A 144,179-nucleotide genomic window follows, 5' to 3' on the forward strand; every position below is an offset into this window, starting at 1 on the left:
AGTTCTATTCCTATCGTTTATAAAATTTTGGAGGTCATCGCCGGTAGTGGTGTCCTCAAAATTGTATATGATAGACATGATGCTGGAGGTACTATTGATGGTCATATGATCCACATTCTCATCGAGTCGACTTAACTGAATAACCAATGAAAGATTGCTAAATCCAAGCGAATGCTACAATATTCAATTTTAGACATATATTGTTGCTCAGTAGTTGAACTACTGTCGATAGTGGAGCATATTGTAGTGCAAGCATCTATCGCACTATTAGTAATCCAAATCAACAATAATGGCAATAACACTAATATCCAAATGAGCTTTCTAAATCAGTTGAACGTAAGCTAAAAGAGAGGCAAATCCTTAAGATTGATCAATGCAGTGTTACGTTATTAGATTCTGCATCTACATTCAATGTGGCATATGGTGATTCAATGATGACCAGTCCCTCTTCCATACCAAAAGCTCTTACTTGGATACTGACATCTCCTAATTAACAAGAGTCTTGGACGATCCCCGTTTTAGACACAAACAGTATGTTGCTGGAGATTTTAGGGGATTTAGTTGAATTTAAAACTTACACGGAATTTAAATTCAACTTACAGTCGAAATGACCTGAGCAGATAATCTCAGGCTGCCAGCAGGGGCTGGTTTCCGTAACGCAGCAGAACTGAGCGACAGGGCAGGTCTGCAGAGCGGTAGAGTAGGTCTATAAAGCGGCAGACCAGATCTGCCGAGTAGAAGACCAGGGCAGGCCTGCAGAGCAGCAGACCAGAGCGACAGGACAGATCTGCAGAGCGAAAGAGCAGGGCAGGTCTGCACAGCAGCAGACCAGAGCAGCAGAACAGATCTGTAGAGCGGCAGACCAGAGCAGTAGGTCTGCAGAAAGGAAGACCAGGTCTGTAGAGAAGAATGACCAGGTCTGCAGAGCAGAATGACCAGGTCTGCGGAGCAGAATGACCAAGTCTGCGGAGCAGAATGACTAGGTCTTTTTGAGCAAGTCTGCAGAAAGGAAGACCAGGTCTGCAAAGCAGAATGACCAGGTCAGTTTGAGCAGGTCTGCAGTGTTAGGATCGATGATCGCGGCTAGAGAGGGGGGGTGTGAATAGCCGACCCCAAATTCTTTCGTTTCTTCCTACGATTAGGGTTAGCGCAGCGGAAATAACTAAATAGAAACGAAAGCGGAGAATAGCAAACCTCAAACTCGTCGATGTAACGAGGTTCGGAGATGAAACTCCTACTCCTCGGCGTGTCCGTAAGGTGGACGAAGCCTATCAATCCGTCGGTGGATGAGTCCCCGGAAAACCGGCTAATATAAACTCCTTATGGGTGGAGAAACCTCGCCACAAGAACTTTGCAACAGCAATAAGGAGTACAACAGTAGAGAAAGCAAACAAGAACAATCGAAATGTAAAACCCTTTGCTTGCCTTCTCGTTGTCGACTGGAATCCTGATGAAGCAGCTGTTGGGATCCTTTGTACGGCTAGAGAGGGGGGTGTGAATAGCCGACCCCAATCTTTCGCGTTTCTTCCTACGATTAGGTTAGTCGCAGCGGAAATACAAGGAAGAAACTAAGGAGAAGAAAGCAAACCTCAAACGCAAGGATGTAACGAGGTTCGGAGATGAACTCCTACTCCTCGGCGTGTCCGTGAGGTGGACGAGCCCTATCAATCCGTCGGTGGATGAGCCCCCGGAAAACCGGCTAATACAATATACTCCTTGTGGGTGGAGAAACCTCGCCACAAACGTTTGCAACAACAAACTAGAATACAAGGAATACAAGTAAAAAGACAAGAACAATGTACAAACACTAACTCGCCTTCTCGTCGACTGCCTGGGAAGCAACAACTTCTCGGACAACAGCAGCAGCTGAAGCTCACACGAAGCTTACTGGGGAGAGCTCAACAAAGCTCAGATCGCAAGCAGCAGCAAGCTAGAAGCAGGAGAAGTAGAAGCCATGACCCTGTAGAAGCCCTCAGCCCCTTTATACCTGCGAAGAAGAAACAGCGAAGAAACTAGCCGTTGCGTCGCAACGGCTAGAACTCTGATCGGTCACCAGACCGATCAGCCTAGGCGTATGAACCCTCTGTTCGACACCTGATCGGTCCCCAGACCGATCAGATGTCGCGATCGAATCCCTGATCGGTCTGCGGACCGATCAGGCTCTGTCCTGATCGGTCCCCAGACCGATCCCAGCTCTCCCAGCTCTCTCACAGACAGAGAATCGCACTCGTCTCTTGATCGATCGTGGAGACCGATCAGGCATACACCTGATCGGTCCCTGGACCGATCAGGAGCTTCTTTTCTCCGCTTCTGATCGTTGCCTGATCGGTCTGTGGACCGATCAAGTACTCCACGATATGCTCGAGTGGAATCGATCGGTCACAAGACCGATCGAAACTGAGTATCCTGGATCGATGCAGACCGATCGAGCTTGGTTTTGCCCAAACCAAGTCCAAACCAATATCCGGTCAACCTTGACCTATTGGTTCATCATGCTTAGCATCCGGTCACTCCTTGACTGCTAAGACTCCCCACCAAGTGTCCGGTCAATCCCTTTGACCTACTTGGACTTTCCAACACCAAGTCCGATCATCCCATCCATCGGATTTTCCAACACAGTCCGATCATCCCACGATCCATCTGGATTTTCCAACACCGTAAGTCATCATCCCCGATCCATCTGGATTTTCCCTTGCTGGTTTCACTCACCGGACTTTCCAACCCCAACATCCAGTTAGGACTTTCCCCGCCCGGCTTCACTCACCGTGACTTTCCACACTGCCTAACATCCCAGTTAGGACTTTCTCATTGCCTAACATCCCAGTTAGGACTTTTCCACTGCCTGGCTTCACTCACCAGGACTTTCCACACTGCCTAACATCCCAGTTAGGACTTCTCCTCGTGCCAAGCTCCCTGCTTGGGCTTCTCCGTGTGCCAAGCTCCCTGCTTGGACTTTTCCAGTGCCAAGTCTCCATACTTGGACTTTTCCAGTGCCAAGCTCCCTGCTTGGACTTTTCCGTTGCCAAGTCTCCATACTTGGACTTTTTCCCGAATCAGGTCAACCAGGTCAACCTTGACCTACGGTTGCACCAATAATCTCCCAAACATCTATTCTTGTCCCATATCAAGAATAGAACTCTCTCACGAGTGTCAAACATCAACATGCAACTCAACTAGGTCAATCTTGACCTAAGGTTGCATCAACAATCTTCCCAAGTCAAACATCAAAATACAACTCGAGTCAAGTCAACTCGAGTCGAGTCAACCAGGTCAACCTTGACCTAAGGTTGCACCAACAATCTCCCCCTTTTTGATGTTTGACAAAACCATAATCAAGTTAGGTTAACCCAATAACCTAACTTAGGTTTTCCAACCATCTTCCAATGTCCAATGTTCTTTCCTTGAACATTCTCTGGACATTCTCCCCTTAGGTTAACCCGATAACCTAACTTGGGTTCTCCAATAATTCTCCCCCTTTTTGACACACATCAAAAAGTATTCCAATGTTCTTCCTCGAATATTCCTTGACATTCTTCCCTTAGCTTAGGTTAACCCGATAACCTAGCTTGGGTCCTCCAATAATTCTCCATTGAACACTCTCCCCTTTTTGACACACATCAAAAAGAAAAAGAGGATATCAGGGTCAAGAGTTTCTTCCTAATGAAAGTCCCATACCTTTCATTGAAACTCTTAATTTCCCCCTTGATACTAAACTCAACAACCAACTTAGTGATAATTCCATATCACTCAAGTCTTTAGGAGTAAAAACTCCCCCTAAAAGTCAACTCCCCTTGACAATTAGGTAAAAATTCCCCCTAAAGGTCAACTCCCCCTTGACCATTGCACCAACAATGTCTTGGAGAGTTTCAAACCTTTAGAAACTCGAAACTCAACTCCAAAAACTGAAATTTCAGACACCTGCTGAAAATCAGAATCTGGCACGCACTGATCGGTCCCCCTGGATCGGTCCCCAGACCGATCCACGCTTTACGGATCCACTGGATCTTCACTGATCGGTCACCAGACCGATCAGGCCTTCCCTGGATCGGTCCGGTGACCGATCCACATTCTGAAATCAGATTTCTGATTTTCCTTCTCCGGAAATTCAGAAACTCCTAATAAATTCCAGAAAATTCCAAAAATCGTAAAATTTTGAGGATACACTCCTCATACCATTTACTATCACGGAAAAATAATTTTCTATGAAGATAGTTTCTATTTTCAAATCTTGATACAAAATTCGAAAACTTTGAAATAGTTCAAAGTTAAGTCAATTTTGTATCACAATGTCCAATGATGAATGCTATCACTAGGAAAGCTTCATCAAGGTTTTTCAAATCAATTTTAAAATGCTTTTAAAACCATTTGAATATAGGACCATAATCTTAGGGCTAGATGTACATGACTTGTACACAAGCTTTCCCTATGATCCCCATTTCTTGAATTAGGCTCATCTAGGTACAAGAGCTATGCACCTTGATCCTAATTCATGATCCTAATATCTCACACACATCTAGAGTGTATCAAGCACATCCATGTCAATTTTGATGTGAGATATGGGTTTAGGTATCTTAGGCTAAGGTCTCATGCATTTTCTAAACACAAATTTGATCTCAATATCAAAATGTGTTTTTCATCCTTAAATCAATTCAATTGATTATTAATGCAAAAGATAATGACATGACATAAAATGGTATCATAAATGAGAACATGTGCCAATGTCATGATGTCATGGCATAAAGTTTGAAGCTAAACTAACACATGACATATAAACTAGCCTAAGTATTATCATGACATTTCAAATGATAATAAGACTAAATATGATGTCATGACATGTGAGGGCAAACAATCATGGCAAGATCTAGCATAGATAAATATACCTAGATTACCTATCTAAGTATCCTTAACCACTTTGCTAACTTAAAATCTAACCCTAGATTGCCCATATATCCCTAAAAGAAAACCAAAATCCCAATTATGGTATTTCTCTAGGTTTTCTTAAATTGTGCCAAATAAGATTGAAATCGATATTTTTCAAATATGGCACAATTTACTCTTTAAGGAGTAAATAATAATTCTTTTTCATTTTCAAAGGTTATCAAAACCTTGAAAAATGCTCCTTGAGTGTCAATTTCCTCAAAGTTGGGTTAACTACCCTTCTAATTAGAGTTGACACTCTCTAACCCATCTATGGGGTAGAGAAGATGCTCCTAGGAACCCAATACCTGTTAGAGCTCATTGGGTTCACTAAATATTCACTAGGGATAACTTCCCTAGCAACCCTCCTAATGACCCTCTTAGGCTTTGAAGCCTTGGTCATTTGGGTCTCATCAAGGTCAACTATAGGGGTGACTCCCCTTGTAACCTTGGTAATGGTCTTCCTAGCCCTAGGTTTTGTTCCATAATCGAATGGAACATTGTGATAAGTGGGCTTGACCATTTGGGACTTAGGTTTGTGACCCAAACCCTTTTTGTCCTTGGACATTGGTTTTTGACCCTTAAACCCTAGAGATGACTTCTCCATGTTTTTAAGAACCTTTTCTAAATTATCAAGTCTTGACCTCAAGACTTGATTCTCCTTCTCTAGTACCTCAATTTTTGATTTGTCATTTTTCTTTGAGGCATTCCTAGGCATGTGTCTAGTTGATTTGGGATTCCTACCTAGGTTTTCCTTAACTTTAGAAGCGTTAATCCTAGGGTTGGTATTTCTAGTGTTATCCTTACCTAGGCTCACATGTTTGGCACCTAAGCATGTGTATCGATTTCTAATGTTATCATGCTTATCATTATTGACTAGTGCAATAAAATTTCTAGCATGCATCTTACTAGTATTGCACGAATGAGACTTAAATGATACCTTAGGGTTTGCCTTAGCTCCCCCTATAGAAGTGCTCGGTCTCTTGCCCTTGTGAGGTTGCCTCCCCCTCGGACAATGACTCCGATAATGTCCCCTTCGCTTGCATTGGAAGCACACCACGTGCTCCTTGCCCTTGCGTGTCGGGACTCCGGCTACCTTGACCTTTGGCGCCGGTGGAGTCTTCCTTACCCTCTTTGGACACTTACTCTTGTAGTGCCCAAATTCCCTACACTCAAAACACATTATATGCAATTTACTTGAACTTAAAGTGTTTGAGTTACCTAGGGTTGAGGATGAATGGATGCTCTCTTCTTCATCCCTCCCGGAGGTAGAAGCTTCTTCTTCGTGCTCCGATCTTGAAGAAGAACTCACTTCCTCTTCTTCTTTAGATGTTGAGTAACCCTCAACTTCCAATTTGCTCTCTTCATGATGTGAGCTACTTGGCTCACTAGGCTCCTCTTCATGGCTTGAAGTGGAGCTCTCTTCATGGTACTTGGCCAAGTTATCCCATAATTCCTTGGCATTGTTGTAACCTATCTTACACAAGATGTTAGTAGGCAATGAAAATTCAATTATTTTCGTTACCTCTTTGTTGATTTCGGATTTGTGAATTTGTTCTCTTGTCCACTCCTTCTTCTCAAGTGGTTTTCCTTCCTTATCCACCGGAGGAGTAAATCCTTCTTGTACACAAAACCAATTCATTATGTTAGTCATAAGAAAATACTTCATCCTTACCTTCCAATACGCGAAGTCGCCGCATTCGTAGAAGGGTGGAATGGTGACATCTTCTCCATAGAGATCCATTCTCTAGCTTTGCTCCCACGGGTGTTGATCCGATGAAGAGCGAACCTTCGCTCTGATACCACTTGTTGGGATCCTTTGTACGGCTAGAGAGGGGGGTGTGAATAGCCGACCCCAATCTTTCGCGTTTCTTCCTACGATTAGGTTAGTCGCAGCGGAAATACAAGGAAGAAACTAAGGAGAAGAAAGCAAACCTCAAATGCAAGGATGTAACGAGGTTCGGAGATGAACTCCTACTCCTCGGCGTGTCCGTGAGGTGGACGAGCCCTATCAATCCGTCGGTGGATGAGCCCCCGGAAAACCGGCTAATACAATATACTCCTTGTGGGTGGAGAAACCTCGCCACAAACGTTTGCAACAACAAACTAGAATACAAGGAATACAAGTAAAAAGACAAGAACAATGTACAAACACTAACTCGCCTTCTCGTCGACTGCCTGGGAAGCAACAACTTCTCGGACAACAGCAGCAGCTGACCGTCGACTGGAAGCTCACACGAAGCTTACTGGGGAGAGCTCAACAAAGCTCAGATCGCAAGCAGCAGCAAGCTAGAAGCAGGAGAAGTAGAAGTCGTGACCCTGTAGAAGCCCTCAGCCCCTTTATACCTGCGAAGAAGAAACAGCGAAGAAACTAGCCGTTGCGTCGCAACGGCTAGAACTCTGATCGGTCACCAGACCGATCAGCCTAGGCGTATGAACCCTCTGTTCGACACCTGATCGGTCCCCAGACCGATCAGATGTCGCGATCGAATCCGATCGGTGCGGGACCGATCGAGCTCTATCTGATCGGTCCCGCACCGATCCAGCTCTCCCAGCTCTCACGGATAGAGAATCGCACTCGTCTCTTGATCGATCGTGGAGACCGATCGGCATACACTGATCGGTCCACGGACCGATCAGAGCTTCTTTCTCCGCTTCGATCGTTGCACGATCGGTGCGTGGACCGATCGGTACTCCATATGCTCTTGGTGGAATCGATCGGTCACAAGACCGATCGAAACATCGAGTATCCGGATCGGTGCAGACCGATCCGAGCTTGGTTTTGCCCAAACCAAGTCCAAACCAATATCCGGTCAACCTTGACCTATTGGTTCATCATGCTTAGCATCGGTCACTCCCTTGACTGCTAAGACTCCCACCAAGTGTCGGTCAATCCTTTGACCTACTTGGACTTTCCAACACCAAGTCCGATCATCCCGATCCATCCGGATTTTCCAACACCCGATCATCCCCGATCCATCTGGATTTTCCCTTGCCTGGTTTCACTCACCAGGACTTTCCAACCGCCTAACATCCCGTTAGGACTTTCCCCTTCTGGCTTCACTCACCAGGACTTTCCACACTGCCTAACATCCCAGTTAGGACTTTCTCATTGCCTAACATCCCAGTTAGGACTTTTCCACTGCCTGGCTTCACTCACCAGGACTTTCCACACTGCCTAACATCCCAGTTAGGACTTCTCCTCGTGCCAAGCTCCCTTCTTGGGCTTCTCCGTGTGCCAAGCTCCCTGCTTGGACTTTTCCAGTGCCAAGTCTCCATACTTGGACTTTTCCAGTGCCAAGCTCCCTGCTTGGACTTTTCCGTTGCCAAGTCTCCATACTTGGACTTTTTCCCGAATCAGGTCAACCAGGTCAACCTTGACCTACGGTTGCACCAATAATCTCCCAAACATCTATTCTTGTCCCATATCAAGAATAGAACTCTCTCACGAGTGTCAAACATCAACATGCAACTCAACTAGGTCAATCTTGACCTAAGGTTGCATCAACAATCTTCCCAAGTCAAACATCAAAATACAACTCGAGTCAAGTCAACTCGAGTCGAGTCAACCAGGTCAACCTTGACCTAAGGTTGCACCAACAGCAGCAACTTCTCGGATCCAAGCTCGGCTAGAAAACCAGCAGGAAGCTCACCCGAAGCTTCGGCAGTGAGAGCTCAACAAAGCTCGCAGAATCAACCAGGAAGAACTTGCAAGAAGCAAGAAGAAACAGAGAGGAAGAAGCAGTAATCATATGTAGAAGCCCTCAGCCTCTTTTATACCTGCATCCATCTGCGCTGTACCTGCGAAGAACAGAAGACAGAAGACTAGCCGTTGTGAGCCAACGGCTAGGGCTGGACCTATCAGGCTCCACCCTGATCGGTCCAGGGTTCTTCTGATCGGTCGTGGGGACCGATCAGGCTCTATGCTGATCGGTCCCCAGACCGATCAGTGAGCTCACAGAGGCACTGATCGCTTTCTGATCGGTTTCCAGACCGATCCAGGTCTTGGTTTTTGCCCAAACCAAGTCCAAATCAATATCCAGTCAACCTTGACCTCTCGGTACATCATGCTTAGCATCCGGTTACTCCCTTGACCTGCTAAGACTCCCCACCAAGTGTCCGGTCAATCCCTTTGACCCACTTGGACTTTTCTCTTCGTGTCAAGTATCCGGTCACTCCCTTGACCTACTTGACCTTCTCAACACCAGATGTCCGATCACCCTTGATCCATCTGGATTTTCCCTTGCCCGGCTTTACTCACCAGGACTTTCACCTAGCTTCACTCCCTAGGGTTTTCACCTGGCTTCACTCACCAGGATTTCCAATCTGCCCGGCTTCACTCACCAGGACTTTCCAACTGCCTGGCTTCACTCACCAGGACTTTCCAACTGCCTGGCTTCCAACTGCCTGGTTTCACTCACCAGGACTTTCCAACTGCCTGGCTTCACTCACCAGGACTTTCCCACTGCCTGGCTTCACTCACCAGGACTTTCCCACTGCCTGGCTTCACTCACCAGGACTTTCCACATCCGGTCCAGAGAACGAGCTACCGAGCCCTCTCTGACCACAGTTCGGAGAACGAGCTACCGAGCCCTCTCCGACTTCCATCCAGTCCAGAGAACGCGCTCCCGAGCTACCGAGCTCTCTCCGACTTCGTCCAGAGAACGAGCTACCGAGCCCTCTCCGACTTCATCCGATCCAGAGAACGAGCTACCGAGCCCTCTCTGACCTAGTCCGGAGAGCGAGCTACCGAGCTACCAAGCTACCGAGCTACCGAGCTACCGAGCTACCGAGCTCTCTCTGACTTCCCATGCCAAGCTTCCATACTTGGACTTCTCCCATGCCAAGCTCCCTGCTTGGACTTCTCCGTGCCAAGTCTCCATACCTGGACTTTTCCCGTGCCAAGCTCCCTGTTTGGACTTTTCCGTGCCAAGTCTCTATACTTGGACTTTTCCGAGTCAAATCAACTCACCTCGGGTCAACCAGGTCAACCTTGACCAAGGGTTGCACCCACAACCTCCCAAGTTTCTGTTCTTGTCAAACATCAAGATACAACTTGAGTCAGGTCAACCAGGTCAACCTTGACCTAAGGTTGCACCAACAATCTCCCATCAAAATACAACTCTTCTATTTTCGTCAAACATCAAAATACAACTCGAGTCAGGTCAACTCGATTCGGGTCAACCAGGTCAACCTTGACCTAAGGTTGCACCAAAAATCTCCCCCTTTTTGATGTTTGACAAAACCATAACCTAACTTAGGTTTTCTAATGTTCTTCCTTGAACATTCTCCCCAAACCTACACTCTCCCCCTTTTTGACACACATCAAAAAGAGTGAATCAAGGTCAAGAGTTTCTTCCTAATGAAAGTCCCATACCTTTCATTGAAACTCTTAATTTCCCCCTTGATACTAAGGTCAACAATTAACTTAGTGATAATCCCATATCACTCAAGTCTTTAGGAGTAAAAACTCCCCCTAAAAATCAACTCCCCTTGACTAATAGGTAAAATTCCCCCTAAAGGTCAACTCCCCCTTGACCATTGCACCAACAATGTCTTGGAGAGTTTCAAACCTTTAGAACTCTAAAAACACCACTTCCATAGCTGCAATTTCAGACAAACAGTCGAAATTCAGCAGGTTGGCACGCCCTGATCGGTCACCAGACCGATCAGCCTTCACTGGATCGGTCCAGTGACCGATCCAGAATCCCCTGGATCGGTCCTAGTGACCGATCCACTCTTTCCTGGACCGATCAGAATCCTCTCTGATCGGTCCACAAGTCTGATATCAGAATTTCTGATTTTCCTCCCGAAATTCAGAAACTCCTAGAAAATTACAGAAAATTCCAAAAATTGTAAAACTTTGAGAATACATTCCTCATAACATACACTATCATGGAAAAATAGTTTTCTATGAAAATAAGTTCCATTTTCAAATCTTGATACAAAATTCAAAAGTCTTTGAAATAGCTCAAAGTTAACTCATCTTTGTATCACTTTGCTCAATGATGAATGCTATCACTAGAAAGGCTTCATCAAGGTTTTTCATATCAATTTTAAAATGATTTTAAACCATTTAATTTATGACCACAATCTTAGGGCTAAATGTACATGACTTGTACACAAGCTTTCCCTATGATCCCCAATTTCGAATTAGGCTCATCTAGGTACAAGAACTATGCACCTTGATCTTAACTCATCATCCTAATATCTCACACACATCTAAGGTGTATCAAACACATTCAAGTCAATTTTGATGTGAGATATGGGTTTAGGTTATCTTAGGCTAGGGTTTCATGCATTTTCTAAACATCAATTTGATCTCCATATCAAATTATGTTTTTAACCTTAAATCAATTTCATTGATTATAAATGCAAGAGAAGAGAAGATGACATGGCATATAATGATATCATAAATGAAACATGTGCCAATGTCATGATGTCATGGCATAAAGTATGAAACTTAAATAAAGCCTGACATATAAATAACCTAAGCATTATCATGACATTTCAAATGATCATAGATTAAATATGATGTCATGACATGGCATATGACAAACAATATATGGCAAGTAACATGTCAAGGTATAGAAAATACCTAATTCTAGCCTTAGTTGCCATTTTTGATAATTTTGATCATTTTGCCATAAATTCTATATTCCTAAGTGTAATAGACCTAAAATCATATCCTCAAGACTTTTAGATCACTATGTGCCAACTAGATTGACTCTAGAAAATTCCTCAAATGTGGTTGGCACATCCTAATTATCTTAGGAATAATTTTCACTTTCGTTTTCAAGGCTTGATTACACCTTGAAAATTCCTAAAGTGCCACCTTTTGCCATGATTAGGTTAACTACCTATTCAAGTAAGGTTGGCACACCCTAACTCATCTAGCGTGATGAAATCACGCTCCTAGGAACCCAATACCTATTTGAGCTCATTGGGTTCACTAAGTATTCACTAGGGATGACTTCCCTAGCAACCCTTCTAATGACCCTCCTAGGCTTTGAAGCCTTGGTCATTTGGGACTCATCAAGATCAACTTTAGGGGTGACTCCCCTTGTGACCTTGGTGATGGTCTTCCTAGCCCTAGATTTTGTTCCATAATCGAATGGAACATTGTGATAAGTGGGCTTGACCACTTGGGACTTAGGTTTGTGACCCAAACCTCTCATGTCCTTGGACATTGGTTTTTGACCCTTAAACCCTAGAGATGACTTCTCCAAGTTCTTAAGAGCCTTTTCCAAAGTATCAAGTCTTGACCTCAAGACTTGATTCTCCTTCTCTAATACCTCAATTTTTAATTTTTCATTTTTCTTTGAGGTATTCCTAGGCATGTGTCTAGTTGTTTTGGGGTTTCTACCTAGGTTTTCCTTAGCCTTAGATGGGTTAATTCTAGGGTTGGCTTTCCTAGTGTTATCCTTATCTAGGCTCACATGTTTAGCACCTAAGCACATATATTGGTTCCTAAAGTTAACATGCTTATCATTATTAACAATTGCAACAAAACTACTAGCATGTGTCTTATTGCAAGAGTGAGACTTAAATGTTACCTTAGGGTTTGCCTTCGCTCCCCCTATTGACGTGCTCGGTCTCTTGTCCTTGTGAGGTTGCCTCCCCCTCGGACATTGACTCCTATAGTGTCCCCTTTGCTTGCATTGGAAGCACACCACGTGCTCCTTGCTCTTGCGTTTCGGGACTCCGGCTTCCTTGACCTTTGGTGCCGGTGGAGTCTTCCTAATCCTCTTTGGACATTTACTCTTGTAATGCCCATATTCCCTACACTTAAAGCACATTATATGTAATTTACTTGAAATTAAATCGCTTGAGTTACCTAGAGTTGAGGATGGATGTAAGCTCTCTTCTTCATCCCTTCCGGAGGTAGAAGCTTCTTCTTCTTGCTCCGAACTTGAAGAAGAACTCTCCTCCTCTTCTTCTTTAGATGTTGAGTGGCCCTCAACTTCTAATTCCATCCCTCCATGATGTGAACTCCTTGGCTCACTTGACTCCTCTTCATGACTTGAATTGGAGCTCTCCTCATGGAACTTAGCCAAGTTGTTCCACAACTCCTTGGCATTGCTGTATCCACCTATCTTACACAAGATATCACTAGGTAACGAAAATTCAAGGATTTTCGTTACCTCATCGTTGATTGTGGATTGGTGGATTTGTTCTTTCGTCCACTTCTTTTTCTTGAGAAGTTCTCCCTTTTTATCCACCGGAGGAATAAAACCTACTTGTACACAATTCCAATTTGCTAGGTTAGTCATAAGAAAATACTTCATTCTTACCTTCCAATAAGCGAAGTCACAGCACTCGTAGAAGGGTGGAATCGTGATGTCTTCTCCAAGCCGATCCATTCTCTAGCTTGTGCTCCCCCGGGTGTTAATCCGACGAAGAGCAACCTTGCTCTGATACCACTTATTAGGATCGATGATCGCGGTTAGAGAGGGGGGGTGTGAATAGCCGACCCCAAATTCTTTCGTTTCTTCCTACGATTAGGGTTAGCGCAGTGGAAATAACTAAATAGAAACGAAAGCGGAGAATAGCAAACCTCAAACTCGTCGATGTAACGAGGTTCGGAGATGAAACTCCTACTCCTCGGCGTGTCCGTAAGGTGGACGAAGCCTATCAATCCGTCGGTGGATGAGTCCCCGGAAAACCGGCTAATATAAACTCCTTATGGGTGGAGAAATCTCGCCACAAGAACTTTGCAACAGCAATAAGGAGTACAACAGTAGAGAAAGCAAACAAGAACAATCGAAATGTAAAGCCCTTTGCTTGCCTTCTCGTTGTCGACTAGAATCCTGATGAAGCAGCAACTTCTTGGATCCAAGCTCGGCTAGAAAACCAGCAGGAAGCTCACCCGAAGCTTCGGCAGTGAGAGCTCAACAAAGCTCGTAGAAGCAACTAGGAAGAACTTGCAAGAAGCAAGAAGAAACAGAGAGGAAGAAGCAGTAATCATATGTAGAAGCCCTCAGCCTCTTTTATACCTGCATCCATCTGCACTGTACCTGCGAAGAACAGAAGATAGAAGACTAGCCGTTGTGAGCCAATGGCTAGGGCTGGACCGATTAGGCTCCACCCTGATCGGTCCAGGGTTCTTCTGATCGGTCGTGGGGACCGATCAGGCTCTATGCTGATCGGTCCCCAGACCGATCAGTGAGCTCACAGAGGCACTGATCGCTTTCTGATCGGTTTCCAGACCGATCCAGGTCTTGGTTTTTGCCCAAACCAAGTCCAAATCAATATCCAGTCAACCTTGACCTCTCGGTACATCATGCTTAGCATCCGATTACTCCCTTGACCTGCTAAGACTCCCCACCAAGTGTCCGGTCAATCCCTTTGACCCACTTGGACTTTTCTCTTCGTGTCAAGTATCCGGTCACTCCCTTGACCTACTTGACCTTCTCAACACCAGATGTCCGATCACCCTTGATCCATCTGGATTTTCCCTTGCCCGGCTTTACTCACCAGGACTTTCACCTAGCTTCACTCACTAGGGTTTTCACCTGGCTTCACTCACCAGGATTTCCAATCTGCCCGGCTTCACTCACCAGGACTTTCCAACTGCCTGGATTCACTCACCAGGACTTTCCAACTGCCTGGCTTCACTCACCAGGACTTCCCACTGCCTGGCTTCACTCACCAGGACTTTCCACATCCGGTCCAGAGAACGAGCTACCGAGCCCTCTCTGACCACAGTTCGGAGAACGAGCTACCGAGCCCTCTCCGACTTCCATCCGGTCCAGAGAACGAGCTCCCGAGTCCTCTCTGACCATAGTCAGAGCTACCGAGCTCTCTCCGACTTCATCCAGAGAACGAGCTACCGACCCATCTCCGACTTCATCCGATCCAGAGAACGAGCTACCGAGCCCTCTCTGACCTAGTCCGGAGAGCGAGCTACCGAGCTACCGAGCTACCGAGCTACCGAGCTACCGAGCTCTCTCTGACTTCCCATGCCAAGCTTCCATACTTGGACTTCTCCCATGCCAAGCTCCCTGCTTGGACTTCTCCGTGTCAAGTCTCCATACCTGGACTTTTCCCGTGCCAAGCTCCCTGCTTGGACTTTTCCGTGCCAAGTCTCCATACTTGGACTTTTTCGAGTTAGGTCAACTCACCTCGGGTCAACCAGGTCAACCTTGACCAAGGGTTGCACCCACAACCTCCCAAGTTTCTGTTCTTGTCAAACATCAAGATACAACTTGAGTCAGGTCAACCAGTTCAACCTTGACCTAAGGTTGCACCAACAATCTCCCATCAAAATACAACTCTTCTGTTTTCGTTAAACATCAAAATACAACTCGAGTCAGGTCAACTCGAGTCGGGTCAACCAGGTCAACCTTGACCTAAGGTTGCACCAACATGCAGTGGGATAAACCAGACAATCGACCGAGCAAGCTGATCGAGGCCTGCGAGTAGCAGTTTCCTTGAAACAGATTCGTCCATCTCCGGCTGTGCTTCGAGGCTTACAAGAGAGGCGTCTGTTTCCCAGGATACAACGACCGACCGTGAATCTGACCAAGCACTGGTGGTCACGGCGAGCTGAGTGGTACCCGAATGTTATTGCTGGCACTCCTTATAAGAGTGACTTCTGCTTTCTTTCGCTGTGTTATCTGCATAACCTTTTGCCTATGGTTGCAACCTCCTTATATAGGAGCTCAAGACCAAAGGACAACATTAATGATCATTACTCAACGCCAGTGTTTCACTTGGCCATTTTGATTCGGCATTAATCTTTCTTTAATGCATCCGTTACACAAGCAGCAAAAAGATTTATGTGGCAAAATGTGGTTGTTCCGCTTGGGCAAATTTTACCCCGACCGGTCCAGCATTCATGTGCGCAGGTCGCGCTCGAGTCAACTTGGTTCAGTGCAATCCGGGCCCTGGATTTGCACTCCCCTGCACACCCACGCATGAGAGAGAGCCTCTCCCCATGCATTTTTTCACATCCTCAATGTATGTGAATCAATATAAACCAACAAACTTGCCTTGAAACTTCCAATGTGGGACTAAAGTCCCATTCATAATGGAGCTTCTTCTCTTCCACCTCTTCTCCATTCACACTTATTCAACAATCCCCAACATGAATGGAGATAGGGTATGTGATAGCATTCAACAGTTGAGTCAAATATAGGATAAGTAGGTTTTACCCTTTGAACCTTCCCTTGTGAAGATCTGGTTGCTTACTGGCTGATAGTAGACACGATGTCCTTGAACTATACTGCCGTCTGTGTAAGCAGTGACAAATCTCACCCAAGACTCTCCCTGATACAACTCAGTTCTCATGAGTGTGTTCGTTCTTGGCCATGAACATGCCTGGTTATGTGAGAAGTTCTAAGAATTATGCCACCAATTCTCTTCGAAGCGGCTCCACTTCTTTCTCACATAGGTGATCCCTCAAGAGTTACCATCTACTCTTTTTGATCATTAAAAGCCCATCGGCTTATCCTACTCTAGTCACTATTCCATTGGGCTACCCCTCACAGTGTGTCTGGTCAGTGCAGATTAGTTGTCCCTTTGAACCTAGTTCTTGGGATCTCCAGTCAGCATAGGTTGGGTGTCCTCTGCACTGATCGCTGACAACGGCATCAAGCTCATTTCCTGTGATGAGCTTGCAACTAACTCTCGATTTACCCCTTGGTTAGCGGATCCGCTAGGTTATCCTTTGACTTCACATAATCAACAGTGATAACTCCAGTTGAGAGTAGTTATCTAATGGTATTATGTCTATGACGTATATGTCTAGACTTACCATTATACAGATGGCTCTGTACCCAACAGATTGCTGATTGACTATCGCAATGTATGTAAATCGTCGGCACAAGTTTCATCCATCGAGGAATATCTTCTAAGAATTGTCGTAGTCATTCAGCCTCTTCACCGCACTTGTCAAGAGTTACAAACTCAGATTCCATCGTGGATCTGGTTATTACGGTTTGCTTAGAAGATTTCTAGGAAATGGCTGCACCTGCTAGAGTGAAGACATATCCACTCGTAGACTTAGAGTCTTTGATGTCAGATATCCAACTTGCATCGCTGTATCCTTCGATCACAGCAGGATATCTCGTGTAGTGCAGTCCATATTCACGAGTATACCTTAAGTACCTCAGTACTCTTGTTATCCCTTTCCAGTACTCAACACTGGGATTACTCGTGTATCTACTCAGTTTACTTACTGCGTAGGCCAAGTCTGGTCGTGTACAACTCATCAGGTACATCAGACTTCCAATCACTCGAGAGTACTCTAGCTGAGAGATACTTTCACCTCGATTTTTTTATAGATGTTGACTCGTATCTATCGGCATTCGTGCCAACGCAGTATCACCGTTGGTGAATTTCTCAAGAATTTTGTCCACGTAATGGGACTGACTAAGAACAAGTCCTTCTGTTGTTCTAAGAATTTTAATTCCTAGAATCACATCAGGCAGGCCCATGTCTTTTATATCAAATCTTGCGCTTAGCATACTTTTTATGGATTTTATTATCTTATCATTACTCCCAATGATAAGTATGTCATCTACATAGAGGCACAAGATGACATAGTCACTCTCTATGGCTCTCATGTAGACACATTTATCACATTCATTGATCTTGAATCCACATTCCTTCATGGCATTATCAAATTTCTCATGACACTACTTTGGTGCTTGTTTCAAGCCATATAATGACTTCACTAATCTACAGACCTTGTTTTTCTATCCTGGTACAGAAAACCCTTCAGGTTGGTCTATGTAGATTTCCTCTTCTAAATCCCCGTTTAGAAAGGCTATTTTTACATCCATTTGATGTATTTCGAGATTTCATAGAGCAGCAATTGCCAACAATACTCTAATGAAAGTTATTCTAGACATCGGAGAGTATGTATCGAAGTAATCAAGGTCTTCTCATTATCGGTATCATTTGATTACCAATCTGGCCTTGTATTTATTGATTGTGCCATCTGATTTCATTTTCTTCTTGAAGATCCACTTGTAACCTAATGGTTTACTTCCCAGAGGAAGATCCACGAGTTCCCAAGTGTGATTTTGTAAGATAGATTCTATCTCAGATGCAATTGTCTCTTTCCAGTGAGGTCCATCAGACAAGCTTACTGCTTCTGAGTAACTCCGGGGCTCACTTTCCAGCATGAAAGTGATAAAATCCGATCCGTAGGATTTTTCTACCCGAACTCTTTTACTCCATCTAAGCTCAACCTCAACTGGTTCATCATCATCATCTTTTTCTTCGTCTTGTGTTTCATTTGCCCGTTTTGAGGAGCTAGCATCCTCTCGGGTCTTATATGGAAACACATGCTTGAAGAATAAGGCATTTCTCGATTCAATTATCGAGTTCTTGTGTATCTCCGGTATGTGTGACTCATACACACAAAATCGATAAGCACTGCTGTTATGTGCATATCCAATAAATATGCAATCAACAGTCTTTGGTCCTATCTTAATCCTTTTCGGATCAGGCACCAACACTTTGGCAAGACACCCCCACATTCATAAGTATTTGTAGGACAGTTGTCTTCCATTCCACAACTCATAAGGGCTCTTATCTATTTTCTTTCAGGGTACCTTATTTAAAAGGTAATTAACTGTTAACATAGCTTCTCCACACATGGACTCTGGCAATCTAGAGCTCAATAGAAGAGCATTCATCTCCTCCTTTAGAGTTCAATTCTTTCGCTCAACAACTCCATTTTGCTGAGGAGTATAAGGAGCTGTTGTTTCGTGTCTGATCCCATGTTCAGCACACAACTCAGCAAACGGTGACACATATTCACCGCCTCGGTCACTTCGAACCACCTTAATCTTTCTATTAAGCTGGTTTTCAACCTCATTCTTATAGAGAGTAAATTTCTCTATTGCTTCATCCTTACTTTTGAGAAGATACATATAACAGTATTTTTTGTTATCATCTACAAAAGTGATGAGGTATTTATTCCCACCACGTGTTGGCGTACCTTTTAGGTCTCACACATCAGTGTGGATTAGGTCAAGTGGTTCGTTACTTCTTTCAATATGTTGAAAGGATGACCTTGTCATTTTTACTTCAAAATAAATCTCACACTTGTATTTTGGGTCAAGGTGGAATGTAGGTATGCTTTGCATATTTATTAATCTACGCAACACATCGTAATTAACATGTCCTAGTCTACCATGCCATAAACACGACGACTCAAGCATATAAGTGGAAGATCTTTCATTTTTATTTATCTTGGGCCTAATGGCCATTACATTGAGCTTGAATAGCTCATCAGATACATAGCCCCTTCCTACAAACACTCCATTCTTGGAAAATATAACTCAGTCCGACTCAAAGACAATGCGAAAGCCATGCTTGCTTAACAGTGATCCGGACACTAGATTCTTTCGAATCTCCAGAACATACAACACATTGTTCAGAGTGAGATCCTTGCCCAAGGTAATCTTCAACACCACCTTTCCTTGGCCCATAATGTCCGAGGTTGCTGAGTTCCCCATGAACAGTTTGTCTCTAGTGACTTCTTCGAAGTTGTAGAGCAGCTCCTTGTTACAGCACATATGTCTTGTGGCTCCAGTATCGATCCACCATTGCCGCGGGTTTGAACCGAACAGGTTCAACTCAAAGACCTCAGCACAGAGGTCGTCCATTTCTAGTCCCTCGTTCAGGTTGGCCTCTTGCTTCTTCTTCGGCTTTCTGCACTCCGAAGATTTGTGACCCACTTTGTCACAGTTGAAGCACTTCCCAGAGAACTTCTTCTTACTGATGCCTCCTCTAGGTCCCATCTTGGAAGACTTGGGGTTCTTCCATTTCGAGCTTTGACCGTGCTTGACCATGTTGGCTTTCACAGTAGCCTGAGAGAACAGTTTCCTCTCTGAACTCTTGTTGTCTTCTTCGATGAGAAGTTGAACAATGAGTTCCTCCACATTCATCTCCTTCTGCTTGTGCTTTAGGTAGTTCTTGAAGTCCTTCCAACAGGGAGGCAGCTTCTCAATGATAGCATCCACCTAGAAGGTTTCACTCAAAACCATCCCTTCTGAGTGGATCTCGTGTAAGATCACCTGAAGCTCCTGGACTTGGCTGATCATCGTCTTGGAGTCAACCATCTTGTAGTCCAGGAATCGGCCCACGATGAACTTCTTTGCCCCTGCATCCTCCATCTTGTATTTCTTGTCCAGGGACTCCCACAGCTCCTTAGTCGTTCTCTTCATGCTATACATAGTGTACAGCGAGTCGGCAAGGCAGTTGAGGATGTAGTTTCGGCAAAGGAACTCAGAATGAGTCCATGCCTCCACTGTACTGATGGTCTGCGCATCAGCATCCTCAGCTCGCTTGGGAGGGTCCTCGGTCAAGAACCGAGCCAGATTGAGCATGGTCAGGTAGAAGAGCATATTCTGCTGCCACCTCTTGAAGTTCAGCCCGCTGAACTTCTCTGGCTTTTCCCCATGATTGATTGGCACAGTTCCAATCGGGGTGGAGGGGGGCCTACACGTGTTGAGTATGTTGCACCTCAATATTTTGTTCCGTGGTCATCTCAACAGAAACGAGTCTGTTTCAAGATTGTTAGACACTAACAGTCTGTAGCCCGGGTGGACCAGCTAAAATGGACTATATTTTACCTACTGGTGCTATTAATTTTTGATTGCTAAATACAAAAATATGGTCTTTAGCCCAGAGAACTATCTGGAGAACATTTATAGCCCGGGCGGGCTGAAAATCCTGGCTCCGTCAGTGTGTGTATACTAACTTGAACTAATTTATATTGAGTGAAGGAGGGAGTTGTAATTTGTAGCAAAGTTTCAGTAAGTTTGGGAGCTAGAAAACCCATTAACTTGATATGTAAGTCTAGAAATGCTTAAGACTTGGCTCATCTAATTAACTGTTTCATATAAACTCCTTCATCAGTCCACATAATTTTATCTGGAATTTTTAGTTTAATAGGAAGTGGATATCATTTTCTTAATTTATTGAGTTCATGAGTTTAATTTGTTTAATTGGTTTGGCCAACTTAATAATATTGACTCAACTGATCTATTCAATCCAATCAATCAAGTCAGCTAGCAACTAGAGAAAGTATTATGAATTTGGTCAATTAAGTCTATCTTAACCGACCATTAGGTGAGCTAGAGAATCCATTAACTTGATATGTCCAATTAAAAGTCTAAAATAATGCTTAAGACTTCACTCACCTAATTATTCTTATATATAAACTCCTTCATTTGGCCACACGATTTTAAGTGGAATAGTTAGTTTGAGAGGAAGAAGCTTGAATGCAAATATAAAATGGGAAATTTTTACTAATTGGAATTTGTTTAAAGATCTTGGAATAGTTTACAAGATGGTTAGCTAGTTTATAAGATAGTTGGAAATGATATGCGTTGAGAACTTTTAAGTAGAGCTATAATTATAGCTAGTTTTTTTTTTCACTTGGGTTGAATTTGGGATGTTTGAATGGAAAAGAATGGAATGGGAAATAATAGGAACAAAAATTGAATGGAATAAAAAATAATACTTTATTCAATATTCTAACTCTTTTGTGTTGGTGCAATCGACCTTTGATCAAGGTTGTTTAGGTTGACCACTCTCTAGTTGACTCAAGTGAGATTTCGATATTTGATCAATATGTTAATTGGTTGAGTGAGATGTTAAGTAAGTCATGATTGATCAGATACTTGACAATCAATCAAAATATTAAGTTGGTTGAGCGAAAAGTCTAGTAGGTCAAGATTAACCGGATACTTGACAAGATATAAAAAGTCTAAATGAGTCATGATCGACTGGACTCGAGTGGTGCAATCGACCTCTGATAAAGGTTGTTCAGGTTGACCACTCTCTAATTGACTCGAGTGGAATTTCAATGTTTGATCAATATGTTAATTGGTCTAGTGAGACGTCAAGTAAGTCACAATTGACCAGATACTTGACAATCAATCAATATGTTAAGTTGTTTGAGCGAAAACTTAAGTAGGTCAAGATTGACCAGATACTTGACAAGATATGAAAAGTTACCGGACACTTAGCTGTTAAAAATTGTTAGATCGATTGCACATGAGAGGAGGGGTGAATCACGTGGTTTTCAAAAACTCATCTTTTCATTTTTAAGATCAAACTAAGAACACAGCGAAAAACTAAAAGAAACGAGAACACAAGAAGATACGAATGGTTTACTTGATTCGGAGCCTTCGGCGACTCCTACTCCAAAACCCAGGTCCCGCGGACCTATCATCGAGTAATCCACTAAAGGCCTCTTCTGGTACCTCCGGAAGAGGGAGTGGAGTACAAGGAAAGTTGAACAAGTGCAACATACAATAGTTGTCCTTTTGCAGTAATTAATTACAAAAGAAAATTACCGACACTTACAGATTAAAGTGGGAGTGCTCGTGTCGATGTTGGTCTGCCGACCATGATCGGAAATCCTCAGAGTAGTCGTCGGGTGCAGTAGCTTTGCAGCAGAGTCGTAGCAGGAGCCCGGAGCAGTCAGAACTTCAAATGAACATGTAATAGCTCGTATATGTGTTGTTGTAGGTTGCATGGTTGAGCATGCCTTATATAGGCTATGGAAGGCGCCTTCCATAGGCGTGGAAGGTGCCTTCAATGAGTCAAAATCTATTCCAAGTTTCTCTGGATCTTATTGCCGAACTGGTCAAATTTTACCATGGGGAAGGCGTCTTCTATGAATAGTATGAAGGCGCCTTCACTGCTTGAAGGCACCTCTGGATACTATTCATCCGAAGGCAAATTTTCTCCTTTGTCCTGTAAAATAATGTTAGTCCAAATAAAATAATAACCTGCAAGACAAGTATTAGTACAATAATAATGAGCAGTATTAATTAGTTTATGTCCTCTCAGGACCATGAACTAGTCAAGGTGTCAGCTTAGGGATCTTAAATGGACCTAAACTGGACCAACGCCAACTGTCCCTTCAATCGAGGCATGTCCTCACTTGGTCACTCTCCTCTAGCGACTTACCTTAACTTACCATTTTGCCAGACATCTGGTCAACCCGTCGACTTGTCTGGACTTCATGCCAGCTATCTGGTCGGCCCGTTGACCTAGCTGGACTTCTTGCCAGATATCCGGTCAGCCCGTCGACCTATCTCGACTTCGTACCAACTATTCGGTCGGCCCATCGACCTAGTTAAATTTTGTACTAGCTATCCGGTAGGCCCATTGACCTAGCTAGATTTCGTACCAACTATCCGGTCAGCCGGTTGATCTAGTTGGATTTCATACCAGCTATCCGGTTGGACCGTTGACTTAGCTTGATTTCCTGCACACTTAATCGAGTAGTTAGATTACAACAAAACCTAACTTAACTTACTTGTCATTCATCAAAACCCAAGTTAGACCGTTAGTGCAAACTGCACCAACAATCTCTCTCCTTTTGATGTAATGACAACTTGGGTTAAGTTAGGAAAAAAAATGCAAGCATAAATAGACAAATGATATAGTTTAAGTGTTGGTGCAGTTTTGTACTAACGATCTAACTCAAGTTTTGATGAATGAAAAGTAAGTTAAGTTAGGTTTTGTTGTGACCTAACCACTTGATTAAGTGTGCAGGAAATCCAACTAGGTCAACGGGTTGACCGAATAGCTGGTATAAAATCCAGCTAGGTCGATAGGCCGATCGAATAGCTGGTTCGAAATCTAGCTAGGTCGACGGGCCTACTGGATAGCTGGTATGAAGTCCAAATAAGTCGACGGGCTGACCGGATTTCTGGCAAGAAGTCTAGCTAGGTCGACGGGCCGACTAGATAGTTGGCACGAAGTCCAAACAGGTCGATGGGCTGACCAGATGTTTGGCAAACTGGTAAGTTAAGATAAGTCACTAGAGGAGAGTAACCAAGTGAGGATGCATCCCAGTTGGAGGGACAGTAGGCGTCAGTCCAGTTCAGGTCCATTTGGGATCCCTAAGCTAAAACCTTGACCAGTTCCTGGTCCTGGGAGGACAGGAACTAATTACTACCCTGTACTATTATTAAATTATCCTAATACTTATTTTACAGGGTATTTCTGGACTAACATTATTTTGTAGGGAAGAAAATTATCTTTGGATGAACAGTGTCCAAAGGCGCCTTCAAGCAGTGAAGGCGCTTTCGTACTGTTCATAGAAGGGGCCTTCCATGGCTATGGAAGGCATCTTCCCCAAGATAAAGTTTTGACCTCACAACGGATAGGTGCCGGACTATTCCAGATCGAACTTGCCTTATTGGAGGCGCCTTCCATGGCTATGGAAGGTGCCTTCCATAGCCTATATAAGGCAAGCTCGACTAAGCATCCTTCAACAACTACCATACGAGCTAATATGTGTTTCTTTGAGGTTCCGATTGCTCTGGGCTCCTGCTACAACTCCACTGCAAAGCTGCTATGCCCAACAACTGCTCCGAGGACTTCCGATCATGGTAGGTAGACCGACATCGAAACGAGTGCTCCCACTTAGATCCTTAAAGTGTCAATATTTTTTTAATTAATTACTGCAAAAGAACAAATGCAGTGTGTTGCACTTGTTCAATTTTCTTTATACTCGATTTCCTCTTCCGAAGGTACTAGAAGAGGCCTTTAGTGGATTATCCTTCGATAGATCCATGGGACCTGGGTCTTGGAGTAGGAGTCACCAAAAGCTCCGAACCAAGTAAACCATTCGTGTCTTCTCGTGCTTGTTTTTCATGGTTTTCTTTTCCGCTGCGTACGCTACTTTGATTTTAAAAATGAAAAGCAAAGTTTTCAAAAACCATGTGATTCCCCCCCCCCCCCCCCTCCTCTCACGTGTGTATCGATCCAACAAGTGGTATTAGAGCCGATTTTTCTTTGATTTGGTGCAACCACCAATCAAGTCGGGGAAATTATAATTTTTGTTCTATTTAAATTGGTAAAACTTTACCTATTCAGATAATTATTTTCGTTCAGTTTTAATTTGAGATGGTGCAACACCTCTTAAATTTTTTTATATTTTTTATATATATCTCAAACACTGCTAATCCAAGACCAAGTCTTGGTACCTCATTTTAGCTTTTCTTTCTACAGCTGTGAAATGACACAACTTGAAGGGTATAACATCGTTCGTCCTCCTCTATTCAATGCTGACGACTTCCCTTACTGGAAGAAGTAGATGGAGGTGTACCTAAAGACCGACTTCGACTAGTGGTTCAGCATCACCAGAGGCTACAAAGCTCCCAAACAATGTCGAAATTCCAATGGACCCGGAACATTGGAATCAGGAAATGAAGAAAAAGCCACAGATCGACTTCAAAGCTCTCAACACAATTCAGTACGGGCTAACAAAAGAAGAACTGAATCGCGTCGGGCCACACGAAAATGCAAAGGAACTTCGGGACAAACTCATAGAACTGCACGAGAGAACCAACGACGCCAAGGTAACAGAGAGAGGTTTATTTTTAAATAAATTATTTAATGTCAAAATACAGGAAGGTGAGACTATTAGTCAGCTGCACACGAGAATAAAAGACATTCTCAATGGACTTCATACAATTGGCCACCAATTATATAACCGGGACCTTATAAGGTATGCCTTAAATGCATTTCCTCAAAATGCACTATGGCCATTCATCGTGGATGCCTATAAGATTTCGAGGAACTTGTCAAAATTAAAACTAGATGAATTATTCTGTGAACTAGAATTGTATGAACAAACTAACGCCAAATCCGAGAAAGGTCTTGCTCTTATTGCAGGATCATCAAAAGACAAGTCCAAATCTAAGTCAAAACCTAAAGTCGAGCCTGACCGAAACTCAAATGATGAAGAATACCTTGTGAACTTGGTAAGAAAAATATTCACTAAGAGAAAGAAGAACTTCACCAGCAAGGACTTGCAGAAGATCAACTCCACCTCCAACTCTAACAACAAGAACGTGACCTTCTTCGGATGCAACAAGAAGGGGCATTACAAGGCCAACTGTCCAAATTTGAAGAAGAAGAAGACCCTCAAAGTGACATGGGACAAGTCGTCCGGAGATGAATCAGACGACAGAGAACCAAAGCACTCCAACTACATCGCACTGATGGCACACGGTCCAGAATCGAAGAGGGAATTAGAAGACGGGTCCAAACTCAAATCAAGCCACGAGTCCGCACTCATTTTTGAAGGTTCTAGTGAGGTATATTTTAGTTAAAATAAAAAGTTCTTTAAAATCGTTGCATGCTTAAATAGGAAACTGACTACTTATGAAAATCAAATAAACGAACTAACAAAAGAAAATGATAAACTTAATGAATAATTAAAATTGAACTCAGCAACTTAACCAATTCAAACTGAAATCTCAACTCAAGTTGCAAAACTTGAGGAGGATAATTTCATATTGAAAAATGAAATAGTTAAACTAAAGGAATTACTTAAAAAATTCACAACTAGATCCAAGTACCTTGACATGATACTTGGATCACAAAGAGTTGTGTACAACAAGTCCAGACTCGAATTCAAGTCTAGCTTAACCAACAAATCCTTTATATCTTTAGTTAACTAAAATAAAAATCAAATTAAGGCCTGGGTTCCAAAAGTATGCTTAACCACACAAGTAGGACTCAATCAATACTACATACCAAAAGATAAAATTTATTACATCAATCAAACGAAATTAAATATCTCTCCCTTAAAATATAAAATTAAACCTTCTAAATTAAATAAAAACCTTAAATCAAATAACTCAAACCAATATACATAACCTAAAATAAAAATTAAGTCAAAAGGTTAGAGAACCAACTCAAATTATCATCAAGTAAACTATAATTATAAAAATAATTGGCTTAAATCCAAAACATAAAATATTCAATAATTTAGGAGGAAGCTCCAAAATTAGTTGGCACCTCCAAAATTAATGACTTATCCAGATGGGTATTTAGAAATAGTCTAAATAGGGATAATAGTTTAACTTGACAAAAGTACTAGTGAAGTTTTGAATAATAGTAGGTTAGGAAAACTATGTCTATGGATGTCTAGAAAGATATGGCTTCGACCTGCTGCATTTGGCTTAGTGAAACTAACTAAAGCTACCTCTTATGGATCCTAACTAGTTAGACCAAGATTTTATATTAAGTTTAGTGGATAGGACTATAACACTCATAGGATCCCTAAGTCATTTTATGAGAATTGATGCATGATTAGAATAGGTCTTATGTGAATATTTCCAAAAATAAAAGAAAAATAGAACCAAAAAGAGGCATGACCAAGGTTTGAACCTTGGACCTCTTGTTAGATGCATGAATGTCATAACCAGTAGCCCCAGCAGGGGTGTGCTGTTAGGAAGGAAAGGGACAAGATAGTTAAAGGTAAGGAAAGTGAAGGCTCTCTTCACTAAGAATGAAAAGTTCAAGTTTTCTTCTTCTTCTTCCAATGAGAAGTTGGTTTTGCCTTCTTCCTTCATTGAGAATAAATAAGAAAATGGGAAGGAAAACTTCATTTTTGCTCTCTCTTCCTCCTCCCTCCTCCTCTCCACCGAAACCTAAACTCTCTCCTCTTCATCTTTGCCGAATTCAAGCCAAGGATTTCTCTCTAGGAAAAGCTCCACAAGCAAGGGTATTCTCTTAGGAAATCAAACGAGAGGAAGTAAGTATCCTCCTCACCTGTAGTACAAGTAGTTCCGAATGTTTTCATGTGTTTATAATGTTAAAAAAAAGAAATCTAGGATTAGGTTATTGTATGGTTCAGCCAAGAAGGAATAAAAGCTTTAGAGGAAGTTTAAGGCCTCAACTATGCTTGGTTATTGGTCCTCATGATATGTAATATATCATATGATGTTAATATAAAGTTTTCATGTTATATGTTGCCTATAAATTTAAGAACATGCTTTTAGGGTTTCGGCCAAGAAGGAATAAAGAGATTAGAGGAAGTTTAAGACCTCAACTATGCTTGGTTATTGGTCCTCATGATATGTAATCTATCATATGATGTTAATATAAAGTTTTCATGTTATATGTTGCTTAGAAATTTAAGAACATGCTTTTAGGGTTTCGGCCAAGAAGGGATAAAGAGATTAGAGGAAGCTTAAGACCTCAACTAGGCTTGGTTATTGGTCCTCATGATATGTAAGCTATCATATGATGTTAATATAAAGTTTTCATTTTATATGTTGCTTAGAAATTTAAGAACATGCTTTTAGGGTTTCGGCCAAGAAGGGATAAAGAGATTAGAGGAAGTTTAAGGCCTCAACTATGCTTGGTTATTGGTCCTCATGATATGTAATCTATCATATGATGTTAATATAAGTTTCCATGTTTTATGTTGCTTAGAAATTTAAGAACATGCTTTAGGGTTCGGCCAAGAAGGGATAAAGAGATTAGAGGAAGTTTAAGACCTCAACTATGCTTGATTATTAGTCCTCATGACATGTAATCCCTTATATGATGTTAGTATAAAGTTTTCCATGTGATATGTTGCTTAGAAACTTAAGAACATGCTCTTTAGGTTTCGGCCAAAGAAAATATAAAGGCTTAGAGAAAGTTTTTAGACCTAAACTATCACTACAAGAAAAAAGCTAATAGACAACGCTTTTAAAGCGTTGTCTTTGTGCCTGAAAAAGCGTTGTTAAAGGCACTGTTGTTAAAAGTCTGCTCAATGACAATGCTTTTAAAGCGTTGTCGTTTGTAGTGAAGACAACGCTTTTGCAACACTATTACAACGCTTTAAAAGCGTTGTTGTTTTTTTACAAAGATAACACTTTTTGCAACGCTTTAAAAGCGTTGTCGTTTTAAAGAAAAAAAATAAAAAAAATATTTAAAAATTATTATTTTTATATTTACGAAACTATTATTTTTCTTTTACCATGTCTAGATTTAAATTTTACATATAATCAATTCAGCTAATGATTTCAAACTCATACCAAAATAATAGAATTCTGACATTATAAAAGTATTCCTAAATGAACTTTCACCAATAAGTTTTAATCCAACGAAGTGTATAAATACAACACTACTTGCTTTTACAAAATGCTAATAGTAGTACACTACAAAGTTTGAGGAGAAATATAGGCATTAAACAGCAAGAACAGCCATATGATAGCCAGCCGATAATGGTTACATGTTTAGAAACACTCGATCTGAAGCCTTTTAAAGCTCTTTTATACTCGGCCTCATGGTTGGATCAAGTACCTAAAAGAACTTGAACATCAAAATCAGTACATAAGCTGAAAAATAGTACCATGAACAAAAAACCATCAACTTGAATTGAGTCCATATATGACACATGGAGTACTAAGAATTTCTTAATTTCATGGAACAAAATCATGACATCAATAGGAAACTAAGCGCGATAAGCTACAGAGATTAAACTCTTAGTTGTGATAATTCTACTTTGTCTTCCTCTTTGATCACTCCACTCTCATAACTTCAGAATCAACCTAAAACGGAATCATTGTTAATGTGATACCAAACAGTAATTTCAGGACCATCATAAATTATTAATTGAACTTGAACTGGATTATATAAAGCATTGCATCACAGAAATAGGATGAAACTCGTAGGAATTCTTAGTAGTTAATATCACAGCAGCTCTATAGGCAAACATATGAACTAATCTAGACTAACCAAAATATATCTTAAAGAACACATCTCAAACTAGTGAATGAAACCAAAAAATATTGTTGGTTGACTAATATCTACTGAGAAGACTAAAAATAACATTCATCATTACACCGAGAAAAATTTATAGAGATATGTTAACAATAGAGTTGTACAATGTAAGAATGAGAATTTAAAGAACCTGCAGGTTTGTTTTTTGAAGTCCAATCTTGTGCCGGTGAAATCCCCTACACAAAAATAAGAAATGCTAATGCACAATAGTAATTGGAATATAATAATGCAAATAAATGGCATGAGAAGCCATTTTCATGTCCCAAAAAAGAATAGTTGTGAGTACAATCTCCCCATTTATTACAATAAGAATCAACAACCATCACTATGAAAATACTCTTAATCATCTATTTTTAAAAATAATAATAATCAAATTGAAGTTCATTTTTCTTATGCAGTTGCTTAGGCACCAGTGTGAGGGAAAAAAACACTGATAGTTAGTACCCTTTAATCTCATCACCAAAGAACACTGAAAAAAAATAGAGGCAGTTGGACATGCTTGCTAGGCCAGGAAAGAGTACTCTATCTATGCCAGTAACTCATAGGATATGATACTATAATAATAAACCTCTATCCTGTAAATCATTATGCTTTATAGAATAACAACCATCTATTTGATACAACATTGTATGATATATTACACTATAAAAATAATTATTTTCTGTTAATATAGTACAATATTGTGTGCACTATGTAGTAATTTTGATGAAACTTCTTATGAATGGTGGGCAAGATGTGGAGGGTTTTTCGTCAACGTGCAAAGTTTCTAACGGGTTTAACTTTGTAGCTACTGTTCTAAATGAGAAATATGGTATGGGGACACTCTGTGGTCAAGACTAAAAAATATGAATTCACACGCACAAGGTTATGAATACAAGAATCAAGAAAACTTATGTAGTTCTAAGTTCAACAATTCCGAATGCAGAAATTAGTTTTTAGGATTCTTGGTCCAAAACTAATGTAGTTCTAGGTTCAACAACATAATGAGTTTCCAAACATATGAGTTGGATGGTTAGACCAGCCACACCAAGTGGGGTTCAAGGCCAATTTGTTTTTGACAAGAGGTTCCCTATAGTTTTGTTTCAACCATATAAGCTCACTTTTCTAGTCATGGAAGAATAGTTTCTCCAAGAAGGTATTCACAGAGTAGGCTTAATTGTTACAACAACAGAAACAATTCTACAAGAGTAACCTAAACTCCTTTGAGATAAAGATCAATCATCATTAAACTTACTTTCTCCAGAAATAGACTCATACCTTCTGCCAATTGTGATCATTGAAGGAAGAATCATGGAAGAATTTGATTATATTCTCACAAAATTCTCTGAACTTCTCAAGATTAACAGCATGCCCAGCATTCCTGATGACTACTAGCTGAGCTCTATCTCCTAAATGTCTGCAGGTTTTACATTTAGAACAAATATGATCTCTAGAACTGTACTTTATAATCCATCTATAGCCCTCTTTAATCTGTGACCCAACTCTAAAGGAAAAATTCGATCTTTCTCGCCCCAAACTATCAAGGTTGCCTGTACAGAGAGAAACATGTATCTTAAGATGTAACAACATAGTATTAACATAGTCATAAGCAGTTTATCTTTCAAGTAGCCTAGATAAGATGAAACAATCTTCAGTACCATACTAAAGGATTCTGCAAAGGTAAAAAAAATTGAAAATGGGTCATAAGGAATGATCACCTGTGCAATCTCTAGAAGGACCAAGTGTTTTCTTTCATAGATTAAAGCATGAAGTAACTCTATCTTCTCTTTTGCATAAACTGTGCACATCACCTGGAAAAAAAGACAAGGGCACGGTAACTATCAAAGCAAGTCTCGCTTCACATTCATGAGGAAAAAAAGAAATCTGCTTGGCATTCATGTTGGTCTGATAGATGAATGAGAAGGTTTAGAGTTAGATCTGATGGATCGAAGGCGCTAGAGGGGGGGGGTGAATAGCGCTCGTGGCTATTTTATCGATTTAAGACACAGAGTAGAAACGCAGCGGAAAGTTAATGCAAAACACAGAAGACACAATCAATTTACTTCGTTCGGAGTCTAGCTCGACTCCTACTCGAAGGCCCGCGATCCTTGATCGCTTTACGTGGGCAACAACTATAAATCTGGAATTATTACAAGCTAGAAGCAATTACAGTTAAGTGCAAATAAGAAAGTTATACCAACGAACAAGCAAACAGAAGAGCTTTGGAGTTTCAGTTCGTTGTAGCAGCAGGGCGTTGTTGAAGCGTATGGAGCACATAAGAGCACAGCACTTCTGTTCGGAATTCGATATTTGGGCTGCACCTCGAGGCCTCTTTTTATAGCTCTGCAAGGTCTGATCCAGATCCCCAAGTGTCGGGATCAGGTTTGACCCGAAGCGGATCGGTCAACCAATCCTCATGTTCGGTCGACCGATCAGATGATCTCCACCGCATCTGATCCGTCGATCCGTCGCTCCGCTTCGATCTGGTCAAACTCTATCCCTGGGTTTGTTAGACCGATCCAGGGTCCGGTCGACCGATCAGTCTCCTCTGACCCGCACACCTCGGCTTGATCCAGTCGACACCTATCCCAGGTTCGGTCGACCGATCCAGAGGTCCGGTCGACCGATCCCTGGTCGAACCCGGTCCAACTTCTGTAGATCTGATCTGGTAGCTTGGAGGTTCAATCGACCGAATCTAAGGTTCGGTCGACCGATCCCGGTCAGTTCTAACTCTGCATAAAACTGTTAGTTACCTGCAAAACAGAGTTAGAACATAAAAGATAATATATATAAATAAACTTGACAGTCACCAGACTGTCCGGGTCTGACTTCGAGTTTTTGACCGAAAGCCCTAGGTCGACCCAACGCCTACTGTTCCCTCTACGGGGAACGCGTCCTCACCTACTCCACTCAGGAGATTTTACCTTTTGCCAGTGCGATCCTCCAGATCGACTGGACTTTTGCTCGGTGTTCGATGCCTCCGGACTTTCTGCTGGAGGCCCGCTTCCCGACCTGTCCAGTCTTCCACCTGGTTCGCGACACCAGGATTTTCCACCTAGGGTGACTGCCCCCTAGGACTTTTGCCTGAAGCACTCGACCCACCAAGACTTTCCGCATAGGGTTACCACTCCCTATGACCTAGGGTTACCACCCCCTAGGGTTTTTACCTTGCCTAACCACAGTTATGACTTACCTGAAACACTCAATCAAGCACGTTAGTTCACAACACACCTTAACTTTGAATCATTTGCCATTATCAAAACTCAGGTTCAATCATCGGATGCTTCCCGCACCAACAATCTCCCCCTTTTTAATTATGGCAACCCAAATTCGAAGTTAAGTAAAACAACTATATTAACAAATTTTAAGTGAGCAAGTTTAAGTATATAAATTCAAATAAAAGCACAACTTAAGCTAACACTTGAACTTTGTGAAGCTCCCCCTTAATACAGGGTTTCCTTTTACTTTTGAATTTCCTACTCTCACCCTTAATAAAAGCAACACTTTTTTACTTTTGAATTTTGAATTTCCTACTCTCCCCCTTTGCCATATATCAAAAAATAAGCTAGTTGAAAGCAAGTTTTAAGCTTTTAGAAAAAAAAAATAGATTTATTCTTTGAAAGAGCAAATGCCTGTGTAAAACTTAGCTTATCATAAAATTTTACTGAAAAATTGTTCTTTTTACTTAGCAAAATTTTTTTGAAAGTCATAAGTCAAATTATGCAAGTAAAGAACTATGTGTTTAATACCTTTAGCTAAGTATAGAATGAATCTAATAGGTAACGAGGCAAAAATTCATAAAGATGGCTAAGTTTGAAGGTTGCTATCTGTGCCACTTAGCTAAGCATTAAATTTTGAAAATGTAGTTTCAGTTTGAAAAGGTACTTACAAAAAATAGGAGTAAGAATTTATGAAATCTTAGGACGAAGAGGGAGTAAGTAAAAATTTAATTTAGGTTATTTATTCAGTTGGTCCTTAAGTCCAAGCATGAGTCAAGTTAAATAGTTGTTAACTTATTTAAATTGTTTTGATCAGGTATTAGAGCCCTAAAGTATAAGCATGCTTAAGCTTAACATTTCCTTCACCAACTGTCTAACCATTAGCTACTTGCTGATTGCCTAGAGGGTAACAACTTTCACTTGGTTAGTCAAGTAAGGTCATTTAGTCCAGTTAGATTTGACTAAGGCTGGAAGACTTGACTTGATTACTGTTAATAAAGTATTTAACGTCCAGACTCATATTGATGCACAGAAATAAGCATTCTTGAGTCCAGGCTGTACCCTATGCATCTCACACCATTCTATGTTTGGCAAACACAAGCAAGGTATACCTAGGTGTTTGTGAGATGCTCTGGCTTAAATCTAGGGGAACAAGATTTCTAGGTAGAGTCTAGGCTAAGTCATATTTTTGAAAATTCTAAGAAAATGGGATTTTAAAATCATTATTTTTCCTAGATTTTGAAAAGAATAAAAGAATGAGTTTTGAAGTAAGATAGTGAATTTTGAAAATTAATATCTATTCTACCAGCACATTCCTATTTGCCTTCTAAGTGCGCTGAACTCAAGTTCAGGTAAGGGCTTTGTGAAGATGTCAGCTAGGTTTGATTTTGACTCAACATAGTTGAGTTCAATATCACCCTTAGCTACGTGATCCCTTACAAAATGGTGCTTCACTTCTATATGTTTAGTCCTTGAGTGATGAATTGGGTTTTTTTGTTAGATTTATTGAGCTTATATTATCAATTGAGATTTTAGTTTTATGATACTCCAGTTGATAGTCTTTAAGGGTATGCATCATCCATAGCAACTGAGATGTGCATTCACCTAAGGCTATATATTCAGCTTCAGTGGTAGATAAAGCAACACAGTGTTACTTTCTACTTGACCAACTTACTAGGCATTGTCCTAGAAATTGACAGCTGCCACTTGTGCTTTTTCTATCTAGCTTGCATCCGACATAGTCTGAGTCAGAGTAGCCGGTTAGGTCAAGGGTGCCAGATCTAGGGTACCATAGTCCTACATTTAGGGTTCCCTTAACATACCTAAGGATTCTTTTGACAAGGGTTAAGTGAGACTCTTTTGCACAAGATTGGTATCGTGCACACATACCTACTGCAAAAATAATGTCTGGTCGACTCGCAGTTAGGTACAGTAGACTTCCTATCACACTTCGATAGTATTTCAAGTCTACTGATTTACCTTCTAAGTCTGAGTCAATTTTAGCATTTGTAGCCATTGGTGTATTGATTATTTTTGAGTTTTTCATGCTAAATTTTCTAACTAATTCCTTAGCATATTTAGTTTGAAAAATGTAAATTCCATCTTTAGTTTGCTTAATCTGTAAACCTAAGAAGAAATTAAGTTCTCCTACCAGACTCATTTTTCGAATTCATTTTCCATTAGTTTGGTGAATTCTTTTAGAAATATAGAGTTTGTGAAATCGAAAATAATATCGTCAACGTAAATTTAGGGTATAAAAATGTCCTTTTCTAAGGTTTTTACGAAAAGGGTTGGGTCTATTAGACCTTGGTTAAATCCTTTTGATATTAAGTAATTGGACAGTCGTTCATACCAAGCCCTAGGTGCTTGTTTTAGTCCGTATATGGCCTTTTTTAATTTAAAGACATAATTTGATAGTTCTAAGTCCTCAAATCTTGGGGGTTGACCTATATATACTTCTTCTTTAATAAATCTATTTAAAAATGCGGATTTTACGTCCATTTGAAATAGCTTGAATCTTTTGTGTGCTGCATAGGCCAGCAACATCCTAATGGATTCAAGTCTTGCTACTGGAGCGTAGGTCTCGTCATAGTCTAACCCTTCTACTTGACTGAATCCTTTAGCTACTAACCTAGCTTTGTTTCTTACTATTTCACCTTGATCGTTTAATTTGTTTCTAAAAACCCATTTAGTGTCAATTATGGATTTGTTAACGGGTTTAGGCACTAATTCCCAGACCTAATTTCTTTCAAATTGAGCCAATTCTTCTTGCATTGCTAGAGTCCAATCTGGGTCTGGTAGGGCTTCTTCTATGGTTTTGGGTTCGATTTTTGAAATCAAGGCTATTTGGCTCTGGTTTCTATAAGATGATCTTGTTCTGACTCCTACAGTTGGATCACCCAAAATTTGGTCAGATGGGTGATTTGTGCTTGTCCTAGTTGGTCGTATACCATTTGAGTTAGTGATTTGTTCTTCAGATTCAATAGGTTCAGGTTCGTCATCTTCTCTGTTTATTGGGTTAATATTTTCTGTATTTTCATTTTCATTTATTGTGTTGGGTAATTTATTTTCTTCATCAAATATTATATTCTTCTACTTTTAGGGTATTTTTGTTATACACTCTATATGCTTTACTGGTTGTTGAATGCCCTAAAAATATTCCTGAGGTTGTTTTTGATGTAAATTTCCCTAAGTAGTCTTTAGTGTTCAAAATGAAGACTTTACACCCAAATACTTTTAAATAGTTTAAGTTGGGAATTTTATTATAATAAACTTCATAGGGTGTTTTATTTTGAAATTTGTTAATTAAAATCCTATTTTGAATGTAACATGCTGTACTAACTGCTTCAGCCCAGAATTGATTAGATAGTTTATATTCGTTTAACATGGTTCTAGCAGCTTCTTGTAGGGTTCTATTTTTACGTTCTACTAAACCATTTTGTTGAGGGGTTCTAGGGCAGGAGTATTCATGTTTGTACCCATTTATTTCACAAAATTCAGTAAAGTTGTGATTCTCAAATTCTCCTCCATGGTCACTTCTTATTCTTTTAATTTTAGTATCTTTTTCATTTTCTGTTAATTTGCAAAAATTACTAAATATTTCAAAGGTTTCATCTTTTGTTTTTAGAAATTTTACCCAGGTGAACCTGGAGAAGTCATCTATTATAACTAAGCAATACTGGTTCTTGCTTAGTGACTTGGCTCCGTGTGAATCAAATAGGTCTAGGTGAAGGAGCTCAAGTAAACAAGTAGTTCTAACTAGATTGGTTGACTTGTGGGTTGACTTGGTTTGTTTTCCTTGTTGACACGCATTACAGAATGAATTTTCAATAACTTTTAATTTGGGCAATCCTCTGACTAGTCCATTTTGACTCATTTTTGAAATGAGTCTCGTGTGAGTGTGACCCAATCTTCTGTGCCACAACTCAGTTTCCTCTTGTTGTGTTAGAAAACACTTTATTGAGGGTGTAGGTAGATAAATGGTGTAGACATTATCTTTCCTAGTGCTCTTAAGTATGATTTTTGGATTATCAATATGTTTGACTATACATTCGGACTTGGTAAAAGTAACTGAGTAACCAGTATCGCATAATTGGCTTATACTTAATAAATTAAAATTAAAATTTTCAACTAATAACACTTTTTGAATAATAAAATCGGAGTTAAGTTCGATATTACCTTTTCCGATTACTTTCAGTTTTCCATCGTTGTCGAAAGCAACTGATCCTAGGTTCTTTAGTTTTAGCTTAGTGAACTTCAACTTATCTCCAGTCATATGTCTGGAGCATCCACTGTCCAATATCCATTGATCCAATTCCTACACATAAAGTAGTTGATGGATCAAAAGATAGTTTGATTGAAGTAAGTCCTTATTTTTGTATCTTACCCAATCTGAGTTAACAATTAGTTAATTCTATGGGTGTTTGTATGGTGGTTTAATGTTTAATTGAAGAAATTTTGAAAAATGTTTAAGTTTGAAAAATATTTTAAGTTAATTTTAATTTGAATAATATTTAAGTTAATTTTAATTTTAAAAAAAAATATTTAAGTTAATTTTAATTTTGAAAAATATTTAAGTTAATTTTAAGTTTGAAAAATATTTAAGTTGATTTTAATTTTGAAAAATATTAAAGTTGATTTTTAATTTTGAAAAATATTTAAGTTGATTTTTAATTTTGAAAAATATTTAAGTTGATTTTAATTTTGAAAAATATTTAAGTTGATTTTAATTTTGAAAAATATTTAAGTTGATTTTAATTTAAAAAAAAAATATTTAAGTTGATTTTAATTTTTAAAAAAATATTTAAGTTGATTTTAATTTTGAAAAATATTTAAGTTGATTTTAATTTTGAAAAATATTTAAGTTGATTTTAATTTTGAATTTATATTCCTTAGTCATCTCACCCGATCTAAATTTTCAATTAGGGACTCCTATAATTTTTGTGAGATGAATTGAGGTTTAATTTTAGGATTATGTTTAACTTTGTGTTAGATTCAGGTTTAGCTTTGGGTTTAACAAGTAAGCATTCTTTGGATAAACTTCTGGACTATGGTGAGTCACAAGGAACTTATTAAAGTAACCATGCCTTTGAGATTTTCCAAATAGTCCTACCCATTAAACTTAATACTAAACCTTGGTCTAACTAGTTAGGATCCATTTAAGGGTAGCTTCGGTCAGTTCCACTTGGCCAAATGCACCAGGTCGAAGCCATATCTTCCTAGACATGCGATGCACAAGCTTCCCTAACGTACTATCATCCAAAACTTCACCAGTACCGTGGGTTAAGTTAAACCTAGTCCATTTTATCTAACCTTAATTACCCTGCCGGGTAGACTACTCTTGTTTACCCATTTCGGGTAGATTAGTTACGGGTGCCAGCTATTCTGGATCCTCTTTCTATTTTGAATTTAGAATTTTAATTTAATTTCGAATTTTTAATTGAATTTTGAATTTTAATTTAATTGAATTTCGAATTTTAATTTAATTTCAAATTTTTAATTGAATTTCAAATTTTTTATTTTAATTTTGAATTTTTTTAATTGAATTTTTAATTTTAATTTCGAATTTTTATTTTTAATTTTGAATTTTTTATTTGAATTTTTAATTTTAATTTTGAATTTTTATTTGAATTTTTAATTTTAATTTCGAATTTTTATTTGAATTTTAATTTAATTTTGGTTTTAATTTAATCATTTTTCTTCTAGCTCCCCCTGGATCATAGCCTCGATATGGTCTATCGAGGTAATGTATTTGATCTTTAAGAACCCAATATTGTCCGAGTCCAACTTGATTGATCAGGTTGGACTTGGCAACCCATGCTTGGACCATTTTTCTATTTATTCTTTGTATTATAGATAAATATGACTTATACTTCTTTTTCGATTTGTATCCTAGTCCAGTTCGATTGTAGATTGCCCTTTGTGTTCCAAGAATCAAGTCAAGATTCTTGGACCCCAAGGAAAATCGTTCTAGGGTTGTCTTCAAATCCTTGACTTGACTTTTCAGGTTGGAATTCTCTTCCTCAAGTTTTTGAACTTGAGTTGAGGTTCCAGTCTGAACTGGATCAGTCAAGGATTCGTTATTAGTCGTTTCTTTAAGGAGTGTTACCTCCTTTAGAAGCGACTTGATTCAAATTTTGGACTTAGCTACTTTATGCATTAAATAATTAATTAAGCTATATAAATGATTTTTACTTACAGAGGGGTTTGGCCCTTCGAAAACGGATGCGGATCCGTGGCTTCTCTCAGACTCGGCTTCCGATTCGTCCTCGCTTCCGGATTCGTTGTTGTAGTCCCGGGCTGTCAGCGCAAGAAAATTCATCTGCTCGAGTTCTTCATCGTCGGATTCCTCGGAAGAGGACTCGTCCCATGTTGCTTTCAAGGCCTTCTTCCTCCTTGGTTTCTTTGGATCCTTTTGGTTCGGGCAGTTTGCCTTGATGTGCCCCTTCTGATTGCACCCATAGCAGGTCACTTCGAATTTGACCTTTGAGCTTGGTTGGGCTTCTTTGGACTGGATGGCCTTTCTGACATCCTTTTTGTTGAAGCCCTTCTTTTTGCAGAGTTTCTTTACCAGGTTGACTATTTCGGTTGTAAGCTCGTCGTCATCTTCCGAATCTGGTTCTTCTTCTGACTCAGGTTCGGTTCTGCGCTTTATCTTTGATTCGCGCATTTTCCCTGTTCCTGCAACCAAAGACAACCCTTTCTCGGTCGGGCGTGCATTAGTCTGTTCATGAAGTTCGAATTCTGCAAAAAGTTCATCTAACTTAATAGTAGATAAATCCTTAGAAACCTTGTAGGCATCTACCATGGATGCCCACAAGGTGTTCCTCGGAAAGGCGTTTAAAGAATACCTTATGATGTCCCGGTTATCTACCTTATGTCCAATTGCATGAAGACTGTTGAGCAGATCTTGAATCTGGGCATGGAGTTGGGCAGCTGTCTCACCTTCCTGCAGTTTGATATTAAATAATTTATTGAAAATTAAGTCTCTTTTACTTACTTTGGTGTCGGACGTCCCTTCGTGAAGTTCAATGAGTTTCCCCCACAGCTCCTTGGCACTGTTGAAGGGGCCGACGCGGTTGAATTCTTCTTTTGATAGGTCACACTGGAGGGTGCAGGTCGCCTTGGCATTAGCTTCCACCTTCTTAATCAGAGATGCGTCCCAGTCCTCGTATGGTAGTGGTTTGCCGGCGCTATCAGTTGGTAGTTGGAATCCGATTTTGACAATCATCCAGACTTCAAAATGAGTCTGGAGATATGCCTCCATCCGACCCTTCCAGTACCCGAAGTCGTCTCCGGTGAATAGCGGGGGGCGGGCTGTACTGTAGCCTTCTTGAAGGGTCATTTTAGATCAACTATGTAAGAAAAATAAACAACAAGAAAATTCCAGGACTTGGTCCTGGATTAGTAGTGCGGGAAGAAAAAATAGAACACGAGCTCGGGTGGTGTTCCACCAACCTCGAGCAGAAATTGATTCGAGAAAAGAATTAGAATATAGCTATAAAGCTAAATTCTAATTGACTCCGAAAAATCTGAAAATACCACGAAAAATTATTTTGAATGGTGGTTGCACCGATTCAAAATGACCCCGCTCTGATACCAATTGATGGATCGAAGGCGCTAGAGGGGGGGTGAATAGCGCTCGTGGCTATTTTATCGATTTAAGACACAGAGTAGAAACGCAGCGGAAAGTTAATGCAAACACGGAAGACACAATCAATTTACTTCGTTCGGAGTCTAGCTCGACTCCTACTCGAAGGCCCGCGATCCTTGATCGCTTTACGTGGGCAACAACTATAAATCCGGAATTATTACAAGCTAGAAGCAATTACAGTTAAGTGCAAATAAGAAAGTTATACCAACGAACAAGCAAACAGAAGAGCTTTGGAGTTTCAGTTCGTTGTAGCAGCAGGGCGTTGTTGAAGCGTATAGAGCACACAAGAGCACAGCACTTCTGTTCGGAATTCGATATTTGGGTTGCACCTCGAGGCCTCATTTTATAGCTCTGCAAGGTCTGATCCAGATCCCCAAGTCTCGGGATCAGGTTTAACCCGAAGCGGATCGGTCAACCGATCCTCATGTTCGGTCGACCGATCATATGATCTCCACCGCATCTGATCCGTCGATCCGTCGCTCCGCTTCGATTTGGTCAAACTCTACCCCTGGGTTTGGTCGACCGATCCAGGGTCCGGTCGATCGATCAGTCTCCTCTGACCCGCACACCTCGGCTTGATCCAGTCGACACCTATCCCAGGTTCGGTCGACCGATCCAGGGGTCCGGTCGACCGATCCCTGGTCGAACTCGGTCCAACTTCTGGAGATCTGATCTGGTAGCTTGGAGGTTCGGTCGACCGATCCCGGTCAGTTCTAACTCTGCATAAAACTATTAGTTACCTACAAAACAGAGTTAGAATAAAAAAGATAATATATATAAATAAACTCGACAGTCACCAGACTGTCCGGGTCTGACTTCGGGTTTCCGACCGGAAGCCCTAGGTCGACCCGCCGCCTACTATTCCCTCTACGGAGAACGCGTCCTCACCTACTCCACTCAGGAGTTTTACCTTTTTGCCAGTGCAATCCTCCAGATCGACTGGACTTTTACTCGGTGTTCGATGCCTCCGAACTTTCTGCTGGACGCCCGCTTCCCGACCCGTCCAGTCTTCCACCTGGTTCGCGACACCAGGATTTTTCACCTTGGGTGACCACCCCCTAGGACTTTTTCCTGAAGCACTCGACCCACCAAGACTTTCTACATAGGGTTACCACTCCCTATGACCTAGGGTTACCACCCTCTAGGATTTTTACCTTGCCTAACCACAGTTAGGACTTACCTGAAACACTCAATCAAGCACTTTAGTTCACAACACACCTTAACTTTGAATCCTTTGCCATTATTAAAACTCAGGTTCGATCGTCGGATGCTTCCCGCGCCAACAAGATCATGGCAGTCTTTGAATGATAATGTTGATTCAATCAAAACCTAATCATGATCCGTCCTAATTTTGAAGCTAATGTAAGATAGATCTGTAGGTCCCTTTGGAGGCCGGCAAGAGGAGAGGAGTGAATTACCCTACAAAAATTAAATCAAAAACCCTTCTCGGATATTCAACTAATTTAAAAGACACTTGTAATAATAAAACTAAGAGACTAAAAGAAAAAAGCAGACACAAGAGATTTACTTGGTTTGCAATCAAGGGATTGCTAATCCAAGGAAAGTAAGCGCACTATCTGTTTATCTCCTTCGGGCGGAGTAGCCTCTTTACAGTGTTGACAGCACAAATAAAAGAAACAGAATTGAAAGCACAGAGAAAACTGATTACCAGTGAGTTGAATGATCTGTGCAAACTAGTGCTATATTTATAGCACTGGTCGGGGCGCCCCGAAGGGGTTCCGGGCGCCCTGGGGGGATAAAACTTTATCCCCCAACGTTCAGATCGAGTTTGACTCGATCTGGTCAATATCTTCGGTCCGGGCGCCCCGGAGGGTTCCGGGCGCCCCGGAGGGGTCCGGGCACCCCGGTCAGCTCTGGGCGCCCCGGACCCCAAAAGTCAACTTTGGTTGACTTTTTCCGTCTGGTCGCTCTGCTTCGGTTCAGCTCGTCTCGGTCCGGGTTTTCAACTCCGGCTCCGCTAGCTTGGGTGATCTCGGCCATCCGGAATAGGGCTCACCCGAACCCAAGTTCCGGCCTTCTCCTCGAGCAGCCTTCCTTCCCGGTTTCTCGTCCCTCGAACACCGCGCACGTTCTTCTCGTCCACCGGTGTACTCTTCCGTGGTCACGTCGTCCCTCGGACGCACCGAGCCCGTCGGCTCTCTCCCCGTGCCGTCCTTCTCGCTAGCCGCGTCTTCCGCTCGACTTCTTGTATTCCTAAGCTCCTGCACACTTAGACACAAGGGTTAAACAAACGCAGGACCTAACTTAGCTTGTTTGATCACATCAAAACACATTGGGGTTCCGACAATCTCCCCCTTTTTGATGTGAGCAACCCAAGTTAAGTTAGGGTAAACATATGCAATAAAAACAATTTATATTCAAATGAGTTACCTCCCCCTAGACTTAACATACTTCTCCCCCTTTGATCACATAAAAATTGGGGTTATAAACAAGTCTAAGGTAAATAAAAAAAACTTTAAGTGTAAAATATTAAAAATGTTTAAGTAAAATATTTTTTAGATAAAAACAGTCATAAGTGTTCACAAAAAAATTTAAGTTTGAAACTTATTTCAACATTCCCAAAAAAAAAATTCTAAGTTAATATTCATAAGAAACAATTCTAAGTCAATTTTAAGAAAAATTATAAGGCAATATTATCATAAAAAAATTCTTTGTCAAAAAAAATTCCTAGTCAATATTAATATTCATAATTTTTTTTTTTTAAATCTTAAGGCAAAAAAAAATATTCCAAGTTAACTTTCATAAACAAATTAAAAAAAATTCTAAGTCAAGTTTAAAAAAATTAAATATTTTCTAACACAAATTGAATAACTCTTTTAAAGCATTAAGTAATTTAAATTAATGTTTTTTCAGTTAGTCAATTAAACTTTTCATTTCGATACTTGGCTTCCAGGTCGTGGCGAGGCACTAGGCCTTCTTGGTTATTGGAGCAACAACCACTTCCTTAGACAAAGCCTCATAAAGAAATTAGTTGTTTAATTTCCTTGCTGAAAATGCTAAGTCTAATTTTAATTTTAAATTAAACAGGTTTTTGGAACCCAATAGAGGTTCCTACCTACAAAATTAACCAAGTATTTTCTAGGTACATAGATTTTTGATATATTTCTAATTTGACTTTGATGAAATCTATAATACCAATTTAAACATCTATAATTTCTAAAAGTAGAAATATTTGAACCATTAGATTTTTTCAATCTTTCTATTTCTTCTTTTAGTTTTTCATTTTCAATTTTCAATTTATCAAAATCCTCTATAAGACATGATTTTGCCAAAATTCTTTTTGTTTCTAAAATTTCATTTTCTAATTTGATATTTTTATTTTCTAATTTATACATTGATTTAGTCATTGCCTTAATACCAAAGTAAAGTTCATCAGGGGGTAAGAGACATACCTCACTTACCATATCAGACTTAAAGCCTGAATCTCCCCCTGCTTCGCTACTTTCATCTGAGGTCGCTCCCCCTTCATCGATGCTGGGTTCTGATGTATTTTGTCCTTCGTAGTTTGCCATCAGTGCAATCCCCGCATATTCTTGAATCTCGGACTCAGATGAGGAAGTGTCGTCCCAAGTGGCTTTTAGGTTCTTGTGTTTCTTAAGTGTCTTCATTTTGTCCTTCTTTAGTTCTGGGCAATCCTCTCTTAAGTGTCCTTCCTTTTGACACTGGTAGCAGCGCACTTTTCTTCTATTTCTTGGATTCTTTTTATTCTGCATTTCTTTAAATTTATTAGCTCTAAAAAACTTTTTAAAGTTTCCTACCATGTATGCTTCCTGATCATCCTCTGAGTCTGACTCGAGTTCATCCCTTTTGGTTGCGTTTAGCGCAATCATCTGGCTTGATTCCTTTGTTCCTGTACACTTTGTTTCATGCAATTCAAGAGTGGAGAACAGTTCTTCTAAAGTACTTACCTCCAGGTCTTTCGAAATGTAGTAGGCGTCGATGATTGATGTCCAATCTGATGTTCTGGGAAATGCGTTGAGTGCGTAGCGTATTGTTTCCTGATTTGTTACCGTTTCTCCGAGGTTCTCGAGACCAGTAATCAATTCTTTTACCTTTGCGTGTAGACTGGCTACCTTCTCACCTTTCTCTAGTCGGATGTTCATTAGCTTATTCCGGAGGATGTCTCTTTTAGCGAGCTTCGCTTCGGACGTGCCTTCGTGGAGTTCCAGGAACTTCTCCCAGAGTTCTTTGGCAGATGAATAACTTCCGATACGGTTGACCTCCTCAGCAGGTGATATTCCGCACAGCTGTTTGCTACAGACTCATTCTGCTCCTTCTTTGTCCAGTGGCTCTCCTCTTTTTCTTCTCCATCTTGATTCATTGGAGCTACAAAACCATATTTCATAATAAACCAAATTTCAAAATTAGTTCTTAGGAATACCTCCATACGTCACTTCCAGTCTGCGAAGTCCCCCTCAAATTTTGGTGGAACGATGCTTGGTCCGGCCATCTTGTTGCTTCGATCGACGATTAGTCCTCCTGAAGCGCCTTGCTCTGATACCACATGTAGGTCCCTTTGGAGGCCGGCAAGAGGGGAGGGGTGAATTGCCCTACAAAAATTAAACCAAAAACCCTTCTCGGATATTCAACTAATTTAAAAGACACTTGTAATAATAAAACTAAGAGACTAAAAGAAAAAAGCAGACACAAGAGATTTACTTGGTTTGCAATCAGGGGATTGCTAATCCTAGGAAAGTAAGCGCACTATCTGTTTATCTCCTTCGGGCGGAGTAGCCTCTTTACAGAGTTGACAGCACAAATAAAAGAAACAGAATTGAAAGCACAGAGAAAACTGATTACCAGTGAGTTGAATGATCTGTGCAAACCAGTGCTATATTTATAGCACTGGTCGGGCGCCCCGAAGGGGTTCCGGGCGCCCTTGGGGGATAAAACTTTATCCCCCAACGTTTAGATCGAGTTTGACTCGATCTGGTCAATATCTTCGGTCCGGGAGCCCAGGAGGGTTCCGGGCGCCCCGGAGGGGTCCGGGCGCCCCGGTCAGCTCCAGGCGCCCCGGACCCCAAAAGTCAACTCTGGTTGACTTTTTCCGTCCGGTCGCTCTGCTTCGGTTCAACTCGTCTCGGTCCGGGTTTTCAACTCTGGCTCCGCTAGCTTGGGTGATCTCGGCCATCCGGAATAGGGCCCACCCGAACCCAAGTTCCGGCCTTCTCCTCGAGCAGCCTTCCTTCCCGGTTTTTCGTCCCTCGAACGTTGCGCACGTTCTTCTCGTCCACCAGTGTACTCTTCCCCGGTCACCTCGTCCCTCAGACGCACCGAGCCCGTCAGCTCTCTCCCCGTGTCGTCCTTCTCGCTAGCCGCGTCTTCTGCTTGACTTCCTGTGTTCCTAAGCTCCTGCACACTTAGACACAAGGGTTAAACAAACGCAGGACCTAACTTAGCTTGTTTGATCACATCAAAACACCTTGGGGTTCCAACAAGAACTTCGGATTGATCATCTATGATCAACCTGTATGTAGTCCCGGAGGAAGCAAGATGGCATTATGCGCGGTGGGTGGACGAAATACAGCCGGACGAGCTGACGAAGCTTTTCCGGTGACTGGGGCAAAAGGATCTCCACCGCGTCATCCGCGTTTGAAACGACAAAGAGGCCCTCGGCGAGATCCCTCTCCTCGAGGCACACGCCGGCACAGCAGAGCACCACCCGCTCGACGGCTGACGGAAACATCGTAGCCATCTTGTACGCCACATCTGTCAAAGACTCACTACCGAATCAGAAGAAACGACCGTGAACTCCCGATCCGGAGGCCATCTGAGGGTCTAATCAGCGAGCAGTCTGAGGAATCGGGCCGACGACAAAGATCTAAAAAATGAGCATTCTTACAATAAGAGAGAGAGCGAGTCAAAGAAGGAAAAGGGACCGGAAGGATGGTTACGAGGCTGAGGGGAAGGGTTTTTCTTGATGGAAAGTGGAAGCGACGGCAGGGAAGAGAGGAGGCCTCAGCACCGGGATCTGCCGTGGTCAATCACCTCAGCACCGGGATCTGCCGCTTGACGGAGAGGAGTTCAGAGGATTGGTTCACGGAGAGGGGTTTGCCAGAGAGGGGTTTGCCAGAGAGGAGTTGGATGGAGAAGGCCACGTGAGATGAGGAGTTGGGAGAAGGGTTCGGGATCAAAAACGATCGGAAGATAGGAGTTGGGAGAAGGGTTCGGGTTTTCTACTCCTTACGGTTGGTATTAATCAAGATTTAGATAAGAACTTAACAATAGACAACACTTTTTAAAAAACGTTGTCGTAGACATTAAAAAAAAGGCTAATAGACAACGCTTTTTACGAAGCGTTGTCTTTGACCCGTAAAAATCACTAATAGACAACGGTTTTTAAAAAAACGTTGTCTATTAATAAGAAAATAATGAAATAGACAATGCTTTTCACTAAAAGCGTTGTTAAAAAAAAATAGACAACGCTTTTTATAAAAAGCGTTGTCGTTTAAGTGTTGTAGAATCCTAATTTTCTTGTAGTGTATGTTTGTTTATGTTTTCTCATGATGTATGAGTTCCTATACAATGTTAGGTTAAATTCCATGCTTTATGTTGCATTGAAAAATTTAGAACCATGCTTTTTGATGTTCCGGCCAAGGTTGAACATTAAGGTTAGAACCTCACTTATGTTTACTAAAGGTCTCACTTGCTATGCTATGTATGGTGTAAAAGTTTCATGCTTAAAGTGGCTAAAATAAAACTAGAACCATGCTCACAAGTTTCGGCCAAGACAAGAACGATGAGGTTAAGGAGCTACCTAGGATTTTCTAAAGGCTTCACATGTCATGTTAAGAATTATGAGAACTTAGTACATTGATTTCATGCTTATATGTTGCTTGAGAACCCTATGACCATGCTTATAGGTTTCAGCCAAGTATGATTTAGGGTTTTTAGAAAGTTCAAAACCCCTAACTATGTATGAAAATGATATGCTTTATATGACAAGAACATGCTATGCTTCATGATATGATAAGAATGTGCTATGCTTCATGATATGCTAAGAACATGCTATGCTTTATGATATGACAAGAATATGCTATGTTTCATTATATGACAAGAACATGCTATGTTTCATGATATGACAAGAACATGCTATGTTACATGATATGACAAGAACATGATATGTTTATGAAAGGCTTATGTAAGATGAAAAGCCTAAGAGATGCTTCCCTTAAGTTGGGATCAAGAGCACTCTTCATGATATGACAAGAACATGATATGCCATGATATGACAAGAACATGATATGTATGATTTGATAAGAAATATGATATGCCATTTTACTTTTGTATGGCTTGTACCAAGGGTGGGCTCCATAAGCGCCCCTAGGTCGATGGTCTATGAAACGGGCCTAGTAAAAGGGATGGGCTCCTAAGTTGCCCCTAGGTCGATGGTCTATGAAACGGGCCTAGTTCCTAGTAGGTTCAAGATTAGCTACCTTGGATCTATTTAGGATGCGCGCATTTATGTATGTATGTGGTACAAGTCGGGCCCTCATGTTGAGATTATGTTTAAGTATGTATATGATATATGTTTTCAAAAGGACTTCTTGCATATATTCATTTCATGATACATGTTTTCAAAAGAATATCTTGCATCTACAAGTTCATGTTATATGGTTTCCTTATGTTTATTTAAGATGCTCTTGAAAATATGTCTATGATATTTATATGATCATGTTACTACTTTATGTTTATGCTCTCACATGCTATGTTACTACTTTATGTTTATGCTCTCACATGTTATGTTACTATTTTATGTTTATGCTCTCACATGATATGATATGATTTTATGTTTATGCTCTCACATGCTATGTTACTATTTTATGTTTATGCTCTCACATGATATGATATGATTTTATGTTTATGCTCTCACATGATATGATATGATTTTATGTTTATGCTCTCACATGCTATGATATGATTTTATGTTTATGCATGAGTTATGGTTTTGTGAGTAGGAAAAAGGAACTTTCTAAGCCTATGTGCTTATAGTTTATGCTTCCTTGTATTGCAGAAAAAGGAAAAGAATGGTTAAACTAAAAGGAGCAGCAGAAAGGGCAAGAATGTGTGTGGAAGTGGCATGGTGGAATAGATCCCTTTGTGTTTCAAAACTTATATATATGTCTTGACCTTTTATGTGAACCATGTTTAACTATATGCTTAATAACTACTTGAACTAGCATGGATAGATTATGCTCTTATGTTTTATTGTGTCATGTTAGTATGCTTATGATATCATGAATCATGTTTTAAGTAGTTGATGATAAATCAAGTTACATGTTATGTTTGAAGGATTAGTATGTTAAGCATGTTTACTATGTTATATGATTATATGGTTCACATGTCATGTTTAGTCCATATGCATATGATCAAATTAAATTTTAGACAACCCACTTCCGCTGCCATGATTTCATATACATATACATGTATGTATGTTTTAAGTAAGTGACCTCGTCCCTTCTTTAGTAGTAGTGGAGGGGCTGACGTTACAGTTTGGTATCAGAGCAGGTCTGCCTTTCCACTACACACACACATCAAGCCTACATCCTGCCGCTCCAAGTAAGAATTTCTATGCCTACCCTATTTCTTTTTATGTATGATAAGGATTGCTTTAATTTAAGTATGCATGTCTACTCTATTTTTAATTATGATAAGTCACAATTTTAGTCTAAGTATGCATGATGGTAGGTTAGGAATAATGATAACTTATGCTAGCCTTGTTGTCATTTATGAAGATAAGCATGGCTAGAAGACGCAATACCAGAGCTGATGAGACAGTACCTCCACCTGATCTGATGCATGTAGTCACTGAACTTGAGCGTCAGGTCACAGAACAACAACAAGTGATAAATACTCTGATGAATCAGCAGGGGAATCATGCCACCCCACCAGGGAACCAGAATGCGATACCAGTTATACCTACAGCTGTACCAGTACCACCGGCACCTGTACCACCGGTAGGCCCAGCCCCACTGGTTCGACAGGAGGTGTACCTGATTCAGTGGCAGAGGCTGAAGCCGGAAGTTTTCTCTGGTAACTATGAGCCATGGGACGCCCAAGCCTGGTTCAAGACTATGGAGAGGATAGTAGAGCTATTGGACTGGCCTGAACACGAGAAAGTCAAGTGTGCATCGTTCTGCCTTACGGGCGATGCCGGAATGTGGTGGGACAGAGTTAAAGCAAAGAGACAAGTAAATCAAATGAGATGGACGGACTTCGAGACTGAATTCTTCGAAGAATTCTTCCACATGCGTGTGACAAACAAGCACTACGATGAGTTCACCGAGTTCCGGCAAGGTGACCTACCAGTTAATGAAGCTGTGAAGAGATTCAACCGTCTAGCACGCCTATGCCCAGAGTTGGTCAGCACAGAAAGAGAAAGGGTCAGACTTATGCTGAAGATGCTCAGACCCGAGATAGCTCTGAATGTGGCCGGCGGAGTTAATAGACCGCAAACTGCCGAAGAGCTAATCAGCAGTGCCCTGATCATCGAACACTATCTGAAGGCACTGAATGAGGGCAAGAGTCAAGCCCAGTCATGAGGGTAGAAATCTCAAAGCACCAGAACCAGCTGGAAAGGAAACCACAGTGGCAAGAGAAAGCAATGGAACGACTCTAAGGGTGGTCCAGCAAGCAAGCAACCTACGTTCCCTCAGTGTACCACATGTGGAAAGAAGCATCCAGGAATATGTCGTATAGGCACAAATAGGTGCTACAACTATGGATTGGAAGGACATATGGCCAGAAACTGTCCTACCCAGATTCAGATACCTCCGCAACAGTATGTCCAGAATAGAGGTGCTCCCCCACAGCTACACTAGATGCAAGCTGCTATAGAAGGGACTTTGATAAGCCAAGGGAGACTGGAAGCTCCGCCAGTTACGATGAATGCCAGGATCTTCTCCCTCACCAAGGAAGATGTGGCGAATGCTTTTATCGTTATCACAGGTCAAATATTTATTTTCAGTCAGCATGCTACGGTATTATTTGATACTGGGGTAATGCACTCGTTCGTCTCTACACCTTTCACAAGGAAGATAGACATGCCACTGCAAACCTTAGATCGCAAGTTCTTAACGACCCTACCTTCGAGAGAAGTGATGTCATCTACTCATATGCTGCGAGTCGCACCCATCAGAATCGCAGACAGAGAACTCTACTGTGATCTGATAGTGCTTGACATGCGGGATTATGATATTATATTAGGCATGGATTTCCTGAGCAAGTACGGTACTTCGATTGAGTGTCGTAATAGAAAAATGGTTTTCTGGCCTGAATCAGAACCGATATTTGAATTTATCAGAGAGCCAAGGAAAGAAGCTAAGAAATTCTTATCAGCCTTAAAAGCACAGAAGATGTTAGACAGCGGATGCACTGGGTTTCTGGCACATGTGGTTGATACAAGCCAAGCGGAGGACCAAAAGCTGGAAGATGTTAGAATTGTATGCAACTACCCAGAAGTATTCCCCGATGAACTACCAGGGTTGGCCCCTGATAGAGAAATTGAATTTGAGATTAAAGTGATCCCTGGTACTAAACCGATCTCTAAAGCACCATATCGTATGGCGCTAGCTGAATTGAAGGAACTTCAGGAACAGCTACGGGAGTTACTCGACAAGGGACTTATCCGCCCTAGTCACTTTCAATGGGGAGCTCCAGTACTGTTTGTGAAAAAGAAAGATGGGTCTATGCGAATGTGCATAGACTACCGAGCGCTAAACAAAGTAATGATCAATAACCGGTACCCTCTACCACGGATTGACGACCTGTTTGACCAGTTAAAGGGTGCCACCATCTTCTCTAAGATTGACTTGAGGTCTGGCTATCATCAAGTAAAAGTGAAACAGGATGATATACCGAAGACGGCTTTCCGAACAAGGTACGGACATTTTGAGTTCGTAGTAATGCCCTTCGGAGTGACGAACGCTCCTGCTTTGTTTATGGACCTGATGAATCGGGTATTCTTAGCATTTCTCGACAAATTTGTGATCGTCTTCATCGACGATATCCTCATCTATTCGAGAACCTAAGCAGAGCATGCCGGACACCTGAACATAGTTTTACGGATTCTTCAAGAGAAGCAGCTGTATGCGAAATTTTCCAAATGCAAGTTCTGGCTCGATCGAGTATCATTTTTGGGTCATGTTATCTCCAAAGACAGAGTGATGGTAGACCCAATCAAGATTGAAGCTGTGAGTAACTGGAACAGGCCAAAGAATGCCAGTGAGATCAGAAGTTTTCTCGAGCTAGCAGGCTATTACCGGAAGTTCGTAGAGGGTTTCTCTAGAATTGCAGCCCCTATGATAGCTCTCACCAGGAAGAACAAGAAGTACGAATGGACACACGATTGCGAGAAGAGTTTCACAGAATTGAAAAGGAGACTGACCAGTGCTCCAATTCTCACTCTTCCGGAAGGTAACGAAGGGTTCGATATGTACAATGACGCTTCCAGATTAGGACTCGGAGCTGTACTCATGCAGAACGGCAAGGTCATTGCCTATGCCTTTAGGCAACTCAAGGAACATGAAAGAAATTATCTCACTCATGATCTGGAGCTAGCAGCTGTGGTCTTTGCTCTCAAAATATGGAGGCATTATCTATATGGAGCTCAGTGTAGGATTTATACAGACCACCAGAGTCTGAAATATTTCTTCACACAGAAGGACCTAAACATGAGACAACGCAGATGGCTCGAGCTAGTCAAGGACTATGACTGCGAGATTTTCTACCCTCCGGGAAAGGCGAACAAAGTAGTCGATGCACTCAGCAGGAAGTCCTAAGCCACCCTAGTTATGGGACGGTATGAAACAAAAGTACCCAAAGCTATTTTAAGTTCGAGGATGAACTTTTATGAGGTATGGGGGATTGTAACACCCATAGGATCCCTAAGTCATTTTATGAGAATTGATGCATGATTAGAATAGGCCTTATGTGAATATTTCCAAAAATAAAAGAAAAATAGAACCAAAAAGAGGCATGACCAAGGTTTGAACCTTGGACCTCTTGTTAGATGCATGAATGTAATAACCAGTAGCCCCAGTAGGGGTGTGCTGTTAGGAAGGAAAGGGACAAGATAGTTAAAGGTAAGGAAAGTGAAGGCTCTCTTCACTAAGAAGGAAAAGTTCAAGTTTTTTTCTTCTTCTTCCAATGAGAAGTTGGTTTTGCCTTCTTCCTTCATTAAGAATAAATAAGAAAATGGGAAGGAAAACTCCATTTTTTTTCTCTCTCTTCCTCCTCCCTCCTCCTCTCCACCGAAACCTAAACTCTCTCCTCTTCATCTTTGCCGAATTCAAGCCAAGGATTTCTCTCTAGGAAAAGCTCCACAAGCAAGGGTATTCTCTTAGGAAATCAAGCGAGAGGAAGTAAGTATCCTCCTCACCTGCAGTACAAGTAGTTCCAAATGTTTTCATGTGTTTATAATGTTAAAAAAAAATCTAGGATTAGGTTATTGTATGGTTCGGCCAAGAAGGAATAAAAGCTTTAGAGGAAGTTTAAGGCCTCAACTATGCTTGGTTATTGGTCCTCATGATATGTAATCTATCATATGATGTTAATATAAAGTTTTCATGTTATATGTTGCTTAGAAATTTAAGAACATGCTTTTAGGGTTTCGGCCAAGAAGGGATAAAGAGATTAGAGGAAGTTTAAGACCTCAACTATGCTTGGTTATTGGTCCTCATGATATGTAATCTATCATATGATGTTAGTATAAAGTTTTCATGTTATATGTTGCTTAGAAATTTAAGAACATGCTTTTAGGGTTTCGGCCAAGAAGGGATAAAGCGATTAGAGGAAGTTTAAGACCTCAACTAGGCTTGGTTATTGGTCCTCATGATATGTAATCTATCATATGATGTTAATATAAAGTTTTCATGTTATATGTTGCTTAGAAATTTAAGAACATGCTTTTAGGGTTTCGGCCAAGAAGGGATAAAGAGATTAGAGGAAGTTTAAGGCCTCAACTATGCTTGGTTATTGGTCCTCATGATATGTAATCTATCATATGATGTTAATATAAGTTTCCATGTTTTATGTTGCTTAGAAATTTAAGAACATGCTTTAGGGTTTCGGCCAAGAAGGGATAAAGAGATTAGAGGAAGTTTAAGACCTCAACTATGCTTGATTATTAGTCCTCATGACATGTAATCCCTTATATGATGTTAGTATAAAGTTTTCCATGTGATATGTTGCTTAGAAACTTAAGAACATGCTCTTTAGGTTTCGGCCAAAGAAAATATAAAGGCTTAGAGAAAGTTTTTAGACCTAAATTATGTTTGTTTATGCTTTCTCATGATGTATGAGTTCCTATACAATGTTAGGTTAAATTCCATGCTTTATGTTGCATTGAAAAATTTAGAACCATGCTTTTTGATGTTCCGGCCAAGGTTGAACATTAAGGTTAGAACCTCACTTATGTTTACTAAAGGTCTCACTTGCTATGCTATGTATGGTGTAAAAGTTTCATGCCTAAAGTGGCTAAAAGAAAACTAGAACCATGCTCACAAGTTTCGGCCAAGACAAGAACGATGAGGTTAAGGAGCTACCTAGGGTTTTCTAAAGGCTTCACATGTCATGTTAAGAATTATGAGAACTTAGTACATTGATTTCATGCTTATATGTTGCTTGAGAACCCTATGACCATGCTTATATGTTTCGGCCAAGTATGATTTAGGGTTTGTAGAAAGTTCAAAACCCCTAACTATGTATGAAAATGATATGCTTTATATGGCAAGAACATGTTATGCTTCATGATATGATAAGAATGTGCTATGCTTCATGATATGCTAAGAACATGCTATGCTTTATGATATGACAAGAATATGCTATGTTTCATTATATGACAAGAACATGCTATGTTTCATGATATGACAAGAACATGCTATGTTACATGATATGACAAGAACATGATATGTTTATGAAAGGCTTATGTAAGATGAAAAATCTGAGAGATGCTTCCCTTAAGTTGGGATCAAGAGCACTCTTCATGATATGACAAGAACATAATATGTCATGATATGACAAGAACATGATATGTATGATATGATAAGAAACATGATATGTTATTTTACTTTTGTATGGCTTGTACCAAGGGTGGGCTCCATAAGCGCCCCTAGGTCGATGGTCTATGAAACGGGCCTAGTAAAAGGGATGGGCTCCTAAGTTGCCCCTAGGTCGATGGTCTATGAAACGGGCCTAGTTCCTAGTAGGTTCAAGATTAGCTACCTTGGATCTATTTAGGATGCGCGCATTTATGTATGTATGTGGTACAAGCCGGGCCCTCATGTTGAGATTATGTTTAAGTATGTATATGATATATGTTTTCAAAAGGACATCTTGCATATATTCATTTCATGATACATGTTTTCAAAAGAACATCTTGCATCTACAAGTTCATGTTATATGGTTTCCTTATGTTAATTTAAGATGCTCTTGAAAATATGTCTATGATATTTATATGATCATGTTACTACTTTATGTTTATGCTCTCACATGCTATGTTACTACTTTATGTTTATGCTCTCACATGTTGTGTTACTATTTTATGTTTATGCTCTCACATGATATGATATGATTTTATGTTTATGCTCTCACATGCTATGTTACTATTTTATGTTTATGCTCTCACATGATATGATATGATTTTATGTTTATGCTCTCACATGATATGATATGATTTTATGTTTATGCATGAGTTATGGTTTTTGTGAGTAGGAAAAAGGAACTTACTGAGCCTATGTGCTTATAGTTTATGTTTCCTTGTATTGCAAAAAAAGGAAAAGAATGGCTAAACTAAAATGAGCAGCAGGAAGGGTAAGAATATGTGTGGAAGTGGCATGGTGGAATAGATCCCTTTGTGTTTCAGAACTTATATATATGTCTTGACCTTTTATGTGAACCACGTTTAACTATATGCTTAATAACTACTTGAACTAGCATGGATAGATTATGCTCTTATGTTTTATTGTTTCATGTTGGTATGCTTATGATATCATGAATCATGTTTTAAGTAGTTGATGATAAATCAAGTTACATGTTATGTTTGAAGGATTAGTATGTTAAGCATGTTTACTATGTTATATGATTATATGGTTCACATGTCATGTTTAGTTCATATGCATATGATCAAATTAAATTTTAGACAACCCACTTCCGCTTCCATGATTTCATATGCATATACATGTATGTATGTTTTAAGTAAGTGACCTCGTCCCTTCTTTAGTAGTAGTTGAGGGGTGGGCGTTACAAGGACTATTTGGAAAACCTCGAAACCATGGTTACTCTAATGATGTCCAAGTGACTCACCATAGCCTAGAAGTTTATCCAAAAAATACTTATTTGTTGAACCCAAAGCTAAAGTTGAATCTAACATAAAGTTAAACTCAACCCTAAAATTGAACTTAATTAAGATGAGATAGGATGAAAATATGTTTATCTCACAAAATCATAGGATTTCCTGATCGAAAATATAGATAGGATGAGATGACCTAGAAACTAAAAATTTAACATTTAAAATTAAAATTAAACTCATATTAAAACCTAAAATTAAATTTTAAATTAAAATTAAACTTATAATTATAATTATAATTATAATTATAATTTAAAATTAAACTTTAAATTAAAATTAAACCTAACTTAAACTTAAAATTTAAAAATTTAAAAATTTAAAAATTAAAATTGTCGGAGGCGCCCTCAGGAGAAGCGGGAAAATTCCCACCTAAGCGGTGGAAGGCGCCTTTAGCCACTTGAAGGCTCCTTCCATAAGCTATGGAAGGGGCCTTCCATGAAGTTGGAAGGCGCCTTCGAAGAGCATTTTTCCAGCAAACAAAGACGATCTCTGTATGCATTTTCAACTGCGACAAGACGCCTTCCAACTATAGTTTCTTCACTCTTTCATCCCCAAAACCTTAAAGATGCCTTCTAGGTATATCTTACTTTAATATATCCCTTTAATACTTAGTTTATATACATTTTGTTTGTATCTTTATGCTTATATGTGTATAAAATTAGGAAAAGATTATATGTTCCCCTAGGCCTAGCAATACTCCATCTACTAATGCTAGATTCCCTACTGAGCAACTTACGGTGTCCTTTTTACAGCATACATATGTTCCATTGAAATCTAAGTACTTGAATAGGACCTTTTTTACCCAGTATTGCACCCCCATCATACAGGTCATTGAGTATTACTAGTTAGATAAACTGGTTTATTGCAGCCATGCAGTAAATCTCAATTTGTGTAATCAGTTCTATAACAACCTAGAAAAGATAGATGACCTGACCTACTCCACCAGAGTTGGTTGAAAGGATTTTCACTTTTCCCCTATCTTATTATATGATAGTTTAGGACTTAGGAGGTCAGTATGCATATTTTTGTGTTACCCTAGTAGGAATCTGCCATTTGGCAAGCCCTATTCCCATATTACATTAGATTCTATCTATATGTATTTTTTGGGGGAGGAGAGACTACCTACAGTGACTGACTTTAGGTCACTCTCCCTTAGGGTCCAAGACTATATCCTATATCGAGTCCTGACCACATGCATTCTGCCGATCATATCTCACGACGTTGCAATGATGCGACCTTCCCACTCCTTTTTGTATGCCCTTTGTCAGCATCTAGATATTGACATTGCATTACATATATTTTATAACATCATACATGCATCCAGTCTCGTCACTAGGCGTCAGGTTCATATGCCCTATTGTCACGTCATGACATACATATTTTCGACCATAGGAGTAGATATGACCCAGGGTATGTCTAGCTCCCTTAGTGCATATGACGAGTTTGGTCAGCGTCAACTAGTCCTAGTGCATATAGATATCACTACTCATGGGGTTCTAGCCTGGAGAGGTGGGTCATAGCCAAACATACCAGTTGAGGTCGAGGATGCCTTTCCACCAATTCTAGCCGAGGGAGAGGATTAGCCAGAGTTTACGGCTGAGGAGATGTTTGGGTATGCTCCGACTTTGGACTAGCCTTTAACCTCGACTCAAATCTCGACTTCTCTATCTGTCGAGGATCGACTCGCTCGACTTAAGGAGTCCTCTGCGCAGCTTTGGCAATCAGTCTTGGATGGATTCAGTACATTCCAGGGGGAGATGATCACCATATTTACTTCCCTCCAAGACGACATGACCACCAAATTCGAGCAAATTCTTCAGGCTCTGCGCACTCTTGAGCGACCCCTACCACCACCTGCTGATGATGATCGAACCTGATCATGTACATTATTATGCATTGTATATGACTTGACTTACTATTTTCAGTTAAGTGTTTTTTTCAGTTTGATTGTTAAATTAGGAATGTGTTTAATAGACTAGACCAATATTTTCAATATTATTTTCAATATTATTTTCAACATTTCAAAAATTCTAGGGCAAAATTATTTATTTAATATTTTCTTAAAATGCTCTTATTTTTATAAATTTCAAAATAAATTTTAGCCTTAGCATAGATCGAATCCATAGAATGCATATTCATATAGATTTAAAACTTGAGCATTTCACCAACATACTAGAACTACTTTGCTTGTGATTGCCAAACTTAGAAAAGGGGTGAGATGCATAGGCAGCTTGTCTGGACTTAAGATGCTTATATCAGTACATCAACATAAGTCTGGGCATTAAATACTAAATTTATAGTGATTGGGTTAAGTAATCCAAGTCAGTCAAACACTAATTGGAGAAAAAAACTTAACCTGGCTAACCAAGTGAACATTACTATCTTTTGATAACCAGTTAGTAACTAACGGTTAGATAGTTAAGAACAATTTATAGTTGATTTGATTATTTTAAAAACAAATATCAAGTTCAGGGGGAGGACAAATAAGTCAACAAAATTTTGAAAACATTCCATTTTTTTTTAAAAAAAAAACATTTTAAAAATTATTACATGTCTTGAAAAATTATTTTAATTTTGTTAAACTACTTTAAAACAATTTCAACAAAAAACTTTGAAAAAGTTTTGAACAGGGTCTTTTCAAAACTTATTTTTTAACTTTGAATTTTTTAATAAGTTGTTTTCTTTATCATTTTTGAAATGTTAAGTGATTTTAAAACTATCTTTTAACATATGTCATAAAATATTTTTTAAAGCTTTTATGGCTATAGCATTTTTTTCCTCCCTCAAGTAATCCTGAGAATTTTGTTATTGTAAAAATTTCTCCTGTTTACTTTCCCTAGAACAATTTTTTGCTTAAATATCTATTCATGTTTTTTGATGAATGCCAAAGGAGAGGTTAGGGGGTTCGGTTGATTAAGTTAGCAAACTCTGAACGAACCAAATCAAAATCCGAATAACTTAAACCATACTATTTGTCTATTTTTATATTTTTTCCTAACTTAACCCAGGTTGTCATTGCATCAAAAAGGGGGAGATTGTTGGTGCAGTTTTAAACTAACAGTCTAACTCAGGTTTTGATGAATGACAAGTAAGTTAAGTTAGGCTTTGTTGTGATCTAACCACTTGATTAAGTGTGCAGGAAATCCAGTTAAGTCAACGGGCCGAACGGATAGCTGGTACTAAATCTAGCTAGGTCGACGGACCGACCGGATAGTTGATACGAAATTCAGCTAGGTCGACGGACTGACCAAATAGCTGGTACAAAGTTTAGATAGGTTGATGGGCTGACCGGATATCTGGCAAGAAGTCCAGCTACATCGACGAGCCGACCAGATAGCTGGTACGAAGTCCAGACATGTCGATGGGCTGACCGGATATCTGGTAAGAAGTCTAGCTACGTCGACGGGCCGACCGGATAGCTGGCACAAAGTCCAGATAGGTCGACGGGTTAATAAGATGTTTGGCAAACTGGTAAGTTAAGGTAAGTCACTAGAGGAGAGTGACTAAGTGAGGACGCGTCCCGATTGGAGGGACAGTAGGCGTCGATTTAGTTTAGGTCCATTTGGGATCTCTAAGCTGAGATCTTGACTAATTTCTGGTCCTGGGAGGACAGGAACTAATTACTACCCTGTACTATTATTAAATTGTCCTAATACTTATTTTATAGAGTATTTCTGGACTAACATTGTCTTGCAGGGGAGAAAATTACCTTTGAATGAACAGTGTTCAAAGGCGCCTTCAAGCAGTGAAGGCGCCTTCGTACTGTTCATAAAAGGCACTTCCATGGCTATGGAAGGCGCCTTCCCCAAGATGAAGTTTTGACCTCGTAGCGGATAGGTGCCAGACTATTCGGGATCAAACTTGCTTCATTAGAGGCGCCTTCCATGGCTATGGAAGGCGCCTTCCATAGCCTATATAAGGCAGACTCGACCAAGCATCCTTCAACAACTACCATACAAGCTACTATGTGTTCCTTTGAGGTTATGATTACTCCGGGCTCTAGCTATGACTCCACTGCAAAGCTGCTATGCTCGACGACTGCTCCAAGGACTTCTAATCATGGCAGGTAGACCGACATCGACACGAGCACTCCCACTTAGATCTTTAAAGTGTCGGTATTTTTTTTAATTAATTACTGCAAAAGAACAAGTGCAGTGTGTTGCACTTGTTCAATTTTCTTTGTACTCGATTTTCTCTTTTGGAGGTATCGGAAGAGGCTTTTAGTGGATTACCCTTCGATAGATCCGCGGGACCTGGGTCTTGGATTAGGAGTCGCCAAAAGCTTTAAATCAAGTAAACTGTTCGTGTCTTCTCGTGCTTGCTTTTTGTGGTTTTCTTTTCCGCTGTATACTCTACTTTGATTTTAAAATCGAAAAGAAAAGTTTTCAAAAGTCACGTGATCCCCCCCTTTCACGTGTGTATTGATCCAACATTAAGATATTTAGATTTCGATTTATTTCAACATATAACCCCTTAACCCTCCCCTTTTTGGCATTCATAAAAAAAACATGAACAGATATTGAAGTAAAAAAATGTGCTAGCGAAAGTAAACAAAGTAAAAAATGTTGACAAAATAATTTTCAAGATTACTCGAGGGAGGAAAAAATGTTATAACCATAAAAGTTTTTTTAAAAAATATTTTATGACATATGTTCAAAACTTTAAATAGTTTTGAAATCACATAGCATTCCACAATGATAAAGAAAAAAATCTCAAAGATGAAAAGTTAGTTTTAAAACAACTTTTTCAAAAACTTTTTCAAAGTGTTTTCAAGACAACTTGGAAAATAGATTTTTTTAAAAAAATTAAAGATATCTTTCAAAATAAAGTAGCATTTTCACAAGGTTAATAACGTTGAAAATATTATAAAACCTATTAACATTAGAAACTTTAAAGTTTTTCAAAAAAAAAAATTGAAAATGCTAAGTTCTCTAAAAGAAACTTTAAAAGATTGAAAGTTAAGGTTTGTCAAAACAAAAGTCAAAATACTAACTGCTGCAATATTTCAAATTGTGTTAAAGCAGTTTGGAAAAATTGAATCAGTTTTTAAAATAATTTTTCAAAATATGTGATAATCTTTTTCAAAAATAGATTTTTGAATAAAAAAAATATTTTCTAAATTTATTAATTTATTAATCCTTTCAAGCAAAGTGAAGATGGTTTTCAAAATACTTTTTATAAAGATTTTTGCTAATATTTTTCAAAACGCTTTGCTAGTATTTTTCACAAATTTGAAAAAACATGATTTTTGAAATAACATTTGAATAAAACTAAGTTTTTAAGTATTTTTCAAATAGCTTTCCTAAAGAGATTTTAAAGTAAAATATATTTTAAGTATTAAACATGAGTTTTTCAAGTAGTTGTCCCTCTTAAATTGATTATCCCCCTTAATTTGATACTAAGGTTTGGATTTATTTAACTTACTCAAAATACTACCTCCCCCTAAATTTGAGATTATGTCAAAATAATGTTTATTTAAAATTGGTCCTTAAATGTCTTAGTCTCTTAGGATTAGATCCAAATTAATAGTTTAATAATATTTTCAAGGAGTATTTTCAAAATATTTATGAGGGTTTTCAAAGACTAAAGATTTTTCAAAATTGTTTTTTTGTTTTAAAACTATTTGGAAGAATTTTCAACCCTTCCTCTCCCTTAAGCTAATTCCTCCTGATTATTTTGTTAAATACAAGAATGTTTACCTAAGTATCTAAGGGATTTATTAAGATAAGCTTCATCATTAATCAATTATTCTTGGATTAAGATAAGAAATTTATTATTAACTCAATAATAATTAATTTGTTACTAACTCAATACTTATTTGATTAAAATAATCTAAATTTTGTATTAATTGATTGAGTTAATTGACTACTGAAATTATTAATTTTAATATTAAGTGTTAATTAAGTTTAACTTAAACAGATTATTGATTAAAGTTGAGTTAGGTTTAATTAAGTTGTAAGTCTGAGTTAAATTTATTAGAATTATTAAATAGAGTTAAGTAAAATTAAGACCAAACTTAGTCAATCTTTAATAAATTATGATTTAATTAAAATACAGAAGAAATAGGATTGATTTCTATTGAAATGATATTCCAAATTAGGAATGACGATAATGAGAGGCACACTAAGTTGAAGAAGGGTAAAAGAAGTATATAAAATGAGAGGCACACTTTTCATTTATATCCAAGGAACAACACAATTGTAGTTTTATTCAGTAAAAAAAGAAGCAGCTTTTTTGTCATCACTGAAAAACAACAAAAGATGAATTCCTTTTTACATACAAAACCACAATGCAAAAGGGTGACAATCTTAAACACGAAACACCTATTAACAAAATAAAATACGAAAATAATATGTCACAAGTAGTTCCAGTAGTTTCTCTAATTCCCGTTATAGAGAATATTTCTTTTAACAAATGATAAATTTTATATTTACTTGAATGATTTTATATTAATAAGAATAACACAACTTGCTCATGAACAAGGCAGACATTGTTAGGAAGTCACACTGCATAAATTTAACTTCTAAAAAGTTTATCATTGTAATAAGAAAACTGACATGAGTTGTGATGCTAAAGCCACTGAGTGATTCCGTCAAAACAGTCCATGTTCATTGTATTTACAAAACCTCAAGGAACAGCATCGCCAGTGTGGCTCAGAGAAAGAGCTTCTCATCAAGGATAAAAATAAGGGCCATACGGCGGTGGATGCTGCGATGGTACGTATGGGGGAGGTATGGTTGCTACCCTGGGATAGCCACCGTAATGAATTGGGCGCTCATAGAAATCGCCAGGAGCGATAAAACCTGCAGCCTCTGGTAGATGAAGATAAGACCCGGGATGTCCAGGAATCATGCCGTGAGGTCCTGGCAATGACCTTCCTGGAGGCAAGGTCTGCTCGGCCACAGTGTTGGGTGTCAATGTGGTAGTGGATGGCCGTGAACGCTTATTCGGTTTCTGCTGGTTCTGAACTTTCGAGTGTGAAGCAGCACCGGCGTTCTTCAGAGCGGCAGCTGAAGTCCGCTTCTTTGATTCTTTCTGCTTTGATTCTTTCTGTTTCTCCAATTCTACAATCTGCTTGTCAAGCTCTTCACGTGGATATTGGTTCTCAAGGTTATACTCTTCAATCGCTTTGACTACGGATTTCAATGCACCGAGTTGCTTTGAGATGGCTATATTCTGTTGCAGTATATATTTACAATGCTTAGTGATCCCATTTTAGTTAGCTTAATCATGTGAATAACGAGAGGATCTGGAAAATACCTCTGATTCAGCTGAATAGTTTCTCTTTTTTCTGACATCTTGAGCAGCCGCCTTTGTTTCATCTATGTAGGCTTTCAATAGAGGAACCGGCAGGTACTTATCCACTAAATCAAAAGCATAAACAAACTTTACCGAATCGAGCTGCCGCCCTTTATGGTTCAGTTTCTCAATTAGATCTGCCACAAGAAAAAGTGTTGTTAGATTGAAAGTAGAGTACTAAACCATGGGGACTGCAAGCTAGCCAAAGAACTCATTCAGCTTGTATATCGAGAAACTTTAAATAGAACATGGGAAGACAGAAGAGAGCAATCAGTCTGATAAACCTCTTTAAGCTCAAAAGTTCATGAGTTAACAGATGTTTCAATGGCCCTCCATTTCAATAAAAAAAAGGCAGATTCAAATCAATTTGGCTTTTGCAAGAGATGTATGCAACTCATCTTTAGAACACAAGGCAGAGAAAATATTCAAAATATATGCAAGATAAAGAAATCAAGGATCCATAAAAGCAGACGATCTTGTTTATGCTGAATTTACTCCCAAGTTCAAAGAATTAAGAAAATGAGAGGGGGATGCAATATGCATAAGGGAATATTGCTTGCAGACATAAAATGATTTTTGAAGTGTCACCATGTTTTATGGATTTGGATTTTTTTTTCTATTTTGATTATGCTTTATTAATTTATTAAGTATCCTTTTATCACTGTTTTAAAAAAACCGCATGAAGACCATTTAGAGATTAAGCTAGCATATAATGCAGCCTGTGGACAAATATGTGGTGCATCATGAAAAAATTCCTTGATTATCTCAACAACAGCTATAACATTATAATTACCCTTCTTTGTCCCAACTATTGAGGTTGGCTATGTAGATTTTCTCCTTGCAGGGAGGGAGCAATATTGCTGGGAAAGTAGCAATATTGAATTGATAGCTTATTGCAGTAGCTAGAATTTTTATTGATCTCGCTCAAGATAATTCAACTCATCTAAGAACAAAATATATTAGTTCTTTTGAATATGTTCATACAATGTTGGACCAATTATAATTAGTCCATTTTCTTTTGAATATGTTCATGACATCTCAACCTATTTACAGTACATCTCTCTTGGTATATCCAGACAATAGGTAAGAATATAAACTGAAACACTCTGAAACTACAAAAATAATTATTAAATCGTTAGCACCACATAAAAACAATCCTCCTAGAATAGTTATTAATACAAATAACATAAACTCTGTTATAGCAATTTTTGTACATTCAATGTACTCTACGGATAGAGGAATACATAGAGTTGAACATAGTAAAATAAGAAATTGAAAGATTTCGTTGAAATTGATCGTTTGTAAATTTCCCAAAAAGCTAATTATAGGTTCTTCTCTCCGTCGAACAATAGGGTTGTTATGATTATTACTAAACATGTTGAAGAGATGAAATAAAACAAAGGTCTATCCTTTTGATCAGAGGTTGAATCGATCATCAAAAGAAGAATTAGGCTAAAAATTAGGATAAGTTATGGGAAAATGAAACTTCCATGGAAGAGGCTTAAACGAAACGCTTTCATAAAAATTCTCGTAGAATCGAGAATAAAGTTTTCATTTTGTATATGTCAAATCATGAATTAGTAACTGCATCCAATCTCTGAAAAAGTCTCAATTGTTTTGAACTTTCTATTTTTGGAATAGGATATTTACGAAATCCCCATGCATAGGATCAAGCCTTATTCCATGATATTTCCATAAGATTCCTCTTTTTTATTCTTAAGCAAGAACCCGAGAGGGCTTAATTGATCATGGTTTATGTTTCATCTTTCTTTTGCTTTTGGTTTGTTTTGAAAAAGATATTGTCCGATTCTTTTTCTATTAATTCTTTTTCAATCAAGATATATGGATCCATGTGTCTATATAGATCATGCTCGTGGATTAACAAAAATGTGCAAAACCTCTATTTACCTCGATCATTATGAGTCTCCTTTTTTTGTATGTATTCAAATATTGTCCCTATGCTACAGGGTAGGGATAGAGAAAGAGGAAAAAACCGAAGATTTCACATAAAGCTTTTTTTGTTTTTGATCGAAAAAACAATTTGATTTATTTCGAAAAGCCCAGATTCCAAATGAACAAATTTAAACTCGAAAAGGATCAATCTGATTCTCGAAAAATAAGAGGTAAAGGGATTGATCGAGTAAGATTTCTTGTTCTTATCTTATTATAAGATTATATGATTGAGATTTGATCCATCGCATATGTTTGGTAAAAAGAATAATCTTCCCCTTTCCTTTGATCATAAATGGTAAGTGTTCCATTGGAACATGAAAACATGACTAAATTTGTCTTAGTTACTCTTCGGTGCAGGATGGAATAAGGGATGAGATTCTCAAACTAAGAAAAGGATCCAATTATTTCAAAAGATTTGAACGAGGAGTCGTATGAGGTGAAAACCTCATGTATGGTTCTGTAGAGTGACAATAAGGGTGACTTATCTTCAACTTTTCCATTATCACCCCCAAAAAACCAAACTCTGCCTTAAGCAAAGTTGCCAGAGTACGATTAACCTCTAGATTTGAAATCACTGTCGTGGTATTGGCCAAAATTTACAATTACATTATGTAGTATTAATAAGAGGAGGAAGGGTTAAGGATTTATCCGGTGTGAGATATCACATTGTTCAAGGAACCCAGGATGTTGTCGAAGTAAAGGATCGTCAACAAGGGTGTTCTAGTGCATTGTAGATTCTTATCCAAGACTTGTATCATTTGATGATGCTATGTAAATCGCTAGAAACATGTGAAGTGTATGGCTCTGGAGCAGGCTACCATGAGACAAAAATCTTTTTTCTAAAGAGATTTGATTCGGAACTATTATATGTCCAAGGTCCAATATCGAATCATTTCAAAGCTTTCCCTTACTTTGTCCGTGTCAACAAACATTCAAAATACCTCGACTTTTTTAAAACATGTCAAGTCAAATAGCAATGATTTGAAGCACTTCTTTTTACATTACACTATTTTGGAAACCTAAGGACTCGACCGTATGGATATATTAAATACAGGATTTCCAATCCTAGCAAGAAAAGAAGGAAAACGGATAGTCAATTTAAAGTGAGTAAACAGAATTTCATACTTGATCTCATAGATACATATAGAATTATGTGGAAAGACATATTCGATGAAAGTCATATGTACAACTCGGACGGAGGTCTTTCATATCTTTCAAGATCCACCCTACAATATGGGGTCAACAAGCCAAAATATGTAATTCATTTTTAGCCTTATAAAAAGAAAACTAATTCTTGAACCCCTTTCACACCCATGTCACGTCAAGGTACCACAAAAGAAAAATCTACAAAATCCATTCCAATTTATCGTAATCAATTAGTTAACATGTTGGTTAATCGTATTCTGAAACACGGAAAAAAATCATTGGCTTATCAAATTTTCTATTGAGCCATGAAAAAAGATTAAACAAACAACGGAAACAAATCCACTATCGATTTTACATCAAGCAATATGTAACATAACTCCAGATATAGCAATAAAAGTAAAAGCAAAAGCAAGACGTGTAGGCAGATCAACTCATCAAGTTTCTATTGAAATATGATCTACACAAGGAAAAACACTTGTCATTCGTTGGTTATTAGCGTCTGGGTCGAAATATGACTTTCAAATTAAGTTCCAAATTAGCAGATGCTGCCAAAAGGAGTGGTGATGTCATACGTAAAAAGGAGACTCATAGAATGGTAGAGGCAAATAGAGCTTTTGCACATTTTCGTTAATCCAAGAGAAGGATCTATATAGACACATGGATCCATACATCTCAAACAAAAAAGAATCAATAGAAAAAAAATCGAACAATATCTTTCTCGAAATAAACCAAAAGGAAAAGAAAGATGAAACATAAATCATGATAAACTAAGAATAAGACAGAGGAATCTGATGGAAATATTATGGAATAAGGTTTGATCCTCTTCATGGGAATTTCGTAAATATCCCATTCCAAAAATAGAAAGTTCAAAACAATTGGGGCTTTTTCACATATTGGATACAATTACTAAACATGAGGGTTGCGCTCATTGCGGGATTTAACCCAACATCTTACGGCACGAGCTGACGACATCCATGCACCACCTATGTTCGCGTTCCCAAAGGCACCCCTCTCTTTCAAGAGGATTCATGACATGTCAAGCCCTAGTAAGGTTCTTTGCTTTGCATCGAATTAAACCACATGCTCCACCGCTTGTGCGGGCCCCCATCAATTCCTTTGAGTTTCATTCTTGCGAACGTACTCCCCAAACGAGTATGTATGACAAAATATCAATTTAATTGTTCTAAGCAACCCATTTAAAGAGGCTTTACAATAATTAATATATCAAATTAATTAAGCCAAACAATTTATAGGTCTGTATAGTAATATTTACATAAAAACTTAAGCAATCATGTAGCAAATTAGGAATAACACAACATAGAACAATGAATATTACCTGACTCCATATTTTTAAAAACCCGAGTTTGATGAATAAAACCAATGTTCAGTGTTTTTGTAAGAATTACCACATGTGTATTTTGCATACATCACAAATTACCAAAGATTGCATCAGCCAAGGATGAAATAAATGCATTTATGTAAAAGATAACATATGTTAATTTTATCAGTGACATAAAAAAACCAAATTTAAATAATCTGACTAAAATATGTGAAAGGAGATAGCAATTAGAATCACAGAAAAAGTGTCAAAGTTAGAATGTCATAGCGTTTTTTGATAACTTTCATTATTGAATAGCTGATATGTTACTCTTAGAAATTTGGAACAGATAAATTTTTAGGGAAACACCTCTGGCCATTCTAAATTTTCAAAAGTTAAAGTTTGATCCAACATGAATTAGATAAACCAAACCGACATCATATTCATATGACTAGAAGATTCAAGAATGAACAATTTGCCACAACCTAGAAGAGATCCTCAGGATTATTTGCTAAAACAATTAACGGTGGCCAAGTACAATTAATTAAGGAAACATGTTAACAAAAATAGTAGCTAATTAGACATGTATTGTTCAGTCAGATGAAACATATGATGCTTGTATGTACAACATCAAGCATATACCCAAGAAATTTACAAGCATGAGTTTAGGAATTACACTATCATCATGAATGATGAGTATCTGTGCAAGCATTGTGCTATAACAGACACATTAGGAGACTAAATAACCACTAACACAGACAAGTATACAGAGAGAGAAATGAGCAGTGAAAGATGTGAACCAAAAATGTCAGATGTCAGATGTCAATGGGGAAAAACGAGAAGATTGTGTGTTCAGTACCTGAGACTATGAATATTACGGGATGAGAAAAGATGCTTAGGGTATAAAGGAATGCACAAATGCGATTACTACCAACAGAATCATAACTTGCCAACAAGGCAACACCAATAGAAATTCAAGTTCATACAAAATAAAGAGCTACAAGTACAAAGCAACCTCAATTACATGTTAAGAAAATCATGCTTTCTAACTGCAACACACTCTTTTTCAACTTGGAAACTGAATGGTTATGACAAATGTATTGCTTAGAAGTACCTCTAAGGGATTCATGACACACACTACTATTTAATTATTATTGCAACCGCAACAGTCAAGTATGTCAGATGCTCATTTTATTCAAATGTCCGCCGCAAAAAGAAAAACCATTTTAGTAGAGATACGATAACACTAAACTGTAGTGTATCCAAAAAGAACTTTGTCAATCATAATTTATAAAATATATGTCGACAACGATTGCTGCACTTGACTCACGAAACTATGTTGCTGAATATAAATGTATTTAGAAAATATGGAAATTGAAAAAGAAAACATGGTGGCAATAACGAATAGACAAACGAGCAATAGTTACATGGCCTATCGCATCAAAAATAATAGACAGAGAAAACAAAAGATGAACTTGTAAAATTAATACAATTTCAAATAAAAAGAACTACCTCAGTAAGCACTGATCTAGGAATAATAAATGAAATCCGCAAGTCTAAAATAATTAAAATGCATCCCATTCGATGAGTTAATATAAGCAAAAAGTGAGAAACATTCTAAAGCAAAGCAATGTTTCAAACATAAACAATAAATCAAAGGTAAGAAAGGATTTTTTTTCTTCCTAACGCAAACAGTATTCCTGATGCCATTTATGCATAACAAGGAAGCATGATGAAGATAAACTCATCCGAATTCAAAAGTATATTTCAACTGAATGGCGCCACACTTAATCAAAAAGAAAAGGATGTCTGGTTCCAGCTTACCAGGAACATACTCGGTGAGACTCAGACTTCTGCAGAGATGCACAGCCTGCTTTCTGCGGCAAATCAAAACGAGTAGTTCCAAGAGCCCGTCCACCGTAAACTCTGAGACCAACCGATACGAAACAATCAATTGTATCAACCCGATGACGTCCATACCGTTGTCACTGCCTTCATCTATCAGGTTCTTCTTCCACTCCCTAGCCAGCTTCAAAGCTTGCTCTCTTAATGGCGGCCCGATATTTGGCTCAATAGTCATGAGGCGCTCGAGAAGGTTAATGCAGGTCCTCCTGGTCGTGAGCTTCTCGACAGCATCACCTTTGGCCGTCGAGGAAGGGAAATAGAACATGTCCAAGGCATCGAGGACCAGCTTGGCAGGGTCCGGGGAGGATCGGATGGCAGGCGTAAGCTCATAGCGAATGGACTCCGAATCTTTGCGGTGATTGACGATAAAGGAGACGAGGCCCTTCCCGTCCATGTTGGCGCAGAGGGCCGCGAGCTCCGGCCTCGGGGCCGACTCATGCTCAGGGACAGCACTGGGCTGCTCCTCAGTGGAGGGATTCTCTTTGGAATATGGGACGAAAGAGTGGGGCGGCAGAGCGGTGGGGGGCTTAGTTGCCTCCTTGGCTCGAAGGGCTTCGAAGTCTCGGCGGATAGTGGCTTCGACGGAAGAGATGTGGGCGTCGATGTCTTTCCAATCGGGAACGGAAATGGGGAATGAAGAGGACGAGAGGTGGGTCCGGAGGGCCTCGAACGCGCTTCGTAGTTTCTCCTTCTTCTCTGGGATCGCTGCGATCTCCTTCTCGATCTTGGCGATGGCCATCGGGGAGGAAGGCTGGCGGAGATCGTCGGGAGAGGAAGACGGCGGCCGGACCCAAGAAAAACAGGGGGGTATGTTGTTGAGTAGGGTTCCAGATCTGAGCAAGGAGCGGAAAAGGGGTTGGAATTTTTATGTCCAAAGTTAAATCGACCCGACCCGACCCGATCTGACCCATTTGATTGGAGTTGATTTTACAATTTTATTTAGTTATGATTGTATGAGTCAATTTAGTAAAAAAAATAAAATAAAATCCGCTTAACAATAATTTTTATTTTTTTAACAAATAAATAAATTTTACTCAAAATAAACGATATTTTTTATATCGGAATCGTCCTTCTGTCAACACCCTCTCTCCTTATAGAGCGGTGAGATGGATTAATTCATGATGGGACGGGTCGATCCATGATGGATCAATCATTAGGTGGGGTGGGACGGACTGATCCATCAATATGACGGATTGGAAAATTTTCAACTCAACCTAATCCAAGGCGGGTTACGGATTTAGCAGACCAACTCGCGGATCATCAAAATTTTTTAAAAAAAAATATTTTATATTTTCAATGTTTTACTTCGGAAAGTTTTATCAATTAAATGTATCTACAAATATATATTTTAAATATAAATGGACAAACAAATATTTATGTTGGATGAAAAGTATTATTTTTATTTCAAAATTATAACAAAGAAAGATAATAAAATGACATAAAACTTAGTTTACATATATTTCTCAACCCGCGGACCAACCTAAGCCCGTCGTGGGTCGACCCGCACGGGTCAGCCCACGACAGACTTGAGTTGATAAAGTTTCAAACCAACCCGCTTAAATTATTTGGCGGGACGGACTCATCCGACGGACCTAACCCAAATTGACGACTCTATCTCCTTCCTCCTCCAACAACTTTGGGCGATGGAATGATAAAAGACTTGTACAATTAATCACATATTTATAAGTCAATTTCTAATTAAGGCGCACCATGCAAATTAATCTCTTTCAATGAGAAGACAATAATCCTAGAGCGTTGATTATGAAGCCACAAAAGTTGAAATCGTTCACCTCTAGCGTTCCCATCATACTCGATCTCAAGTCATCATGAAAAAGGTAAATTATGACAATCGAGCGGGTAAATGGTGGGTGAGGTGAGATGTACAGGATCCAGGGATTTACGCTCTAATAGCTCCATGATTCGACTCCGCATTCTCAAGTTGGCAAACGAATCATTATTTACCAACTCGAATGACCCATGAAATTGAAGCCAACCTGAGGCGTACCTATGTTCGGTGGGCCTAAAATAATACTAAAAAGTTAACTATTTGATTATGATAAATAACGGTAAATTTCAGTTTATAAATTAATAAATACATTAATAAACTAAAAATAATATATTATATCAAAAAAAAAATTAATAAATATTTAAAATAATTATATAAACACTACTCATATAGTTATTTAAAAACAAAAAATATTTATCGAATTTAGATAATTCAATTATCGTACTATTTCTTTCTAATCGACAACATTACTAACTTATTAAATCTATCATGTGACATTGTTGATTGAAGATAACTTGATTAACTTCAATTGCGAAAAACTTCTTTATGTAGCTGCAACTGTTAATGGCATGATTAATAAAATCTTATAGACAATATAAGTATTTAGGAATAAACCATCCATTTTTTATTAGATATTGTAGTATATCAATTGCTCATTTTACATTTGTTACCATCAACTCTAAACACAACTCGTCATCATTAATGTCTGAAAGCCCATCGTGACTCAAAAATTATTAAAGCTTCATACAAGAGTTTATCAAGCTAATTACAAAATCACCCTTTAACTTCTCTAAAAAATCAATAAAAATCCAAAAATCTCTTGATATTGTTTAAATTGTTCAAATCGAATTTGAAGAGAAGATCGAGCTTGATCAATCATAAATAGAAAATATTCAATTTTAAGAGATTCTTCACTTGATTGTGTCATATCATCATTGTCACTTTCATCAAATTATTTTTTCTTCTTCGAATAATGTATTTTTTTCAAAATTTAGATTCAATCCCCATGACACTTGTCATTTGTATAACTTCATTCATGGCACTAGCAAACCCCTCTTCTCTAAATTCATCAAGAAACTGATCAAGTCATTATAAGAGGTTGATTGCAATATCAATATTCATATCTTCAGATTAAATAAATTTACTCACATTATTTATTTCTCATAACAAGTTATACTAGATTTACTTTAGTTTAAGTTTAGATTTAATAATTAAAAGGTACTTGACTATAACTTGATTTGTAGGGTTTAAGTTTTACCTTAGACTTGTAACCCAAGTCTAGATTTTGTAGATTAGTTAAATTATTAATAATCTTTTCTAACTTATATATTTTATCTTTTAAAATATTACTTTGTTTCTTTAATTTTCTAATAGTTAATTTATTATTAAATAATTTTGAGTTATTCTTATTTAGATTTGAATCAAATTTATTCATTGTATTATTAACATGCATATCTAATTTTCTAGAGAAATCTATACTAGAGTAAGCAGAATTAGTTAGGGTACATAAATGTGTTACAAAAATTATATTTTCATGTAATGTAAATTTACTTACCTTGATTTCTCCCCCTGGATTCTTGGGTCTTCTTTCTGTGCATTGTCATTTGCAGTGCCCCGTTTGTTTGTACTTGGAGCATTCAAAGTGCTTCTTCCCTTTTCGGATCAATTTCTCCTTCTCCTTCGATTGTGCTGGCCGAATCTTATGAGTAGGACACTTATTTCTATAGTGCCCTCTCTCCCTACACTTAAAACAGGTTATATGAAATTTATTATTTGAATTTACAATATTACCTTTTAGATCCATGATAGGATTCTCCCCCTTGATTGTTACCATCTCAAATTCAGATTCAGATTCAGTTATCTCTTCTTTGGCCATCAGTGCTATGAAATCGGTCTGATCCGATTCTTTTAAGTCTGGTTCAGATGTTGACTCTGGAGATTCGAACTTTGGTTTGACTTGATCTTTTAACTCTGAAAGAATCTCATGAAGCTTGAGTAATTTCTCCCAAAGCTCCTTAGCATTGTTGAACTTTCCAACTCGATCAAATTCTGAATTTGTTAGTCTGCATAGGAGAGTCCATGTTGCTTTTACATTTGCCTCAAATTTTCTTCTTGTTTGTGCATCCCACTTGTCATAGGCGATGGCCACACCTCCTTCGGTGGGGGGAATAAATCTGATCTGGACTATGGTCCATATCTCTACTTGGGTTTTCAGTTAGTGCTCCATCTGGTCTTTCCAGTATCCGAAATTTTCACTGGACAAGAGTGGTAGGCATGTGGTGCTTTCCTCATCTTGGTAGACCATTAAAAAGGAATCTCGCACACAAAGAAAAATAAAAACAAATGTTCCAAGACTTGGTCTTGGATTAGTAGTGCGGGAGAAAGATAAAAATAACAATTCACTAATTTCAAAAATAATAATAAAATATTTAAAAAAATATTATTACAATTTTTTGAAAATGCGATATTTCGCTAATGTCGACCAATAGTGAAAAGATGAAAATACATTTTTGGCTTTCACTTTTCGTTTAGGAAAACTAACGAGTAAATGCAGCGGAAATAAGAACAAACAACCAAACACCAAGATTTATTTGGTTCGGAGCCTTGGGCGACTCCTACTCCAAGGTCTGCGATCGTTGATCACTTTCGGTGGGCAATCACTATCAATTCGTAAATCTTTAAAACTTTTGAAGTACAATTCAAAGCAATAAAATATACCAACGACAAAAGAAAATAGTGAAGTTGAAGCGTCTAGTCATCGGAGTCGAGTTGTGGCTTTGTTAGAACATTTTTTAAGCAGCACACGGAAGATGGATTGCATTTCAAATGATATCCTAAGCTGCTGGTCGAATCCTGCATATAAAGCTCGTGGTGGGCGCCTCCAACACCATAGAGGGTTCCCTCATCCGCGTCAAATCCGCAGCGTGGATGAGCTCTGAAGAAGTCATCTCTTATCCTCCTGAGGGCACCCTCAACCTCCATGAGGGCATCGTCGCGCTAGTGTCTAGGGCACCCTCAAGCTCCATGAGGGCGTTCTTGCTCCTTGCTGCGAGAGAGTTTCTTCCTGCAAAATAGGTTAGTCCAAAATACAAAAACATATCCTGTAAAACAGATTTAGCACAATCAAATATAATAAGTATGATTATTTGACAGTCACCGATTATCCAATTCTGACTTTGGATTCCCGATCGAAAACCCTAGGTTGAATTGACGCCTACTGCTCTCTCACCAGGGAACGCGTCCTCACCTACTCCACTCTGGAGAGTTTACCTGTTGCCAGTTGATCCTCCAGACCAATTGGACTTTTGCTCAGCGTCCGAGGCTCCAGGACTTTCCGCTGGATGTCTGCTCCACGACCCACCCAGTCTTTCACCTGGTTCGTGGCACTAGGACTTTTCACCTAGAGTCCTTGACTCTAGGACTTTTGCCTGAAACCCTTGACCCACCAAGACTTCCCATCTAGGGTTACCACCCCCTAAGACCTAGGGTTACCTCCCCCTAGGGTTTTCCACCTGTCTAACCGCAGTTAGGACTTTTGTCTAAGTACACTTAGAACTTTTCTGCAAACTCATTTAACCATGTTTGATCACAAGATAACCTAACTTTGAACCCTTTGACATAATCAAAACACAGGTTCGATCATCGGATGTTTCCCGCACCAACACAATTGACCCCCCCCAATCAATTATCTAATTGATTGGTAAGTAGTAAAATGTGTAGAGCTCTAAACGAGCTTCGTTTCACATCCAAGATCACCTCATTTTGATATTTGAGTTAAAAGTTATGACCTTCGAAAGTTTGTTGCGCTTCCTCGTTTCATGCCAACTCCTGTTGGACTTACGACCGCCAAGTGTCCGGTTAACCTTTGACCCACTTGAACTTTTTCTTTGCCAACTTCCCATTAGACTTTTGATCACCATGTGTGGTCCTATTTGATCCACTTGGATGCTCTCTTATCTAACTTCAATTAGGATTTTCCTTTGCCAACATGCTATCCTCATTGACCCACTTTGACTTTCCTTTGTCAATGTGTGATCCTCCTTGATCCACTTGGACTTTCCTATGCTTATTCACAGTTTGGGCTTTCCTTTGCTAACATGTGATCCTCCTTGACCTACTTGGACTTTCCTTTGCCAACATGCAGTCCTCCTTGATCTAGTTGAACTTTCCTTTGCCTAACTACAGTTAAGACTTTTCTTTATCAATGTGCAGTTCTCCTTGACCCACTTGGACTTTCCTTTACCTAATCGTAGTTGGAACTTTCCTTTGCCTAACCCTGGAGTTAGGACTTTGCCCTTACCTAACCCTCGAATTAGGACTTTGCCTTATCTAATCTCCAGTTAGAACTTTCCAGTCAAGTATTTGATCTTCCATGACCTACTTGAGTTCTCTCTCATGCATTGTCAAGTATCCAGTCAACCTTAACATACTTGATCTCTTCTTCACATACTATCTAAACATCAAAACTCAAGATCGAATCCACTCAAGCTTAGTTAAATTAGTCAACCTTAACCCGAAGATGATTACACTGACAATCTTCCAACATATATATGTTAGCAAATAGCAAGGACAATTTGTTGCCAGAGATTTTCTAGAACGTAGTTAAATTTAAATTACATGAAATAAATTCAACTTATCTATTAAAATGACCTGAGCATATAATCTTAGGCTACCAGCAGAGGCTGGTATCTGCCAAGTGCCGACCGAAGGCTGCACAATGGCAGAGCGGGCAAGCTCCCGAGCAATCTTGAGACTGGCCAAGCGAGTTTACAGCCGGTCGAGTGAGCAGAGAGACCGAGCAACCTAGCTGAGCATACTTGGCGATCAAGTGCTGAGCAAGATCAAGGTCGGCTGGGCAGATAGACCAAGAGAGTTGAAGGTTGGTCGGGCAACTTAGCGAGCGAGCTTGGCGATCGAGTGCTAAGCGAGATCAAGGTTGGTCAGGTAGATAGACCAAGCGAAGCAGCCAAGTGGTCGGTCGAGGCAGAGTAACAGAGTGACCAACCGAGCGTACTACCTGGAGGCCGGTCGAGCGAAGGAAGCTTAAGGCCGACCGAGTGAAGAGGAGGCTTTTGTCGAGCGAAGGAAGCTTAAGGCCGAACGAGTGAAGAGGAGGCTTCTGCCGAGTGGGCTAGCTCTCGAGCAAGCTTGAATCGAGGATTGCAACAAACACAGTTTCCTTGAAACAAATTCGCCCCACCTCTGGTTGTGCTTTAAGGCTTTCTTGGGTCGTCTATTTCCCAGGATACAACGGTGAACTATGATTCCCACCAAGCACTGATGGTCACGGCGAAGGTTTACATGACAAAATATTGATTGTTCTGCTTGGGCAAATTTTGTCTCGACCAGTCCGACATTCAACTTGCGCAAGTCGTGCCCGCACACGAGTCATCATGCTTCAGTGCAATCCGGGTCCTGGATTTGCACCCCCCCCCTTGCTCACCCACACATGAGAGAGAACCTCTCCCTATGCATTTGTTCTGTAACACCCCGACCCGTTCCATCCGCTTCTCCCCGCCGTACTAGGTTTGCCTCCCAGAAGGCAAGTGGAGTTTGCTATTGAGTTGATTACATGAACCACACCGACATCGAAAGCTCCTTACCATATGACACCAAAAGAGTTGAACGAACTGAAGGTTTAACTCTAGGAGCTTTTAGACCGAGGATTTATACGCCCTAGTGCTTCTCCATGGGGTTCTCCGGTATTATTTGTCAAGAAAAAGGATGGTACTCTGAGGTTGTGCATAAATTATAGACAGCTGAATGCAGTGTCCGTCAGAAATAAGTACCCCTTACCATGAATCGAGGATTTGTTTGATCAGCTCAGAGGTATCTCAGTGTATTCTAAGATTGATCTACAATCCGGATATCATCAGCTGAGAGTCAAAGAATCTGATATTCAGAAGACAGCATTCCGTACCAGAGGTATTTATGGATTTGATGAACCGCGTCTTCCTGGAGTATCTTGATCAGTTTGTTATCATTTTCATCGATGACATATTGGTCTACTTGCGTTCCGAGGAGGAACATGCACAGCATCTTCGCACAGTCTTGGAGACTCTTCGACGACATCAACTATATGCGAAGTCCTGCAGCGTCTTCCTGGAGTATCTTGATCAGTTTGTTATCGTTTTCATCAATGACATATTGGTCTACTCGCGTTCCGAGAAGGAACATGCACAGCATCTTCGCACAGTCTTGGAGACTCTTCGACGACATCAGCTATATGCGAAGTCCTGCAAGTGTGCCTTTTGGCTATCTTCAGTCGATTTTCTGGGTCAGGTGGTTTCTAGCCGAGGTATTTCAGTAAACCGTTGACACGCCTGACCCGGAAAGGCATGAGTTCACGTGGTCCGAGGCCAGCGAGACCAACTTCTAGGAGCTAAAGCGGAGATTAGTGTCGGCTCGCAGCGTCTTCCTGGAGTATCTTGATCAGTTTGTTATCGTTTTCATCAATGACATATTGGTCTACTCGCGTTCCGAGGAGGAACATGCACAACATCTTCGCACAGTCTTGGAGACTCTTCGACGACATCAGCTATATGCGAAGTCCTGCAAGTGTGCCTTCTGGCTATCTTCAGTCGATTTTCTGGGTGAGGTGGTTTCTAGCCGAGGTATTTCAGTAAACCGCTGACACGCCTGACCCGGAAAGGCATGAGTTCACGTGATCCGAGGCCAGCGAGACCAACTTCTAGGAGCTGAAGTGGAGATTAGTGTCGGCTCCCTTCAGGGTTTGGGCGCTGTCCTTGGCTTGGAGAAATTTGAGGATGGGTGACCTCCTGGGAAGTTTTCCAGCGAGTGAGGACAAAGCACGCTCAGGCGTGGGGTGTTACAGATGGTATCAAAGCGACCTTGTGACCGTGAGTGCGCATGTGGCAGGAGAGTGAGGACAAAGCACGTTGAAAGGACCTCCGGTAGTCTGTGGAGTTAATCGTCAACCTGATGGACAATTCTGGTGGCATTCCCGGTTCGATTCGGGTGGAGCCCGGTTCGGTCCGAGTGGGGCCTGCCCAGGCCGGGGTGTTATATGTTCACATCTTCAATGCATGTGAATCAATATAAATCAACCAATATGCTAAGAAACTCCCAATGTGGGACTAAAATTTTATTCACAATGAAACTTCTATCCTCTTCCACCTCTTCTCCATTCACACACACATAGATATATATATATATATATATATATATATATGGTTTAGGGTCTAAGTATATCAACCAGATAATTAGCATTTGGTAAAAACAAAAAATTGAATAGACAAATTCTTTAAATTTGAATATTTTTAATTAAGAGATTACGACTTACTCATCTTTAATCGTATTTTTGAAAATTGGGGCTTGTATCCAAATTTAGGGGTTTTCATATTTATACCTCAAATTCTCGAAATTCCAACTCCTACCCAAATTTATTAACATTTAATTCAAAAATTGAATCAAAATCAAACAACAATTAATCAATCGGGTTGGATTTTACCCACCTTGAATTTGATCTAATAGGTCAATAATTCAAACAACAAAACGGTTGAAATCAAAGCCTAAGGAGAAGGGCAATTTCGTCAGTGGTCACAGGTAAGAGAGGAGTCAGTCGATGATGTTGATGTACAAATAGAATAGGAATGACGATAGCTAGGGGTTGAACTGAATATTTACCCAAAGACATAATTGATGGTTGATGGCTCTATGTATATGAGTTTTGGGTCATCTCTTTCATTATGGATCACCAACAATACAAGTATAATCTAAAAAATTAAGATTGGGCCCCTCCTTGAGGCAACTATTTACCTAGCTTGATAGAAGGTCTGACCCTAGGATCGACGAGTCGTTCACGGTTCTGAATTTATGGTGATGATCGATAAAAAACTTTCATAGGGACCGGACTCATCATCTCTAGGATATTAATCCATTCGAAGAGCTAAAAAAAAATCATCACTTCTTTATACTTTTGTAACCCCCTCTAAAGCATCACTAGTTTGTAGCCTTCCCCCTCTCTTCTCTCAAGGTGAAGTTTGATTTAATGGACCTCCTTTGAGGTAGAGCGCTAAGTACCTTATCGTCATTCCTCTTAAGGCAAAGCAAACACACTATGGATTTTCATAATAGTTACTGAGATAGGTCACAATTTATTATAAGTTTTGACCTTAAAAAGGATTTCGATCGTAAATAAATCTCAATTCCCCTTTAAAATAATAAAAATAGAAGGAAAAGAATAAATTTATTAAGAGTTTAAAAATTAAAGAATCTATTTTTAATAATTGTCTAAAAACTCTCCGTGAGTTTATAAATAAATAAAAAATCTAATGGATAAAAGGCATTGAGTTTCTAATGCTCAATGCCTCCAAATTGACTAGTTAATTGATTAAATATATCATTAGATGTTAATGAGTCTCTAGCTAGTCGATTGCCTAATCAATTGCAAAAAGACCCATCTATTAACTTGTGGATTAAAGTCTGTAAAAAATCCATTCACTTGGAAATCAAATCCAATCGTCTTTAAAATGGACTATATTGAGGCACCTGATTACACTTAGAAATAAGTATAACATGACTATGTTTTTTTTTTTCTTAGGGATGTTCTGAAGAATATTGTTTTCGTTGCACAAGAGGAGCAATTGTTTAACTTGAATTATTTAACATCCTCTTTGTTTGACTTGCCCTTTAGGGTGCGTTTGGTTCGGGGTTATTCTTAATAACCTTGGTTATCCATCCAAGGTTATCAACAAAAACCTTGTTTGGTTTAGGTATTCGATGATTCCCGAGTAATGTTTCATGCCCGACACGTCAGCAAAAGGATCATGCAGCCCGGAATCGGAAAACCTCAGAAAACTAAGGTTTTTCTTGATTCCGGGGTTAACGAATTTTTTTTACCAAAAATACCCTCCGATAAGAAAAAATATGAAAAAAAGAGAAAAAATGTAAAAAAATATTTAAAAATGTAAAAAAATAAAAAAATATTTTAAAAAATTTAAAAATTTAAAATTTATTTTTTAAAAAAAATAAATTTTTTTAAAAATATAAATTTTAAAAATAAAAAATTTAAATTTTTTATTTTTTTTTAAAATAAAAAATTTAAATTTTTTATTTTTTTTTAAAATAAAAAATAAAAAATAAAAAATTTTAAAAATAAAAAAAATTTAAAAATAAAATAAATAAATTAAAATAAAAAAAAAAAGTAAAAATATAAAAAATAAAAATATAAATAATATAAAAACATTAAAAAAAATACACATAAAAAAGTAAAAAAATATACAGGAAAAAGAAAAGTAAAAAAACATAAAAAAATAAATAATAATAATAATAATAATACTAATAATAATATTATGTATAGTTGGTTTTGTAACTGAGGGTAATACGGTAAAATATTAAACTAGGATATTCATTAAAACCTTCAAACAAACAAATTTTTGTTGCATTACCTAGGCTGAACCAAACAACATTTGGTTATGTTTTATTCCCCATAACCTTGGTTATGTGATTACCAGATAATCACATAACCAAGATTATACATGATAACTTAAACCAAACAAACCCTTAGAGTATAGAATTATGATACTATGTTTGAATTTGACTATCGGTTGTGAAGTGAGAGTTTCCTATTCAAATCTTGTGCATGTAATTGGGGGGTTTTAGGTACTTCCACTTCCCAAATTAGATCGATATGCATGTCTTTAGGAAACTGAGAACTTCAAAAGTTTCCAAGACATTTATAAACATAATATTACCGTTATCGTTGGGATAGGTTTAGCTCAAAAACTAAATTTAGAGACTAATCGTGTGCAATCTTGGATCCGCAGTGGGTTTTATTCATTTCATGTACTTTTAGTATTATGTCCATGCCTTTGAATTAATGTGATGTTAGTTTAATATTATTGAATGTAAGGAATATGTCAATTAGGTTATCATACAACATTGATTATCCTCCCTAGCTACATTAAATGTTTGCAAGACATAAGTTAGCATACAGAACATACAATGGAACCTAGTTCGCCTGAGAGAAGAGGATAATTTTGAGGAATAACAGTTGTTTATTTTCCAACCTAAACCCCTAATAGAAAGGAGTTCTTAATATAGGTACCCTCAGATAATTTTGATATAGTTAATCTAGTTAAGTTAGGTCATGTTGTGTCTAATTCTTGTGTCTAAGTGTGTAGAAACTTAGGAACATAAGAAGTAGAGCGCTCGAAGACACAACTAACGAGAAAGATGACACGGGAAGGAAGTCGATGGACTCAGTGCATCCGAAGGACGAGGTGTTGTAGAACAGTATACTGGCGCTTCCGAGGGATGAGAAGCCGGAGCGGAAGACCGGAGTTAGGTTTGGGTAAGCTCAACTCTGGATCGACGGAGAATCATTCAAGCGACTGGAGTAGTAGTCAGACAAGTCAACACAAAATTGACTTGTCCAGGTACTCAGACCAGCCTGGTATAGCGCAGTTGCCTCTTTTGATTGTTATGGTGAGGATAACTCTCGAAGTCCATGTCAGCACCAATCTGGGTGACTTGATCGATCCAGGCGCCCGAGCAAGGATAAAATATTATCATCAAGCCGTTGAAGAGTCATTGTGAAGCAGATAAGGTGCACCGTTAGGGCACCCAGACCTACTCCAGACGTCCGAAGTTGCTACGTCAGTCAACGGACAAATTCGACCAGTAGGCTATAAATAAAGTCATTATCCTAGGAGTTAATCACAACACTTGTAAATGACACACTCTGTACTTGAATTATATATTTATGTTTTAAAGTCTACGCTTTCATCGTTGTAAGAGGTTACTCTGCCTTGGTAAAAAATGTTGGTGCAACCTTAGGTCAAGGTTGACTTGGTTGACCTGACTCGAGTTGACCTGACTCGAGTTGTGTTTTGATGTTTGACGATGTTTGACGAGAAGAGAGTTGTATTCTTGATGTTTGACAAGAATAGGTGTTCGGGAGATTGTAGGTGCAACCTTAGGTCAAGGTTGACCTGGTTGACCTGATTCGGGAAAAGTCCAAGTATGGAGACTTGGCACTGGAAAAGTCCAAGCAGGGAGCTTGGCACGCGAAAAGTCCAAGCAGGGAGCTTGGCATTGGAAAAGTCCAAGTATGGAGACTTGGCACTGGAAAAGTCCAAGCAGGGAGCTTGGCACGCGAAAAGTCCAAGTATGGAGACTTGGCACGGGAAAAGTCCTGGTGAGTGAAGCCGGGCAGTGAGAAAGTCCTAACTGGGATGTTAGGCAGTTGGAAAGTCCTGGTGAGTGAAGCCAGGCAGTGGGAAAGTCCTAACTGGGATGTTAGGCAGTTGGAAAGTCCTGGTGAGTGAAGCCAGGCAGTGGAAAAGTCCTAACTGGGATGTTAGGCAGTGAGAAAGTCCTAACTGGGATGTTAGGCAGTGTGGAAATCCTGGTGAGTGAAGCCAGGTGAAAGTCCTGGTGAGTGAAGCCAGGCAAGGGAAAATCCAGATGGATCAGGGATGATCGGACTTCTGGTGTTGGAAAGTCCAAGTAGGTCAAAGGGATTGACCGGACACTTGGCAGGGAGTTCTAGCAGGTCAAGGGAGTGACCAGATGCTTGGGATGAAGTACCAATAGGTCAAGGTTGACCGAATATTGGTTTGGAAGTCTTGGAACTTGGTTTGGGCAAAAACCAAGCTCTGGATCGGTCACCAGACCGATCCAGTGATACCTTGTTTGCTCTGATCGGTCTGGTGACCGATCAGATACCGAACAGAAACTCTCTGATCGGTTACTGATCGGTCTGGTGACCGATCAGCAAGCGAACAGAGGCGAAAAGAAAGGCAGGCTGATCGGACATGGCCTGATCGGTCTGGGGACCGATCAGGAGACGATGTCGCGGAAGCGGATCGGTCTGTGGACCGATCCAGCTGTAGCCTGATCGGTCCACAGACCGATCAGAGTACGCACAGAAGGTTCTGTGCACTAACTGATCGGTCTGGGGACCGATCAGCACAGGGCCTGATCGGTCCGTAGACCGATCAGGGTTTTAGCCGTTGCGATGCAACGGCTAGTTTCTTCGCTGTTTTCTTCGCAGGTATAAAGGGGTCGAGGGCTGCTGCTGCGCGACAACTTCTTACTCCTCTCTTCTGAAAAAGAGCTGCTGTTCTGGTGCTTGAGCTTTGTTGAGCTCTTCTTCGCAAGCTTCGCGTGAGCTTCTCGACTGGGATATCCTGCTGTTGTAGGTGTTCTGAGGAGCTGCTGCTTCAACGAATCCAGTCGGCAAGGAGGCAAGAAAACCTGTGTTTTTACATTCATTGTTCTTGTCTTCTTGTATCTCTTGTTGTATTCCTTTCTTGCTGTTGCAAGAATATTGTGGCGAGGTTTCTCCACCCACAAGGAGTATATTGTATTAGCCGGTTTTCCGGGGACTCATCCACCGACGGATTGAGAGACTTCGTCCACCTTACGGACACGCCGAGGAGTAGGAGTATCATCTCCGAACCTCGTTACATCGACGCGTTGAGGTTTGATCTTCTTGTTTTCGTTTCCTTGTTTGTTTTTCCGCTGCGCTGACAAATTGTAGGAAGAAACGCGAGAATTTGGGGTCGGCTATTCACACCCCCCTCTCTAGCCGTACGAGAGATCCCAACAAGTGGTATCAGAGCGAGGTCGCTCTTCATCGGATTCACACCCGTGGGAGCAAAAGCTAGAGATGGATCAATTCGGAGAAGACATCACCATTCCACCCTTCTACAACGACAACTTCGCATATTGGAAGGTAAGGATGATGTATTTTCTTAGGACTAATATGTGGAACTGGTTTTGTGTACAAGAAGGGTTTACTCCTCCAATGGATAAAGAAGGAGAGCCTCTAGAGAAGAACAAGTGGACGAAGGAACAAGTCCACCAATCCACGATCAACAATGAGGTAACTAAAACAATTGAATTTTCATTACCTACTAATATTTTGTGTAAGATAGGTAAATACAACAATGCCAAGGAGTTGTGGGATAACTTGGCCAAGTACCATGAGGAGAGCTCCACTTCAAGCCATGAAGAGGAGCCTAGTGAGCCAAGTAGCTCACATCATGGAGGGAGCGAATTAGAAGTTGAGGGTTACTCAACATCTAAGGACAAAGAGGAGGAGAGTTCTTCTTCAAGTTCGGAGCAAGAAGAAGAAGCTTCTACCTCCGAAAGAGATGAAGAAGAGAGCTCGCATCCACCCTCAACCCTAGGTAACTCAAGCAATTTAAGTTCAATTAAATTACACATTATGTGCTTTGAGTGTAGGGAACATGGACATTACAAGAGTAAGTGTCCAAAGAGGGTAAGAAAGACTCCACCGGCGCCAAAGGTCAAGGTAGCCGGAGTCCCGACACGCAAGGGCAAGGAGCACGTGGTGTGCTTCCAATGCAAGCGAAGGGGACATTATCGGAGTCATTGTCCGAGGGGGAGGCAACCTCACAAGGGCAAGAGACCGAGCACTTCTATAGGGGGAGCTAAGGCAAACCCTAAGGTATCATTTAAGTCTCATTCGTGCAATACTAGTAAGATGCATGCTAGAAATTTTATTGCACTAGTCAATAATGATAAGCATGATAACATTAGAAATCGATACACATGCTTAGGTGCCAAACATGTGAGCCTAGATAAGGATAACACTAGGAAAGCCAACCCTAGAATTACCTCATCTAAGGTTAAGGAGAACCTAGGTAGGAATCCCAAATCAACTAGACACATGCCTAGGAATGCCTCAAAGAAAAATGACAAATCAAAAATTGAGGTATTAGAGAAGGAGAATCAAGTCTTGAGGTCAAGACTTGATACTTTGGAAAAGGCTCTTAAGAACTTGGAGAAGTCATCTCTAGGGTTTAAGAGTCAAAAACCCAAGTCCAAGGACAAGAAATGTTTGGGTCACAAACCTAAGTCCCAAATGGTCAAGCCCACTTACCACAATGTTCCATTTGATTATGGAACAAAACCTAGGGCTAGGAAGACCATTACCAAGGTTACAAGGGGAGTCACCCCTATAGTTGACCTTGATGAGACCCAAATGACCAAGGCTTCAAAGCCTAAGAGGGTCATTAGGAGGGTTGCTAGGGAAGTTATCCCTAGTGAATATTTAGTGAACCCAATGAGCTCTAATAGGTATTGGGTTCCTAGGAGCATCTTCTCTACCCCATAGATGGGTTAGAGAGTGTCAACTCCAATTAGAAGGGTAGTTAACCCAACTTTGAGGAAATTGACACTCAAGGAGCATTTTCAAGGTCTTGATAACCCTTGAAATTGAAAAAGGATTATTATTTACTCCTTAAAGAGTAAATTGTGCCATATTTGAAAAATATCGATTTTAATCTCATTTGGCACAATTTAAGAAAACCTAGAGAAATACCATAATTGGGATTTTGGTTGTCTCTTAGGGATATATGGGCAATCTAGGGTTAGATTCTAAGTTAGCTAAGGCTAAGGATACTTAGATAGGGAATTTAGGTATTTTATTTGTGCTAACTTCCCATGATTGGTTGCCATATGCCATGCCATGACATCATATTTATTTTATTATCATTTGAAATGTCATGATCATGCTTAGGCTAGTTTTTATGTCATGTTTATTTAAGTTTCAAACTTTATGCCATGACATCATGACATTGGCACATGTTTTCATTTATGATACCATTTTATGCAATGTCATCATCTCTTGCATTAATAATCAATTGAATTGATTTAAGGATGAAAAACACATTTTGATATTGAGATCAAAGTTGTGTTTAGAAAATGCATGAGACCTCAGTCTAAGATACCTAAACTCATATCTCACATCAAATTGACTTGAATGTGGTTTGATACACTTTAGATGTGTGAGAGATATTAGGATCATGAGTTAGGATCAAGGTGCATAGTTCTTGTACCTAGATGAGCCTAATTCAAGAAATGGAGGATCATAGGGAAAGCTTGTGTACAAGTCATGTACATTTAGCCCTAAGATTATGGTCCTAAATTAAAAGGTTTAAAATTATTTTGAAATTTATTTGGAAAACCTTGATGAAGCCATCTTAGTGATTGCATTCATCATTGAACAAAGTGATACAAAGTTTTTGAAACTTTGAGCTATTTTAAAACTTTTCGAACTTTGTATCAAGATTTGAAAATGGAAGTTATTTTAATCTAAAACTATTTTTCCATGATAATATATGATATGAGGAATGTATCCTCAAAGTTTCGTAATTTTTTGAATTTTCTGGAATTTTCTAGGAGTTTCTGAATTTCGGGAAGGAAATTTCAGAAATCTGCCTATCAGAGTCTGGATCGGTCTGGGGACCGATCCAGGTAAGTCCTGATCGGTTTGCGGACCGATCCAGGGAAGCGTGGATCGGTCTGTAGACCGATCCAGTGAGTTCCAGTAGCACGAGTGCGATCTGGTGAAGGGCTGATCGGTCTGGGGACCGATCAGAGCGTGCTAGTTTCTGATTTTCAGCTGTTGGTCTGAAATTTCAGCTGGAAGTTGGGTTTTGTGGATTTCTAAAGGTTTGAAACTCTCCAAGACATTGTTGGTGCAATAGTCAAGGGGGAGTTTTTACCTAATTGTCAAGGGGGAGTTGACTTTTAGGGGAAGTTGACTTTTAGGGGGAGTTTTTACTCCTTAAGACTTTTGAGGATTAGTGATATGGGATTATCACTAAGTTGATTGTTGAGTTTAGTATCAAGGGAGAAATTAAGAGTTTAAATGAAAGGTATGGGACTTTCATTAGGAAGAAACTCTTGACCTTGATACCCTCTTTTTTGATGTGTGTCAAAAAGGGGAGAGCGTTAATTGGAGAATTATTGGAGAACCCAAGTTAGGTTATCGGGTTAACCTAAGCTAGGGGAAGAATGTCAAGGAATGTTCGAGGAAGAACATTGGAATACTTTTTGATGTGTGTCAAAAAGGGGGAGAATTATTGGAGAACCCAAGTTAGGTTATCGGGTTAACCTAAGCTAGGGGAAGAATGTCAAGGAATGTTCGAGGAAGAACATTGGAATACTTTTTGATGTGTGTCAAAAAGGGGGAGAATTATTGGAGAACCCAAGTTAGGTTATCGGGTTAACCTAAGGGGAGAATGTTCGGAGAATGTTCAAGAAAAGAACATTGGACATTGGAAGATGGTTGGAAAACCTAAGTTAGGTTATCGGGTTAACCTAACTTGATTTTGGATTTTGTCAAACATCAAAAAGGGGGAGATTGTTGGTGCAACCTTAGGTCAAGGTTGACTTGGTTGACCTGACTCGAGTTGACCTGACTCGAGTTGTGTTTTGATGTTTGACGATGTTTGACGAGAAGAGAGTTGTATTCTTGATGTTTGACAAGAATAGGTGTTCGGGAGATTGTAGGTGCAACCTTAGGTCAAGGTTGACCTGGTTGACCTGATTCGGGAAAAGTCCAAGTATGGAGACTTGGCACTGGAAAAGTCCAAGCAGGGAGCTTGGCACGCGAAAAGTCCAAGCAGGGAGCTTGGCATTGGAAAAGTCCAAGTATGGAGACTTGGCACTGGAAAAGTCCAAGCAGGGAGCTTGGCACGCGAAAAGTCCAAGTATGGAGACTTGGCACGGGAAAAGTCCTGGTGAGTAAGGCGGTGAGAAAGTCCTAACTGGGATGTTAGGCAGTTGGAAAGTCCTGGTGAGTGAAGCCAGGCAGTGGGAAAGTCCTAACTGGGATGTTAGGCAGTTGGAAAGTCCTGGTGAGTGAAGCCAGGCAGTGGAAAAGTCCTAACTGGGATGTTAGGCAGTGAGAAAGTCCTAACTGGGATGTTAGGCAGTGTGGAAATCCTGGTGAGTGAAGCCAGGTGAAAGTCCTGGTGAGTGAAGCCAGGCAAGGGAAAATCCAGATGGATCAGGGATGATCGGACTTCTGGTGTTGGAAAGTCCAAGTAGGTCAAAGGGATTGACCGGACACTTGGCAGGGAGTTCTAGCAGGTCAAGGGAGTGACCAGATGCTTGGGATGAAGTACCAATAGGTCAAGGTTGACCGGATATTGGTTTGGAAGTCTTGGAACTTGGTTTGGGCAAAAACCAAGCTCTGGATCGGTCACCAGACCGATCCAGTGATACCTTGTTTGCTCTGATCGGTCCGGTGACCGATCAGAAACCCAACTTCCAGCTGAAATTTCAGACCAACAGCTGAAAAAGCAGAAATTCGGCACGCCCTGATCGGTCCCGGGACCGATCAGAAGCCCCCTGGATCGGTCCGCAGACCGATCCACGCTTCACCGATCGCACTGGATCGTCACTGATCGGTCCGCAGGCCGATCAGATCTTCCCTGGATCGGTCCGCGGACCGATCCAGCCACTGAAATCAGAATTTCTGATTTCTCCTTCCGGAAATTCAGAGGCTCCTAATACTTCCAGACACTTCCAAATCGTGAAATTTTGAGGATACATTGCTCATAACATATGCTTTGTTGAGCTTCTTCGCAAGCTTCGCGTGAGCTTCTCGACTGGGATATCCTGCTGTTGTAGGTGTTCTGAGGAGCTGCTGCTTCAACGAATCCAGTCGGCAAGGAGGCAAGAAAACCTGTGTTTTTACATTCATTGTTCTTGTCTTCTTGTATCTCTTGTTGTATTCCTTTCTTGCTGTTGCAAGAATATTGTGGCGAGGTTTCTCCACCCACAAGGAGTATATTGTATTAGCCGGTTTTCCGGGGACTCATCCACCGACGGATTGAGAGGCTTCGTCCACCTTACGGACACGCCGAGGAGTAGGAGTATCATCTCCGAACCTCGTTACATCGACGCGTTGAGGTTTGATCTTCTTGTTTTCATTTCCTTGTTTGTTTTTCCGCTGCGCTGACAAATTGTAGGAAGAAACGCGAGAATTTGGGGTCGGCTATTCACACCCCCCCTCTCTAGCCGTACGAGAGATCCCAACAAAAAAGAGATCTTTAGTGGAGCTTTATATCGCCTTGGATTAGCAACCTCCTTTGTTGCCAACCAAGTAAATTTTGCTTCGTCTTTTAATTTATGTTTGTTGTCTTAATTAATCTAACAGTGTGTCCTTGCTAAGCTCGAAAGTAAGAGAAAAAAGTTTTAATTCTAACTTGCAGGTCATTCACCTCCCTCTAGCCAGCCTCATTGGAACCAGCAAGTGGTATCAGAGTCAAGTTGCTTCAAAAAGACTAACCGCCGTCTAAAGCACAAATGGTCAGAGCGAGCATTCATCCACTAAAGTTTAAGGGAAATTTTACCAATTGGTAAAGAAAATGGAGGTATTTTTTAAATTAACTTTGATATTTTATTAACTATCAAGTATGATTTTGTAGCACTCAATGATTAGAATGGCAACAAAAAAGAAGAAAATCACTGGATCAAGAAAGAGCAAGTGGATTTCATGGCCAATAGCAAAGTAGAGTTACATCTAGTCTGCTTTCTGCTGCCCTAAGAAGTCAACTTGATTGGAGCCTATGAGGTAGTTAAAGAACTCTGGGAGAAGTTTCTGGAGTTGCACGAAGGAACCTCGGAGGCTAAGCTAGCGGAACGGGATCAACTCCGGAATCAACTGAAAAACCTCTGCATGAAAAAGGGAGAAACGGTGGCTCAACTGCACATGAAGATCAAGGCACTAATCACCATACTTAACAACCTCGGAGAAGTAGTAACAAATAGAGATTCAATAAGGTATGCTTTAAATGCATTTCCGAGAACGCCCGAATGGACCTCAATAGTAGGCGCCTACTATATTTCCAAGGATCTCGAGGTAAGTAGTTTAAAATTTTTATTTTCTACATTTGAATTACATGAATCTAGATATGCAGACATCAAAAAGGATAAGGAGCCAAACAACATCGCCCTGAACACGAGAAAGGTCAAATCAAATTCTGACACATTTCTTAACGAAGATGAAAAAGCTTACGTGGTAAGAAAATTTTCAAAGTTCTTTAAAACTAATAAATTCAACAAGTCTCAGGCTAAGAAGCTTCCATGGAATAGGAGAAGAGTACAATGCTTCAACTGCGATGAAGAAGGATACATAAAAGAAAGTTGTCCGAAATTAAAAGGCAAAGACACAAGATCAAGCAAACTGAAATAAAGGAACATCAAAGCAACGTGGGACGAGTCATCAAAAGAATTCGAACTAGAAGAATATATTGGACTAGCATTAATCGTGAGTCACCAAATGGAGAGCATCGATGAAGGGGGAGCTACATCACAAAATAGCAACAATGAAAAGGGAGAATCCAGCTTCAGATTAGATATGGTAAGTGAGGAATGTCTGTTGGGTTTTTCGGGCCGCGAAAATCACTTTTTGGCGTCGCGGAAACCCCGAATCACCCTAGCCAACGGATCTCGTGCGAAGAAAAGATTTCAAAACAAAATTACGAGTACGAGTTTCTACTTAGATCTACTCCTAGATCTACATGAAACGAGTTATACCTTTGAAGCGAAGCCCTTCGCGTTCCCGCTCGTCCAAACGATGCCGGATCTCAAGAGTATCAAGATAGATACTCCTCTAGAAGTATCCACACGAACACGTAGGTGGAGAAAACCACACAAAAAGGTGTGCTAGCACCTATGTGTGGTTCGGCCAAGTTGAGGAGGAGAGGGAGAGAGAGAGAGCTCCAAGAGGAAGAAGAAGGAATAATGCACTTGAATGAGGAAAATCAATTCCATCCCATTCAAAAGTGGCCGGCCACTTCAAATTGTGTAACTCCCAAAAATTGCATTAAGTGCAATTAATGTGAAGCTATTAAAGAAAATGGCTTTGTAACTTCCATGAGGTGACACCCATGATGATGTGGAGTAACATCATTGGTCCACATCAATGCCAACTCACCAATGAAGTGACATAAAGTCAAGTCAAACTTGACTTTCTATCTTCCTCTCAAGTCAAGTAAAACTTGACCAAATCTCTTCTATGGTTGATCTAATCTAACCATTTGATTCAAGCCAACTTAATATAATGAATCTAATTCATTAAATTAAATTAATTTAATGAGTCATAATCTAAATTAGACTCATTGAATACATGAATCCACTTGAGTCCAACTCAAGTTAGCCCAATTAGGATTACTCTTAATCCAATTTGATTCATCAAATGAATCTAATCCTCTTGGTTCATCATATGAACCTAATCTCCATCTAATTATCCTAAATGTGTGACCCTATAGGTTCTTGTAACGTTGGCAATGCCCTAAACTCAATTAGGAGCATTAGTAATGAGCGGTATCTAGCAACACATCATTACTACCCAAGTTACAAGAATGTTGAGATCCAACATCACCTTGTGACTACTAATTGTGACTCCTCACAATATATGACAAGTGTCCTTCTATCCTAGACATCTAGATTGGTCAATGTGAGGCATAGACCGTGTCATCCTCTGACCAATCTAAATCTTGAACTCCAAGTAGACTCACTAAATCAAATGAGCTCAATATCCTATATTGACTCATTTGGGCATGGTCATGCACTTCGTGGTCTCACTCTATCAAGAATACCGATGTCTCTCCCGTCATATAGGAGGGATAGATCTCATCTACATCACTCACATCCCTCTGCATAATTTGTTATATACCCAGTAATCGCCTTTATAGTCCACCCAGTTACGGGTGACGTTTGACGAAACCAAAGTACATAACTCCTTATGTAGGGATCTATGGTGACTTCAGGTCTAAGGACTGATAGTCATACTAATAGCCACATGAGAAAGTATATGACACTCATATAACGATCCATGATACTTTCTCATGGCGGGTCATTCAGTATACATTCTCTAATGTATACCCATGTGTCAACTTGATATCTCTATATCCATGACTTGTGAGATCAAGTCATCGAGTTGACCTACATGCTAGTCTTATTGCATTAACATTGTCCCTGAATGTTAATACTCGACTAGGAATAATTAAGAGTAGTGTTCCCTATATCATCTCACTATCAATTCAACCAATCGATTGATATAGGTAAGAACCTTCTACTCAAGGACATTATTATACTTAGTTTATTTGGCACCAATACAAGTAAGTATAATAACCAAACAAATGCCTTTATTAATATAAAAATATGATACAATAAGTCCATAATACAATCATCAAATGATTGGCTCTAGGGCTCTAGCTAACAATCTCCCACTAGCACTAGTGCCAATCAGTGTAGGCTCTAAGCCCAAATGACCTAGTGTGACCATCATGCTTCCTCTGTGCCAAAGCCTTGGTTAAGGGATCTGCGATGTTAGCCTCTGTAGGTACTCTGCAAATCTTCACATCTCCTCTCTCGATGATCTCTCGAATGAGATGGAAGCGCCGTAGTATGTGTTTGGTCCGCTGGTGTGAGCAAGGTTCCTTCGCATGTGCTATAGCTCCATTGTTGTCACAATAGAGCTCAATGGGGTCAGCAATGCTAGGAACCACCCCAAGTTCAGTGATGAACTTGCGGATCCAAACTGCCTCCTTTGGTGCCTCTGATGCAGCAATGTACTCGGCTTCTGTTGTAGAATCAGCTACTGTATCCTGCTTCGAACTCTTCTAGCAAAATACGAACCCCGACTGCGATCTATAGTCATCCTGGTCGGTCTGGAAGCTAGCATCACTGTAACCCTTTACAGCTAGCTCATCATTGCCTCCATATATCAAGAAATATTCTTTAGTCCTTCTTAAGTACTTAAGAATATTCTTGACCGCTATCCAGTGACTTTCACCTAGATCTGACTGGTATCTGTTCGTCATGCTTAAAGCATACGAGACATCAGGTCGAGTACATAGCATGACGTACATGATCGATCCTATGGCTGAGGCATAAGGGATCTGATCCATGCGGTCTCTCTCCTCTCTAGAAGAGGGACCTTGAGTCTTTGAAAGACTCACGCCATGTGACATCGGCAGAAATCCCTTCTTGGAGTTCTGCATGGCAAACCGAAGGAGTACCTTGTCAATGTATGTACTCTGACTTAGGCCAAGCAATCTCTTAGATCTATCTCTATAGATCTGTATCCCTTGAATACGGGATGCTTCACCTTAGCCAAGTCTTGACAGACTGAAGCATAGGGATGTCCTTCCCGATGAGTAGTATGTCATCCACATACAATATGAGGAAGACAACTATGTCCCCTACAACCTTCTTGTAGACACAAGGCTCATCTTCGTTCTTGATGAAACCAAACTGTTTGATTGCATCATCGAATCGAAGATTCCAGCTCCGAGAAGCTTGCTTTAGTCCATAAATGGACCTATGCAGCTTGCATACTCTGCTAGTATGCTGTGGATCTACAAAACCCTCAGGTTGTGTCATGTACACATCCTCGAGCAGGTTTCCATTTAGAAACGTAGTTTTGACATCCATCTGCCATATCTCATAGTCATGGTAGGCTGCAATAGCAAGCATGATCCGAATGGACTTAAACATCGCTACTGGAGAAAAAGTTTCATCATAGTCAATACCATGAATCTGCTTGAAATCTTTAGCTACCAAGCGACCCTTATAGATAAGTCCATCCATGTCAGTCTTTCTCTTAAAGACCTACTTACACCCAATGGGTTTTACCCCTTCAGGTGGATCAACCAAAGTCCATACTTGGTTGGTGTACATGGATTCCATTTCGGATCTCATGGCCTCTAGCCATTTCTCGGAATCTGGTCTCATCACATCTTCTTGATAGGTGGCAGGCTCATCCTCTATGAGCACAATGTCATCATGGTCAGACAAGAGAAATGAGTATCTCTCAGGCTGACAATGTACCCTATCAGACCTGCGAAGAGGTATGTCTACTTGAACTGGTTGTTGTTCCTCAACTCCTTGTGGAACAACATCATCCACAACACTTTGTGGTTCCAGTTCAATTTCCATCGAGGCATCAGTGCTATTGTTCGCATCTTGAACTTCTTCAAGATCGAACGCGCTCCCACTAGTCTTTCTAGAAACAAAGTCCCTTTCTAGAAAGACCCCAGTCTTTGCCACAACTACCTTGTGCTGACTGGGAATGTAGAAGTAATATCCCTTAGTTTCCTTGGGATATCCAATAAAGTAGCACTTGTCGGATTTGGGTCCTAATTTATCTGAGACTTGACCTCTAACGTAAGCCTCACAACCCCAAATCCTCATGAAAGACACCTGGGCATCTCTCCCAGTCCATATCCTATATGGTGTCTTTATCACGGCCTTGGATGGAACTCGGTTGAGTATAAAAGCTGTCGTGTCTAGAGCATAGCCCCAAAGGTATGTCGGAAGATCTGTGTGACTCATCATCGATCGCACCATATCTAATAGGGTACGATTCCTCCTTTCAGATACACCATTCCACTGTGGTGTTCCAGGAGGAGTGAGTTGGGATAGGATCCCACACTCTGCTAGATAGTCACGAAACTCATGGCTAAGGTATTCTCCACCTCGATCAGATCGAAGTATCTTAATACTCTTGCCAAGCTGGTTCTATACTTCATTCTTGAATTCTTTGAACTTTTCAAAAGATTCAGACTTATGTGTCATCAAGTACACATAACCATATCTACTGAAGTCATTAGTAAATGTGATGAAGTATCTATAACCACCTCTAGCAGCAATATTGAAAGGGCCACATACATCACTATGTATGAGTCCTAACAAATCAGTTGCTCTCTCGCTGTGCCCACTAAAGGGAGTCTTGGTCATCTTGCCTCGTAGGCATGACTCGCATATCTCATATGATTCAAAATCAAATGAGTCCAACAAACCATCCTTATGGAGCTGGGATAAGCGCTTATCATTTATATGACCTAAGCGACAGTGCCAGAGGTAGGTTTGGTTCATGTCATTTGACTTGAACCTCTTGGTATTTACGTTATAGATAGGGCTCTCAAGGTCTAGAATATAGAGTCCGTTTATCAGAGGTGCACTACAATAGAACATATCGTTTAAATAGACGGAACAACATTTGTTCTTTATTGTAAACGAGAAACCTTTCTTGTCCAAACAAGAAACTGATATAATGTTCTTAGTTAATGCAGGCACATAACAACAATCGACTAACTCTAGTACAAGCCCAGAGGGCAGAGATAGACAGTAAGTCCCTACAGCGACAGCAACAACCCGTGCTCCATTGCCTACTCGTAGGTCCACCTCACCCTTTGTCAATGCCCTACTATTTCTCAGCGCCTGCACATCAGTACAAATGTGAGAAGCACATCCAGTATCTAATACCCATGATGTAGAAATAGATAGATTGACTTCTATAACATATATACCTGAAGTGGAAGTCTCACTTCGCTTCTTCTTAAGATCCTCCAAGTATACTTTGCAGTTCCTCTTCCAGTGCCCGGTCTGCAGGTAGCATCCTTGGCGACCCCTCCTTTAGGCTTTAGTGCCTTGCCTTTGCCCTTGGCTTGGGACTTTCTCATGCCTTTGGGCTTGCCCTTGCCCTTATGTTTCTGAACCATCAGAACAGTGTTGGGTTTAGCCTTCTTAAGGTTTAGCTTAGTAGTTCTTAACATGCTAAGCAACTCGGGCAGTGGCTTGTCAATCTCGTTCATATTGTAGTTTAGAACGAACTGACTGTAGCTATCCGGCAAGGATTGCAAGATCAGGTCAGTAGCCAGCTCTTGGCCAAGAGGGAACCCCAACCTTTGTAGGTTCTCTATGTACCCAATCATTTTGAGTACATATGGGCCTACGGGAGCCCCGTCTGACATCTTGCACTGAAACAGTGCCCTTGAGATCTCAAATCTCTCATGCCTCGCTTATCCTTGATACAACTGATGAAGATGTTCAACCATATCATAAGCGCCCATTAACTCGTGTTGCTTCTGAAGCTCAGAGTTCATGGTCGCGAGCATTAGACAGGACACATCTAATGCGTCATCTTGATGCTTCTTGTAAGCATCTTTGTCAGCTCGCGGGGCATTGGCAGGAGGAGCCTCCGGAATGGGCTGCTCCAGAAAGTACAGTTTACGTTCTTGGGTGAGAACTATTCTCAGGTTCCTGTACCAGTCCAGGAAGTTTGCTCCGTTGAGCTTGTCCTTCTCGAGGACAGATCGCAGGGAGAAGGTGTTCGTGTTCGACGTCATGACAATCTATAACAGAAATAAATGCAGAAATAAGTATCATATTCTTAATCATTTAATTAGGCCTTTAACTAAATGATGCTCCCACTGAATTCTATAATTCATGTGGGACAAGATCCACATCATACTAACCCTTGAGTTAGCTTTGGCTAATACGCCCAAGACTTAGTATGATCGGTAGGTAACGATTACCAATTACATTTCTATGCAACTCTTGTTTATAGAATCAAAATCCGCATTTATATTAAAACTCGAGTTAGCTTTGGCTAATACGCCCGAGAGTTAATATATATGTGATTTTAACCTAACTTTCCAACCGTTGGAAGAATGCCTATAGTTATACTCGATCCAACCGAGTTAACTAAGAATACTCAATCTAATTGAGTTGTACTCACCCATGCGTTGATAGGCGGGACCAAGATTGTCCCTCCGTACCCTACCAAGATAGTATGTGTTGCTCTGCTCTGGCAGATTCAACAACTACATGCGATCGAGGTAGTAGTAGGTATCACGGCACGGTAGGCATTAGAGTTGACGTGATTTAGATCTAATCTAAATGATGATGCGTATCAAATACTTGATTTAGATCTAATCTAATCGTGGGGTGCATCATGTGCACGATTTAGATCTTATCTAATCGCTAGGCACTAATTAACTACTTAATTAAATATGCATCACATACATATAAGCAATTAATTAAATTATTTTGTGATTGTGTCATGGCCCTACTACAATCTTCTCAAGCCAATGAGAAGATCGGATGGTCAACCTAAGGTTAACAGCTTCTCAAGCTCCTTCCTTTGACCACCTTGTGTTGCTCGCGCCCTCCTCGTAACTCCGTCTCGTGTGGACTTTCCACCGCTTCAAAATTACATTACAATTTTGAAACTCGAGTTGCATTCGAGTCTAAATCTAATTTACAACAAGAATAAAAAGAAAGGCACGACGCGCAGGTCGCGAAAAATAAAAAACATACAACACGCACATCACATCACGGCACGCAGGCCGTATTATGAATTACAACACGAATTATCCAATCAAATTGGGTCTTTGGGCCATGACTATCACAAAATTAATATATAATTCAAAATTATATATTTTTTCATAATTTTCTGTAATTTTTTCATAATTTTACAGATATTATGAGTAAATTTTTCCCGGCGGTCCCGATTAGCGATTTCGGGCGCAATCGCGGAGCAAATCCCCTTGCGGGGTTAGGGGAAGTACCCCTACCCACGATCTAACAATCGCGAGTTGCTCCTAAGCGATCCAAGAGCGCCTTAGCCCGCTGTCCCAAAAGATTTTGGGTCGAAACATTACCGTTTTGAAAAATTCTTCTCGGTAGTCGAAGCCTACAAGTGCCGAAACACTTGTGCTTCGCTTCTACGAGAAAAATACCCACAAAATCATAAAAATTAGGAAATTCACAGAATGTTACAGTATGCATATTTTTCACAAAAATACTAATTTAAACTCGTACTCGCTTCGCACGTGGCTCTAATACCACCGTTGGGTTTTTCGGGCCGCGAAAACCACTTTTTCGCGTCGCGGAAACCCCGAATCACCCTAGCCAACGGATCTCGTGCGAAGAAAAGATTTCAAAACAAAATTACGAGTACGAGTTTCTACTTAGATCTACTCCTAGATCTACATGAAATGAGTTATACCTTTGAAGCGAAGCCCTTCGCGTTCCCGCTCGTCCAAACGGTGCCGGATCTCAAGAGTATCAAGATAGATACTCCTCTAGAAGTATCCACACGAACACGTAGGTGGAGAAAACCACACAAAAAGGTGTGCTAGCACCTATGTGTGGTTCGGCCAAGTTGAGGAGGAGAGGGAGAGGGAGAGAGCTCCAAGAGGAAGAAGAAGGAATAATGCACTTGAATGAGGAAAATCAATTCCATCCCATTCAAAAGTGGCCGGCCACTTCAAATTGTGTAACTCCCAAAAATTGCATTAAGTGCAATTAATGTGAAGCTATTAAAGAAAATGGCTTTGTAACTTCCATGAGGTGACACCCATGATGATGTGGAGTAACATCATTGGTCCACATCAATGCCAACTCACCAATGAAGTGACATAAAGTCAAGTCAAACTTGACTTTCTATCTTCCTCTCAAGTCAAGTCAAACTTGACCAAATCTCTTCCATGATTGATCTAATCTAACCATTTGATTCAAGCCAACTTAATATAATGAATCTAATTCATTAAATTAAATTAATTTAATGAGTCATAATCTAAATTAGACTCATTGAATACATGAATCCACTTGAGTCCAACTCAAGTTAGCCCAATTAGGATTACTCTTAATCCAATTTGATTCATCAAATGAATCTAATCCTCTTGGTTCATCATATGAACCTAATCTCCATCTAATTGTCCTAAGTGTGTGACCCTATAGGTTCTTGTAACGTTGGCAATGCCCTAAACTCAATTAGGAGCATTAGTAATGAGCGGTATCTAGCAACACATCATTACTACCCAAGTTACAAGAATGTTGAGATCCAACATCACCTTGTGACTACTAATTGTGACTCCTCACAATATATGACAAGTGTCCTTCTATCCTAGACATCTAGATTGGTCAATGTGAGGCATAGACCGTGTCATCCTCTGACCAATCTAAATCTTGAACTCCAAGTAGACTCACTAAATCAAATGAGCTCAATATCCTATATTGACTCATTTGGGCATGGTCATGCACTCATGCACTTCGTGGTCTCACTCTATCATCATATAGGAGGGATAGATCTCATCTACATCACTCACATCCCTCTGCATAATTTGTTATATACCCAGTAATCGCCTTTATAGTCCACCCAGTTACGGGTGACGTTTGAAGAAACCAAAGTACATAACTCCTTATGTAGGGATCTATGGTGACTTCAGGTCTAAGGACTAGTAGTCATACTAATAGCCACATGAGAAAGTATATGATACTCATATAACGATCCATGATATTTTTTCATGGCGGGTCATTCAGTATACATTCTCTAATGTATACCCATGTGTCAACTTGATATCTCTATATCCATGACTTGTGAGATCAAGTCATCGAGTTGACCTACATGCTAGTCTTATTGCATTAACATTGTCCCTGAATGTTAATACTCGACTAGGAATGATTAAGAGTAGTGTTCCCTATATCATCTCACTATCAATTCAACCAATCGATTGATATAGGTAAGAACCTTCTACTCAAGGACATTATTATACTTAGTTTATTTGGCACCAATATAAGTAAGTATAATAACCAAACAAATGCCTTTATTAATATAAAAATATGATACAATAAGTCCATAATACAATCATCAAATGATTGGCTCTAGGGCTCTAGCTAACAATGTCTTCTACCTCTTGATCTATTATATTCTTGTATAACCTTAATGTCTAGATCAATGTATAAACTCAAGTCTAAGAATAATAAATTGGAAAAGAAAAATATTGATTTGAAAATAAAATTAGCTAATGCATGTCCATTAGAACTTTTTGACAAAGTTTAAATGGAAAATTCTAAGTTAAAAGAACAAATAGAATCCTTGAAAAAGAATAATGCATGTTTAAAATGTTCAAATTTCAAAAATTCTAATGGACTTAATTGATATATTAAGAAACATAGAGGACAAATTATAAAAGTAGATAGAAAATATATCCCACAGAAATTTTTTATAAATCCAATATGTAGGAACTTATTTTTCGTTCCTAAATCCTGCTTAGTTTAAATTAATTTTTATACATGTGTCAAATATAAATTTAGTTCAACTTTTTGCTTACAAAATTAAATATTTCATATAATTAGTATTCACAATTTGAATTGAAATTATTTACTGTGCTACAAGATGATTTTTTTTGACTCACAGAATTTTTTTCAAAATTTTTTGACTTCTATATAATTTTTTAAACTTCCACTATAAGAAAATTAATCTATTATGACACATATAAATGTCCTTATAGTATATTTATGATGACATTGACGTTTTGGTGACATCTACCAAAAATGCGCTATAAAGTGATATGGTCTTAGACCTTCCTCAATTTCTTGATATTTTTTAATGTCGTTATATAATATTGATGCTAACATCAAAAGTGTCATAATTTAAAGATATAATGACACTCTATAATGTCAGGAAATATTTTTTAAGGATATTTATATATGTCGTGTTTTCATCATAACAATGACAAAACTAAATGTCACTAAAACTCATTTATTATGATATTTATATTTTTTATAAGGACAATAAAAAGTGTGCAAAGATAATTTATTAGATCATTTAAATGTCACCTTAACTAATATATAATGACATTAATAAATGTCATTATAATAATTTATAAATACATTTAAAATATTCATTAATATTTATTTAGAATATATATAACATGAATTCAATTTTACACATTATCATAATCCATCCACCATTTAGAATAGAAAAAATTATAAAATATAATTTAAAGTGAAAATAGATAATCTTAATTCATCCAACAAATATTTGAGTCAAAGTTACAAATGTAAACTAATGACAAGTTCTTTACATCTAAAATTAATTACACACTACACTCAAAATATTAAATTTTAGAATTAACAGAGTTTTATAAAATAAAAACCCAACTAGGAAGATAATCTTCAACCGTCATATTGATTCACAAAAATCTAAGCACCCATCACGTATAAAATATAATGAATATATTTGTATTAGTGAAATAAAATAATATTGCAGACAAAAAGTTAATAGAAATAATGATAAAGATGGAATATCATACCAAACCAAAAGATGTAAAGTATCATTTCATATTCACCTAATAGTAATCTTCACTTACTATTAACTATAAATACATTTCATATTTATTTAAAATTATAACATCATGATAAATATAAAAAATTAATAATATTTTAATAAAAAGTTAAAATTATACCAGATGATAAGGCCAGACTATCACTCAGCTAAGTATATCCTCAAACTTCTATAAAAGATTACAAGGTCTAATCAAACTCTTTTTTGATTCTAGGATAACTTGTATTCTTCATACCAATTTGATCTTAATGCTTGTCTCCCTACTATAGTATTTGGATCCATGCTATGGAGCATTCCTTTTGCCATAATTTTTTATGAATCAAATAAACTTTTGATCAAAACAGAGCATCAAATCTACATATAAGTGTAAAAGAGCTAAAAATTTGAAGAGTTTGAAGATGTGTGAAACGAATAATAAAAATAAAATTAAACAAACCTTACCCATAAAGATGGATGATGAGGAATAGAAATTTGTGGATTACTACTTGGTGATGTGTGTTGATTACTATTGCAATTTGAAAGAGTATTCTAGTTTGATTGATCAGCAATCTTGGCTTCTAATATTGCAATATGTTGGCCTTGCTTTTTAATTTTCTCATCATTTTTTTCTAATTTTGTCTATTGTTCCATCACTAGTCGATTACATGTGGCACGTGTTGGGGCACTTCGAAGCTAGGGAGGTGAATAGCTCGCTTTGCGTTGATGATGATCTTTTGCAGTAGAATACTCGAAGCAAACTTCTCCAATGCTAACACAAAAGATTTACTTGGTATCCACCTCAAACGAGATGACTAATCCAAGGATCCAGCCCTCACTCATAAATCTACTATCAAATCATTCATTCTCGGAAACAATCTGGAGGCGGAGAAGCCTCTTACAAACTCACACATAGAAATACAAGAAGAAGAGCAAGAAGAAGCTAATACAATATGAAATCGTACACGATTTACAACAAATGAAACCCTATCTTCTTACTTCTTTCTTAAAGAAACCTCTTGATTAACTTGGAAGTGCAGCAACACTTCTCTCTACGTCTCCAAGAATCTAGTGTGAAGTCGTGTGCTCAGTTAAGAGAGTGGAAGAGAAGAGCTGATGAAACAATGCTCGAAAAACCCTTTTCTAGGGTTACCGTTAACGCCTTAATCAATTAAGAATCTCCTTAATCGATTAAGAATCCCCTTAATCAATTACCACGTCAGCAACTTGCATAGATGGTTATATTTTTTGTTGGACCGGGTAGGCCGGCTGGAGAGGGTTGAGTTGCCTGAAACACTAAAACAAACACCTTCTCAATCTTTCAACTCAGGTTAGCAGAAATAGCAAATAAGATTAAACAATAAGAAACTAAAGAAAGATGCATCAGAATTTACTTGGTTACAACCTAGATGATTGTTAATCTAAGACAAATGAAAACTCTTAAAAAGTCTCCTTCGGTGAATGCAAAGAAGCCTCTTACACTAATTAATAGTTTAGACTATTGCTAGGAAATGAATACAAAAGTTGTTACTTCTTTCCTAGGTTCAGGGGTCTTTTTATAGCCCCTGAAAAATCTTATCCATAGGCTGAAGGTGCTTTCCATAGGGCCAGAAGGCGCCTCCAGCGAGGCACTCGTGGATAAAACTTTATCCACGGCCAACGGCTCATTTCAGCCTGGTCGAAGGTGCCTTCCATAGCCTTGGAAGGCACCTTCACACTGTTCATTGAATGTGCCTTCCAGCCATGGAAGATGCCTTCCACAGAAGTCACGAAGGCACCTTCAACAGGCTTTGAAGGCACCTTAAGTAGCACTTACAACTCCATTTCACTCATTTGTTGTTGCAATCTCATGGGTGATTTCGGCTATCGGAATAGGGCTCACCCGAACCTAATTTCCAACCTTCTCCTCGAGCAAGCTTCCGCTCTGACTTCTCGTCCCTCGAACGTCATGCACATTTTTCTCATCCACCGGTGTACTCTTCCACAGCATCTCGTCCCTCGAACGCACCGAGCCCGTCGACTCTCTCCCGTGTCGTCCTTCTAGCTAGCCGCGTCTTCCGCTCGACTTCCTATGCTCCTAAGCTCCTGCACACTTAGACACAGGGATCAAAATCAACACAGGACCTAACCTAACTTGGTTGATCACACCAAAAATAACCTTGGGGTTTCAACAATCTCCCCTTTTTTTATGTGCGCAACCTAAGTTAAGTTAGGATAAACTAACCATAAAGTAAAGATAATAAAGTTGCAAAAGCAAGATAAAATTGCAATTATGCAAAAATAATTTCAATTGTAAATTAAAATTTGAATTTTAAGTACTACCTCCCCCTAGATTTAATCTTCCTTTCTCCCCCTTTGATCATATAAAAAATTAGGGTACCAAAAAAAAAAATCTAAGGATAACTTTTCAAAAAAAAAAAATCAGGTTTCAAAATAAAAAAAACTTATCAAGTTTTTTGAAAATTATTTTGAATTTTTTTTTACAAACTTTGAAAATAATTTTGTTAAAAAAAATGCAATGTTAATATTTTAAATTTTGAAAAACTTTCTATGTTATGAAATTAACAAAAATTGAAAGTATTATTTTAATTAATTATTACATGCTTATCAGTTTGTCAATTAAATATTCAATTCAGTAATTGACTTCCAGGCTGTGGCGATGCACTAGACCTTCTTGGTTATTGGATCATCAACCACTTCTTGACAAAGCCTCTTAAAGAATTTAAACATTTAATTTTATTTTCTGAAAGCCTAACGGAAATTTTAATTCAAATATTCTTTAGAAACCCAATATAGATTCCTTCCTACTGGGTTAGTTAGAAATTTAGGGGGTACATAACTTCTTGGAACTTTTCTAATTTGAGCCCTGTGAAATCAAAGATACCAGCTTAGTCTTTTAAAATTCTAAGTTTGAATAATTGAACATGTATAATTTTTCAAGTTTTCTACTTGTGTCTTTAATTTATCATTTTCCAATTTTAATTTTTCAAAATCTACTAATAAGCAGGATTTAGCTAGAATTAATTTTAATTCTTTATTTTCATTATCTTGTTTACAGCAGTCTTTAGTTAATAATTTAATAAATTTAAACAACTTATCAGGTGGAAGAGATCGTATTTAACTTACCTTGTCGATCTCCTTGTCCATAGCTCCACTTGAACTGCTGCTTTCTTCTATTGACACTCCCCCTTCATCGATGCTCATTTCAAATGAGCTTGCTTCATGTTTGTCTTCTTGATGACTTGCCATCAACGCAAGTCCAGAAAAGGCTTCGATCTCTAATTCGGACAATGTTTCGGCCCACATCGCCTTTAAGATCTTGTATTTGTTCTTTTGGACGAGCTTCTTGTTCTTACCTTTGTCATTCTCATTGATCTTTAACTTAGGGCAGTTGTCTTTAACGTGCCCTTCTTCATTGCAGTGGTAGCATCTGACGTTCTTCTCTTTCTACCCTGCGGATGGTTAGATTTTCTAGATTTAAGTAATTTTTTAAAATGTCATACCATCATTATCGTTTCATCATCATCGAGAGAGGACTTTGAATCTTGTTCGTCCATCTTTGCCTTAAGGGCAATGTCATGCTTCGGCTCCTTCTTTGTATCTGCACATCTCGATTCATGGACTTCAAAAGTTAAAAATAACTCTTCTAAGGTAACAGATTCTAAATCCTTAGAGATATAGTAGGCATCTACTAATGATGCCCATTTTGTATTTCTAAAGAATGCATTAAGAGTATACCTTAGTGAATCTCAGTTGTTTACCTTTTCTCCAAGATTCGAAAGTCCGGTGATGAGCTCCTTAATCCTCGAGTGAAGGTGTGCAATGGTTTCATCTTCTTCAAATCGAAGGTTGGTAAGCTAGTTGCGAAGTAGGTCCCATCTCGCAAGTTTTGCCTCCGAGGTTCCTTCGTGTAGTTCTAGGAATTTCTCCTAGAGTTCTTTTGTGGACTCATAGGCTCTAATCTAGTTGACTTCTTGTGACGGTAAAACGCTCAGCAAATGAAACTCTACTTTGTCATTTGCCATGAAGTCGGCTTGTTCCTTCTTCGTCCATTGAAATTTTCCCTTGCCCTTGGGTGCTTCAAAACCAAATTCCATTATTAATAATAAATCAAAGTTTGTTTTGAAAAATACCTCCATTCTCTTTTTCCAGCTTACGAACTCCCTCTCGAACTTTGGTGGGTAGATGCTCGGTCCGGCCATCTCGTGTGCTTTGTTCGGTGGTTAGTCCTCCTGAAGCGTCCTGGCTCTGATACCACTTATTGGACCGAGTAGGCCGGTTGGAGAGGGTTGAGTTGCCTGAAACACTAAAACAAACACCTTCTTGATCTTTCAACTCAGGTTAGTAGCAATAGAAAATAAGATTAAATAATAAGAAACTAAAGAAAGAGGCACCAGAATTTACTTGGTTATAACCTACATGGTTGTTAATCCAAGACAAATGAAAGCTTTTAAAAAGTCCCCTTCGATGAAGGTGGAGAAGCCTCTTACACTCGTTAATAGCTCAAACTATTCTAGGAAATGAATACAAAAGTTGTTACTTCTTTCCTAAGTCCAAGGGTCTTTTTATAGCTCCTGAAAAATCTTATCCGTAGGCTGAAGGTGTCTTCCATAGGGCCAAAAGGCACCTCCAGCGAGACGCTCGTGGATAAAACTTTATCCACGGCCAACGACTCATTTCAGTCTGGTCGAAGGCGCCTTCACACTGTTCATCGAAGGCGCCTTCTAGCCATGGAAGACGCCTTCTACAGAAGTTGCGGAGGCACCTTCAACAGGCTTTGAAGGTGCCTTCAGTAGCACTTACAGCTCCAGCAAGGCGCTCGTGGATAAAACTTTATCCACGGCCAACGGCTCATTTCAATCTGGTCGAAGGCGCCTTCTATAGCCTTGGAAGGCGCCTTCGCACTGTTCATCGAAGATGCCTTCTAGCCATGGAAGGCCCCTTCCACAGAAGGTGCGGAGGCACCTTTAACAGGCTTTGAAGGTGCCTTCAACAGCACTTACAGCTCCATTTCGCTCCTTTCCTACTGCGATCTCCTGGGTGATTTCGACCACCGAAATAGGGCTCACCTGAGCTCAATTTTCGACCTTCTCGAGTAAGTTTCCGCTCTGGCTTCTTGTCCCTCGAACGTCATGCACATCCTTCTCGTCCACCGGTGTACTCTTTTGTAGCATCTCGTCCCTCAGATGCACCGAGCCCGTTGGCTCTCTCCCATGTTGTCCTTCTCGCTAGTCGCGTCTTCCGCTCGACTTCCTGTGCTCCTAAGCTCCTGCACACTTAGACACAAGGATCAAAATTATCACAGGACCTAACTTAACTTGGTTGATCACACCAAAAATAACCTTGGGGTTCTAACATTTTCAACCTTAATCGACTACCCCAGTCGATTAGCCTTGCTGAATCAATTAGCCAGATCGATTCAACAACATTCTGTTTGATTGCGAGAAATAGCTTAAGCGATCATCCTGATCACTTAAGCTTCAAACAAAACCATTCTTTTCAAAGAAAAAGGCACCTTAAGTGATTACCCTAATTGCTTACGATGTCCTAATCGATTACACCTATCGATTAGAAGGCTTTCCTCGCGATTCCAAGATTAAGCGATTACCTTAGTTGCTTAATCTATGGTAATCGACTAACCTAATTGATTACCAAATCCTAACTTCCCAATCAAAGTCTAGAATTCCTTTACCCAACATTCGGTCAACCTTTGACCTATTGGGACTCCTTTTTGTCTAGCATCTGGTCATTCTTAACCTGCTAGGACTTCTTCACTAAGTATCTGGTCAATCCCTTGACCCACATAGACTTTTCTCCTTATGTCAAGTATCCAGTCAATCCTTTGACCTACTTGGACTTCCAATCACCAGGTGTCCAGTCAACCTTGAACCACCTGGATTTTCAATTGCTTGGCTTCACTTACTAGGACTTTGTCACTGCCTAGCTTCACTCACTAGGGCTTTTCTCCTGGCTTCACTCACCAGGATTTCCTTCTACCTAGCTTCACTCGCTAGGGCTTACACCTTGCTTCACTCACCAAGATTTTCCACTGCCCGGCTTTACTTATCGGGACTTTCATCTACCTAGCTTCACTAACTAGGGCTTTTCACCTGGATTCACTCACTAGGATTTTTCCACTGCCTGGTTTCACTCACCAGGACTTTCCCACTACCTGACTTCACTCACCGGGACTTTCACACCAAATGTCTGGTCAACATTGACCCACTCAAACTTTCTTCTTCTGCCAACCTTCTCGTTGGACTTGTTCTTGCCTAACCTCTAGTTCGGACTTTCCAATCAAGTATCTGGTCAATCTTGATCTACTTGACTCTTCTTCACATCAAACTGGTCAACCTTGACCAATCTCCCCAAATAGACAATTGCACCTGTAATCTCTATATATTGTCAAACATCAAAAGTCACACATTACGACTCAAGCTTGAGCCAATTCAAGTTTAGTCAAATTGTGCAACCTTGACCTAGAAAAATTACACTAAGAATCTCCCCCTTTTTGATGTTTGACAATACGTTTAAGTTAGGCTAATCTCATAGCCTCAACTTCTTCTTCATGTCAAAGCATGAAAGTATGAATGAGGGTTTCCTTCAGTCTTCTCCTTTAACCCAAGGGTTTCACAGTCTCCCCTTGTGAATATAGAGAATTTCCTAACTTAAACCCTACATTCTTTCCCTTTGGCACACATCAAAAACTCTTCCCTGAAGAGTTATCTCCACGTTGTTCACAACCTCATTCGTTGTTCATAACACCATAATAAAGGTCTCATACCCTTTACTGTGCCCCAAATGCTCATCCTAGAACATACTCTCGACACAATGAAGATTTATAATTTTACATTATTTTCCTATGCTCAACCTTGAGCATGTATAATAATAAAGGTTTCCACCTTCCATTATTTCATTGTTTACAAATAAAAGTAAACCATGTTTTCAAGGAGTATCTCCCCTCAAAACATGCTCTAAATTATTGTCATTGCACCAACAATGGCTTAGAGTTTCTAAACCTTTAAAAATTCAAAATTTAAAGTTTTGAGGTTTAAAATTCAACTTTAAAAATAAACCTTATCATAAACTCCAACTTAGTCTTTTGTAACCAATCCTTTCTTGTTTCAATAAGAAAATTACTCTTGAATACTTATCTAAGCACTTTCTAGGGTTAGGGATAGTTAACACAACCAAACATGGCTTATTCAACTTAAATACTCTTATTTAAGATTCTAAAAATTTTACAAAATTCTAAAAATCATGAAAATTCTTGTAGACATTATTTAAGGCATATACTATCATGGAAAAATAATTTTATAAGAAAATACATCTTATTTTCAAAGATTTACACAAAGTTAAAAACTCTTGAAAATTTCAATGTTTCTTCTAAGTTTGTGTCTAACCATACAATGATGACTCCTATCAAAAGATAGTCTTCACTAAAGTTTTCCAAAGGCATTTTGAAATGTTTTTCAAAACTAATTTCCAACCATGTTCTTTAGGATAAATGCACATAACTTATACATTAGCTTTCCCAATGATTAGACAACACATAACTATGTATTTTGATGAATTCAAAACTCAAGAAGAAGCACTAAATCAACATCTTGAGTTTTGTTCATCCTTCTAACATCTCACTTGTCTTTAATGTGCACTAAAATACATACAAGTTATCTTATATTATTTGTAAGATGTAGATTTTGGTTTTATCCTAATCTAAGGTATCATGCATATCTACCTAGGCATTGTAGATTTGATCATCCACCTAGGATGTTACTTATTGATAAATTCCATTGTCCTTAATTACAAGGATTAGAATAATGTATGATGATTTATGGCATATATAAAAATTGATATTTTTCAAAAGAAAAACTCTTTTAGATACATGATGCATGTATGACATGTCATGGTATTTTTATTATTTTTCATAATAAATATGAATACAAAAGATGATGTCATGGCATATGATGGGCAAATAATCATAGAAATTTAGCATAAGTGACATACCTAGATTATATATCTAAGTATCCCTATTAGTTGTTAAATTAAAATTTAATCCTAGATTGCCCTCATCTCCCTAATAAAATGTCAAAATCTCAACTTGGTCTTTCTTTGACTTTTCCTATTTGTGCCAATTTTAATTAAGCCAAATTCCTCAAGTTTTGGCACAATTTACTCTTCCAAAGAGTAAACATTTAATCATTCTCATTTTCAAGGAGTACAACTACCTTGAAAATACCTTCTAAGTGTCAACTTTTTCAATGTTAGGTTAACTACCCTTCCAATTAGAGTTGACACTTTTTAAATCCATTTAGGGTGTAAAGAACACACTCCTAGGAACCCAAAATCAATTGGTTCTCCTTGGATGTTCTAAGTATTCACTAAGGATGACTTCCCATGATACCTTCCTAGTGACTTTCCTAGGCTTCTTAAAGCCTTGATCATGCTAGACTCCTCTAGGTCAACTCTAGGGATAGCTTCCCTTGTGACCTTCTTAGCGACTTTCTTAGGTTTCTTAGAAGCCTTAGTCATGTTGGTCTTTGCAAGGTTTGTTCTAGGAATGGCCTCCCTTGAAACCTTGGCTTGACCCCTAGACCTAGGGTTGGTTCCACAACTATATGGAACCCTATGTTATGAAATCACAATCCTTCTTAGTTTTAGGTTTGTATCCCAAACTTCTATGGCCATAGGATGACTCTTGCGTTCCTAAACCTAGGTTGTGCTCATTTTTCCCCTTAAAGATATTTTTCATTCTTTTTAGGATCTTTTCTAATTTATCAAGCCTTGACCTCAAGACTTGGTTTTTCATCCTTAAATCCTTAGATTTTGATTTTTCATTAGGTCCTTGAGCATTTCTATTTCTAGGTTTATATCTAAAATCCATAGAATTTTTGCCTAGATTGTTATCTACCTTCCTAATCTTAGGTGAGGTGGTCTTAGTATGATATGCTACATATTTTTCTTTGACCCTATCGTGTTTCTTATTTTTATGATAAATAACATTAAAATGATATAAATTATTCTTGGCATGCTTTTTTATCATTACTTAAAGGAATTGCTTCAATAAATGATACCTTAGGTTTGCTCTTGAGAGCTCCCTCTCGAGTTGAGCTTCCTCCTTTGCTTTTGGCTGGATTATTCCCCTTGGGACATTTGCTTCGATAATGTCCTCTTTGATTACAAGAGAAGCACATAATGTGCTCCTTACCTTTGTGTACCTGGGACCGACCTTCGTAGGCTTCTCCTTGGTCTTTGGTGTCATTTGACCCTTCTTCTTGGTCAATGTGAGACACTTACTCTTGTAGTACCCTCTTTCCCTACACTCAAAATATATGATATGATTTTTTTATTTTTAACAATTGAAATTGTTATACCTTCTTTGCTTGTAGTGTTGGCATATGATTCTCCATTTGATTTTTCTTGATTTTTTGAGTTGGCACCATCTTCTTCTTCATTTGACTCAGAGGTGGAAGCCTCTTCTTGCTCAAGTGTCAATGAATGATGCTCGCCCTCAATCCTAGAGGTGGAGGCCTCTTAATCTTCATCCTCATGCACATGAAACAAGGAGTACACTCCTTTACCTTTGTCTTCATGCTCTTGAAGATAACTCTTCTTTACTTTCTTTCGATGTTGAGCACCTCTCAATCTCGGAGTTCTCTTCTTCTTCCCTTTGATCCAATGAATCTTCCTCTTTGGATTCATCTTGATTTGGTACAGTAAAGAGATCTTCATGGATCTTTGTCAATTTGCTTCAAAGCACCTTGACATCTTCATAGTCTCCAATTTACCTCAAAATATTGTTTGGTAATAAGTTGACCAATAATTTGGTCACTTTATCATTTGCCTCACTTCTTTGAATTTTCTCCTTGCTCTAATTGCTCCTCTTGATGAGTTTGCCTTTTGAATCTCTTAGAGCATGAAAATCCTCCATTAGAGCAAACCATTGCTCTATCTCCATCATGAAGAAGTTTTTGATTCTTGATTTCCAAGAATCGAAGCTCGTTAATGTGAATGGTGGAGGTACCCTTGTGTCGAATCCAAATCCATCTCGAAATTCCATCTTGAAGTTGAGCTCTTGAAATCTTTGACTTGTTGTATTTAGTGCTTCAACTTCTTCTTGCCCTAACTCGTTTCCCGTCCGACGATAATTTTGGTGAAGAGCGCTCTCGCTCTGATACCACTTATTGGGACACTTCGGAGCTAGAGGGGGGGGGGGTGAATAGCTTGTTTCACGTTGATGATGATCTTTTACAGCAGAATCCTCGAAGCAAACTTCTCCAATTCTAACAACAAAGAATTACTTAGTATCCACCTCAAACAATGTGACTAATCCAAGGATCCGGCCCTCACTCACAAATACACTATCAAATCACTCATTCTTGGAAACAATCTAGAGGTGGAGAAGCCTCTTACAAACTCACACATAGAAATACAAGAAGAAACTAATACAATAAGAAATTGTACAAGATTTACAACAAATGAAACCCTAGCTTCTTACTTCTTCCTTGTAGAAACCTCTTGATCAACTTGGAAGTGCAACAACACTTCTCTCTAAGTCTCCAAGAATCTAGTGTGAAGTCATGTGCTTGGTGAAGAGAGTGGAAGAGAAGAGCTGATGAAATAGTACGCGAAAAATCCTTTTCTAGGGTTACCATTGGTGCCTCAATCGATTAAGAATCCCCTTAATCGATTACCACATCAACAACCTACATAAATGGCTATATTTTTAACCTTAATCGACTACCCCAGTCGATTAGACCTTGCTGAATCGATTAGTTAGATAGATTTTGTAACATTCTGTTCGATAGCTAGAAATAGTTTAAGCGATCAACTTGATCGCTTAAGATTCAAACAGAACCATTTTGTTCAAGGAAAAAGAACCATAAGTAATTACCCTAACCGCTTACGGTGTCCTAATTGATTACACCAATCGATTAGAAGGTTTTTCTCACAATTCTAAGCTTAAGTGATTACCTTAGTCGCTTAAACTATGGTAATCGATTAACCTAGTCGATTACCAAACCCTAACTTCCCAACCTAACTCTAGAGTTCCTTTTGTTGCCCCCTGGCAGCCTGCAAGAGGGAGGTAAATTATCCTGCATAATAAAAATAAACACCTTTCACATCTTATAGCTTTATCAACATAAACACTTGTACAAAAAGGAAATAGCAAGTAAATTAAATTAAAGACAGAGGCACCGAAAGTTGATTTGTAATCAGAGGATTGCTAATCCAAGGCAAGTTAAGCTAACTAAAATCTCTTTCTGGTGGAGAAACCTCTTACAGAAGTTAAAACACTAAATTATAAAGCTAAATTGAAAGTAAATCGTTTACAAGTATTGTGTTTAGCTATTAGATCAAAGCTCTGAGTGCCTAGAAGGGTTCAGTGCCCCTGGGTGCAGATAAAGTTTTATCCATGACACAACGAATCATGACAACATGGTAAAAGATAACATTTGTGGTCTAGGCACCCGGACTAGACTGAACCTACCCAAGACAGGGCGCGAGCACAGGCGCCCTGGCTGGCCCCAAGGGTTTGTGCGCCTGGACAAAAGTCAATAGTTATGTTGACTTTTTGGTTCGAGCTCTGGCTCTAGCTCCCCTCGCTTGGGTGATTTCGGCTATCCGGAATAGAGCTCACCCGAACCCATTTTCTGGCTTTCTCAAGAAATCTTCCGCTTTAGCTTCTCATCCCTTAGAACCGTCACGCGCTTCCTTCCCGTCTGTCAACGTACTCCGCTCACTTGGGTGATTTCATCCATACAAAAATAGGGTTCACCCTAACCCATTTTCAGGCCTTCTCGAGCAACCTTCTGCTCCTGCTTCTTGTCCCTTGGAAACGTCGCGCGCTTCCTTCTTATCCGCCATCATACTCTTTCACATCACCTCGTCCCTTAGATGCACAGAGCTTATTGACTCTCTCCCATGACATCCTTCTTGTTAGCCGCGGCTTTCGATCGACCTCCTATGCTCCTAAGTTCCTATACACTCAGACACATGACATTAAACCGCAACAGGACCTAACTTGACTTGATTGATCATATCAAAACTACTATGGGGTACTTACAATCTCCCATTTTTAATGTGAGCAATCCCAAGTTAAGTTAGGATAAACAAAAATCAATTAACAACAAAAAAAATAGCAAGTACATGATTTTTAAAAATATATACCCTCCCCTAGACTAAATCTCCCCCTTTATCACATTAAAAATGGGGTATGCCATGAAAACAACACGAAATAAATTTGAAATAAAGTCTAAGGGATAAAAATAAAGCGAATAATATCCATAAAAATTAACAAGTTTAAATTTCAAAAATCTAGATTTTCACTATAAACAATTTTTGGAATAACTAATTTTAGAATTATGTTAATTGATCAAAACTTTTGAAAATTTTTGCAACAAGAAAGCAAATATATCCAAAGCTATGATAAATTTTTCATGAAATTGATTTAAGTAATAATAATTTATCCTAAAAAGTTGAGTTTTAAAAAAAAATATTTAAAACTAGTTTCTAGGTTCAAAAAAAAATGGTGACAATTTTTTTGAAAATGTAATAAAATAAGTATTTTCACAAAAAAAATTCAAAAATTGAATGAAAATCAATTCTTTTTTAATATTTAAAATATGAATTTTGTAGGAAAAAAATCATAGAAAAACCATACAACATTAAAAAAAATTTGAAAATTTTTCTACAGATAAGTGATGAAATTCTCTTTCTTAGAAAAATTAAATTCTAATTAATTTCTATTAGAAATCATGTAAAGCAATTTGTTTAGTTAATTCTAAGAAAAAAATTAAATCAATTAAAAGTACATCATGCATAAAAATTTAATTTAGGCATGATTTTGGAACCCAATATAGGTTCCTTCTAACTGGGTTAACTAAAAACTTTCTAGGGATATATTTTGGTGATAATTTTATAACTTGGCCCTTTTGATGTCATAAATACCAGTTTAGTCCTTTATTGTTCCTAAAATTTGAAGCAGAAAAATTTAAACATGCAGAAGTTTTCAAATTTTATATTTGTTCTTTTAAATTTTCATTTTCTAATTTTAGTTTGTCAAAATCTTCTAATCGACAAGATGTTGCTAGAGTTCCTTTTAATTCAGTATTTTCTTTTAATAACTTTTTATTATCTACTTCTAGTTTACAAGAATTTTTTGACAATATTTTTATAAACTTGAATAACTAATTAGTAGGTAGAGACCATATATGCCTAACTTATCTTGTCGATTACTGGCGCTCCCCCTGAAGAGACGCTTTCCTCTGACGTTGCTCCCCCTTCATCGATACTTTCGATACTCATGTCGAAAGAGCTTGCTTCTTTTTCTTCTCCTTGATGACTTACCATCGGTGTAATTCTGAAGTATGCTTCGATCTCTGACTTTGACGACGTTTTGTTCCACGTCGCCTTTAGGTTTTTGTGCTTTGTATGGATCAATTTTTTATGCTTGTCCTTGTTCTTCAATTTTAGATAGTTATATTTGACGTGTCCTTTAATTCTTAAATTTTCTTACCATAAAAATAGTTTCATCATCATCGAGAGTCATTTCAGATTCTAATTCATCGGTTTTTGCCTTAAGGGCAATGTTTGGTGTCTCACCTTCATTTTTAGATCTACATTTCTAGATTCATGAATTTCAAATGTAGAAAATAATTCTTCTGAAGTACTTCTAAATCCTTAGAGATGTAATATGCATCTACTAAGGTTGATCATTCAGGAGCCCTAGAAAATATGTTAAGCGAGTACCTTAGTGAATCTCGATTGGTTACCTTTTCTATGAGATTCTTGAGTTTGGTGATTGTTGGATCGAGTCACACGTGAGAGAGAGAGGGGGGTGAATCATATGGTTTTTGAAAACTAGTTCTTTTTTGTTTTAAAAATAAAGTATACATAACAGAGAATAAGTAAAACAGATGAAAATAAAAAAAATACTAGAGAAACACAGGTGGTTTACTTGGTTCGGAGCCTACGGCGACTCCTACTCCAAGATCCAGGTTTAGTCAACCTATTGATGAGTAATCAACTAAATGCCTCTTTCAGAACCACAGGAAAAGGTGATCGAGTACAAAGATAGGGACAGTGTAATAGCCTATACTTCTCTTTTTAAAATAGTATTAATTAGAAATGAAACACTTAATAAAAGGTTACCAGCAAGTTGGAGTACTCGGTGTGTTGCAGTCGGTCTGCCAGAGATGATCAGATGTCTTGGAAGCATAGCTCGAAGGCAGACAGACTTTCTGGAGCAGCAGCAGGAAGCCGAAGCAGATGGAAGCTCAATCGGATGTGCAGTAGCTCGTATGGAAGTTGTTTTTGAAAGTGTGGGTGAGCACCTCTTTTATTGAGTGTGAAATGTGCCTTCCAAGACCTTGAAGGCACCTCCAATGGGACAAATTTGATCCCAAAATTTGCTGAAGCTTATCGCTGAGAAGGTCAAACTTCATCCTGTGGAAGGTGCCTTCCATAGCATTGAAGGCATCTTCCATGAATAGTGTGCAGGTGCCTTCAAATACCTGAAGGTGTTTTCCATCTCCTGGAAGGCGCCTCGGGTGAACAGTACCCTAGGCCTTTTATGCTTTTCTTGCCCTGTAAAACATGTTAGTCCAATAAACCTTCAAGACAAATGTTAGCACAATAATAAAGAGTAGTAATTAGATCCTGTCTCCCCGAGACCAGGATCTAGTCAATGTCTCAATTTAGGTTTTCTAAATAGACCTAAATCGGACCGACACCTACTGTCCCCCTATTAGCACACATCAAAAACTCTCCCCCTGAAGAGTTACTCAAACATTGTTCACAACTTCACTCATTATTCACAACACCACAATGAAGGTCTCATACCCTTCATTGTCTTCAATACTCACCCTTGAGCATTAACCAACTTCACACTCACAATGAAGGTCTCATACCCTTTATTATATTCAATGCTCATCCTTAAGCATGCTCTTTTTCTACAATGAAGATATCCAATCTTCCATTGTTTCCCAATGCTCAACCTTGAGCATTTTTTCAAACAAAGGATTTACCACCATCAATGGTTTCAGAAAAATATTTCCATGTTTTTAAAGAGTAACTCCACCTAAAAGCACGCTTCAACCTTCTGTCATTGCACCAACAATGATTTGGAATCCCTTAATCTTTAGGAAATCCAAAACTTGAAGTTTTGAGGTTCAAATATCAATCTTTGAATGCAAACCTCAACCTAACTTCAATCTAGTAGTCCTTAACCAATCCATCCTTGTTTTCATCATGAAAACTTCCCCTAAATATATACAAATGTGTTTCAAGGGGTTACGAATGGTTACCTAGACTAAAAATGGTTTAAAGTGCTGAAATCAAACATTTACAGTAAAAAATAGCCTTCTCAATCGATTGAAGTTGGGTCTCAATCGATTGAAGTTGGGTCTCAATCGATTGAAACCATTTCAATCGATTCACTGATTGATTCAGCGACTCTCTGTTCGCAGAAAATCCCCTTGAATCGATCGACTGATTGATCCGACCTGGGTCAATCGATCGGTTGATCAATTCCATGAAGCTCTATTCGTGGAAAATGCCTTCTCAATCAATCGGTCGATCGATTAAGGCTTCCCAATCAATCGGCTGATCAATTGAGTTTCTGAAATTTTGAAATTCAATTTCAGTCGAATTTCAGAAATGCCCAAAAAATTCTACAAAATTCTAAAAATCATGAAAACTCTCATAGACACTATTTAAGGTATATACTATAATGGAAAAATAATTTTCTAAGAAAATATATCTTATTTTCAAAGATTGACATAAACTTAGAAACTTGTAAAAAATTTAATGTTTCTTCCAAGTTTGTATCTAACTTTTCAATGATGATTACTACCAAAAGATATTCTTCACCAAGTTTTTCCAATATATATTTAAAATATTTTTCAAAACTAATTTTCAATCATGTTCTTTGGGCTCAATGCATATAACTTGTACATTAGCTTTCCCAATGATTGGAGGTCACATAACTATGTGATTTGATGAATTCAAAACTCAATAAGATGCACTAAATCAACACCTTGAGTCTTGTTCATCACCCTAACATCTCACTTGTATTTAATGTGTACTAAAACACATACAAGTCATCTTATAGTCTTTCTAAGATGTAGATTTTGGTTTTGCCCTAAATTAGGAGTCATGCATACTATCTAAGCATTGTAAGAATTATGAACATCCATCTAGGATGTCACTTGCTAGTAAATATCATTGACCTTAATTGCAAGGAAATTAAAATAATGAATGATGATTTTATGATATACATCAAAATGGAAATAATTTTCAAAAGAAAGAAAATATACTATAGTTACATGATGTATGTATGACATGCCATGGTATTTTTGTTGTTTTCCATAATAAACATAAATGAAAAATGATGTCATGGCATATAATGGGCAAAAAAAGCATGACAATTTAGCATAAATAAAATACCTAGATTATCTATCTAATTATCCTTAAACCTTAGCTAACTTAAAATTAAATCCTAGATTGCCCACTTTTTCCTAAGAAAATGTCAAACTCCCAATTTGACATTTCTTTTACTTTTCTTAATTTGTGCCAATTTAAATTAAGCATAATTCCTCAAGGTTTGACACACATTACTCTTTCAAAGAGTAATCATTTTAAATTAAGGCTTAAATTGCCCTTACCTCCCTAAGAAAATACTAAAATCCCAACTTGGCATTTCTTATCCTTTTTGAATTTGTGCTAATTTAAATTAAGTCCAATTCCTCAAATTTTTACATATTTTACTCTTCCAAGGAGTAAACAATTAATCCATTTCATTTTCAAAGGTCAACAAAAACCTTGAAAATATCTCCAAGTGTCAACTTCATCAAGGTTGGGTTAACTACCCTTCCAATTAGAGTTGACACTCTCTAACCCATCTAGCGTGTTGAGAATATACTCCTAGGAACCCAAAATCTATTGGTGCTCCTTGGGTGTTCTAGGTATTCACTAGGGATAACCTCCCTAGATACCTTCCTAATGACCTTTCTAGGCTTCTTAGAAGCCTTGGTCACTTCCTGTAGGTCAACTCTAGGGATAGATTCCCTTGTGACATTCTTGGTGACTTTCTTTGACTTCTTAAAAATCTTAGTCACATTGGTTGTTTTAAAGATACTCCTAAGGATAACTTTCCTTGTATCCTTGACTTGACTCCTAGACCTAAAATTGGTTCCATAGGTATATGGAACCCTATGATATAAAGCTACATCCTTTTTAGCCTTAGGTCTGTATCAAAAACCTCTATGGATATTGGATGACTTTTGATTTCCTAAATCTAAGTTATGCTCTTTTTGCCCCTTGAGGATACCTTCCATCCTTTTTAGGGTCTTTTCGATTTTGTCAAGCCTTGACCTTAAGACCTAATTTTCTTTCCATAAATCCCTAAATTTTGGTTTATCATTAAATCCTTGAGCATTTCTATTTCTAGGCTATAACTAAGTCTGTAAAATACCCAAAAATGGTGAATAATGATAAGGAAATTTTTCAGAATTTTTGGGAATTTTTTGGAGATCGTATGGATGAGTTAACGGGGATAAAAATGGGGGTCGAGAAAGCCTATTAAGGGTACCCCATTTTAATGAGGAAAAGTTGAATTTTAATATTCTTTTTCTTTTACTTTTCCTCTCCTTTCCCGTTACTGCAACCGACCCGTGCCTTCCGCCCCTACATCGTCGTTTCTTCTTTCCCAAACCATTCGCCGAATCTCCCAGTCTCCTCTTCTCCTCTGTGCGACGCCGAAGCTTCTTCCTCTTCCCTCACTTGATCTCTGCCTTAGCCTCTTCATCGCTGCACACCGCCACCTTCTACTCGAGACATGTTGCAGCGATGAGATGAGGCTGAGAGCCGGCCACCAAGTCCGGCACCAGTCGCCGACATTAGTAGTGGCTAGCAGCGTGCCCTAGCGCCGACCCCATTCCCTGTGCCCTAGCCGCCAGCCGCCAGCCACCCGAGCGCCACCGCCTACCGCCGATCGCTCCTCAACCCTAGCGCTGACCACCGGAATAAGTCGGTGTCATCCCTCCTTTTGTGTCGTGCGCTAGTTTTGGTCTCTCGCCAGTGCGTCTCTGCTCGAGTTTGGTTTCAGACAGGAGCAAACAATGACGAGTCCTTCTTGTGTTTCTGCTCGACAGTGCCGAAGACGACACAAAGCTGTGCCCTAGCCGGATCTTGGAGGTAAGCTTCTGTTGTTGATTAGGATTGTTGCTTGATTGGTTATCGATCTTGATTTCATCTGATCCGAACAGTGAAGAATTCCAGCAGCCAACAGCCCTTAACGACAGTAAATTCCAGCCAGCAACTCTTTGATTTCAGTACAAACCAGTGGCTGTGAATTAAGGTAAGGAACATGATTATGATACATGTTGATTTAGGTAGGAATTGGTACATACATAATTGCTTATGTGTTTGAATTAGGTGATTGATTATGTAGATGTGTAATCATGTGTAAATGGAATTAAGTTTGGATTCTTGATCTAATGGTGGATTGTGGATTAGGTTTATGTTATTGTGTTAATTAGGGTTTGCCCCCAATTTAGTGTAAGAGATTTTTATTTAGCTATTTATAGGAATTAGCTAAATAAAATGTATATGTATTGGTGACACAGGACTTTGACGCGAGACGAGTATCTCGACGTCAGATTTGGACCGGATCAATCTTTTCTATTGGAGGCAGGTACTTTGACTTTATGTCATTTGATATACATAGTAATGTTTTTAACAAATAGCAACGATTGTGTTTTTCTTATCTGTTTCGGTTGATCACTACCCGATCTGTTACATGCTTGTTTGTTTATTTGTTATGCACATCATGTTAGTATTTATTTGATTATATATACTTATAGGGGTAGTGACACATTCATGTTATATATTATGTTCAGGACCTAGGGTTTTTGATACATTATCTTATCTGTGTACCTTTGATTTGATTCATTATCCTATGGTACACACTTTATATCTATATATGGATATTGCTATGTTGTTCAGGATATTGCCATGTTTAGAGTCATGCATCATCTTGCATGATTGCATGCTGTGCGATAGTCTGCTCTATTATTGTCGAGCACATCGCCAGCTACATGTATCTGTACACACCACCACTCATGGGTTAGTGGTATATCAGACAGGTGTGTGGCAGTTCTGCTGTTTGGCTCCATTGGTCTGGTGACTCAGCGTGATAGCCGACAGACAGTTCTGCTCTGTTTGGCTCCGCTGGTTTAGTGTAGTAGCGTGGTAGCCGGTAGGCAGTTGGACTTTGTTTGGCTCCGTTGGTCCGCTCATGGGTAGTGTGACGCAGCGTGGTAGCCGGCAGAGATTCCTCCCCGCCATCGTGTACCGGGAGATGAGAGGATTGAGCTCCCCCATTTATGATTTGGGGTAGGAGGATAGGTGTACTCCGACAGCATCCCGTCCACTCGATCACTCATCAAGAGCAGTGATGGCAGAGTGCACGGTTGTCACAGCCCTACCCACTCGGTCTCACCATTGTGTGTGAGATGGCTGACTGGCGTCAGGGGTGACCATGACATTGGCATCATATGCATGATACATTTATTGCTTGTGTTTGCTGCATTTACTTGTTGCATTTATATGGATGCATATGATTGACATGCATACAGGATTTATGACACTCTCGGTCTGACGACCCTATTGTACTTATACTCTGGTCCTGGTTAGTATAGTTTTCTCCTGCTTATTTCAGTTGCATTTATCCTTCTTGTATCAGGAGATTGTACGCATGATTAGTGCTGGTTGTTATTTTCTTTATTATGCATATCAGTTGTTACCCGCTGAGTTGTTGAACTCACCCCCGTGGAAACTATCTTTTTCAGGTACCAGGTTGTTTATGGAGTCGCTTGGAGTATCCTACCTGCCGGTCCCCACGTCACATTAGAAGACTAGTCTCCATATTTTTCTTTATTTTTATCTTGGTATATGATATGTGTGTATTTGGCTTTCTGTTCCAGTTTTGTTTCCGGAGTGTTGTGTTGTGGTGTGGTGTAAGCCTAGTCGGCTAGCAGTCTTTGTTTATAGTTGTATGTGTTGTCTATTGGATTTCCGCTGTGTTTGGTTTTGGTACAGCCGAGTGGGCTGTTAGATTTATATATAACTGCGTGGTTATATTTTTTGTGGAATCAGCCGAGTAGGCTGCATATATAACTGCGTAGTTGTGTGTATATTCCAGCCGCCTATGGCTGATGTATATTGTGTCTGTAGAAATGTTTCAGATTGTCACCCGTACAGGGGAGGTGTTGCCGAAATTTCTTCGGACAGGGACTTCCCCGGGGCATGACAAAGTCCTTAGTGTTCTTGCCTAGTTTATCTACCTTTCTAACCTTACGTGAGGTAGTCTTGGCATAAAGAGCCACATGATTTTCATCAATTATATCATGCCTCCTATTTTTATGATAAATTGCATTAAAATGATATAAATTAGAACTAGCATGCTTTTTACCATGATTCAAAGGGATAGGTTCAATAAATGACACCTTGGGTTTTATCTTGGAAGCTCCCCCTTGACTTGTGCTTCCACCCTTCGCTTTGACCGATTTCTTCCCTTTTAGACATTGGCTCCGGTAATGTCCTTTTTTGTTACAAGAAAAGCACACAATGTGCTCCTTGCTCTTCTTTGTTGTGGGGGTGGTCTCCTTAGGCTTCTCCTTGCCCTTTGGTTCCATTTGGCCATTCTTCTTGGCCAATTTAAGGCACTTACTCTTGTAGTACCCATGTTCCCTACACTCAAAACATATAATAAGATTTTTATTTGTAATTGAACTACTTATACCTTCACATGTAGGGATGACACTTGATCCTCCATTTGATGTCTCTTGATTTTTGGAGGATGCCCCATTTTCTCCACTTAACCCGAAAGTAGAAGCTTCTCCTTCTTCTTGGTCCGGAGTCATCAAATGTCACTCCCTCTCAATCCTAGAGGTGGATACTTCTTCATCTTCATCGTGTACATGGAACAAAGAGTATGCTCCCTCTTTGCCCTTTGCGTTGCATTCTTTTGAAGATGAAGCTTCTTGGACTTCTTCTTCGAATGTTGAGCATCTCTCAACTTCCGAGTCCTCTTTCTCTTGGTCTTGATCCAATGAGTTGCCCTCTTTGGATTTCTCTTGATTTGGTACAGTGAAGGGAACCTCATAGATTTTAGTCAATTATCTCCATAGCTCCTTGGCGTCTTCAAATTCTCCAATTTGCTCCAAGATGTTGCTTGGCAATAGATTGACCAATAGCTTGGTCACTTTATCATTGCCCTCACATCTTTGGATTTGCTCTTAGCTCCACTTGCTCTTCTTGAAAAATTTTCCTTTTGAATTTGTTTGAGCTTTAAAGCCTTCCATTAGAGCAAACCATTGCTCTATGCCCATCATAAGAAAATTTTCAATCATTGATTTCTAAGAATCGAAGCTCATCATCGTGAATGGTGGAGTCACCCTTGTGTCGAATCCAAGTCCATCTTGGAATTCCATTTGAAGTTGAGCCTTTGATGAAGTCTTCAACTTGTTGAGATTTGCTTCAACTTCTTCTCCCTCTAGCTCATTGCCCCTTCCGGCGATGATTCCGATGAAGAGTGACCTGGCTCTGATACCACTTGTTAGGGTCAATTTGTGCTAGAAGGGAGGGTGAATAGCTCGTCACGTGCTTGCTTCGTGATGATGTACAGAGAAAAAGAACTCAAAGCAACCACTCACAACGCTAACACAAGGGATTTACTTGATATCCACCTCAAGAAGAGGTGACTAATCCAAGGATCCACACACGATGCTCACTCGACTAATAAAAACACTCCTCCTCGATAACTACTGGAAGTAGAGAAACCTCGTACAACACTCACACAACAAATACAACACACGCAAGAAGAAAAATACAAGAATACAAATAAAAACCTTCTTCTTGCTCACTTGTTTCTTGTAGATGCCTCTTTGTTACGAACCTCAAGTGCACGGATTCGTCGTCAATAATAAAGATTATTGATCCCACGAGGGCTAGTTATAAGCACTAGCATTGGTTCACTTATAATTAGCTAAATTATCGATGATGTGTAAGTTATCTAAAGAAAAGAGATTGGGAAGCAGAAGCGAGAACTAGTGAAGAGAGAGTAATTAACTTGGTTTATGAAGAGTTCTAGGAGTTCAGTTTCATTGTGGTGGTATTGATGTATCACGTTCTATCATTTACTCATTGTTCATCAACATGTATTCGCTGGAAGCTAAAGTAACCATCCTTAAGCATCAAATAGAGAAGATCCCTGTGAAATCCTATTATGGTTAACCCCTGTCACTAGGGCACCTTGGTAGATCACAAGAATGCAACTCTAATTGGTGTCATTAAGGATAGAAATAAGGGTTTGGTTTGGTCTCTTACTTCCTTGTGGAGAAGCTGCCTCTCCTTTCAAGGAAATACCCTAGATGTCCGTGAACGGGTTACCCCTGTCATTAGGGTCTCTCGGGTATACCATCTAAGATATTTTCTCTACGATATTAGCAATTCCTACACAATCAATTACTACGATATAGAGATCTAGCAATAGTAGTTGAAACAAAGCAAGCGAAATCATCCAATGAATAAAGGCATAAACACGAGTCTTACATCAAAACCAATCCACAACTACTCCCTAATCCTAGAACAAGGAATCTACTCTATAGACGCTGGAGAAAAACCTGAAGACATAATGTAATCAAGCATACAATCCTCAAACAAGAAGAGAGAAAGAGAAAAGATGCTTATCCAACGACGACGAGTGATCCTCGGATCCAATCCTTTGCTTCTGGAGTTGATGTGGTGATGAAGGATCGCTAAACGGAGGTCCGGGGCGGCGTGGAACGACTTCAAGACAATTCTCCCCTTGACGGCTTGCTTTCCCCTTAAGGAGAAGGGTTAGAAACCTTTTATAGGGTAGGGCACGGTCATGCGAATATGGCACGGTTGTGCCCTTTCTTGTCTCTGGCCACGCTGCACAACCATGCCAATTGGCACGGCCGTGTGGATCTGGGGCTCAGCTTCTCGGACACGGCCATGCATTGCTTGGCTCCGGTCATGGGGGCACGACCGTGCAGTTTTGCACGGCCATGCATGGATCCGTCTCTGTTTGGTTGCAATGTCATGCAAGAATTGCATGACCGTGCACTTTCTTTCTTCTGTTTGGCCACACGGCCATGCGAGGTTGCACGACCATGTTCTCTGCCTCGTTCTGGTATGTCAACAATCATTGTTTTTGCTCTGAAAGTTGTCCCTGTCAACACAAAACTAAACAAAGAGAAGATCTCCGAACAAAAGAATATTTATGATGAGCAAATGATAAAAGAGACGATCATGCAAAGAATATATACGCATAAAGCAAGTAAATGTGCGTTAAAACATGCATAAATGATCATAATATTTCCACACATCACTCTTAAACCTTGGAAGTACACCTGCACTTGTCTCCAAGAGCCTCCAAGAACTGGTGGTGAATGTCGTGGAAGGGTGCATGAAGATCGGGAAGAAGGGTTGCAACATTTGAACGCTTCATCGCCTTTATATCTGCACTTCTAGGGCTTCCAATCGATTGGGGCTCCTCCCAATCGATTGTCATGTCATATCCCAGTAATCTCGACTGTCCAAAACCAGCATCCTGTGCAACGATCATATCCCAATCGATAGGTTGATCGATTGGGGAGGCTTGAATCGATCGGTTAATCGATTGAAGAGGTTTGAATCGATTGGCTGATCGATTTAGAGCGCCTCTGTGCTCTCTGGAATAAGACCTGAATTGATCGACCGATCGATTCAAGATTCCTCGTGATCACACGAGAAAAATCAACTCCAATCAATCGGCCGATCAATTGGGGAAGTTGATTAGGCTTGGGTCAATTGATCAACCGATTGATTACCCCAACCTTGACTTGCTTAAACTCAAGTCCAAGGTTTTCAAACCCAACATCCGATCAACCGTGACCTATTGGGACTCCTTTCACCTAACATCTGGTCAACCTTGACCTGCTGGGACTCCTTCACCATGTGTCCGGTCAATCCTTTGACTCACTTGGACTTTTCTCCTTGTACCAAGTGTCTGATCAACCTTGACCCACTTAGACTTACCATCTCGTGCCAAGTGTCCAATCCTCCATAACCCACTTGGCTTCCTCCAAATGTTCGGTCACCCTTGACCCATCTAGATTTCCTCATGCCAAGTATCTGGTCAATCATTTGACCTACTTAGGCTTCCCAACACCAGGTGTCCGGTTAATGTTGACCCACCTAGATTCCCACGTGCCTAGCTTCACTCACCAGGTCTTTCCATCTGCCTAGTTTCACTCACTAAGACTTTCCTTCTGCCTAGCTTCACTAACTAGGACTTTCCATCTACCTGGCTTCACTCACCAAACTTTCACCTAGCTTCACTCACTAGGGTTTTCACCTGGCTTCACTCACCAGGATTTTTCCACTGCCTGACTTCACTCATCGGGACTTTCACCTAGCTTCACTCACAAGAGTTTTCACGACTGCCCGACTTCACTCATCGGGATTTTCTAACTGCCTAGCTTCACTCACTAGGTCTTTCACCTAACTTCACTCACGAGGATTTTTCAACTGTCTAGTTTCACTCACTAGGTCTTTCACCTAGTTTCACTCACCAGGATTTTTTCTTGCGTAACATCTAGTTAGAACTTTCCTAATCAAGTATTCGATCAACCTTGACCTACTTGACTCTTCTTCACATCAAACTGGTCAATCCTTGACCAAAGGGGAATTGTATCAACAATCTCCCCAATCGGACGATTGCATCTGCAATCTCTATGTATTATCAAATATTGAAACCCAAACATCAAGATTCAAGCTTGAGCCAATTCAAGCTTAGTCAACCTGGTCAACCTGACCTAGGGAATATTGCACCAACAATAGTGAACTGTCTCAGCAAGTTGTACTTTAGCTGCCAAATGAATATTTAGATGAACCATTATGTCGAAAAATGGAGAAAAAATCTTTTCCAATTCACATAGGGTCACTGCAATATCTATCTTTAAACGAACCAAATCTGTAGGTTAAATTAATTTATAACATAACTCTTGAAAATATTTACTTAATCTAAGAAAAGGAATCTGAACAGATTTAGATAAAGTTCTGCGTAGTGCTACTGGCAATATTTGTTGCATCAAAATGTGATTGTTATGACTTTTTAGACCACTTAATTTTATCAATTTCATTTGAACATATCGTGATATATTGGATGCATAGTCATCTAGAACTTTTTTTAAAAAAAAAACCTTACAAAATATACCGTTCTCTTTTTTCCCCATTGAAAAGAATATTGGAGGTAAATAAACTTTGTTTGATCCTTTCTCAATAGGATAAAGTGATGATCTTATCCCCATTTATTGCAAATCAAGTTGTGATTTGAGATTATCTTTTGATTTTCCTTCTATTCAGCAATGTCCCACAAATAGATTCACATACATTCTTTTCAATATGCATAAGGTCAAGATTATGGTGTATCACATTATCTTTCCAATATGGTAAATCAAGAAGATACCTATTTTTTTCAATTGAATGGTAGATCTAAATTATCATTAATTGTTTTCCCAAAAGTAAATTTCAAAATATTCAACTCATTTATCACCATGTCTCCTGGTGGTAAAGGCGAATATGCTCGCCTCCAGTGCCCCCGCCAACCCGTCCCAGGGCCAACACGAAGAAGGTAAATCACGGGCGACTACTAGCCTTTGGAATAATGACTAGCACATAAGGGAGGCATTTACCTCGGCTTTGCCGAGATTTGAACCCAGACCTCATGGTGGCAACACCTCATGCGCTAGCCACTAGATTGTCCCAAGGGGACATTTATCACCATGTCTCCTGATAGTATAGGTGGTGGTCTTCTATGCTCTTATATGCCATTAAAAAATTGAGCATTTTTTTGAAATATATGATGACTATTTAAAAACCTCTAATGACCCATGTAACAATATTTTCCACCATGTTTTAACCATTGTGAATGTGTAAATTGATGACACACCGGGCATGCAAGCTTTCCTTTAGTACTCCATCATGATAAGTTTGCATATCTAGGGAAATCACTTATTGTCCATAGTAATGCAACATGGAATTAAAAATTCTGTTTAGTTAATGTATCATATGTCTGAACTCCTATCTCCCATAAATTCTTCAAATCTACAATAAGAGGTTGCAAGTAGATGTTGATGTTATTTCCTAGATCAGATGGGCTAGGTATCAATAGTGACAACATAAAGTATGATTTCTTCATACACATCCATGGTGGAAGATTATATGACATTAAAATAACTTGTCACACACTATATGTCACACTCATATTTTTGAATAGATTAAACTCATCTGAAGCTAAACCAATCCTTATGTTCCTAGAATCCTTTGCAAATTCTGGGTGCTTATGGTCAAATGTTTGCCAAGCTGGAGAGTCAGTTGGATGTCGCATGTAACCATCCTTTGTGCGGGATTCAGAATGTCATCTCATATGGGATGCTATTTTGGATGATATGAACAAACGTTATAATCTAGGCTTTATTGGAAAATACCATAAAACCTTACGTGCAATTTTTCTCCAACAGGATCATTTTTAGATGTTTCCCATCTAAGCTCACTACATGTTTTGCATTGAATTTTGTCTTTATCCAACCTCTAAAACATAGTGCAATCATTAGGGCAAGCATCAATCTTTCTGTAACCAAGTCCTAATTGCATCATCAATTTTTATGCTTCATAGTACGACTTAGGAAAACATCCATTGCATTTGAAATGCTTCTTTCAATAAATTTAAAAGCATATCAAAAACCTTGTTGGTCATTTTTCCTAGACACTTCTGTTGGATCGTGATGAATCAATAGAGGAGGGGGGGTGAATATCGATAACAAAAACTTGTCGAGTAAATGCAGCGGAAAAGTATAAGTAAAAAAGAAACAATGCTAACACAAGTTCTTTTTACTTGGTTCAGAGCCTATGTCGACTCATACTCCAAGGCCCATACTCGTTGAGTACTTTCGTTGGGCAATCCACTAGCAATTCGAATAATTGATTACAAGAATTAAGTACAGAAAAACTAGAAATAAAATACCAAAAAATATAAAACAATAGGAAAGGAGCAGAGCTTTGTCGTCGCAGGAGCGCAGGAGAGCAGATCGTCAATTATAAGTTGTATTTTGAGCTCCACCTTTGACCCTCCTTTTATAGGATGCTCGGGGCGCCTGGATCTCTTCCGGGTGCCCTGGTGTGACGTAGCAGTCCCAACCAGTGAGCTCCACGTGTCGACGTCGCGACTTGGATAGAATTTGCCTCCGGGCACCCGGACCTCCTTTCTCCAGAAAGTCCTTCTCCTACAAGACAAGGTTAGTCCGAGGTAAATATATAATGTATATCCTGCAAAACAACGTATTAGCACAGTTTATAAATTCAACATAAAGAGTATGAATTAGATTCCGTCTTTCTGAGGCTAGAATCTAGTTAAGATCTCGACTTAGAGTTTCGAAATGGTTCTAAGTCAGATTGGCGCCTAAGTTCCCTTTGATAAATCGGAAACTTGCGATAGAGGGGGGGGGTGAATATCGCTTTTTAAAACTTTTCTTTATCCTTTTTAAAAACAAATTTAAGCAGCGGAAATTAAACTAAGAGACACATTCTTTTACTTCGTTCGGAGCCTAGCTCGACTCCTACTCGAAGGCCCGCGGTCCTTGACCTCACCGATAGGCAAATCACTATAACTCTTCTCTCCGAAATCCTCGGAGAGAAACAGATCGTACAAGTACAATAGAATAAGATAGTAATAATCATACTATCTTATTGAAATTAAGTGCAATATGAAAATATACCGACAATTATGTGTGTAGGTTGAAGTTCGGTCGGTACTTCCGGACGGAGTAGATTTGCAGAGTCGATGACTTGTAGCACAATCCGTACGCAGAGAGAAGACTTGAAGATAATCAGAAGTTCTATCTAGCCTCTGTCTTCGAGCCTATTTTTATAGGTGTACTGGAGGTTTGGTCGACCGTTCCCACTGTTCGGTCGACCGAACCCGCTCCCTTCCTTCCTAGCTGAAGTTCGAAGCTAGCTCGATCTTTTGCATTTACTAGTCTTTAATGGTTCGGTCGACCAAACCATCTTTTCGGTCGACCGAACAAGTCTTTTCCTTGTTCATCGAAATCTGCCAGAGATCTTCTTTTAATGATGTTTAATGCTGATTGGATCGGTCAACCGGTCCTCTGGTTCGGTCGACCGATCAACCTTTTTTCCTTTCCTGCTAATCGCTGCTGATGATCTGTCCTTTGCTGAGTCACCCTGGTTCGGTCGACCGATCTTACTTTTCGATCAACCGATCATGCTTTGACCGGACTCTGGTCTGATCTGTTCTGAACTAAATTAGTGCTTTGAGTTTGCTTTGTTCGGTCGACCAAACCACTGGTTCAATCGACCGATCCAGTCGAACCTGCAACACAGTGTTACGAAAAAAACTTTCCTGCAAAATAGATGTTAGAGAAATAATATAAAGCAGGAATAAAATATAAGATAGTAGAACTGTCTTGATCTCAACTTTGAAATCTTCCAAGTTTCTTCAGTTAGATCAGCGACCTAAGGTTGTTCCCTTCGGGAACCCGACCTCCCTGTCGCTCCTCCAGTTGTTTACCTCAACCTACCTGCCAAACTTAGATCCTCCGATCTAGTTTGGACTTTTCACTCATCCTTGATCGGCTCCCCAGGACTTTTCCTTTTGATCTTCGATCCTCCAGACCTCTCGATCACACCGCCAAGCGTCGGGTCCCTTTGACCTACTTAGACTTGCACCTGGGTTCCACGATCTGCTAAGATTTCTCAGCCTAGCCTCCAGCTAGGACTTTTCTGGTTGAGTAAACATCCTGCACACTCAGTCAACTTGTTAGATCATAACAAGACTTAACTTGAACATTTGACAACATCAAAACTCAGGTATGATTCTGGTGCAACTTGCACCAACACCCTTCCCGGGAACGCGTCCTCACAGTCACTCCCTTCCAGTGACTTACCTTTACTTACCTGCCAGACGTCCGGTCAGCCCTTCGACCCGTCTGGACTTCTCACCAGCTATCCGGTCAGCCCGTTGACCTAGTTGGACTTCGTGCCAAATGTCCGGTCAGCCCTTTAACCCATTTGGACTTCGTGCCAGCTATCCGGTTGGCCCATTGACCTAGCTGGGCTTCGTGCCAGAAATGCGGTCAGCCCGTCGACCTGTTTGGACTTCGCCTGCACACTCGATCAGAGTGTTAGACAACGACAAACCTAACTTAACCTAATTTATCATTCATCAAAACCTGAGTTAGACCGTTAGTGCTAACCGCACCAACAATCTCCCCCTTTTTGATGGAATGACAACCTAGTTAAGTTAGTGAAAAATATGTAAGTAAAAAAAACAAGCATGATTTTTAAGGTTTTAAGTTAGTTTTTAAAATTTGTATTTAGTTGCTCTAACTTAACCACCTATCCCTCTCCCTTTGGAATTCATCAAATAAGGACATAAGTCAAATAATCAACAATACAGAATACAGACAAAGTAAAATTTGTAAGAAATGATGTCAAGTTAACTTGGGGGAGTTTAGACTTTTGAAAACTTGTTTAAAGCATTAGGTTTTAGCTTTTAGAAAATAGCTAAGTTTATAAAAGTAGCTAATTGTAGCAAGATAACTTAGTAATGAGTTAGTACTGATAGATCATTTGAAGCGATAGAGGGGGGGAGGGGTGAATATCGCTCTTTTAAAACTATTCTTTTCTTTTAAATCAAAGTTATGCATAGTGGAAAGTAAATAGAGACAGTTTGTTTACTTCGTTCGGAGCCTAGCTCGACTCCTACTCAAAGGCTCGCGGTCATTGACCGCACCAGTGAGCAAACTACTATAACTCTTCTTTCCGAAATTCTTCGAAAAGAAGCAGATCGTACAATAGAGCAAGATAGTAACACCCTACTACCTTGTTTAAATGAATTACAAATGCAAGATTAAAATAAATTTTACCGACAACTAAAATGAAGATATAGCTTAGGTCAGCACTTCCGGATGATGTAGCTTGCTGCACGGATGAGGACGAGTTGCTTGCAGAGCAGGAATTTTTTATCAGAAAGTTGTTATCCTGGCCTCTATCTTCGAGCCTGATTTTATAGATGTACTGGAGGTTCGGTCGACCGATCCCACTATTCGGTTGACCGAACCCACTCCCTTCCTTCCTGGCTGAAGTTCGAAGCTGGCTCGATCTTTTGCATTTACTGGTCTTTAATGATTCGGTCGACCGAAGCCCTTTTTTGGTCGACCGAAACCCTTTTTCGGTCGACCAAACAAGTTTTTTCCTTGTTCGTCAGAATCTGTCGTGATCTTAATTTAATGCAGCTTTAATGTTGATTGGATCGATCGACCGATCCCTGGGTTCGGTCGACCGATCAGCTCATCTTTCCTTTGCTGTTGATCGGTGCTTATGGCTGAGTCATCATGGTTCGGTCGACCGATCTTACGATTCGGTCGACTGATCAGGCTTTGATCCGATTCTGGCTCAGTTCTGATCTGGACTGATTTATGTGTTGATCTTACTTGGTTCAATCGACCGATCCTCTGGTTCGGTCGACCGATCCAACTTAACCTGCAAGACAGTGTTAGACTAAAATAACCTGCAACACAGATGTTAGACCAAAACAACCTGCAACACAAATATTAGCACAATAGTATAATAATGAGAAATAAAAGAACAGTAGAACTGTTCTTGATCTCAACTTGAAAACCTTCCCGGTTTCTTCAGTTAGATCAGCGACCTAAAGTTGTTCCCTTCGGGAACTCGACCTCACTGTCGCTCCTCCAGTTTGTTTATCTCAACCTACCTGCTAAACTTTGATCCTCCAGATCTAGTTTGGACTTTTCACTCAGCCTTGATCGGCTCCCCAGGACTTTTCCTTCGATCTTCGGTCCTCCAAACCTCTCGATCACTCTGCCAAGCTTCGGGTCCCCTCGACCCGCTTAGACTTGCACCTGGGTTCCACGATCTGCTAAGATTTCTCTGCCTAGCCTCCAGCTAGGACTTTCTCGGTTGAGTAAACATCTTGCACACTCAGTCAACTTGTTAGATCATAACAAGACTTAACTTGAACCTTTGACAACATCAAAACTCAGGTTTGATTCTGGTGCAGCTTACACCAGCAATCTCCCCCTTTTTGATGTTTGGCAACCAATGTTCAAAGTTAAGTTAAAAATATGCAACAAGTAAATAAACAAGCAGTTTTAACTTTTAATTTTCCCATGAATTAACTAACTCCCCCTGAATTCACTATCTCTCCCCCTTTGACAGACATCAAAAATAGGGGCAGAACCAAAAACCAAGTAAATTTTGAATAGACTTATCAAAGAATTTACTAGTATTTGGAAAAACATTATTAAAAATATACTAAGTCAAGAAATATTTTCAAAATTAAAACAATTGAAATTTTATATTGAAAAGAATAAATTTTTAAACAACATTATGAACAATTGAAATACTTTTAAAATAATTTTAATTAAGTTTTAAAATAGGTTTAATTAAGTTTAAAATAATTTTAATTAAGTTTTAAAATAATTTTAATTAAGTTTTAAAATAGGTTTAATTAAGTTTAAAATAATTTGAGTTAAGTTTTAAAATAATTTTAATTAAGTTTTAAAATAGGTTTAATTAAGTTTAAAATAATTTGAATTAAGTTTTAAAATAATTTTAATTAAGTTTTAAAATAATTTTAGTTAAGTTTTAAAATAATTTGTATTAAGTTTTAAAATAATTTTAATTAAGTTTTAAAATAGGTTTAATTAAGTTTAAAATAATTTTAATTAAGTTTTAAAATAATTTTAATTAAGTTTTAAAATAGGTTTAATTAAGTTTAAAATAATTTGAATTAAATTTTAAAATAATTTTAATTAAGTTTTAAAATAGGTTTAATTAAGTTTAAAATAATTTGAATTAAGTTTTAAAATAATTTTAATTAAGTTTTAAAATAGGTTTAATTAAGTTTTAAAATAGGTTTAATTAAGTTTTAAAATAATTTTAATTAAGTTTTTAAAATAATTAAGTTTTAAAAATAATTAAGTTTTTAAAATAATTAAGTTTTTAAAATAATTAAGTTTTTAAAATAATTTAGTTTTTAAAATAATTAAGTTTTAAAAATAATTTTAATTAAGTTTTTTAAAATAATTAAATTCGAATTAGATTTGAATTAGATTTTAATTAATTCTGAATTTATTGAAAGAGATTATTGAACTCATGTTAGGTTCAAACTTAGCTTTGGGTTAATCAAGCAGGCATCCTAAGGATAAGCTTTCAGTTCAGTGGCGAGGCGTACGACCTGCTTGAATATCATTAGACCACTTGCTGAAGGCTTTCCAAATTATTCCCACTCAAAAAACTTAATACTAAATTTTGGTCTAACTAGCCCATATTTGATTGGGGTAGCTTCGGTCAAATCCACTAAGTCTAGTGCACCAGGTAGAATTCCATATTCAGCCTAGACATGCCTTCGACAAAGTTTCCTTGACGTACTATCATCCCAATCCATTCCGGTGCTATGTTGTAGGGTGTGGTAAACCTTTTTCATCTAACCGTTCTAAGCAGAAAAATAATCCTAAGCCTAAGTATTGAGTTTAGTTTAATCAAGTTGGTTGGATTATTTTTCTAATTACTCCCCCTGAGTCATAGCTTAGATAAGGTCTATCTAAGTAATGGATTTGACTCTTAGGGACCAAGTAGTGGTTTGGTTTAATTTGTTTGGTTAACTGTTTTGTTTGAACCCATGCTTGGACTTGACTTCTAACATTTTGACTGATTAGAGACATGTATGATTTGTTTGTTTTGTTCGGTTTATAGCCAAGCCCCAATTTGTTGTACATGGCTCGTTGCGATCCAAGTACCATATTTAGACACTTGGATCCCATTTCGAACCTTTCAAAAGTTTTCTTGAGTCGCTCGACTTGACCTTTCAAATCGGAATTTTCTTCCTCAAGTTTTTCAACTTGAGTAGAAGTTCTGAGTTGAACTTGGTTAGTCGAGTCACTCAAGTTAACTTGTTGCTTAAGGTGGTCTATTTCCTTAAGTAACAAGTTATTTTGTTTTTCCGATTTTGCTAATTTTTTAAACAAATATTTAACTACTTTAAGCAAATTAGACTTGGAATAAATCGTTACCATATTTGGATCTTCCGATCCGGGGCTTCTCTCGGAATCGAGGTCGATCTCGGACTCGTATTCTTCTTCGGACTCGGAATCGGAATCTTCGTTTCTTGCCATAAATGCAAGATGGCTCGAGTGCTTCGTTTGTTCCGCATCGGATTCGTCGGAAGAGGTTTCGTCCCATGTCGCTTGAAGAGCCTTCTTCCATCTTGTCGATTTGGGTCTTTCTTCTTTCCGATTTGGGCATTCATTTTTGAAATGCCCCTTCTTGTTGCATCCATAACAAATCATTTCTGATTTGTTTTGGATCTGGTTCGGTGGAGTCTTTTTAGTGCTTCTTCTAAACTTCTTCTTAGTCAACAATCTTCGGACCATGTTGACTAATTCTTCTTCGTTAGTTGAGTCAGAGTCTGACTCGCTTTCTAACTCGATCTTCGTTTTTGATTTTGTCTCCTTGCTCGACCCTACATACAAAGCAATACCTTTCTCGCCATGGCTCATGTTAGATTGCTCGTGTAGTTCTAATTCACATAATAACTCATCTAACTTAAGAATTGAAAGATCCTTAGAAACTTTGTAAGAATCTACAATTGATGCCCACAAAGCATTCCTCGGAAAGGCGTTCAGAGCGTACCTTATTGTGTCGCGATTTTTGAGATTGTGTCCGATCAGGTGAAGACCGTTGAGGATATCCTTCAGTCGAGCGTGTAGTTGCGAGGCCGTCTCTCCGGGAAACATTTTTATATTTAACAAATTGTTTAAAAGTATATCTCGTTTGTTTACCTTCGAGTCGTCCGTTCCTTAGTGTAATTTGACTATCGAGTCCCACAATTCTTTGGCGTTGCCGTAGGGACCAACTCTAGTCAACTCCTCCATCGTGAGCCCACACTGAATGGAATTGATTGCTTTGTAGTTCAGTTGTGCCTTATTGATCATCTGAGGAGTCCATTCTTCTGGTTCTAGAGTTGTTCCGTCCTTCATTGGGGGAGTATAGCCTTTCAGAACTGTGAACCAGAGCTCAATGTCGGACTTTAAGTAGCACTCCATCCTATTCTTCCAGTAACTGAAATTCTCTCCTTTGAATAGTGGAGGTCGGACCGTACTATAGTCTTCTTGATATGAGTTCAACATCCTTGCAAGAAAAAATTAAGCAAAATATTTCCAAGACTCTCGTCTTGGGATTAGTAGTGCTTGAAGAAAAAAAAATATTCTAAAAGAAAAAGAAAGAGTTTTAAAAATGCTTTGAAAATCGGTTAAGAAATTTCAGAGCTAACCTTCTCTGATACCAATTGATAGATCGTTTGAAGCGATAGAAGGGGGTGAATATCGCTCTTTTAAAACTATTCTTTTCTTTCAAATCAAAGTTATGCACAGCGGAGTTTGTTTACTTCGTTCGGAGCCTAGCTCGACTCCTACTCTGTAACACCCATAGGATCCCTAGAAATTTTACATGAATTTATGCATGATTAAATAGGTTTCATGTGGATTCTTCTTTAAAAATATATATATATATAAAAAGAACCAAAAAGAGGCATGACCAAGGATTGAACCTTGGACCTTTTAGTGAGTGGTTCCATGTTATAACCAGTACCCCAGCAGGGGTGTGCTGATATGAAAAGAGGGAAATTATGGTTAAAGGTAAGGAAAGTGAAGGCTCTCTTCACTAAAGAGGAGAAGTCCAAGTTTCCTTCCTCTTCTTACAATGAAAAGAGAATTTTACTTCCTCCCTTCATTTAGGATGAGTAAAAGAAAAAGGGAAGGAAAAGTTCATTTTTCCTTCTTCCTTTCATTTGGAATAAAAGGAGAAAAGGAAAGAGAAAAATTCATTTTCTTCTCTTCCTCCTCCCTCCTCCTCTCCACCGAAACCCAAGCCTCTTCTTCCTCACCATTGCCGAACCAAGCAAAGGGGTTTCTCTCTAGGAAAAGCTTCACAACCAAGGTTACTTCTCTTAGAGAATTAAGCGAGAGATGTAAGTATCCCCTCACCTGCAGTACTATAGTTTTCATATACTTTATGTTTAAAGGTTGTTGAAAAAAAAACTTAGGGATTTCCTTGCAAGTTTCGGCCAAGATAGGGAGTTGTGGTCACTTATGGTTGTCAAGTTTACAATTTATGCTTCATGTTGTAACAAAAAGGTCTAGAACCTCACTCTTGAGGTTTCGGCCAAAATGGAACATAAGGTTTAGATCAAAGTGTTGAAACCTAAACATGCTTGTTTATTCTCCTTCATGATACATGATTTATTACATGTTGTTAGTTAAGTTTTCATGCTACATGTTGTATAAACAAAACCTAGAACCTCACCTTAGGTTTCGGCCAAGATGGAACATAAGGTTTAGAACAAAGTGTTGAAACCTAAACATGCTTGTTTATACTCCTTCATGATACATGATTTATTACATGTTGTTAGTTAAGTTTTCATGCTACATGTTGTATAAACAAAACCTAGAACCTCACCTTAGGTTTCGGCCAAGATGGAACATAAGGTTTAGAACAAAGTGTTGAAACCTAAACATGCTTGTTTATGCTCCTTCATGATACATGATTTATTACATGTTGTTAGTTAAGTTTTCATGCTACATGTTGTGTAAACAAAACCTAGAACCTTACCTTAGGTTTCGGCCAAGATGGAACATAAGGTATAGAACAAAGTGTTGAAACCTAAACATGCTTGTTTATGCTCCTTCATGATACATGATTTATTACATGTTGTTAGTTAAGTTTTCAAGCTACATGTTGTATAAACAAAACCTAGAACCTCACCTTAGGTTTCGGCCAAGATGGAACATAAGGTTTAGAGCAAGGTATTGAAACCTAAACATGCTTGTTTATGCTCCTTCATGATACATGATCTATTACATGTTGCTAGTTAAGTTTTCATGTTACATGATGTATAAACAAAACCTAGAGTCTTACCTTAGGTTTCGGCCAAGGATGAACACAAGGTTTAGGGCAAGGTTTTGAAATCTAGCCATGCTTATTTTATGCTTCCTCATGATGTATGATTTTCTATACAATGTTAGATTGAATTTCCATGTTTTAAGTTGCATGAAAAACCTAGAAACCTTACCTTTAGGTTTCGGCCAAGGTTGAATTAGAGGCTTAGAGAGAGTTGTAGACCTAAACTATACTTGCTTTATGTTTCCTCATGATGTATGATTTCCTATGCAATGCTAGGTTAAATTTCCATGGCTTATGTTGCATGAAAAACCTAGAAACACCACCTTGAGGTTTCGGCCAAGGTTGAATATTAGAGTTAGAACCTCACCTATGGTTACCAAAGGACTCATTTGCTATGCTATGTAGGTTGCAAAAGTTTCATGCTTTAAATTGATTAAAGGAAAATTTAAAACATGCCTTCATGTTTCGGCCAAGATAAGAAGAATGAGGTTAAGAAGCTACCTAGGGTTCCTAAGGTCTTACATGCTATGATTAATGATTATGAAGACTTAGGTAGTTGATTTCATGTCTCCATGTTGTTTGAAAATCTATGATGTATGTTTATATGTTTTGGCCAAGCATGATTTAGGGCTTGTAAGAAATTTCAAAAACCTTAATTATGCATGATGTTGACTCTTATGATATGATATGAATTTTTATGTCACCATGTTAATTGATATGTGCACTTCATGTTATCATGTTATGTTTTTATGATATGCTATATGTTATGTGCACATGGTGCCATCATGCTATGTTTATGCAAGGCTTATGTAAGATGAAAAGCCTAAGAGATGCTTCCCTTAAGTTGGGATCAAGAGCACTCTTCATGATATGACAAGAACATGAAATGTTATGATATGACAAGAACATGATATGTTATGATATGACATGATATGACATGCTATTTTACTTTGTATGGCTTGTACCAAGGGTGGGCTCCACAAGCGCCCCTAGGTCGATGGTCTATGAAATAGACCTAGTAAAAGGGATGAGCTCCTAAGTGCCCCTAGGTCGATGGTCTATGAAACGGGCCTAGTTCCTAGTGTTGGTGCAACCTTAGGTCAAGGTTGACCTGGTTGACCCGACTCGAGGTGACTTGACTCGAGTTGTATTTTGATGTTTGACTTGGGAAGATTGTCGGTGCAACCTTAGGTCAAGGTTGACCTAGTTGAGTTGCATGTTGGTGTTGGACACTCGTGAGAGAGTTCTATTCTTGATGTTTGACAAGAATAGGTGTTTGGGAGATTGTAGGTGCAACCTTAGGTCAAGGTTGACCTGGTTGACCTGATTCGGGAAAAGTCCAAGCAGGGAGCTTGGCACGCGAAAAGTCCAAGTATGGAGACTTGGTACTGGAAAAGTCCAAGCAGGGAGCTTGGCACGCGAGAAGTCTAAGTATGGAGACTTGGCACTGGAAAAGTCCAAGTATGGAGACTTGGCACGGAGAAGTCCAAGCAGGGAGCTTGGCACAAGGGAAAGACCTAACTGGGATGTTAGGCAGATAGAAAGTCCTGGTGAGTGAAACCAGGCAGTGGGAAAGTCCTAACTGGGATGTTAGGCAGTGTGGAAAAGTCCTGGTGAGTGAAGCCAGGCAGTGGGAAAGTCCTAACTGGGATATTAGGCAGTTGGAAAGTCCTGGTGAGTGAAGCCAGGCAGTGAGAAAGTCCTAACTGGGATGTTAGGCAGTGTGGAAAGTCCTGGTGAGTGAAGCCGGGCAAGGGAAAATCCAGATAGATCAAGAATGATCGGACATCTGGTGTTAAGGAAAGTCCAAGTAGGTCAAAGGGATTGACCGGACACTTGGCGAGGAATTCTAGCAGGTCAAGGGAGTGACCAGATGCTAGGGATGAAGTACCAATAGGTCAAGGTTGACCGGATATTGGTTTGGAAGGTTTGGGACTTGGTTTGGGCAAAAACCAAGCTCTGGATCGGTCTGCAGACCGATCCAGTGATACGTTTGTGTATCTGAAGGCTGTGGGCTTACTTATCGGTCTGGGGACCGATCAGCATGGAGCCTGATCGGTCCCCGAGACCGATCAGGGACGCGGGGATCGGTCCGAGGACCGATCAGATTCCACACAGAGAGTTGGGCAACTCTCTGTGAAGCCTTCTGATCGGTCTGGGGACCGATCAGCACAGGGCCTGATCGGTCCCCACGACCGATCAGGCTGAAGCCTGATCGGTCCAGGTTCTAGCCGTTGCGTAGCAACGGCTAGTTCTCTGCTCTTCTTCTTCGCAGGTATAAAAGAGGGCTACAGGACTTCGGTGATACTCTCTTCTTTAGCTACTTCTTCTTCCTTCTGGAAGTTCTCTCCTGCCTGAAGCTTCTGCTTCTTCTTCTTGCTGAGCTTTGTTGAGCTCGTTGGGTGCTGAAGCTTCGCGTGAGCTTCTTCCTGTTGCTGGTTTTCTAGCTAGGCTTGGATCCGAGAAGCTGCTGCTTCACCAGGGTTCCTGCTGACTTCAAGAAGGCAAGCAAGTGTTGTTTACATTTCTGTTCTTGTTTTCTTGTTCCTATTTGTACTCCTATTGCTGTTGCAAAGATTGTGGTGAGGTTTCTCCACCCACAAGGAGTATCTATTAGCCGGGTTTCCGGGGACTCATCCACCGACGGATTGGTAGGCTTCGTCCACCTTACGGACACGCCGAGGAGTAGGAGTTCATCTCCGAACCTCGTTATATGGTTTGTCTTTCTTCTCCTGTTTTCTTTCTACGTTGTATTTCCGCTGCACTAACCCAATCGTAGGAAGAAACGCGAAAGATTGGGGTCGGCTATTCACACCCCCCTCTCTAGCCGTACGAAGGATCCTAACAAGTGGTATCAGAGCGAGGCCGCTCTTCGACGGATCAACACCCGTGGGAGCAAAGCTAGAGAATGGATCTCTATGGAGAAGACGTCACCATTCCACCCTTCTACGAATGCGGCGACTTCGCGTATTGGAAGGTAAGGATGAAGTACTTTCTTGTGACTAACATAATGAATTGGTTTTGTGTACAAGAAGGCTTTTCTCCTCCGGTGGATAGGGAAGGAAAACCTCTTGAGAAGAAGGAGTGGACCGGAGAACAAATTCACAAATCCGAAATCAACGAAGAGGTAATGAAAATAATTGAATTTTCATTACCTACTAATATTTTATGTAAGATAGGTAAATACAACAATGCCAAGGAGTTGTGGGATAACTTGGCCAAGTACCATGAGGAGAGCTCCACTTCAAGCCATGAAGAGGAGCCTAGTGAGTCAAGTAGCTCACATCATGGAGGGAGCGAATTGGGAGTTGAGGGCTACTCAACATCCAAGGAAGAAGAGGAGGAGAGTTCCTCTTGCTCAAGTTCGGAGCAAGAAGAAGAAGTTTCCACCTCCGGAAGGGTTGAAGAAGAAAGCTCATCTCCATCCACAACCCTAGGTAACTCAAACACTGTGATTTCAAGCAAATTACACATAATGTGTTTTGAGTGTAGGGAACATGGACATTACAAGAGTAAGTGTCCAAAGAGGGTAAGAAAGACTCCACCGGCGCCAAAGGTCAAGGAAGCCGGAGTCCCGAAACGCAAGGGCAAGGAGCACATCGTGTGCTTCCAATGCAAGCAAAGGGGACACTATAGGAGTCAATGTCCAAGGGGGAGGCAACCTCACAAGGACAAGAGGCCAAACACATGTAAAGGGGGAGCTAAGGCAAACCCTAAGGTAACCTCTAAGGTTCATTTTTGCAATTCTAATAAAATGCATGCTAGGAATTTTATTGCACTTGTCGATAATAACAAGCATGATAACCTTAGGAATCAATACATGTGCTTAGGAGCTAAACATGTGAATCTAGATAAGGATAATTCTAGAAAGGCTAACCCTAGGATCAACCCATCTAAGGCTAAGGATAACCTAGGTAGGAATCCTAAATCAACTAGACATATGCCTAGGAATACCTCAAGGAAGAGTGATAAATCAAAAATTGAGGTATTAGAGAAGGAGAATCAAGTTTTGAAGTCAAGACTTGATACTTTGGAAAAGACTCTTAAGAACATGGAGAAGTCATCTCTAGGGTTTAAGAGTCAAAAACCCAAGTCCAAGGACAAGAAAGGTTTGGGTCACAAACCTAAGTCCCAAATGGTCAAGCCCACTTATCATAATGTTCCATTCGATTATGGAACAAAACCTAGGGCTAGGAAGACCACCACCAAGGTCACAAGGGGAGTCACCCCTAGAGTTGATCTTGATGAGTCCCAAATGACCAAGGCTTCAAAGCCTAAGAGGATCATTAGGAGGGTTGCTAGGGAAGTTATCCCTAGTGAATATTTAGTGAACCCAATGAGCTCGAATAGGTATTGGGTTCCTAGGAGCATCTTCTCTACCCCATAGATGGGTTAGAGAGTGTCAACTCCGATTAGAAGGGTAGTTAACCCAACTTTGAGGAAATTGACACTCAAGGAGCATTTTCAAGGTTTTGAGAACTTTTGAAAATGAAATGGAATTATCATTTACTCCTTTGAAGAGTTAAATGTGCCTAAAGATTGGAAATTTCATTTTTAATCTCAATTGGCACAATTTGGGGAAAATCTAGAGAACTCTCGAGGAAAAATGAAACATGCCAAGTCTTGAGGATAAATTTGATCTTTAAGTGGCATGAATTAATCTAGAGTTCAAGAAGTGTCAAAATTAGAATTTTGGCATTTTAGGGCAATCAAGGGTTAAATTTTAGGTTAGCGAAGTGGCTAAGAATACTTAGATAGGTAATCCAGGTATATTTATTTATGCTAAATCTTGCCATGATTGTTTGCTCTCACATGTCATGACATCATGTTTAGTTTTATTATCATTTGAAATGTCATGATAATGCTTAGGCTAGTTTATATGTCATGCTTTATTTAAGTTTTCAAACTTTATGCCATGACATCATGACATTGGCACATGTTTTTACTTATGATATCATTATATGCCATGTCATCATCTCTTGCATTATAATCAATGAAATTGATTTAAGGACAAACATATAATTTGATATTGAGATCAAATTGGTGTTTAGAAAATGCATGAGAACTTAGCCTAAGTTGACCTTAATCCATATCTCACATCAAATTGACTTGAATGTGGTTTGATACACCTTAGATGTGTGTGAGATATTAGGATCATGAGTTAGGATCAAGGTACATAGTTCTTGTACCTAGATGAGCCTAATTCAAGAAATTAAGGATCATAGGGAAAGCTTGTGTACAAGTCATGTGCATATAGCCCTAAGATTGTGGTCCCAAATTAAAGGGTTTGAAATCATTTCAAAATTGTTTTGAAAAACCTTGATGAAGCTTTCCTAGTGATAGCATTCATCATTGACCAAAATGATACAAAGTTGAGCTAAACTTGAACTATTTCAAAGTTTTTGAACTTTGTATCAAGATTGAAAAATGGAAGTTATTTTCATAGAAAACTATTTTTTTCTTGATAGTATATGTTATGAGGAGTGTATCCTCAAAGTTTCATAATTGTTGAAATTTTCTGGAATTGTTTATGGGTTTCTGAATTTCGGGTAAAAGAAATTCAGGAATTCTGATAAGGGAGCTTGGATCAGTCACTGGACCGATCCAGAAAGGAGTGGATCGGTCACTGGACCGATCCAGGAAAGTGTGGATCGGTCCGGAGACCGATCCAGTAAGAGGCAGTGAGGCAGTCCGATCCCAGTGAATGTGGATCGGTCTGGGGACCGATCCAATGGGATCTTGATCGGTCTGGTGACCGATCAGGGCGTGCCAAAAGCTGAATTTCGACTGTATGTCTGAAATTCCAGCTGTGAAAGTTTGTGGTTTAGGTTTCTAAGGGTTTGAAACTCTCCAAGACATTGTTGGTGCAATGGTAAAGGGGGAGTTGGCCTTTAGGGGGAGTTTTACCTAATTGTCAAGGGGGAGTTGACTTTTAGGGGGAGTTTTTACTCCTTGAGGATTAGTGATATGGGATTATCACTGAATTGATTGTTGAGTTTAGTATCAAGGGGGAAATTAAGAGTTTCAATGAAAGGTGTGAGACTTTCATTAGGAAGAAACTCTTGACCTTGATACCCTCCTTTTTCTTTTTGATGTATGTCAAAAAGGGGAGAGCGTTCATTGGAGAATTATTGGAGAACCCAAGTTAGGTTATCGGGTTAACCTAAGCTAGGGGAAGAATGTCAAGGAATGTTTGAGGAAGAACATTAGAATTCTTTTTGATGTGTGTCAAAAAGGGGGAGAATTATTAGAGAACCCAAGTTAGGTTATCGGGTTAACCTAAGGGGAGAATGTCCAGAGAATGTTCAAGGAAAGAACATTGGACATTGGAAGATGGTTGGAAAACCTAAGTTAGGTTATCGGGTTAACCTAAGGGGAGAATGTCCAGAGAATGTTCAAGGAAAGAACATTGGACATTGGAAGATGGTTGGAAAACCTAAGTTAGGTTATCGGGTTAACCTAACTTGATTATGGGTTTTGTCAAACATCAAAAAGGGGGAGATTGTTGGTGCAACCTTAGGTCAAGGTTGACCTGGTTGACCCGACTCGAGGTGACTTGACTCGAGTTGTATTTTGATGTTTGACTTGGGAAGATTGTCGGTGCAACCTTAGGTCAAGGTTGACCTAGTTGAGTTGCATGTTGGTGTTGGACACTCATGAGAGAGTTCTATTCTTGATGTTTGACAAGAATAGGTGTTTGGGAGATTGTAGGTGCAACCTTAGGTCAAGGTTGACCTGGTTGACCTGATTCGGGAAAAGTCCAAGCAGGGAGCTTGGCACGCGAAAAGTCCAAGTATGGAGACTTGGTACTGGAAAAGTCCAAGCAGGGAGCTTGGCACGCGAGAAGTCTAAGTATGGAGACTTGGCACTGGAAAAGTCCAAGTATGGAGACTTGGCACTGGAAAAGTCCAAGTATGGAGACTTGGCACGGAGAAGTCCAAGCAGGGAGCTTGGCACAAGGGAAAGACCTAACTGGGATGTTAGGCAGGTAGAAAGTCCTGGTGAGTGAAACCAGGCAGTGGGAAAGTCCTAACTGGGATGTTAGGCAGTGTGGAAAAGTCCTGGTGAGTGAAGTCAGGCAGTGGGAAAGTCCTAACTGGGATGTTAGGCAGTTGGAAAGTCCTGGTGAGTGAAGCCAGGCAGTGAGAAAGTCCTAACTGGGATGTTAGGCAGTGTGGAAAGTCCTGGTGAGTGAAGCCGGGCAAGGGAAAATCCAGATAGATCAAGGATGATCGGACATCTGGTGTTGAGGAAAGTCCAAGTAGGTCAAAGGGATTGACCGGACACTTGGCGAGAAATTCTAGCAGGTCAAGGG

The 144,179-nt window shown here is 39.3% G+C and overlaps 2 protein-coding genes and 1 pseudogene across 2 annotated transcripts; 1 reads left to right on the forward strand and 2 right to left on the reverse strand.

Annotated features, from left to right (window-relative positions):
- Positions 1-29,210: 29,210 nt before the first annotated feature.
- LOC122040158 lies at positions 29,211-49,392 on the reverse strand. The gene is made up of 6 exons (XM_042599504.1): positions 49,338-49,392; positions 45,812-46,053; positions 31,170-31,262; positions 30,936-31,001; positions 30,730-30,870; positions 29,211-29,240 (listed from the first exon to the last, which is right to left on the reverse strand). The coding sequence occupies exons 1-6, from the start codon at positions 49,390-49,392 to the stop codon at positions 29,211-29,213; spliced, it is 627 nt and encodes a 208-aa protein (XP_042455438.1).
- Positions 49,393-62,201: 12,809 nt separating this feature from the next.
- LOC121969927 (truncated FRIGIDA-like protein 1) lies at positions 62,202-70,158 on the reverse strand. The gene is made up of 3 exons (XM_042520252.1): positions 69,231-70,158; positions 62,951-63,126; positions 62,202-62,866 (listed from the first exon to the last, which is right to left on the reverse strand). Exons 1-3 carry the CDS (start codon positions 70,048-70,050, stop codon positions 62,363-62,365), a joined length of 1,500 nt encoding a protein of 499 aa, XP_042376186.1. The 5' UTR covers positions 70,051-70,158; the 3' UTR covers positions 62,202-62,362.
- LOC121969934 lies at positions 66,256-67,111 on the forward strand (annotated as a pseudogene).
- Positions 70,159-144,179: the final 74,021 nt, after the last annotated feature.

Source organism: Zingiber officinale, chromosome 1B (assembly GCF_018446385.1).
Source record: "Zingiber officinale cultivar Zhangliang chromosome 1B, Zo_v1.1, whole genome shotgun sequence".
Lineage (NCBI taxonomy): Eukaryota > Viridiplantae > Streptophyta > Magnoliopsida > Zingiberales > Zingiberaceae > Zingiber > Zingiber officinale.

Excerpts from the sequence above, each read along its gene's own strand:
- LOC122040158 (XM_042599504.1), bottom strand. The coding sequence starts at position 49,392 with ATGGCTCATAGTTACCAGAGAAAACTTCCGGCTTCAGCCTCTGCCACT. Across the intron at positions 31,002-31,169 it reads TCCTTCTAGAGATTGCACAG|GCAACCTTGATAGTTTGGGG; the intron begins GTGATCATTCCT and ends CTCTCTGTACAG. Across the intron at positions 30,871-30,935 it reads AGTTGGGTCACAGATTAAAG|AGACATTTAGGAGATAGAGC; the intron begins AGGGCTATAGAT and ends TGTAAAACCTGC.
- LOC121969927 (XM_042520252.1), bottom strand. The coding sequence starts at position 70,050 with ATGGCCATCGCCAAGATCGAGAAGGAGATCGCAGCGATCCCAGAGAAG. Across the intron at positions 63,127-69,230 it reads TCTCACCGAGTATGTTCCTG|ATCTAATTGAGAAACTGAAC; the intron begins GTAAGCTGGAAC and ends TTCTTGTGGCAG. Across the intron at positions 62,867-62,950 it reads ACTATTCAGCTGAATCAGAG|AATATAGCCATCTCAAAGCA; the intron begins GTATTTTCCAGA and ends ATACTGCAACAG.